General features: G+C 37.8%; 2 protein-coding genes and 1 pseudogene across 20 annotated transcripts in view; 2 read left to right on the top strand and 1 right to left on the bottom strand.

Moving 5' to 3' along the window:
- Positions 1–44,005, top strand: part of DEPDC5 (DEP domain containing 5, GATOR1 subcomplex subunit) — a 158,339-nt gene extending 114,334 nt beyond the window's left edge. For 4 of the 18 annotated variants that reach the window (XM_081285910.1, XM_081285911.1, XM_081285905.1 and 1 more), the window contains 11 exons: positions 744–809; positions 12,366–12,520; positions 15,271–15,348; positions 15,819–15,951; positions 18,071–18,179; positions 19,761–19,988; positions 33,472–33,641; positions 36,911–37,082; positions 40,380–40,440; positions 42,615–42,697; positions 42,880–44,004. In XM_081285910.1, coding sequence (XP_081142036.1) covers positions 744–809; positions 12,366–12,520; positions 15,271–15,348; positions 15,819–15,951; positions 18,071–18,179; positions 19,761–19,988; positions 33,472–33,641; positions 36,911–37,082; positions 40,380–40,440; positions 42,615–42,697; positions 42,880–43,172 — 1,548 coding nt within the window. In that variant the 3' untranslated portion in view covers positions 43,173–44,004. Of the gene's footprint in view, positions 1–743; positions 810–12,365; positions 12,521–15,270; positions 15,349–15,818; positions 15,952–18,070; positions 18,180–19,760; positions 19,989–29,921; positions 30,331–33,471; positions 33,642–36,910; positions 37,083–40,379; positions 40,441–42,614; positions 42,698–42,879 lie in introns of those variants that run through there. The other 14 variants (XM_081285913.1, XM_081285906.1, XM_081285917.1 and 11 more) reach the window with 10 other exon arrangements.
- A 24,348-nt stretch (positions 44,006–68,353) lies between these two features.
- LOC308645377 (solute carrier family 5 member 4-like) lies at positions 68,354–139,377 on the top strand (the record flags this gene model as incomplete). Its single annotated transcript, XM_081287433.1, has 15 exons — positions 68,354–68,491; positions 69,195–69,266; positions 70,837–70,941; positions 72,882–72,941; positions 75,940–76,044; positions 96,278–96,383; positions 101,825–101,905; positions 111,416–111,636; positions 124,709–124,844; positions 126,399–126,506; positions 127,483–127,633; positions 133,626–133,794; positions 134,024–134,239; positions 136,742–136,841; positions 139,163–139,377. 15 exons carry the CDS (start codon positions 68,354–68,356, stop codon positions 139,375–139,377), a joined length of 1,983 nt encoding a protein of 660 aa, XP_081143559.1.
- Positions 100,543–101,101, bottom strand: LOC308645378 (cell division control protein 42 homolog; annotated as a pseudogene). The gene has a single exon. The product of its transcript is annotated as a cell division control protein 42 homolog (transcript).
- Positions 139,378–144,179: the final 4,802 nt, after the last annotated feature.

Below are 144,179 nucleotides of genomic sequence, written 5' to 3'. Positions count from 1 at the left end.
TTAGACTGGGGGTAGACAGCTTTAGAAAACCCCTCAAATGAGTGCTTGTGTACCTAACATTCTATGTATCTTAGCTTCTTGATGATTACACAACAAGTGGAGGAGAAGGTATGGCTGCTTCTGTACTGCTGTGTGCTTAGACGATTAATAGAGACTTCTTCCTGCATTGAATCCTCTTCTCCCATCTGGCTGCCATGTTCAATAACAGGCAGAAGAAACCTGATATCTCAGTATGTTTCTTGTCACCCAGCCAGGCGGGAGGCCAGGATATTGCTACTATAGCCTTTGCCCTGTCATCCCCCAAAGCTGTGGCCTTTCCCTCTTCCTTGCCATTGGTCTGAAGGAATTTCAGAGCTATGTGGGAGGGCAAAAGCATCCAAGCCACACTCTTGGCAGACCTGAGGGAACTTGGACACACCTTCTAACCCAGGTGCTTTCTCCCACACAGATGGGATATTCTGCCCAGGAAGGTGTGAGTTCTTGCTCATACTTTGCATGTGGATATTATCTTTCTAGGTGGCTCTCTCGCCTTATCTCTTTCTTCTTCTTTTTTACTTTGTATTTTTTTACCCCATTTCCCTCATGGGTCCTTGTTTTTCTCCTTCCCTTCTTGTTTTTATTTTTATGTTTTATGTTTCATCTCCTTCTTCTTCCCCCCATGGTTAACCGCTGGTACACACTCCATTTCTTCACTCTCTTGCACCTGCTGCTGTTGTTGCTGCTTCCTCCTCCTCTGACTTCAGGATGGGGCCTTCTTTATGGAGTTTGTCCGCAGTCCACGCACAGCATCATCTGCCTTCTACCCTCAGGTTAGTTCAACTCCAGGGCTCTGCAGCCCTTGCATGCCTGCCCATCAGCAAAAGCCATGAGCTAGCCTTCTGTTCAGCTCCGAACAGATGGAATTGGCTGAATCTGAGTTTGAGTTGCAGTCAAAATTTGAATTTGATCTTTGAGGTATCATCTCTTCCATGTTTGCAGTGATGGTAGAATAGAAGAGATTCATGTAAGAGGGATGAGTGATCCTCCTGATGTAGAGTCAGTTTTCCTCATTGCTGCCTGACTAGTTCAGGTGCTATGGATGTCATCACATTGCATTATCTTCCCTTTTAACTTTTATAAGCAACATTAAATATGTACACTTAGCTGGATGTGGTGGTGCCTGCCTTTAATTTCAGCTACTGGGGAAGTTGAGGCAGGAGTTTCCCAAATTCGAGGCCAGCCTCGAATTTAGCAATGACCCTGTCTCAGAATAAAAAGTAAGAGGGCTGATGACCTTTTACCTACAGTCAGTGGTAATGGGTTCAATACCCTTTACAAAGAAGAAAAAGAAATATGCATACTCAAGGAGTGGACATTCATTATTTTCCTTCTAGTACTAGATGGATTTATACTATATGTCAAGAAGTGGTGAATGAACAAAGCCAACATTTACAAATATGTATGCTCTGTGTTTTGGGTTAATGGTGTGTGACCCTGGGTAGTTTGCCTACCCTCTGGGCTTCACTCAACTCATTTGTCAAATAAAAGATTTAGACTAGATTTTTAAGGGCTTTCAATCCCTTAAAATTCTTCACTTTCCTTAAGTATTTCATCTCACAACATAATCTAAAAGTTAATTACAGAATTAATTACAGAATTACAGAAATGGAGAAATTGTGAGATGAAGTTGCTTTATACAGCACAGGGTAGAGCTGGGATTTAAATCCAGGACACATACCCTTGACTTGAGACTTGCTTTATAATTAACAATAACAATAACTGTTTTAATAGGTCCCTGGTGAAGGGAAATAGTGTTCTTTCCTTTCCTGAGGCCGCTAAGTAGTATAGGAAATTGACTTTAGTTATAGAGAATCCAGTAAACAGGGTTCATGCTGAATGAGGCAATGTAAAGAGGATGGAATTGGGCGGTTCATAATTTCTTATTTAATAGAATTCAAAAGCATCATTTATTGTGTGCCCACTCTGCTGGTGCTTTGTAAACAATCTTTAGTTCAACCTATAAGGTGAAGTTATTATCAACCCTTCTTCCAGATGAAAACATCAAGACTTAATGAAGCTAGCTGATCATAGAGCACTCAACTAGTGAGTGGTTGAGCCCTTACACTGTGGATTTGGTTAACACTGGAGTCTCCCCTTTAATAGGAGATCAGATATTGCCATGCTTGTTGTGCAGGTCTTCAGATGTCTGTATCTACCAGTTCTCATGAGTTCATGACTCTGAGTAAAAGCGTCTCAGGACCTCCATGTCCTAATCCAAATCTTTCTCATGTCTGAATGTGGGAGGCACACTTGATTTTTTTGTTTAAAACAGGCTTGCATCAAACCATATTGTCTTTTGATTTCTACCCAAGACATGCCCTTATGAACAGTTTTGGACTTAGATTAGAATTTAACATAATAAATATAGGGCTGCAAGAGAGTTATTTAATAATAACATAATAATCCATACACTTCATGTGGTAGAATTCACCTGTAGGACAAAAGTGTGATTCTTTACAATTGGGAACAGTACATAAAGATCAGATTTTGGGAGAAGCACATAAAGTTTATATTACCCACCAGGTGTATTGTTAAAAAATGTGTAAATTGTTTACAAAATTAACTTATATTAGAGGTAGTAAGGGAGCTCCCTACATATATACAAAATTAAATTGTACCTTTTTAATTGTTTTATGTTCACTTTTTCTTTTTCTTTTTTCTTTTTTTTGGTATGGGAATTGGACCCAGGGGTGCTTTACCACTGAGCTACACATCCCAGCCTTTTTCAGTTTTTATTTTGAGACAGGATCTCACTAAGTTGCCCAGACTGGCCTTAGCATCCTGAGTTTCTAGGATTATGGCCCATGTCCTTTTGAGTATTAGAAATAATATACTCTTTTCAACAAATTTCAATGGAATGGAATCATAAGGAGCCTATTTCTGATGATAGTGCAATTAAGTTACATGTCAATGAAATACTGATAATAGAAAACCCCCATATATTTTGAAATAAAATAACATACTTCTTTTTCTTTTCTTTTCTTTTTTTTGTTGGTACCAGGGATGAACCTAGGTGTGCTTAACCACTGAGGCACATCCCTAGTGCATTTTTATTTTTGAGACAAAATCTTGCTGTGTTGCTTAGGGCTTTGCTAAATTGCTGAGGCTGGTTTTGAATTCTGGATTCTCGTGCCTCAGCCTCCTGAGCACGTGGGATTAAGGCTTGTGCCACCATGCTTGGCAAAGTAACACACTTCTAATTAATGTGGCAGGAATGATATAAATACCTAACATTGAGCTGGGTATGTGATGGGCATGTTGTCAATAATGATTAGGATTAGTATAGTCATCTTTCTATGTCTATCCACAGATTCAACCAACTGTGTATCAAAAATATTCAGGAAAAAAATGCATCTATACTTTACATGTACAGACTTTTTATTGTCATCATTATTCCTTAAGCAATACAGGACTGGAATGTAACTCTGATAAAACACTTGCCTCACATGCATTAAGGCTTGGGTTTGATCCCCAGTTACAAAAAAGAAAAGACAAAAAAACTAAACAAAACTAAAACAAAAAACCCTAAGCAATACAGTATAACAACTGTTTGTACAGCACTTGTACTGTATTAGGTATTATACATAATCTAGAGATAATTTGAAGTATATGGGTGGATGTGTACAGGTTATATGTAAATAGTATGCCATTTTTTTTGTGTGTGTGCATGGGGGTGGGGTGGGGTGGGGTTTATTGGGGATTGAACTCATGGGCACTTCACCACTGAGCCACATCCCCAGCCCTATTTTGTTTTTTATTGTGTCTCACTGAGTTGCTTAGTGGCTCACTTTTGCTGAGGCTGGCTTTGAACTTGCAATTCTCTGCCTCATCCTCCTGAGCTACTGAGATTACAGGCATGCACCATCACGACCTGGCTTTTTTTATTTTTATTTTTTTTTATCTTTTTAAAATTGGGGATTGAATCCAGGGGTACTTTGTCACCGAGCTACAACAGTCCTTCTGTTTTTTATTTTGGTCTTAAAACAGGGTCTCGTCAAGTTGTTGAAGATCTTTAATGAGGCTGCCCTTGAACTTGCCATCCTCCTACCTCAGCCTCCTGAGTAGCTGACTTTATGAACATGTACCACTTTGCTTGGCATCCTTGGATTTAAATATCCTGGGGGTCCTGGTATCCTGGAACCAGTTCCCTGCAGATACTGAAGGGTGATTGTTACTGTGTTGCCAGATTATATTGTCAATTTAATGCATCTCTGCTTATTAAGGACTATTCCCTCTCTGTTTTTTCTTTCCACCCTAATCCAGGACCAGAAAATATCAAATGTGTAGTTAGCCCCTTAAAAGAAAGGAGCTACATGTTAAAAGACTATTAGCTTTTAGGCTCTGGTGTCAAGCTGCCTATCACTCCATGAACTGGTGCAAACCTCTCTCTTTGCCAACTGCACTAACCTCCCCCAACCTTGGGTTTTTTATCTATAGAATGGGACTAATAATTCTGCTCTTTTCATAGGGTTGCTATGAGAGTGAAATGAAATGAAGCATCTCTGTGGTTAGCTCAGACCCAGCTCACAGTCATTCCTTTTTTTTAAAGATATTGATGGACCTTTATTTTATTCATTTATTTATATGTGGTGCTGACCCAGTGCCTCACACATGCTAAGCAAGTGCTCTACCACTGAACTCCAACCCCAGCCCCTCACAGTTATTTTTTATAGTGGATCTGTGTATGGTTGAGGGAGTCTGGAGTGGGAGGGAGCACAGGAATATAAATCAGTGAATGAGCTTGATTGAACTAATTTTCTCAATGTGTCTAAAAATGGGCTTCAGCTGGGTGGCCTTTTCCACCCTTTCTAGCTCTATGATGACCCTACTGGACCTTGGAATATAAAGTCCTCAGTTCTTGCTGAGTTGCAAAGGTGATGCCATGGTTTTTTGTCCCTCAGAGTAGGTCTGTACTGAGAAGAGATTATTGTTAGTTAAGCTGGGGGGAGGAGCTATCACTGCAATCCAACTTTACTAAGGTAAAAAAATTACCTGTAAAACTAAAGCTGATAATAGTACACAGGGGGTTCCAAGTAACAGTGCCACAGTTGGTGCTCCCTTATGCCACCAGTTAATCATTTTGACTGTGATGAATTTGCCACTCTTTGTTTGATAGCTAGAATAGAGTTGCAGTTTTCCTGTTCTCTAGAAATTGACTTTTGTCATCACAAACAAACATAATTAAACATAAGAATTTGGAGGGCATGAGAAACACTTGATCAGGTAATTTTTTCCGTAGGAGTTAACCTTATGATGTCTTCTGTCTACAGTTCAGAGCCTAAAGGAACGTGGTGGTCAAGAGAGGCCCTGACACATGAGACCTTAGTCAGTATTAGGGCATCTTCCCTTTCTTGACTCTTTGATCCCCAGCAGATACTCTCATAAGGAGGCTTAGGTCCCAGCAGCCCAGCCCAGCCCAGCATAACAGGTTGGATTTGCATAGTAAATGTTTCTGGAGTCATCACTTTGTTCAGTTATCTCCATGTCCATGGACACGCTCCTCCAGTATACCCTGTAGCAGCCTCCTGTGTGGTCTTCTGCTGCCATCCAGATGCTTTCCAATCTGTTTTCTATCCTGCCTCCAGGGTTATTTTCTGAAATGAAGTCTGATTGTATCATCCATCATTAACCTTTCAAGCCTTTCTTTCCTTTGGGATAAAGATTGAAATGCTTATTATGCATGAAAGGTCCTGCACAATTGGGGCCCCAAACTTTCCAGTCTCATTTTCTTCCTCATTCTCATCCTCACTCTTATACTCTAGTGACCTCTGTAAGCACCAGATTTCCTTCTGCTGCTATGCCCTGGCATGTGCTTTCCCTGACTATGTCTGATTAATTCCTCCTTGAGACAGATCCCATATCAGGCACTTGAATAATTCTTTTTTCAGCGTCTCATTTCTCTCACCACTTCTCATTTGTATGACTGGAATTTTGTACTCACCTTCCACACCCAACTAAGCTCCAAGGGGACAACTATAATGTCTGTTCTGTTCACTGTTAATTCTTCAGCTTCTAATCCAGTTCCTGGCTCATAGGAGGTGCTCAGGAAATATCACCTCTGAGATGTTGGTAGGGAAGACAGGCACAGAAAACAATGGGGCCCTTTTTGTTTAAAATAATAGGATTCCCTATTTGTCCCATTGACAATTTATAAAAAACCCTGAAATCCAAGTCAAATGTGGAACCATTCTGGTTTAAGTATGTAAGAGGAGGAGCCTGAGATGACACGTAGCCCCAGACAATTGTACCCTGTGATGGCCCCAGAAATGCTGGGTTCTGTAGAACTTTGGGACCACATCTGTTAGGGCAGCAGTTTTTAGTGTGTTCATGGACAAAAGTTTCTGGAGAGTCTTAAGATTGTGATGTGTCCAAAAGTGCCTTTTGTTCAGCGTTCCTTCTTCCGAGACATACATAAATAGAAGGCTCATATGTCCAAGGACTCAATCCCTCCTGAGGATCTCTGGGACCTACTAACCAACTTTGCCTTAACCTAAACCCTCCACCACTAGCCAGGTTCTTACCTGAAGTCTTTGTGCAGGGCTTCTGCAAAGGATCAGGATGTTCAAATGTCCCCAAAATGTATCTGGCCTTGATGTTTTTTTTCTCCCCCACTTTAAATTTGAATTGATTGGAAATACTTAAAAGGAGATTTAATACAAAAATCCAAGTTTCTGTCTTGCATGTAAATAAGCTAGACACTAAGTCTGGTTTCCTATCTAGCAAAAATCACATGTCTACCAAGCAGCGTGCAGCCCTTCCTGTTTTTAAAAACAGGTACTCAGCCCTTGTCACTGTGGTACATGCCTGCTACTTGAGAGGTGGAGGTGGAGGTGGAGGCGGAAGCAGGAGGACTACAAGTTCAAGGCTAGCCTGCCAACTTAGTGAGAACCCATCTCACAATATAGTTAAAAAAGGGCTGGGAATGTTGCTCTAGCATGCAGGAGTCCTTGGGTTCAATCCCCAGTACTGCAAAAAAAAAAAAAAAAAAAAAAAAAAAAAGAAAAACAACCCCAAACCTCCAAAACTCAGCCAGATGTGCTTCAACTACAGCCCAAGTTTCGTTTCTTTCTTTTTTTTTTTTTTTAGTGCTGGGGATTGAACCTAAGACTTGTGCATGCTAGGCAAATGCTATACTACTGAACAATACTTCTAAACCCCCACACATTTTTTTGTTTGCAGTTTTTGCTTCTTTGCTTCTACAGTGATGGAAATATTGTATTTTTGCACTGTTCAACATAGTAGCCCCTGCTCATATATAGCTATCGAGGGGCTTGCAGTGTGGCTAATGTAATCTAGGAACTGAATATTTAATTTAATTTTTGTTAATTTATATTTTAAAGAGCCACATTTAGCTAGTAGCTTCTATATTGCGTGGTCCAATTCTAAATGTTAAAAATGTTATTATAGATCAAAAAATTACTTGATTATACTATAATTTCACACTTTTCCTTCATGCTTTTTCTCTTTATTGGGTTTTCTCATGTATTTATTTTATATTATTATATGTTTATTTATAATAGCCTCATGTTTTGTGGAGTTATGTTGCCGCAGTCTTGGCTGGGCACAGAATCACGAGCCACCACACAGCTTTGTAGATTCAAACAGCAAATCTTTATTCCCGAACTCACACCGGCCTCCACACACGTTCTGGGGCAATCCCAGTTCTCCTGCCACTCAATTCACCTACTCCACGAGGCTTTCTTCCCAAAGTGCTCTCTGAATCTCACGAGAACTCAACGGGAGCTCAGGCAGGAGGAACGCCCTAATTCCAGCAGCAATAATCCTCAACATCGGACTTCCCTAAAATCCAAGGTCTTAAACTGGGAACGCCCTTAACCCAAGGAGCGGGATACTTCCTCAAACTGCAGGACACACCCTAATCCTGGATCCTCCCTGGTCGTTGAGCAGGGTCACCTTTCTCAAACACACATGCAAGGTCAACAGCGAAATTAACATGGGGTACGCTGGCAAGGAAATTTCGATGCGTCATTCCTACTTGGTAATGGCCCTCAGCATTATGTGAGATATAAAAGCACAAATAACTATTCATGAAGAGGTTTTAAGATGAACATGTGGAAAGGGAGGCAATACCTGCAGAGAAAGTTCAGTTCAGTTGAGATAGTATATACCAAGCACTGCTGGATATAGGTCTGTGGTCTGTGTCAAATACTATGGGAGGTATAGAATGAAAAACCTTTTACAAATATTACTTAATATGTGTCATCCCCTTCCTATCCCCAGATGGTAAGTTCCGTGAGGGCAGGGGGAGTATTTTCATTTGGGATGATATTTCTTTCTTCCCTGGTGTCATAAACCTTGCAGAACACCCGGCTATGGGTCTGGGAGTTTATTCCTAGTCCTTCCCACCTGCTCTTCAGTATATAGGATTCTGTCAAGGGTATATAGGATTCTGTCAAGGGTCTGTTTTTGGTACCTCTGCCTGACCTGAAGGAGCTGGGTGTCTGGAAGGAAGAAGTACCACTTAGCCCATTTGTCTCCAGGTAAGAGAGAGTAGAGTGCTATCTCCCAATAGCCTCCAGGCACATTTGGGAACTGGTGGGGCACATCTGACTGCTTACTGGTGAGTGATTATTCTTTAGCCTGAGAAAGCAGGAATGTGACAGGTGGAGGTGGTAAAAGGCCTGTCAAGGCACCTGTTATGATTGATGCTAATCTCAGAGGCATCCCTGACAGGGCTCTCTCTTTACCATTTTCCATAGCTTTTGGAGTGCTAGGAAGTAGGGAAGAGACTGGCAGTTGGTGCTGCTGCTGATGGTTGTGTGTATGAGAGAGAGAGAGAGAGAGAGAGCACCAGACTGTGTAGATTTCCATTTTTTCTATTGATGTCTTCTTTTCTGGATCCAATCTAGGCATCCCATTGTGAATAATGTTGCAATGAACATGAGTGTTCAGATATCTCTTTGACATACGGATTTAGAATCTTTTGTGTACATGTTAGTTGTCATGTTTCTCCTGTCTCCTCTGGTCTGTGACCATTTCTTAGTCTTTCTTAGTTTTGTGGGCTTCTTTTTTTTTGTGTGTGTATGTTAGTGTTTGAACCTTGGGTCTCATATGTATTAAGTATGTGCTGTACCCAATCTCATTTCCTTGGGTTTTTTTTTTTTTTAATGACCTTAATAGTCTTGAGGAGTCCTGGCCAGGGTATCCTGTAAAATGTCCTCAGATATGGGTTTGACTGGTATTTTTTCTCATGGTTACAATGGAGTGGTACCTCAGAGGTGAGTTGCCCTTCTCATTATGTCATATTGGGATAGATGAGACCTGCAGGACATGCCTGTGATGGTAACCTTCATCATTTGGTCATGTTGTATTTGCCAGCTATCTCCACTATGAATTTACTTTTTCCCTCTTTTATGCTCTACTCTTTGCAAGCAAGTCACTAAATTTAGCTAACAGTAAAGAAGATAAGGGGAATATCTACATATGTTAAATGGAACCTCTGTAAGGAAGATTTTGGGTGGGGATATTAAGATGAAACACATCATAGATTAATATCATCCTTTTTGACTGTTTGCTAGATTTCTACCTGTGGTGACTACCATTCTGTTCATCCTGCCTTTTCTTTTTGTTTACCATTAGTCTTATTTCAAAAATGTACTCCATGTGGATTGTGGAACTAAATGCAACCTCTAGAATAAAAATGTGCCTACATAGGGAAAATTCAGGAAATCAAAAAATAAGATAGGATTCAATATAAGGACTTGTAATTAGTACTTTGTTACATTTAGCTCTGAACTTTTATTTTTTGGAACTAGGGAATGAACCCAGCACTTAACCACTGAGCTACATCCCCAGCCTCTGCTCCCCACTCCCTTTTTTCTTCACTTTTATAATTTTGAGACAGAGTCACATTAAGTTGCTGAGACTGGCTTTGAAAATTGCTATCCTCCTGCCTCAGCCTCCCAAGCCTCTGGGATTATAGGCATGTGTCACTGTGCCTGAGTGGTCAGAAGATAAAGACAAACCAATTCTTCAGGAGAAGCATAACTTTTCCTCTTATTAAGATCTGAGGAAAATATGCAGCTTCATTAAAGGCAGATTGTGTGTGATGCAGAACAGGGCTCAGGCAACTATGGGGCAAATTTGGCCCACCATCTTGCTTTTGCAAATAAAGTTTTATTGGAATGGAGCCATGCCCATTCATTTACATATCATCTGTGACTGCTTTGGTGCTTGTGCAAAGTTGAATAGTTGTATGAGAGACCAGGTGGCCCTCAAAACCTAGTATGTTTACTATCTGGTCCTTTATAGAAAATGTTTGCCAACTTACGATTTAGAGAATAACTCTTTAACCACATCTCTACCAGAATAAAGAATTATATACATTTGTGGCAGTATCCCTTAGTTTAGGCTGGTAGAGCAATTCTTAGGTTGCACTAGAGGGTCCCAAAAGGGCCTATGAGCCAGTCTTATTATGTGCATTAGAGTTTGTTCTAGTCTCCCTCAGTTAGCTTGTTGTAATTTAATTTTGGTATTGTGCCTATTCCTAAGCCTTATTGGTTATGGGCTGATGGTGGCTGATAATTGCAGGATGCTTATTTTTGTACTGCTCTAGGTGTTTATGGTACCAGCAAAGACTATGTGTTTTATTTGGTTTTCTTTTAAATCATTCATTGCTGTAGGAGAGCCTAGTGATTCTTTCAGAACCAGGGACAGTTTTACCCCCCAAGGGACATTTGGTAATATCTAGAGATATTTCTGTCATATCTAGGAGATGGGAAAAGATGGATGAGGTATTTCTGACATGCTGCTCAAGATCTACAGTGTATAGACAGCACCCCCCCACCTCAGTCTTATTTGATTCCAAACGACAATAGTGCTGAGATTGAGATTGAGAAGCCCTTTATTAGGAAGAGCGATATTTATATCATCTAACAAAATATGCAGCTGGGCACAGTGGTGCACTCTTGTAATCCCAGGGAGGCTGAGAAAGGAGGACCACAAGTTGGAGGCCAGACTTAGCAATTTAGCAAGACCACTTCAAAATAACCATTAGAAAGAGCTGGTGATGTAGCTCCATTCTGGAAGTAGTACCCAAGAATCACAAATTAAGAACCTTATACTTTTCCAGAGTGTCCTGGAAGGCTTATTTATTACATTTGCTATGGGATGCAACCTTTGATGAATGTTGTAGGGATTCTAGGTGAGCAGGGCATAGATGTGTGCTGTAGGACCTTTAAAGGAGGTGAGATAGGTATAATGTTACTGTGTAAAGCAAAACCTGGCAGCTATCAGGAGAGATTCATAGAGGTGGAGTGCTTCAGCCTGGGTGGAATGAATCATGAAGTAATTTACTAAGGGCTCAGCATTTAAAATGGCCTTTCAAGATGATGGGCTTTTAGCCAGTGGTTGTGGAGAGAGGAATCTCAGGGTAACAGAACACACATACAGGATTATATAAGCAGATTCTGATTTAGCTGGAAATGTAGATGTCAGGTGGTATGGCAAGGCCACAGGTCAGGCAAATGTGCAGAACCCTCAATGGCCTAGGAGTTGGTTCTCAATGGTATAGCTCATAGAGAGATACAAGATTTTAGAGTAATAAAATAATGAGGTGGATTCTGTTCTTACAGAAGATTCAAATGAAAGTGGCTTCCAGTTAAGAGTTTTCAGGGGAAAGGCTGAAATTGTGGAGCTAGTTAAGAGACTGGTCCAGCCCTCCCTGATCAGAGGAAGGGTGAGCCTGATTTAGAAGTGCATGCGAATCTATAAAGGGGAGAAGGGAGCTGTCAGATACCTCTTAGGTTTGAACCTGGACAATCAGAAGGCTGAGTGTATTGCTACAGATACAGGAAAGGACTGGGGTGGAATGGGGGAGTCATAGTAGATGGAGAGGTTCACCCATTTGTCTTTAAATGTTTTTTCTTCCCCTCCTCCAAGTGTTATAAGGAATGATTCTGACTTTTCTCTTCTGTCTATATGGAGGGAGGGGTTTCTTTAGTGTAAATCTTGTCTGAGTTGGGTGCTGAAGTAATTTATTTGGTTCTGAGGATTTGGAGAGTGGGAATCTCCATTTGCTGTAGCAGAAGGCAGGGCACACAGCACTAAGTGTGGTCTCTAGACTGCTTTCACTCTTCTATCAGGTCCCTGTGGGGACTGGGAGTGAGAGGAATGGAAGACCATATATGTAAGTAGCTTTAATGATTGCATAGGTGGTGGTGGTAGTTATTGATTTTATTTTTGTGTATATGTATGTGTGCATGTATGTATATAAATGCTTATTGAATGAATCAGCCAGCTTATTTACTAAGTTTCCCTGTTGATTTTTTTGTGGATTCCAGTATTAATTTTTAAATCTTCTATAGGTATCTCTGGAACAAACTGTCATTCCGGTGTTGGATAACACCAGTTTGGGGGTAAGCACAGGTCAATCTGTGGACAGAGGCAACAGCCAGACCTTTGGGAACGCTCAGAACATAGGAGAACAGGCCTTTCCATCTGCAAACTCTAGTGACAGCAGGTGAGATTCAGAACGGCCGAACTTGTTCTCCTCGTGGGATGAGGACAGTGTAACCTTATCCTTAAGGACTATGGAGGATGGGATTCTAAAGCTTTGGGCCAAGATCTTTTTTTTTTTTTTTTTTTTTTTTTTTTGGTGGTGGTGGTGGTGGCAGTGGGGGTGTGGGGAATCATACTCACTTTATGCATGGCAGGTGTACACTCTACCACTGAACTACAGATTCAGCCAGGACCAGGTTCTGACTATCACAAATCATATGAGATGCTCATAAGTCATTGCTTACCCATACCTGTGTGATGGGGCTAATGATCTATGCTCTGCCTTTCTCACAGGATAGTTCCCTCAGAGACATAGAAATGTGTCAGACATTATGCAAGAGTACAGGGCTTGAGGAATGGGGTCTAGACAAATCTCTTGGTCACCACTGCCCTGGTGGCATGATACTGTGCGTGAGATAACATGTAGTCAGTAAGAAAATGAATGAACAATGAGTGAGTCACTCATTGTGGCCAAACATGGCTGTTTTTTTCCTGTTGCTGAGTATCCAGAAGAATAAGAAGAAGCTTTCTGTATCTTATTTGCTTGAGCAAGTACCCCTGCTTTAAAAAAAATGAATTATTTATGTATGTATGTATATTTGTGTATTTGCAATGCTTGGGATTGATCCCAGTGCATCCTGCATGCTAGGTGAACACTCTACCACTGAGTTACATCCCCAGCCCTTTTAATTTTGTGACAGGGTTTGCTAAGTTGTCATTTGGAGTCCTCCTGCTTCAAGCCTTCTTGACTAGCTGGTATTACAGGCATGTGCCAATGTACCTTGCTTAAAATATTAAAAAAAATTAATCAATGTATGATAAGTTTACATATTTATGGGGTAATGTGCCCTGGATTTTAATGCTGTTTTCAATTTTTGATAAATTTCTTATTTCCTTCCCAGCTATGTTTGTTTTATAATAATTCTGCCCAAGCTGTTCTTGTTGCCTCACTATACTGACTGTGTGGTCTTTGAATTAATGATCTAAGAAAATTTGACTTTTACACCCCTTTCCCCAATAGCAGAAGGTTCTCTGTAGTGTTTTTTTGGCTGGCTCCTGCCAGCAGTCACTGTTTCCTTAACGTCATAAATTCTGTGCTGGTTTCACCTCTGCCTCATCCACTGCACTACTTTCATTCTGGCCAGTAGAGGCGATGATCAGTTCAGTCCTGGACTTCTTTACTCTCTGTCTTCTCCCAGGCCCATATCCCTGGCAAAACCAGGCTGGCTTTTTGACTGTGTCCATGGGCGAGATTGAAAGAGCTGCCCAGTGCACAGGGAATAACTCCATCTACCTCATTGTGTATGAGGGTAGAGTGGCAGGTTTGCTTCTGCTTTTAGAAGAAAAGAGGAATTAGGGATGTTTACATTGGAGGTGAGAAGACCAAAAATGACACAGCAGGCAGAATCAGGACTAATGATTGAAAATTACAGATAACAGATTCCATTTCATGGTAAGGAAGTCATTAGCAATGGGTATTGCTGCATGAAGGAGCTTAGTCCTCTGCCTTTGAAGGTGTTCTTGCAGGGAGGACAACTACTTGTCCAGATTCTTGGACTCTTCAGGATCAGAAGAAAATTCTGAAGTTTTTTTAAAAGACTTTTTTCTAAACCTGAGATTTTGGAATGCTACAGTAAGTCTTGAACTTTCCAAATTGGCAAGCAGAGGAGTATGGAACAGAGGAAAAAGAGAGGTTTAAGAAACTTGAATAAGTATCCACCTAAGTCCTAGACATGACCCATTTTGCTATGATTGGAAACTGTTCAGTTGCTGAGTATGAAGCATGTTTTCAGGAACTGTCATACTATTAGGGAGAGCATGGATAGCAGGTTATAGAAACTGGATGTTGTTTCTTCTTTAAAAAATAACTTTATTTTATTTATTTATTTTTATGTGTTGCTGAGCATCAAACCCAGTGCCTCAAACAAGCCAGGTGAACACTGCACACTAAGCCACAGCCCCAGCCCTGGCAGCAGGTTATAGAAAGAATCTGGATTTTGGAATATGATTGACCTGGATTCAGATCCAGACTCTGGGGCTTCTCAGCTCTTTGACTTCACCAGTTCCTGCAACCAATATAAGTTTCAAAGTGTTGAAGTTATCATTATTTTGTTTAGTATTGTTTTCCATATTGGGGCTTCACATATATTAGTCCTGTATTCAGTAATATACATATATTAGCCTCGCAGCTACCCTGAAAGGCAGGAATAGTATTATTGCTGTTTTTCAGATTAGGAAACTAAAGTCAAGAAAAGCCAGAGGTCCTATAGCTGGGATGATACTGGGATTCTGGTTAGAATAGAGCATAGACCCCATGCTCTGACCATAACTACCTAGCACTGTGGTCAGGATGAGATAAAGTGACATGTAAAAGGCTTTTTGGACAAAACTAGACCAGTCCAAGGAGATTTCTTGGAAATGGTTGGGCTTGAAACATTATTAAATGGGGAGATATTTATTAAGATATTTATTAATACATAAGACCACTTTGAATTCCTTTTATTTATTTATTTATTTTTAGTGAGTATAGTCAGGAAGTAGGAAAACCTCTATGAGATATCCCCAGGATACTGCTGTTCAGAATTTGCTTGAATGCCTTCCATTGTCAAGATTGCCCTTGTTTTCAGCACTTTAAAAAGTAGACCATGTTTCTAATATTTGTGCTTTTGCTCATGTGTGTGCCCTCTTGCTTTGTTATGCTCTGTGTTACAGTTCTCAGCAGCAGGCAGCAAGCTCCTTGACATCATCTTCCACCCTGGCAGAGATCCTGGAAGCCATGAAGCACCCCTCGTAAGTGGCTCATCATATATGTGGTGCAGGGGCAGGAGGTTCCTGAAGGCCTATGCCATGGCAATGCTCAGGCATTGTAGTTGGGTGGATTTATACCTGAATCTTCTGCTTAACAGCTTTGAGACCATGGGCAAGTTACTTGACTTCTCTGAGCTTACCTATAAGTGTGGAGTTTCAAAAAGAGTGGATAAGCACATTGTTGGAAGGATTAAATGGAATAGTTATGTGACATAGTGTGATGCCTGATAAGTAAGATGTTCTCTAAATGTCACTTCCCTTCTTCCCCTTAATCTTTTTCCCCACAACACCTTTTGTTGTCTTGTTGGGATTTCTCTTGGTCTAGGAATTACATAAAGAAATTGATTTATGGGGGTTCTCATTTCATATAGTAAATGCTTTTTCTGACTTCTCATCTTCTCTTTCTGCTTGTTGCCACTGGACACATACATGCTGACTGCATTGGAACCCAGGACAGGAGTTCAGTTGCTCTCTGAACAGAAGGGCCTCTCGCCATGCTGCTTTATCAGTGCTGAGGTGGTGCACTGGCTGATGAACAATGTGGATGGGGTCCAGACGCAGGCAATGGCCATTGACATCATGCAGGTAAAATAGCAAGACAGGTCCTATAGAACTGTCTGTTCGGTCCCATCGGCAGGTTGGGTGAAAATCTGTTTTTAGTAAGTGTAAGGCATATATGGAGTCGATGAAAGGACAGGTTTTGCTTTGAAATATACTTTTTATCTCAACTTAAAATCTGGCAATTATTTATTACTTTAACTGAAACATTCAGAGAGCAATCTGCATTTTTGAATCTAGTAATCTCTGTGAAAGATTTTTGGAGAATATTCTTCTCCTAACCTCAAGCCCACAGTTTACCCTTGTTAATTCCTACTTATTGAAGACCTGAGCCTGAATTCAAGGCTCTCTTTCAGGGGCTTCTAGTGCCCTGTACTACTTTGACAGAGCACTTAGCAAGCCAGAGTGAAGAATCTGTCTATATGCCTTGTATTTTGTCTATATGCCTTGTATTTTGCTTGGTACGTGGTAGGCACTTAGCAGACGCTTGCTGAATTTAATTATGCTGTTCAGAACTAGAACCAAACATGAGAGGAGAGAATTGGGTAAGGTTGAGTGACTGAGTTGGTTCATACAATCCTGTCCATATAGAGATCCCTACTAGAAATTGGTGGTTTGCTAAGCAACTGGATTGTCAATAAAATGATTTGAATTAGCATGTGATCCTCAGCTCTTCCTTTGAGGATCTCAATGTGCTATTTTTCATAGTCTTTCCCTAAAAACTTTATATACTTCCATCTCTCTGAGAATACTATTTCTTTGTTCATATAATGAATGTTACTACAGCAGTTAAAACAAAATGAACTAAAATTATATGTATCAACATGGATAAATGTCAGAAGCATGATGTTGATGAAAACTAATTTATAAAATGATATAGTATTATATCCTTTATTTAAAATTTCAGCTGGGTGCAGTGGTGCACGCCTGTAATCCCATCTACTCAGGAGGCGAGAGGTTTACAAGTTCAAGGCCAGTTTGGGCAGCTTAGTGAAACCTTGTCTCAAAATACAGTTAAAAAAAAAAAAAAAAGGATTGGGGATGTAGCTCAGTGGTAGAGTAGCCCAGGGTTTAATCTATAGTAACATAATCAATCAATCAATCAGTGAAATTAAAAAATAAAATAAAATCCCACAAGAACACCTCACTGTCATGTCAATACATATCCATATAATAGCATTTTAAAAAACTTGCTTGAGAATATTGCTCTTATCATTTATTTCTGAGGAAAGAGTGGTCCATAGGTTTTTGGTTTTTTTTTAAAGTGAAAAGAACTGAAGACAGTACAGTAGTGCCCCTTCACTCCCTTATCCCAGTTTCACTTTCCAAGGTTTCAGTTAGCTGTGGTCAGTTGTGGTCAAAAAATATAAATGAAAAATTCCAGAAACAAATAATTTGAGTTTTATTATAGTAAATTCTTATAATTGTTCTGTTTTATCATTATTGTTAATCACTAACTGTGCCTAATTTACACATTAAACTTTGTCATAGATATGTATAGGAAAAAATTATATGGTTGTCCTCTAGTATCTGTGGATTGTTTCTAGGACCCCTATGGGTACCAAAATCTGTAGATGCTCAATCTTTGTATATCTTCTCATATATTTAAATCCTCTATGTATTACTTATGATACCTAATACAATGCAAATATTTGTGCTGCATTGTTTAGGGAATAATGACAAGAAAAAGTTCATACATGATCATAAAGATGGAACTTTTTTGTCAAATATTTTTGATCCAAAGTAGGTTGAATCCACAGATTCAGAGAGCTGATTGAATATCTAGGGTTCAGTATTACCTTTCTTTTCAAGCATCCTTTGGCGGGGGTCTTAGAACATATCTCTCTCAGAAAAAGTGGGGCTACTGTATAGCAAAATGTTAAATTTGATAGAGATGAATGGTGGTCTACATGGATTTTTTTCTATGTTTTTCTGTACGTTTGAAATATTTGATGATATACATGTAATGATATGACTTATACCAGGATAATATTTAGCACAGTACAATCTTTATGTCTAGTGGGTAGTTTGAAGATAGGGTCTCCTTAGTGCTCCCATTACTCCCTTGACTCTAGTGCACAACTGGGGCCTATCCACTCTGAGAAGTCTCTTTGCAGAAACTTCAGAGTTTCATTGTCTCTCCTAGAAAATGCTGGAAGAACAGCTCATCATGCATGCATCTGGTGAAGCCTGGCGGACCTTCATCTACGGTTTCTATTTCTACAAGATAGTAATGGACAAAGAGCCCGACCGAGGTCAGAAGCAAGGCAAATGCAGTGGCCCACAGGAGTGGGTGTTTTTCTGGTGACCTACTGTTTCACTTGACGGCTTCTTGAGCTCCATGTGTGATTTTATATTCTAAGTTGACATTTGAGCATTTGTATTTAAGCATAACCAGAGAGAAAAGTTTCTTAAGCTATAGTATGTTCTTGTTGAGGACAATGTAGGTGGAAGATAAACCTAAAAGAGGCCAAAGGACCTGGTATGAGAATTCTCACAGCATTTTTTAGTAGCTGATTTTAAATATAGCGCCCTACCTCTCCACTCCCACCTGGTGCAGGTGGTTTTGATGATGACATAATGGTCTCCAATCTGTGATTTATAGCACTTCTTACTTCCTGGGTTTCCAGGCTCCAGATATTCTCCAAGGAAGTCTGTCAAGTCCTCACAAGTTTTCCAGGATATGTTTTAAGTATAGTCATCCTTTGGTATTAGAGTGATATTGGTTCTAGGACCCATTTTCTCCAGGATACAAACATCTGTGGATGCTTAAGTCTTTTATATCAATGCATAGTATTTGCATATAATGTGTCTACATCCTCCTATACACTTTAAATCATCTTTAGATGACTTATAATACTTAGTACAATGTAATTGCTATATTGTACTATATTATCTAAGAATAATGAAAAGAAAAATGTCTGTGTAGGTTTAGTATAGAAGCATTTTTTTTTCTGAATATTTTGAATATGTGATTGATTAAGTCTGTGAGTGCAGAACTCATGCATCCAGGAAGCAGATTTGTTTATTTATTTACTTTTTATGGTGCTGGGGATGAACCTATGTTCTTATGCATGCTAGGCAAGTACTCTACGACTGATCCACACCCCCAGCCCTTTAAAAAAAAAAAAAAAACATATAGAAGAAAAAATAATCCCCAGAGAGAAGCAGTTTCTCATGTGGCCATGGTGAGAGCTGACTTGTTTAGTTCCGGAGGCACCCAGGACTCAGACCAGCCTCTCTTGTACATGTAGCACATGTGTGGACCTTGACTGGAAGTGACTCCCATCCTGCAGACAGATAGTTTCTCCACCTTTAGGTCTAAAAATCATACATGAATTGATGCAGCTGGTGTCACTCACTGTGCTGTTTTGTCCAAGGATGTGACAGAAGTGGGAACTTTTCCCTTGTAGCCACTAGTATGTCCATTGTCACTTTTTTTCTTAAATAATTATTTTTAAGTAAATAAGTAAACACTTATTTTTGCCTTCAAATTGAAGGGGAGGGGGTTTACCAGTATATGCTCTGAAATTATGGGTATAAAATTGAATATAAATTACTTGTTCCAATGAAGTTCATATAACATATAATTAACCATTTTAAGGGCATTTAGTACTTGTGCAACCACCACCTCTGACTAGTCTCAGACTATTTTCATTACTGTCTAATGATTTTCCTATTTAGGACAAATTTTATAAATGGAGTCATACAATATGTGGTTTTTATGTCTAATTTCTAGCATATGTTTTCAAGGTTCATCCATGTTGTAGCATGCATCAGTGAGAAAATAAGCATTTGTACTGAGGTATCCTTCTCTCCCTTCTGCTTTTTTTCAGTGGCCATGCAGCAACCCACTGCCACCTGGCACACTGTAGGTGTGGATGACTTTGCCAGTTTCCAGCGCAAGTGGTTTGAGGTTGCCTTTGTGGCAGAAGAGCTCTTGCACTCTGAGATTCCTGCCTTTCTCCTACCCTGGCTGCCCAGCCGGCCAGCCTCCTATGCTAGCAGGCATAGCTCCTTTAGCCGCAGTTTTGGAGGACGGAGCCAGGCAGCTGCACTTTTAGGTAAATGCTTGATCTAGCTGGATGTGGGGATATATTGGCAGGTGCCTGGGAAAGGGTAGCAGCAAACCAGGGAATGATGCCACGTGAACCAGAATTAGACCTTTTGTTACTCCAATACTTTCCACTGTTGACACTGTGCTGTTTTCCACTGGCTGAGCGGATCCAGTTTCATTTTTTCCCAAGCCATAGATAGTATTTAGCACCTCTTAAATCAGAGCATGGTGCCAAATGTACATTTATAGGAGGGAATAGAAAATGTGGCCACTTTTGGTGAGAGCCCTCAGGATACAGGGAATATAAGTTGGTGCTCACCGCAGGTTTAATTCCTGTCTGAGGCCTTGAAGACTAGCATCCTAGGATCTCAGAATAGGAAGAAACCTGAAAGGTTATCCATTCAAGACACTTCAGCTGAGCATGAATCTTCCCTCATTCCTTCTTCCCCAAATATACTTACCACACTCAAAGATATAAATTGGAACTCTGATTCCCTTTCCATAATTCCTACAGCTCTTAAGATAGCAGTAAATACCTGTTTATCAAAAGATGATGACATCTGATAGGAAATGAAGACCTCTGCTCTGGAGCAGAGGCCCTGTGGATTGTTTAGAGAATACATACCCTGGGTGAATCACCACAGAATTTATCTCTGAGTCAGGTTGCAGAGATCCTGAAAACCTTTGGAAGAAAGAAAGAGCCATGATAGACCAAACTCCAGTGAAATGTTAGATTTTTCTTTTCCTGTAAAAGCTCAGCTAATTAGAATTCTGATCTGGTTGGTAGGATGGAAAGGTTAATAGCCATCACAGATCCTCAGATTTGCTTAGATCTGGGTGGATGAGCCACCGTTGCTCCAATCTAAGGACAATATCTCCACTTGTGCTCAATACCCCTGCTTATAGTACTTGGACTGATTTTAACAGGCATTGCCTCTCTCTGAACTCTTCCTCTCTAGTAAAGCATCTTCATCAAGCATCTCTGCCAGTCTCCAACAGGTAGACTCTGTCCTGTGCAAAAGCCAATCAAAACAGAACAAAACAAAACAAAAAAATGGGAAGCTTGTATCAGATTTTTCTTTGTCCTCCCCTCTGGAACAACCCTTTTCAAGCTTACCAAGGAGCTCCACATTGCTTAATAAAGTGGCCTAGTCCTTTTGCCATCAGTAGCATTTGTTTGATAATCTCTGACTCCTTTAAATGGTTTTCTTTATTGGTTCCTAAGGTAATTGGTACAATATGGCAGAATGTCTCCTGACATTGCTACAGTGTGCCTCTCAGCTCTCCTATTTTTGTTAGTCTCCTTTGTTGATATCTCTTCAGCAATCTGATCTTTCAACATTGCAGCAGGTAGGCCTCGTTCCATAGGCTGGTAGAGCCTTCTCTGGGCCCTATCTTTATGTCTTGAAGCATCTTGTGAAGGTCAGTCAGTGTCTTTCATTATCCCAAGGTCTAATCACTGCTAAATTTTCATCTCTATCCCACACCATGCTTTCCAGTTTGAGACTCATCCATTCATCTCCTTGACTGTCAATTAGATGGCTAAAGTACATTATTTAGAGCTCTACCTTCCCATTCCCTTGCCACCATCATCTCCTTCTCCTTTAGTCTTTCCTTGTCATTTTGGTTACTTAGGCCAGGCAGGAATCTCAGTCACTTTCCTGTTCTTTCTTTCCCACTCTACATCTAGTCCATCAGCAAGTTCTGTCTTTCTTTCATCTACCTTCAGTATTCCAAGCCACTGTCATCTCCTGCATGTGATACTGTAATCACCTCTTGACCTTTTTTTCCCCCATTATCTGTTTTCCACACAGAATACAGAGAGACCACTTCAGATGTAAGTAGGATCATGTTTTTTTTTTTTTCTAGGCAGCGTTCTCTCGTGACTTTCATCTCACTGGAATTAAAAAAGCCAGTCTTCAGCCTCTCAGGCTCTCCCTGATGTGAGCTTCTTACTCTGCCCTATCTTCTGTGGTGGTCCTATGCACTTTGCTGACCTACATTGGCTTTTGTGCACATAGCTCAACATGCCAAGCATATTTCTGCTTCTGGCTTTTTCCTTCTACCTGAGATACTATTGCCTCGGATAGCCTCAGGAATTCTTCCCTTCAAGTTTCTCCTTCAAGGTCACACATGATTGAGGTCTTCCCTGATCCCCCTACAGTCTCTGGGCCCCTGACACCCAATCTTTGTCTGCTTTGCTCTTATCACCTCTGGACAGTGTGTGTGTGTGTACAGCTTGTGAGTCCTTCCAAGGATTTAAGTCCTTCCAAGGACTTAAGGTGTGTGATGAACTTCTTTTTGTTAACTGACTGTCCTCACTCCTACTTAATACATAGTTGGTTTCTGTTAATACTTGTTGAATATATTAAAAAATATTAATGAATGTAGTTTGGCAGAATTTGGGGAAATTGAATTTGGAACATTAGATCTGGAATTGTCAAACCTGAGCAATTAGTTGCTGAATTGTCAGAAAAATAGTAGTTGTTCTGCTGTTCATTCTGTTGAAGATGCTACCAGCCCGGCAACAGACAAGCTGCCCATCCCCTTTCTTGTATGCATGGTCCTTCCCCTGTGAAAAGACAAGGAGATGTGTGCATGGTTCCAAACCTCTTGCTGCACTTACTACTTGTGCAGTTATTACTTCTGGAAAATGCTACCAGTGTTGTCATCTTGACATACTTAGTTTCTGGAAGCTCTGTTGACAGTGTGTATTCAAATATCCTCCTTTCTGAAGTCTTCTTCTATAGGCTGGTAAAATCCTCTCCTGACTGCCATAGTCTTTTGCTCAAGATGGGATTCAGATTATCTCAGTTTAGCTTTGGTTCTTAGTGCTTAAAAAGAGCAGTCTATAGAAAAAATAAAGTCATGTGCTCCCAAAAAAAGGAGAGTAGAGAGGAAGATAAGGTTTATGTCCAGGGCAGGAAGTTGATTGGACTGGTGTTTGCTATCTGGGGTCTGTGTATGGGCTTTAGTGAATCTGAAACTAGGCAGAATTTTGCATGTATGCTTTCTGGGGAAACATCCTTTTATTAGCAAAAGTAGCTTCCATGGTTGTTATAGTGGAATTTTATTCTTTCAGCCTCTTTGCCTATCACTTCTCCATAGGAAGTGGTTTTCTTTTCCTTTTATATCTGATAGCTAGTTCTATCTAGTGACAGCTCTCAGACCTTTCTGTTAAGATACGAGATGTTTCATTGCAGCATTTTTCCAGGTTAGAATATAGACTTTTACTGTGTCATTTCTTTATTTATTTTCTTGGGTACTGGGGATTGAACTCAAGGGTACTCCACTACTGAGCCACATCCCCAACCCTGTTTTTATATTTTATTTAGAGACAGGGACTCACTGAGTTGCTTAGCACCTTGCTTTTGCTGAGGCTGGCTTTGAACTTACAATCCTCCAGCCTCTGAGCTGCTGGGATTAGAGGCATGTGCCACCATGCTTGGCTTGTGTCATTTATTTAAGTAACAAAGATCTATTGTGTTTATTAAATTATTGTGGTGCTGGGAAGGGAACCCAGTGCTTCACATATTCTAGGTAAGTGCTTTCCCACTGAGCTACATCTCTACCCCAAACTATTGTCTTTAAATTGGATCATCATCAATGTTTGAATTTTTCTTCAGAAAAAAAATATTATCACTCATAATGGAAGAAAGGCCTATATATTATATGTGACCTGTTCCTTTTCCATTTGCTTTTTGTGTGTTTCTTTTGACATGTTCCTTTTTAAATACTTTTGATTCTCAATTGGCCCTTAGTAGTTGGAAATTGTTTTGAAATCCTTGACATTGGCAAATGGTCCTATCTGGATTCACTCATGGTAAGTTTTACTTCCCTGTGTTGCTGAGTTGGGAAGCTACAGAGGCATCTGAGAATCTGGAAGAAGCAATGCCATATGCCTGAGCCTCTTCACAAGTCTTCTACTTGTCAGCTTTTTCTTTTTGGGGGATACTAGGGATTGGACTCAGGGGCACTTGACTACTGAGCCACATCCCCAGCCCTATTTTGTATTTTATTTAGAGACAGGGTCTCACTGAGTTGTTTAGCACCTTGCTTTTTCTGAGGCTGGCTTTGAGTTCTGAATCCTTCTGCCTCAGCCTCCCAAACCACTGGAATTATAGGCTTATACCACTGCGCCTGGCAGTTTTCTTTTTTTTTTTTTCTTTCTTTCTTTCTTTCTTTCTTTCTAGGTGCTGGGGATTAAACACAAGGAGGTGTTTTACCACTGAGTTATATCCTCAGTCCTTTTTAATTTTTTTTTTTAATTTGAGACAGATTCTTGTTGAGTTGCTGAGGCCCTCTCAAAGTTGCTAAGGCTGGTCTTGCCTCTTACCTCAGCCTCCCAAGTTGCTGGGATTAGAGGCATGTGCTACTGTGCCCAGCTCTCTCAATCTTTTCTTGATGGCCTGCTGGATCTCAGGGTCAGGAGGGCTTATAGACTACCTGAGTCCAAACCCTATCACTTGCACCTTTTCCATAGTATTCCTGGTTGGTGGGAGCCAACTCCTTTTTGAAAATCCTTTAGATGTGGCACTCACTACTAATAACCCTCACTTCATTCTGTGGCAGCTCTAGTTGTTATGCTGAGTTTCAGTTCCCTTTGTGGGATTGTGTTCATTTTACTCTAGTGACACTGATCCCTTCCCTGTGTCATTAATGGCACCCTTGCTGTGACCTGGGTGAAGGATGCTAAGTCTGATCTTCCCCTGGGTTTGCATATATTTATTGGATTCCATATATCTCTATGTCCCCAAAAGGTGAATAAGTTGGTTCCCATGGAACACAAGGAATGACTTTACTGAAAGTGGTATTTTGGCTTGGCTTGTGCCTTTGTCAACACTTTAACCCTGCTGGAAGCATCTGTAGGTCAACCCTGAAGTATGAAGCCAATGAAACATTTTTTCCCCATCTTGAGATTTGTTAAAATATATTCATACATGCACACAATAAAACAGTATAATTTGATCAGTTTCATTCCCCAGAACCTCCATTTTCCTTCCCCTTGATCCCCTTCTATTCTACTGGCCTCCCTTCTTCTTCTTCTTTTTTTTTTTTTAATTTGTTCTAATTAGTTGTACATGACAGTGGAATGCATTTTGACAATTTATACACAGAGGGAGCACAACTTCTCAATCCTCTGGTTGTACATGGTACAGAGTCACTCCAGTAGTGTAATCATACATGTATATTAGGTAATAATGTTTGTCTCATTCTACTGTCCTTTCCATCCCCACAGCTGTACCCCTTCCCTCTGCACAATCCAAAGTTCCTTCATTCTTCCCTACCACCCCCTGTCCCCCAGCCTACTATGGATCAGCATCCCTTATCAGAGAAAACATTGGGCCTTTGGTATTTTGGGATTGGCTTATTTCACTTAGCATGATGTTCTCTAGTTCCATCCATTTACCAGCAAATACCATAATTTCATTTTTCTTTAGACTGAGTAATGTTCCATTGTGTATATGTACCACATTTTCTTTATCCATTCATCTGTTGAAGGGCATCTAGGTTGGTTCCATAGTTTAGCTATTGTGAATTGAGCTACTATAAACATTGATGTGGCTGCATCACTATAGTATGCTGATTTTAAGTCCTTGGGTATAAACCAAGGAATGGGATAGCTGGGTCAAATGGTGGTTCCATTCCAAGTTTTCTGAGGAATCTCCATACTGCTTTCTAAAGTGGTTGCACCAATTTGCAGTTCCACCAGCAATGTATGAGTGTGCCTTTTCCCCTGTATCCTCATCAACACTTATTATTGCTTGTATTCTTGATAATTGTCATTATGACTGGAGTGAGATAAAATCTTAGAGTAATTTTGATTTGCATTTTTCTAATTGCTAGAAATGACGAACATTTTTTCCATATATTTGTTGATTGTTTGTATTTCTTGTTTTATGAAGTGTCTGTTCAGTTTCTTAGCCCATTTATTGATAGGGTTATTTGTTTTTTTGGTGTTTAGTTTTTTGAGTTCTTTATATATCCTGGAGATTAGTGCTCTATCTGAGGTGTGTATGGTAAAGATTTTTTTCCCATTCTATAAGTCTCTGTTCACCTCATTGATTGTTTCTTTTGCTGAGGAGAAACTTTTTAGTTTGAGTCCATTGCATTTATTAATTCTTGATTTTATTTCTTGCCCTTTAGTAGTCTTGTTAAGGAAGTTGGGGCCTAATCTGACATGGTTAAGATTTGGGCCTACTTTATTCACTATTAAATGCAGGGTCTTTGGACTAATTCCTAGGTCCTTGATCCACTTTGAGTTGTGTTTTGTGCATCGTGAGAGATTGGGGTTTATTTTCATTTTGCTACATGTGGATTTCCAGTTCTCTCAGCACCATTTGTTGAAGAGGCTATCTTTTCTTCAGTGTGTGTTTTTGGTGCCTTTGTGTAGTATGAGATAATGTATTTATGTGGGTTTGTCTCTGTGTCTTCTATTCTGTACCATTGGTCTACATGTCTCTTTTAGTGCCAATACCATGGCATTTTTGTTATTATAGCTTTGTAGTACAGTTTAAGGCCTGGTATTGTGATGCCTCCTGCTTCACTCTTCTTGCTAAGGATTGCTTTGGCTATTCTGGGTATCTTATTTTTCCAAATGATTTTCATGATTGCCTTTTCTGTTTCTATAAGGAATGACATTGGTATTTTAATTGGAATCCCATTGAATCTGTATAGCTTTTTGGGTAGTGTGGCCATTTTGACATTATTTATTTTGTCTGTCCAAGAGCATGGGAGATCTTTTCGTCTTCTATGGTCTTCTTCAGTTTCTTCCTTTAGTATTCTGTGGTTTTCCTTGTACAGGTCTTCCACCTCTTTTGTTAAGTTGATTCCCAGGTATTTTTTTTTTTTTTTTTTTGGTTATTTTGAATGGTGTAGTTTTTCTAATTTCTCTTTCAGAGGATTCATCACTGATGTTTACAAATGCATTTGATTTACGGGTATTGATTTTATATCCTATTTTGCTGAATTTATTAATTAATCCTAGAAGAGTTCTGGTGGAGGTTTTTGGATCCTCTAAGTATAAATCATGTCATCAGCAAATAATAATAGTTCGAGTTCTTCTTTTCCTATCCATATTCCTTTAATTTCTTTCATCTAATTTTTCTGGCTAGAGTTTCGAGGACTACATTGAATAGAAGTGGTGAAAGAAGGCATTCTTGTTTTGTTCCAGTTTTTAGAGGGAATGCTTCCATTTTTTTCCATTTAGAATGATGTTGGCCTTGGGTTTAGCATAGATAGTTTTTACAATGTTGAGGTATGTTTCTTCTATCCCCAGTTTTTCTAGTGTTTTGCACATGAAAGGGTACTGTATTTTTCAAATGCTTTCTCCATCAATTGATGTAATCATGATTCTTTATTGATGTGATGAATTATATTTATTGATTTCTGTATGTTGAACCAATCTTGCATCCCTGGAATGAATCCCACTTGATCGTGGTGCACTATCTTTTTAATATTTTTGTATGCAATTTGCCAGAATTTTATTGAGAATTTTTGCATCTATGTTCATCAGGGATATTGGTCTGAAGTTTTCTTTCCTTGATGTGTCTTTGTCTGGTTTTGGTATCAGGGTGATACTGGCCTCATAGAATGAGTTTAGAAGGGTTCTCTCCTTTTCTATTTCATGGAATAATTTGAGGAGTATTGGTATTACTTTTTCTTTGAAGGTCCTGTAGAAGTTGTCTGAGTATCTGTCTGGTCCTGGGCTTTTCTTGGTTGGTAGGCTTTTGATGGTATCTTCTATTTCATTGCTTGAAATTGATCTGTTTAAATTGTGTATGTCCTCCTGATTCACTTTGGGTAGATCATATATCTCTAGAAATTTGTTGATGTCTTCAAAATTTTCTATTTTATTAGAGTATGCATTTTCATAATTGTTTCTAAGTATCTTCTGTATTTCAATAGTGTTTATCATGTTATTTCCTTTTTCATCATGAATTTTAACAATTTGAGTTTTCTCTCTCCTTCTCTTCATTAGGTTGGTTAAGGGTTTATCAATTTTATTTATTTTTTTAAGGAACCAACTTTTTTTTGTCAATTTTTTTTCAATTTTTCTTTTGTTTCAGTTTCATTGATTTCAGCTCTGATTTTAATTATTTTTGGTCTTTTGGGTATTGATTTGTTCTTTTCTAGGGCTTTGAGATACAATGTTAGGTCATTTATTTGTTGACTTTTTATTCTTTTAATGAATGAGCTCAATGCAATGAACTTTCCTCTTAGCATTGCCTTCCTAGGGTCCCAGAGATTTTGATATGTTGTATTGGTATTCTCATTTACCTCTAAGAATTTTTTATCTCCTCTCTGAAGTCTTCTGCTATCCATAGCTTTTATTTATTTATTTATTTGTTTGTTTATTAGTTGTTCAAAACATTACAAAGCTCTTGACCATAGCTTTTATATTTTTTAATTTCATCATTGATTTCTATTTTATTCCATTATGATCTGATAGAATGCAGGGCAGTATCTCTCTCTCCCTTTCTTTTTTGTATTTACTGAGAGTTGCTTTGTGGCAAAACATATGGTCTGTTGTAGAGAAGGATCCATGTGCTGCTGAGAAGAAGGTGTATTCACTCGATGGTGATGAAGTAGTTTTTATATGCCCATTAAGTCTAAATCATCGATGGTAATATGTAGTTCTATAGTTTCTTTGTTTGGTTTTTGTTTGGAAGATCTATCCAGTGGTGAGAGAGGTGTGTTAAAGTTACCCAGTATTATTGTGTTGTTATCTATTTGATTCTTGAAATTGAGAGGGTTTGTTTGATGTATGTAGATGCTCCATTGTTTGGGGCATAAATATTTACTATAACAATAGTAAATATTGTTATATCTTGTTGATGTATGATTCCCTTAACCAGCATGAAATGTCCTTCTTTATCCCTTCTGACTAAGTTTGGTTTGAAGTCCACTTTTTATGGTATAAGGATGGAACCCCTTGCTTGTTTACACAGTCCGTGTGAGTGATGTGTTTTTTCCTAATCTTTTAACTTCTGTCTGTGGGTGTCTTTTCCTAGGATTTGAGTCTCTTGAAGATAGCATATTGTTGGGTCTTTTTTAAAATCCAATCTTCCAGTTTATGTCTTTGGATTGATGAGTTTAGGCCATTAACATTCAGGATTATTATTGGGATATGATTTGTATTCCTGGTCATTTTGGTTTATTTTTTGTTTTTAGCTTGATTTAGTTTCATCTTTGAACCCAATGCAAATAATATATACCTTTAAACCAAATATCTCCTATTAAGGTGTCTATAGTTTTGTCACAATAAACAGAAATGATGTGTTCAATTATTGTCTACAATATAAACAGTAAGTTTGCTGAAAGTGTTTACCATTTCTAATGATAGACAATGAGGGAACAGAATTAGTGTGAGATATGATGTTTATGAGAGAGGAGAGAAGATAGAGGAAAAAATTTAAAGTAAGAGAGAGAGAGGGATTAATAGAGGTTGGCTGTTAGTATGAGAGAAGTGAGGAAAGAATCTAGGGAGACAGGTAGGTGAGGAAAAAAAATTTATACAGATTAAAAAAAAGTATAAATATAAGGATACACAACAAAACTGTAATGTACTATTCAGACATCCCATTTCTCAATAAATTGTTGCATGAAAAATATTTGGATTAAAAGATGGTAGAGATATGAGGGAAAGGGCAAAAGAAATTAAAAAAGAAAAAAAAGGAAAGTCTCAATGGAAAATTGAACAATAGCTTCCGCTGGCTTTCAAAAAATTTCTTAAGGGGCTGGGAATGTGGCTCAAGTGGTAGTGTGCTCGCCTGGCATGCGTGCGATCCTCAGCACCACATACAAACAAAGATGTTGTGCCGGCCGAAAACTAAAAACAAATAAATGTTAAAAAATTCTCTCTCTCTCTCTCTCTCTTTAAAAACAAACAAAACAAAACAAAACAAAAAAATTCTTAACTTCCACTCTCTGCCAATAGGTGGGGTTGTCTGAAGTTTGATGGTAGCTCCAGTCCCGTGGGTGCCAGCAAGATGTTCTCACACCCTCTTCCAGTCTTCTCACCCATTTCATCCCCATGAGCTGAAGAGAGCCTGGTTTCCTCCAGTTTCTCCAACTGAGCTCCCTTTGGGGAACTGCCCCTAGTCTCTGACTTTCTACAGCTTTCTAGAACCAGACTGGCCCATACAAGCCCAGCTGCAGTCTTATGGACCTGGCTTCGGATTCCCAAGGCTCTGCTTTGCTGCACTCCCAAGATTCAATACCATTTCAACTTGTAGGGAAACCACCAGGGATGCAGTCACACAAAGGAGAGACCCTACAAAGAGACAGCCAGATGGCGGACACTAGCATACCCAGCAGAAAGACCTCAGGTGCAACCAGACCTGCAGGTACCCCGACAATATATCTTCAGGCCCTGGCTGGTATCCCTAGACTGAGGCAGCCATGTCCCAAGATGGCAGCAGTGGCAGTTACAAACCTGTGGGCCCTGACTAGTGTCCCAAGATGGTGGCGGCTGCATGTAACCAAACCTGCGGGTACTGTGACAGTGGACTTCCAAGCAGCAGGGGGCAGCGGGCAGCCAACAATCCACTGGTGGTCTGCTGCCAGTCTGTAGGCTAGTGGCAGGCAATCCGCAGGTGGATGTCAGGCAGCAGTGGATGGGCAGGCAAGAGGCAGGCAAATGGACAAATGGCAGATGGTATGCTGTAGACAGCCAGCTATCAGGCTATTGTGGAGGGTGAATGGGGGGTAAACAGCAGGGGATCAGTGGGCAGCAACAGCTGCCTTGCAGAGAAACAGTATTTCCTCTGCTTGAATCCTGAGTCACAGAGCCACAAGAAATGAGGTCTTCTTCCAGTCCACCATCTTGTATCTGTCTCCGAAACCAGTGATACAACCACTTGGCAGAACAGTTCCTTTGGGCTTCTCTAGACCAGTCTGTGTTGAACTTAATATTCCAGATGGGAAAGAAGAGATGTATGTGGTCACTGTTGATGTTTATGGAGTGACCTTATTTTTGCTGGGTGCTTTTTACCTGAGGGAGGGATACAGTGTTTAAGAGTAGAGAGCAAAACTTTCTTTGATTTGGTCTGTGAAGTACAGGGTCAGTCTGTCGGTGTCATGAATCAGAAACATGAAGCAGAGACAGAGGTGCAGCTTTAGGATCAGAGTGGTCAAGTTAAGGTACCAAGTACCTTAAGCATAATGGACAGTGTTTATGGAGTTATGCCCAGGTCTCACCTTGAGCTTTGGTGAGCTCCTGTCTTAAACGGAGAGCAGAGGGAGAGGAGGGGAGATAGAAATGAGGAGGCTTGAGGAGAAGGCAAAAGGGAGCCTGTAATCCTCTGCTATGTTCACTTGTTCCTCACCCCTCCTCTGTGAAACAGCTAAGCTGCCACCTCTCAGTTTGGAGACAAAGAACTAAACCAGAGCTATATTCTCAGAAACACATACTAGTAAATGGCAGAACTTAGGTCTTCCAACTCCAAATCCAGATCTTTTGAATGTTTTAGTTTTGAGAGAAAAATAAGTGGTACAGCTGGCAGCTAAATGTCAGTTTACCTGGGTGCCATTCAGTGCCCTAGCTAACTCTTCCCTGCCTCCTGTTAGCAGCTCAGTAAAACTGCTGACTCAGGAGCCATTTTATCCTTGTCAGAGATAATACAATCCAATGCTTCTTCCTGCAGACCCAGGACTAAGTTGAGTACTTAAGATAAATAGAAACCATTAAACTCATGGGGGTGGGTGACAAATGAAGGGCAGACCATAATTTATAGAAACCTTAGGTGTGACAGTATCCAAGGCAGGCAGAACAGAGCCTTGACCTTTTAAAATTTCTGAGCCTATTTCAATCCTTTATCTAGTAAGGAACCTGATTTTCTGACACCTCTCTAATATATTGCTGTCTTGGGTTGAGTAGGTTTTCTGAACAAGGATGCCAGAGGATAAGCAAGTTTGGCACTGAGCCAGTCTTCCACCAAAGGATGATGGAACAGAGTGTTAAACTTTATCATGAGGTTTTATTTATTGAGAAAAGATTATAGAAATAATGCCTTCCTGGATTGAAACCAGAAAAGGAAGACTTCCTCCTTACTCTGGTCTGGGCTGCTTCTCCTTATATCCCTTTGTGGATCACTGAAATCAGATAATCTTGGGTTCAGCCTGCCTGAGGTTCTGACTCCATAATTTTAGCCAAGGAATCTTCCCTCTTGAACATTGGTTTCTGTCCTGTAAATGAAGAGTTGGATTTGATTAAGGAGAGGCAAATTGTAGTTTAAGTGGCCCTCTAGTTTATGATTTCTTTGCTTGTTTTATAATTGCCCATTTTTTGAAGAAGAATTTTAGGGTCACAAGAAAATTGGTGCCAAAAGTTTATATATATCCCCTGACCACAAATATACCTACCTTCCCAATATCAACATCTCCCACCAGAGTAACATTCCTTAAAATTCATGAAATCTATGTTGACATACTATTATCACCCAAAGTTCATGGGTGATAATATAGGATTCATTCATGGTGTACAATCTATGGTTTTGGAAAAACATATAATGACATGTATCTACCATTATTGTATCATACAGATAGTTTAACTGCCCTAAAAAAACCAATTGATTTTTTCACATATTTTTTATTATAATTGTACATAATGGTAGATTTGTTGTTTCGTATTTGTAAATGTGCACAATAGAACAATATAATTTGACTGACATCATTCCTCAGTATTTCCTTCTTTTCTCTAGTTCCATTTCTCTATCTAGTCTATTGATTGCCCTTTGATTTTCATGGGACTTCCCTAATCCCTCCTTTTTCCTCCCACATATGAGAGGAAACATGCAATCCTTGACCTTCTGAGTTTAAAAGCCATCTGTTTTTATAAATACATTTTTTTTTCTTTCCTTTTTTATCCTTGTAATACTGGAGATTGAACCCAGGGCCTTGTGCACAGTAGGCAAGTGCTCTGCCACTCAATTGTTGCCCCAACCCTTTTTATTTTATGTTGAGAAATGTTTTTGCTAAGTTGTCTAGGCTGGCCTTGAACTTAGGATTCTCCTGCCTTAGCCTCTGGAATTGCTGGGACACAGGTGTGTGTCACTATGCCCAGCATAAAGAAAGCCCGTTCTTTAATGCAATGTCTGTGTTTACTTTTGCACTATATTGAGTAGTTGTGACAGAAACTATATGCCCTGTAAAACCTAAAATAATTTATTATCTATTTACAAACAGAAAAAATTTGGGGACCCTGGGACTAGATGATTTCCAGAAAATTTCTAGAGTCTCTGATTTTTAAAAAAATAGTTTATATTTTTGATACCTTATTTTAGCTATTTATTTTTATGTGGTGCTAAGGATTGAACCCAGTGCCTCAAACATGCTAGGCAAGCGCTCTACCACTGAGCTACAGCCCCAGCTCAAGTCTCTGATTTTCTATTAGGCAGTTCTGCAATTTCACATCTGTATGCTCAGTTGTTTATATTTCTTCCCCATCCCACTCCTCTTACTTTGGCCTTTTTTATGTGCTGACACAGCTGCCACTGTCCCAGAGCAGAGGACTGTGACCCTGGATGTTGACGTGAACAACCGTACAGACCGGCTGGAGTGGTGCAGCTGTTACTACCATGGTAACTTCTCCTTGAATGCAGCCTTTGAGATCAAGCTACACTGGATGGCAGTGACTGCTGCTGTGCTATTTGAGATGGTGAGAACTTCATGCATTTGATTAGGGCCTTGTTTTGTTCACTTCTCAGAAGGGAAGGGGGCTCTTAGTAGATATCTCTTTAATTATTTGGTTCAGGCTCCTATTGCCTTTTCATCCTATTGTAATAGCCTTAAGAAAATTAAACAGTAAAAAATTCAAACGGGGTACGGGTTAAGGTTTCTCAACCTTGGCACTACTAACATCTGGTGCCAGATAATTCTCTGTTGTGGGGTGCTGTAGGGTGCATTTCTGTTGTGCATTGTAGGATGTTGAACAGCATCTGGCCTTTATCCACTAAATGCCAGTAGCACACTTCCACAGTGATAACCAGAAATGTCTCCAGAAATCAGCACATGTTCCTAGGGAAGGGGAAGTATTGCCTCCAGTTAAGAATCAGGGGTCTAGAGTGAAAAGCAAGTCTCTATTTCACCATGTGCTCTGGGACTTCCATCTAAGAGTAACCACAACTACCATTTAGTTTAGTGTACTCCTAAGGAGATTCTCTGCATAGACAAAATTTTGCTTCTTGTTTTTTTAATTGGGATGGTAATGTAGGATGCATGCTTTTTCCACCCAGTACCTGTATGTCTTCCAAATCAGCACAAATAAATCTGCCTTATTTTTTGTTTGGGTTTTTTAAAAATCATTGCTTTTTTTTTTTTTTTTTGGTGGTGCTGGGGATTGAACCCAGGGCCTTATGCATGCAAGGCAAGCACTGTATCAACTGAGCTATGTCCCCAACCCCTTTATTTTGTTTTTAAGGGCTACAGAATTTTGGGTTATTCCATAATTTATGTAACCAATTCCTTGTTAATGAGCATAACTGCTGTTAATATGTGAGTTCTCAAACAAGGGTGATTTTGCTTCTCAGGGGCATTTGACAATATCTGCAGACCTTTTTACTTATCAAACATGATGAGGGTAGGAGTACTACTAGCATCTAGTGAGTAGAGACCAGCGTTGCTGCTCATTATCCTAAAAAGCATAGGACAGTCCATAAACAAAGAATTAACCGGCCCAAGGTGTCACAAATTCCAAGGCTAAGAAGCCTTATTTTAACTAGTCTTTTTGCCTGTCTTTCCTCCCTCTGTTCTGCCTTGGCCTGATTCTCTAATCAGGACATTTACTCCTCCCACGCTAAGAAGTAAGTCATCCCTGGCCATTGCCCATCCTGGTCCAGTGCCTATTAGAATAAACACTCCTTATCCAGGCTGCCAGTATCTTCCTGGAGCCTTCCTCAATCATCATCACAGTGTGCTACTCCTATTATACACTTTGATTTACCCTTCAAGAATATTTTTCTGTGGGTAAGCTGAGCCTGACTCCACTCTAACAACAGCCTAAGTATTTCATTACACAGCTGAGAACATCTGGGAAGTTAAAAAAGACATACCTTATATATAATCAGAAATATGATAAATTATTGTATAATGGTGTATTAAGGATTGTAATGCAAAAACAAACAAACAAACCAAAAAAAAAAAAAAGAAAAAAAAAAAGAGTTCACTGAAAGATGAAAGATGTCTTAAGAGGAATAAGCACAGCACTGACTGGAAAGTTTTATTGTAGTCTTGGTTTGTCCCATAAGATACTGTTTCCTGGGGCAGAGTTTTGTGTGGGTCTTGTCTGCCTGGCACAGTCAGCCTCAATATATGGTGTTATCATCTTTAAGACCCTTCCCTCAGAAAGACTCACCCAGGAAGTATCCTAAAGACCCAAGTCAAGCTAGGCTCATCCTGCACAGCTTATAAGGACACTAGCCTCTCCCTAGCTGGTTGACACCAGGATGATGCTCCCTCCAGGCAAAATTAACCCCTGACCCACTAGGCATCAGCATTTTCCTTGGGTGACATACCTAATGTCCCTATCTCAAAACAATAAGACCATAGTAGTCACATGTACACACACAGTTGGGCAGGAAAAAAAAACATGTTTTTTTTTTTTTCCTCCAAGGAGTTTAGCAACTATCTTTAAAAAGTATACATTTCATATCTATACATGTCAAATCCACTCAATGCTGCTAATGCTTTAGGTGAATTTTTACCTTAAGGCAATGTTCACATTTGTTGTGAGATTTTATAAGGATAAATATTACCTAAAATAAAAATGTTGTTGACTCAGTCTTAGGAATTAATTTGATCAAACCAGATATCTTGGTTCTGTTGTTACGAGAGTTCCTGGGAAAAGATCTAAGAATAATTCCCTTCAATTTTTAACATAATTGTATTTGTGTAAGTTAAGGTATGGCCCATACTGGTTTTTTTTTGTTTTTTTTTTTTTGGCCAGGTCTAGCTGGGATTGTAGTCACTCACCACAGTGTCTAAATAATTTTTAACCTGTAGCTGAGAGGCTGAGGTGAGAGTATCACCTGAGCCCACAAGTTCAAGACCAGACTGAGTAACATCCCAGGACCCTGTTTGGGAAAAAAAAAAAAAGTAAATAAAATAATATTTGACCCAGATCTCATCTGTCTCCCAGAGCCTCATCTATCAGCTTTTTTTAATGGCTAAGTATTGAACCCAGGACCTCATTGATGCTAGGCAAGCACTCTACCACTGAAACATACATTTCCAATTTCAGCTTTTTTTTTCCTTTTAAAAGTATACATTGGTTTTATGGTTAATAAAAGTATCACAAAAACTCAAAAATTGTTCCATATAGGAAAATGTTATTGATGGGAAGAAGTATGTCTTTCTGCCCCAGTAATTCTCATTTTTGGTCTTCCATCATATGGCTTGGGGGAATTTCCCAGAGAGTGGTTCTGATTCTATATGTCAGTGCTGATCACTTTTAACAGAGGTCACCAGAGTCCTCTCCATCCTCTGTCATATTCCTCTCAGCCAGTTTAAGTGGATTTTTTTTTTCCTATTTGATGCTTTGGACTTATTAAATTCCTGATACAGGGTAATTTAGCAGGACTTAACCTATATCCTGTGACCTTCCTCTAGTATACCACAGAATAAGAAGGGTTTTAGTTCTGTCCAGGCTGTTTTTTTTTTTTTTTTTTTTTCAAAGAAAACTCTGATGTTGTAGAAGCATGGGCCATGAAAAGGAACTTTTGTTTATATCACAGTTTTTTTGTGTATATATCAAGGAAGTGAAATTGTACTTTTTTTTTTTGTCATAGGCCTGTTTGTAACAGGGGACATGTGTAAATGAACATACCAATCACTGCATGCCACAGCTCTGGCAGGTTTACTCCTTGGGAAGTATTTCTCTTGTCAGCAAGAACATGGAGATGACACTCTTTTTTCTGTACTTTCTGCTAGGTCCAAGGTTGGCATCGAAAAGCTACCTCCTGTGGCTTTTTGTTGGTACCGGTATTGGAGGGTCCTTTTGCACTACCCAGCTACTTGTATGGCGATCCCCTGCGAGCCCAGCTCTTCATCCCGCTCAATATCAGCTGCTTACTCAAGGAGGGCAGTGAACACCTGTTTGATAGTAAGAGCTACTTCCCTCTGAATGTCATCTCGATGAGTAAGGCATCTCTCCTCAAGGACACCTTTCTGGCTATCTAATCATCACAGGCTAGTGAAAAGGGAGAGCCTTTCTACAAGGACCCCAAAGGATCTGGATTTCTATCTCATTCCTCATTTAGCAACTGGGTAACCCTGGATAAATCACTTAATATCTCTGAGACTCCAAATCCCTTATTCCTAAAACAGGATTGACCAGAGCTGCCTTGCCAATCCCAAAGGCTATCTTAAGACCTGAAACCCTGGTGGGAGAGGGCATCATGCCCTGTAACTCTCTAGCAGTACTACTGTCCTCCCACACCCTCCTTTCATTTGCTCCAGCCTAGCTGGCTTGGGTTTCAGGGATTTGAACCTTGTGGGAGGCTTATATATGCTGTTCTGTGTAAAAAGATGCAAAAGAAGGGTATTGGAAAGCAAAACAGGAAACAAGTTTTATTGGACAAAGCTGCAGTGTTTCAGCCCTTGGAGCCTTGAATGTGGCTCAAGTCCTGCATCTCAAGGAAGACAGCAATACTCATCAGTTCAGAGCCTTTCTCCCAGGAAGAGGGTCATCAGTCAGAAAGGGAGCACATGGTGTAAGGGTCCGGCGAAGCGTTGGAGAAAAGAGACCACACGAGACTAGCTCCATGCAATGGCAAGGGGGATTTATTAGGGATCCGTTCCAGCGCGCTAGGGCCCCGTGCTCACTCAGGAAGGGAGAGCAGCCCAGAGCCCAGAGCAGAGGTCAAGCAGAGCTTAAGTACACTTTTTGGAGAGGGTGGGGGGCTTTGCATACATCAGAACAAATCATCATGAGGCGCGGGGAAATTGAACAACAATTCTGGTACATGATTAGTCCATTCATTGGAGGGAACAGTTTGGGTAGGGGTGATTGGTCACTTCTAAGTGGGGTACACATTCAAACTGATTGGTTCTGGGGCCTGGATGCCTACGTGCCATGTTACCTGGAGCCCTTAGCTATTAAACAACCAGGGAATCAATGGAGATATTTACTGAGCAGGTCCCGCATTGTCTTAACAAGTTTACAGAGATTGCAGATTCCGGGGATAGCAGGGGAATTGTAACAATAGGCTTTTACCTTTTAGCCCAGGCCTTGTAATCTAGAAACTTTACAATGCCCTCGTCTTTTACACTTTAACTCAGACTTTTGCAGCTTAGAAATTCTACCTTTACAATGGGACCCTCTCTGACCTACCATTTGACCATAGTCCATCATGTTTATGACAGATTAAAGGATGAGCTCTACTTTATACAGTACATCATTCTTTATTACCATGCATTCATTGCAGATGAACTTATTTGTATAGCTCCTACGAATCTTCCCATGAGTTCACAGATGTTGTTTTTTAATATGAAAAGCTAGAGTTGATGCCAATATGTCAGGAGTCCTGGGATATAAAGATTATGAATGGGAAAGAAGTAACTTGAATGTAAGGGAGATGCTTTCTTGCTGCGCTCTTGTAAGTTTATATCATGGCTGGCAGCAGAAAACCAGCCCAGAGGGTGAGGAGGTTTTGCCAGGTGGAGCAGGCCAGGTTCAGTGTTCCTGAGCTTTTCATGTGAGAGGCAGCTCTTTTGAGCATACAACCTTCTAGAGGCCTATCTATTTTTTTTTTGTAACTATTTTGAAGACTTTTTTTTAATGTGCCAGGTGAGCCCCTTCCTGCCAGAAGTCATGGACTCTGAGATACATAGAGTTTACAGAGTCTCCACCTCTACTCTTAGTGAAACAGCACAGAATAGCTCACGGGACTGCATTAGAGGATATTTTTGTGCAAGTCGATGGTTTTTCTGGCCATTTGTAACCCAGTCTTTAAGACCAGCATCCTTGGTTTGTTGCCAACATAGAGTCCTGGTTTAAAGGAATAAAGCCTCAAATTTAAGAATCAATTTTCCTGCTTCTGGGCCTCCTTCTGTTACCGCTGTTGACTGGTGACGAGTCCTTGCTTCCCCAATGTTGAAGAATAACACCAGAGAAGCACGCCGAGGCAAGGTTGGAGTGGAAAGTAGAGGCTTTATTAAAGGACAGCAGAAAAGACTTCTCCGGGAGGAAGAAGGGGACCCAAGAGATGGAATCCGTGGAAGTGCAGTTGTTTCCCCTTTTTATAGTTCTTTCAGTGTTGGAACTTAGGTGGGAATGCCCGAAGGGTGGGGCACGGGTGGGGCAAAGAAGTAATCTTTATTAACATTTCTTTGGGATGGGCTCTGGGCCTTGGGCTTTTCCTGGACTTCATTAACATTCCAAGAGTTGTTCTGCTTTTCCCGGAATTCATTCTTAACATGGCCTCCATTTTGGATCTTACTCAATATTAGACCTGATTTACCTAACTACACTGACTACCTAACTTTAAATCTGGCTTCACTTCTGTTATCTCTGTTTTGCTAACAGTGAATTCAGAATCTTAAAAATCTGACAAGCATGTGCTGTCTTTGTGTGTTTTCCCATTAAAGCCAAAACCATTTTCTTTTTTTCCCTATTGTTCAGAATCCTCAAATTTTCCTTAGGTAGAAAGTTCCAAATATGAAAGAATAATGAAGCCACCATAGGCATCCCTAGTTTTGGGGTTGACTGTGCAATGGCTGCCCCAGCCCTCAGCACCTTCACCCCAAGAGCAGCCCAGGCTCTACCGCCTGTTGCTATGTGACAGCCTGTTCAGCTCTCCCACCTCACTCAGCTCTTGGTCCACAGCAGCAGCCTTGCAGGAGTGAGGCTGGATAATGCAGTGGCTGATGGTGAGGGTACCCAAGTGCTCTGTTTCTCCCCACCACCCTAATTTCCTTTCAGAAATTCATTTTTATGTTTACTTGTTTCAATTCTCTTATCCCTAACGTGGAGCTTGTAATATTTTCTTTCCCTCTAGGGAAATGGAAGATTGGTAACATAAAAACATGTTTTTTTTTTGTTGTTGTTGTTGTTTTTTAGAAGCAGCTAATATGCATTTAAGGTTTGTCTTGTTTTTGTATTTAAAATGCTCTTTTCAGCTTTTGACATGAGATATTATTATTATTAAGCAGTTCACACTGGCTCCTGAGGATTCATCACTTTACTGGATCCTGCTGTAGCTCAGGGGAGGACATGGTGAACACATACATGTCCTTTCTTTGACCTTGGGATGGAGGATGATCTTCCCAAAAGAGGCTGTGTGGAAAAGCAGCTTGTGTTCAACGAGCAATAACTGCTAAGAGTAATGAAGGGCGCAGAAACCCAAATGCAGGCAAAATCTTGTGATCACAAATCAACATAGAATCTTTTGTCTTACAGGCTTTGAACCAGAAACATATTGGGATCGAATGCATCTTTTTCAGGAAGCCATTGCACACAGGTTTGTCCCTTAGCAAGAGGCATTAGTAGGAAGGAATCCGTATTTATCTCCAATAGCAATTAGCAAAGTGAAACCCAGTTTGTTCCTGGGGAAAGGGATCTCTTCCACTAATGACAGATTAACTACTTATCTCCAAGACTCTTCTGAGATAAGCACTACCCTGCCAGTTTTTTTTTTTTTTTTTCAGACCTCATTGCCTTCTTTCAGTTGAGGGAAGATTTTAGAGCTCTCTCCCCAGCCTCCAATGAGAGCCTCAGTCAAGCTATTTAGAAGATAACACAAAATGGAAATATATAAAATTTGAGACCCTTAACACATGTTGAAAAGTCAACGAATGGTTAAAAAGCAATAGATGAGCTTATAAATATTTCTTGACACCTAATATGTGTGCTAGGGAAAGCCTTCCCTAGGCTTAGCTGTCTCCCCCAGACTAGACCAGCAACCACACTGTCTCAGTATCACTAAGTTGGTGTCCAACTGCTACTTCATGTTAATCATGGTGAAAATCAAACCTCCTATTTTGTTTCATTAAACTTCTTGCTACATCTTGTTCAGTGTCATGTGAAATATACCCCCCCCCCCCCAACCAGGGATTCCCACGTCTTTCTACTCTAATTACTCCATCCTTTTCTCCTGAACACTGTATCAATCTGTTACAATGATTTGGGAGCCCTGGAGAGCAAAGGTATGCATTTTTCCCTTTCACTTAGCACAGTGCCTTGCCCAAACTGGCTGTTTTTCTTGCCATTTTTCCATGGAGTGAAATTCTAAGGGGAATGTGGCTCTAAAATGATACATTTAGCCCATTTACAAGGTCCATTTCAAAAAAAGCTATGAAAAGTGTCCATCTTCCTTGGATCCCCTCTGCTCTGACTCCTATCTCCTTTAACTTCATCTGGGTAGCTGGGTGAGATTAGTACAGCCCCTTCCCTGGGATAGGAGCTCCTCGCCTTCACTGTAGTCCTGCCTTACATTCTCCCCAAGTGGGCAGTGAAATAGCCAGGGACTTGTGCTGTGTAATTATTATTTTTTTTTTTTTTAAATAAAAGATGTTCCTGGTAACTTAAGAAAGAAATGAAGCAAGAATACTCTGGTCAGGCTGATTCATGCTGAGTAAATCATTGAACTTGATTGGAAAGTAGAGAGGAAGCAAAGGCAAAATCCAGACCATTCTTATATATGATAGATTCAGTTTGTAGATGAAAAAGCTTGCAGTGCATATTTGCCTATCCATTTAATTTGCACATTTGATTTCCTATATTTTTTTTTTTTTGTAAATTCTTAAGGAATACCAGAGTAATGCCAGCTTCTTGGATAAAGGCTAGTAACTCCTCCTGGGGAGCTCAGTGCAGAATAGGAGACAGGAAGCTTATCTCCTTAGCTCTGCCTACATCACTGCCTTTGTTACGTAAACCTCTCAGGCTTAGAGGGCAGGTGCCACATCTGTTAGCATGTCCTTTATAGCTCTTAGCAGTTAGGGCTATAATAAATGTGCTTTATGGAAATAGAAGAACCAGAAATAGAACAAGTTATAGATGAATAATGGCTCCTCCTGCCCATTTCCAGAGTGCAGCAAAGCAAAGAGTTCCAGGTTGTTGTTCCTCACTTTTAAAGAAAGAATTTCAATTGAGATATTTCATTCTATTTCAATTCAAGGCCTTTATTGAGTACTTTCTAGATGCTTAGCCTGAGAACAGTGGGGAAGGGGGAGAAGTGTGACTAAGGTAAATTAAGATGGGGAATGTATGTGGGTGGGTGTTGCAGCCAATTAGCACCTGGGATAAATTCCAGCAAGAGGCAGAGGGAAGACATAGGATGAGATGGGGGAAACCTACAGTGGGGAGGGCTACTAGGATAGCTGGGGATGTGGCAGGAGAGAGGGTTGGCTGTATGAAGAGTGCATCAGGTAGAGGGGCTTTCATTCATTGAAATCATATGGTTGACCCAGGAGATGAAAGGTGTTGGGGCACAGGAGAGCTGGAGAGCTGCTTTATGAGTAGGGGTGGAGGTTGGGGAGTAGAGAGGGTGAAATAAAGCAGCCTGCCTGGTCCACCTTGAATGAGATCTTTTCATATACCTTTCTCTCAAGTAGTTTAGTCTTATTAGCCACTCTTTCCCCTTGTCCCTCTAGCTAAGGAGACCTTAACCAGTATACTTTACTGTTCTTCCCTTAGGTTTGGATTTGTACAAGATAAATATTCTGCCTCTGCATTTAACTTCCCTGCTGAGAACAAGCCTCAGTATATCCATGTTACAGGTGAGGAACTATGAGCAAAAAGGTTGACTAGGGAGGACTCTGGCAGGTGCATGAGCCCTGAGGGGCCTGGGCCTGTTTAGAGATCCCTTTCCCTGTTCTGAACCTGTGGTGGCAGAAGCACCTCAGCCATCTCCAGGTGCCTTCCTGGTGGATACTATACAGGCCCTGCCTTTTCCCTACAGGAACAGTGTTTCTGCAGCTGCCCTACTCCAAGCGCAAGTTCTCAGGGCAGCAGAGGCGGCGGCGGAACTCCACCAGCTCCACCAACCAAAACATGTTCTGTGAGGAACGGGTTGGCTATAACTGGGCCTACAACACCATGCTTACCAAGACTTGGCGCTCTAGTGCCACAGGGGATGAGAAGTTTGCAGATAGGCTGCTGAAAGACTTCACAGATTTCTGCATCAACCGTGACAACCGACTGGTTATGTTCTGGACGAGTTGCCTAGAGAAGATGCATGCCAGTGCCCCATGAAGCCAGGCCATACAGGGCTCAGAAGGCTCTGCACATGCTGGGGGCCAAGGGTTCAGGTCAGGCTCTGGGTGTCAGGTGTCAGTTTGCCTCTGCTGGTGTGTAGGGGCCCTAACTTTTTTGGGCTCCCACAAGTATTCTAGAGGAGAAAGACTTGGGCAGTAGCTGCTGCTGCCACCACAACCCAGCTCCCATCAATAAGTGCCCAAAGCAGGTGGGAGGCACAGATTGTGCATGGGAGGGCTTTAGTATTTGGCAAAGGGGGCAAACAGTCCCTATGAATGTCTTTGGAGAAGGGGTGCTCCTGTTAGTATCATTTTCCTCCACCATCCATGGACAATTGGAACAGAATCTGCTGCTTCCTGCCTAGGAGTATGCACTGTGTGTAAGAAAATTCTGTGAAATAATGTACCATAGACTCAAGCCAACTGTATATACCTGTACATACCCGAAGGAAATAAAGCTCCACGTGCAGCATCTCTATTGCCAGCTTCATTCCTGGCAGCAACAACCCCACATGGAGTGGGAAGTCGTGCCTGGTTTATGCAGTAACCACAGATGATGAAGACTTCAGAATGTACTGCCTCAGAGAGGGGTTGTGGGTTAACTAAAAGATTTGTTTTCATAGGCCCTTGGGCAGAAGTAAGTTGCTTCTGATCAAGACTAGTGAGCAGATAGTACCATGCAATAGGTAACTAACTGTACACTTTTGCTATTGAAGATGGATCTTGCTGAGTATGCCCCATTCTGGCATGCAGACATCATGGCATTCTGAAAAAATGTCTAAATGCCTCTATTTAATTCAACTTCAGTTTGGGTCCTACCATTTAACAGGACATGACTCAGCATCGTGCCTCAAATGATGGGCTGGGGGCTGCTGTGTGGGGTTTGGGGGTCTCAAAGGTGAGAGGGGCGATGGTAGCCACTTCTTCCTCTTTCATCTCTCCACCTGGAGTTAATCACATGCCCTGTTTATTTACCTCCTCGATACCTTACAAATCCATCCATTTCTTCCCAGGCCTTTGAAATCCAGGCCTCCTTTGCCTTTATCTTACATTCCTAGGAAAACTTAACTTGCCTCTGCTTTTGCTTCTGGCCATTTTTTACTAGGAAGTAGGGGGCGTATTTTAAAAAAACCACTCCAATTTTGTCTGCCACTTATTTTAGAATTCTTTGATGACTTGAACTTCAAAAACCGTAGATTCAGTCTATGGATGTAGCTCAGTGGTAAAGTGCTTGCTTGCCTAGCATGTTCTAGGCCTTGGGTTTGATCCCTAGCACTGCCCAAAACAAGAATTTGGCCTGCCCAACCTGCTCTCTGGGCTATTTCTAGAGCCACCCTTCCATTATTCAGTCCCTAGAACTTAGACTTGACCAACTCAGAACCTTTGCACATAAGATCCATCTGAACTTTTTGCAACTCCTAAGGCGTATTTGAGAGAACGGTTTTGTTAATACATGTGAAGATGTAGTGGTTAATTCCTGACCTGGAGCCTTTTTCCCCCTTTCCTTCCCTTGGACAAACCATTGCTCCTAAGTATCAGTCTTTTCATCTATAAAATAAGAAGCTATATCTTGGGGTAGTTGGAGGAGCCAAAGACAGATAGATGTGGAAGGATTTACTAACGAGAGGTAGTAACAGTGATTTGCTCTCTGGTGGCTCTTCTCACATTCCTGGATAGGAGTCTTCTTCATGCTCTCAAGCCAGCTTCCTGAGTGATAAGTGCTGGCACAGCTGTTGGTGCTCTGTTCACACCATTTAGAATGACCACTGGTGTTCCTCAGTATCGAGTGTATGAGGCTATCATTTGCCCCTACTTTCTGCCACTCTTCCAGAGATGATCCAGGAGAACAGGGACAGAGAGTGATCTGGAAGAAGAATGGGCAGCTGGTGAGTTAGGATACTGTGTCATTTTTCTGTCAGAGCTGGACCCCAAACACACCGGCCCATGAGCCCCAGCTTCCTCTTTTTTTTTTTTTTTTTTGTATCAAGGGTTGAATTCAGGGGTATTTAACCACTGAGCCATATCCCTAGCCCTTTTTATTTTGAGGCAGGGTTCTTGCTAAGTTGCTTAGGGCCTTGCTAAGTTGTTGAGGATGGCTTTGAAGTTGCGATTCTTATGCCTTAGTCTCCCAAACTGCTGGGATTACAAGTGTGTACCACACGCACCTGGCCTCTGCATTTCGCTTTTTGATGGGTATTTCCTCCCACCCACTTCTGCTAGCCAGAATCTTGAATCTTAATTCAGTGTCTTCTTCTTCCATCATCATTCAGTTTTCCCACCTATCCATCCAAACTTTTTCTCTGACCTGCCCACCTCCTTTCATCCCTGCTGCCCAGGTGCAGAGAATGGATGATTTGGTTAAACATTGATATGGTTTGAATGTATCCCCTGCCTTCAAATTTCATTTGTAGTATCATTAAAATTTGGGTGGTAGGGCTTTTGGAATGTACTAAGGATTAGATGAGACCATGAGGGTAGGGCCCCAAGGATGGCATTGGTGACTTTATAGAGGTGGAAGTGAGACCCCAGCTAGCATGTTATCTCTGTCTTGTCATGTGATGATGCTCTTTGTTCTGTTGTGATGTAGCAAGAAGGTTAGTATAATGCTCTTAGATCTTAGTGTCCAGAACCAGGAGCCAAATAAACTTTTATTCTTTATAAATTACCTAAATTTGGGTATTTTGTTTTGGCAACAGAAAACAAACTAAGATATATGGCAGATGTGTGCATTCAGACCAGGTGTATAGATGTGGATAACCATGCCTTGACATAGATGAAAAAGTAGCGGATTTGGCAAGAGGACCTGGGTTTGAATTTCAACCTTGCCATTTGTTAGCTGCAAAAATTTGGGATGGTCTGTCTCCTGAGCCTATTTCTTCATTTCTTCCCTTTCTCCTCAACCCCTGTACACACACACCCACACTCACACACACACACACCCACACACACACCTCTCCTATTGTTGCTCTTTTATGCAGTGACATTGTACTTATCTGCTGACCATTTCAGCTCACTTGGCTGGGTATTTCCTGAAGGCAGGTACCAGACCACCAGTCTCTGTATCTCCCTTGCACTATAAATTCTGGCATATACATTTAACAATACTTGCCATTAATTTCTATTTCCTATTTCCATTTCTGCTTAGACATGAAAAGCATCTAGTCAAACCCTGGGATGGGTTCTGCAAAACTTATCTGTTATGTGTTCATGGTTCCCTTGGCAGCTGGTACCCTTGTGTGAACTCCTTAGATGAGAGGGCATTACAGGGCAGGGCCCCTCTTAGGTGATTGGGTCAAGCTGTGGCACTTTGTGAAGCTGGATCAAAGGCCCCTCTGCTTGTTCCACTCATGAGTCTGCTCAAGCTGTAAGACTGGCAAATCCTACCACTGCAGGACTGGCTGCGTATTTTGCCATAGGCTGCTATGGTTTGAATTGGTCCTAGAATTCATGCATTTGAAACATAATTCTCAATGCAGCAGGGCTGAGAAATGGGATGCTTCAGAAGCCATTTGCTCATAAAGACTCTACGGTCATGGGGTTGGGGTTGTAGCTCAATGGTAGAGCGCTTGCCTCGCATGCATGAGGCCCTGGGTTCAATCCTCAGCACCACATAAAAATAAAGATATTGTGTCCACTAAACAAAAACAAACAACTCTACAGTCATGAGGGGTTACTACTGTTACTATGGGAGTGGGTTGTTTATTGCTAGAATTGGGATTCTTAGAAAGGTGAATTCAGCCCTCTCTTGTCCTCTTGCTTTGTGCCACAAGTTGACACAGGAGAGAGGGCCTCACTAGATACTAGTACCTTCACATTGATCTTTTTGATTCTTGAACTAATAAATTTATCTTCTTTATAAATTATCTTGTCTCTGGTATTCAGTTATGTATGCACAAAACATTCTGAGACACAGATCCAAGCAAAGAGAAAATGCAGAAGTCCTTATGTAAAAACCTGAAGGAAATTGTTAGTATACGTACTGAATTATGGAACTTTTCCCCTTAAAACATTTTATTTCTTATACAACATAATACAAGTATTGAAGGTATATGAGAAGTAACATAAATTTATACATTATAAATAATATTTTTGGTGACAACCTTTGTAGTCTACAAAAACACTTTCCCAATATTAGCTTGATATAAGTTTTTTTGGCTTACTTTTATGTACATTTGTTAATTATATCCATGAAAATGTATACTTTTAGCAATTTTGTTAATTGATATACTTGAAAGCAGCATCAGTCACTTTTGGCAACTGCAAGATAACAAATAAGTTTAATAATTTATGATTCAGAAGAGGATCTTTGGGCTGGGGATGTGGCTCAAGTGGTAGCACACTCGCCTGGCATGCATGCGGCCCGGGTTCGATCCTCAGCACCACATACAAACAAAGATGTTGTGTCTGCTGAGAACTAAAAAATAAATATTAAAAAAATTCTCTCTCTAAAAAACAAAGCAAAACAGAAGAGGATCTTTTCTGTTGCTCTAACTATGAATCGAGCTTGTGAGGGATTTTCCTGGGCTGGAACAACACCAGATAAGTTTCTGATCAATTAGATAATATAAAAATATAATCAATATCAAAATATAAACTTTATTATACCTATAGCTAATGATTCTTGTGGAATAGTTTTTCTAAAACAGTTTAATTCTGCAAACAATTTTGCAAAATCTTCCTTTTATTGAAACATTTTTTTCATCTTTATGGGGTAAAATTCACAAATAATATTGCATATTTTAAGGCATACAATGTGGTATTTAGATGTATATATACATTGTGAAATGATTGCCACAATTGAGCTAATTAATACATCTTCCAACTCACGTACTTCTGTGTATGTGATAAGAACATGTGAGACTTACTCTCTAAACAAATATCCAGATACAATACAATAGTATTAACTGTAGAAAGCTTGCTGGAGATGAGCTCTCTAGAGCTTATTCATTCCATAGCCATGAAACTTGGCAACCTTGACCAACAGCTCCCTATTTTCCAAACTCCAAGCTTGTGGTCACCACTATCCTATTCTGTTTCTATGAGTTTAACTCATTTAGATTCCATATCTGAGGGATATCACTTCTTTTTCTGCTTATTTTACTCAGCATAATGTCTTCTAGTTTCATAAATATTGTAAATGATAGGCTTTCCATCATTTAAAGGGCGTAATAACCTTCTAGGCATAATATGACTGCCATGTTATTGTATGCAAGGAAAATATTTTTTAAATATGCCAAGAAAATTAAGAATACTTTTCTCTATAGAGTTTTTCAGTAGTGTCTTTTCAATATAATATGAGTAAACCTTTAAGGACAATTCTTGGGGATACTGTGACATAGATAGGGCATCAATGTGAGCCATTTGCAGACAGGTGTGGCCCAAAATGGACACAACCCAGCACATGCATATCTGGAAATCTAAAGGAGTAAAAATAAATTGCAGCTACACACTAAAAATACATTGCCACGGCTAAGAACCAAATCTGTCTGAAAATAGATGCATCTAGAAAGAAAAAAAAATTCAAATGACTCAAAGGTAAATATCTAAGACAAAGAAATTCTGTGACTAAAATAACCCTGAAGAAACTAAAAGTCGATAATTGTAAGAATGAAATACTAACCAATGAAGAGAAGAAAAAGAAAAATTTGGAAGGCAAATCATTGTTTAGATCTATAATGGTCAATAGCTGAATACTAAAGGGTTTAGAAAATAGACACCTACTTAGAATGATTACAGGTTTTGGTAATGTGGTAGCAGTTGTTTCCTTGTGAGAAAGGCCATACATGGAGGAACAATAATCAGGTGAAGGTTCACACTAGGGAAGGATAGGTATGGATAGATATAAGGGAGGTGATGGGAGAATAATAATTATTTTCAGTCTTGATGAGACATTTACTGGCAATGTCCTTTTTCAAATCTGAGGGAAAAGTCATTAAAAAAATGAGTAAAAGCATAAAAGGGCATGAATAAATCAGGATGGGAGAAACCCTGAAGTGGATGGACAGAAATCAGGAGAGAGTAAGCAAATATTGGAACATCACTTTAGCAATGAGATGTAAAATAGAAGAAACACAGTGAGGGGCTGTGTGTTACATGAAACAGAAAGTGAAAGAGGGAAATATTTCAAAAGAAATTGAGCAAGAGATGGTAAGAGATCTGAACAGAAATGTCAAAAGCTAAAGATAACCACAGGAGATCTGACAGGTTCCAGAAAGAGAAAAACCTAAACAAAGATACAAAGCAAATACTAAAAACTGTAACTCAAATTATTTTTTCCAAAAATAAAACAATGCTTTGGAGTTGTTTTTTTTAAGAGAATATTCTGACTTGGAAGGATGAAAAGCAAGTGAAATCCTAGTGAAATCCTGAACTTTAAAGAAGAAAACTCCTTTGTTGCATCTAGAATAAAGGAGCAAATGATATACAAGAAAATGTAAAGCAGAATCTCTTTACCCTCTTAGAAACCTTCATTGCCTGAGGGAAACAGTAATATTGAAGAATCTCGAGGAGAACTGTGGGGAGCCATGGATTTGATAACATCAAAGCTTCTTTACACGAATAAACACCCAAACATCCAAGGAGTCATGGAAAACCTCCACTCATATTGTTCCCATTGTTGAATTCAGTCAAAAAAATCTCAAGATAGTCTTTGACATAAGGACAGATGGTGAATGCTAAATTAAGGTTACTGTGTTCAATTAAAATAATACGAGGGCAGGAGGGAGGGCATGATGGTGATGAGGGTTGCTAAGATGACTGCTTTGTAATTAAGATCTACCTTTGTTTAGTGTGTTTTTCTATGATGTGTTTTATTTTTAAAAAGTTTTTAAAAAGCAGCTGGTAGCAAGTAACTATTATTTAATATAAAATATCCAACATTAAATACTAACATTAAACATATTTAACAAAGTAAACTTGGGCTGGGGATGTGGCTCAAGCGGTAGCGCGCTCGCCTCGCATGCGTGCGGCCTGGGTTCGATCCTCAGCACCACATACCAACAAAGATGTTGTGTCTGCCGAGAACTAAAACAAATAAATATTAAAAAATTCTCTCTCTCTCTCTCTCTCTCTCTCTCTCCTCTCTCACTCTCTCTTTTAAAAAAAAAACAAAAACAAAAAAAAAAACAAAGTAAACTTAAATCTACACTCATTTCCATGTGAGAAAGGACAAGCACTGAAGAGGCATCTGCACTGTGATCTGGTACCTGATTTAGATTCTGAGCCCCAGGACCACAGGTTGCTGTCATCTCAGGTATTGGTATAGCAGAATGCAACACAGAACCAAATGAGGGGTCGCTTGGGAGACAGAAGCGGGGAGGAGTTGTTGATCAAGGAGGATGGCAAGGAATAGAAATTATAATTGGCAAGGACCTTGGGCCCTAATCTTCCCAAGGCTCTGGTCAGGGGGCACCAAGGTCTGTCTGCTGCTCTCTCCGAGGGTGTTGTCTGTGTGAAGACTGTGAATGTCCTCCAGGAGCAAATTCCCTGGGACATTCACTGGGTAGCCTTCAGAGGCTGCTCCCCTAGAGAGTGACCATGAAGCAGAGGAAAGGGCATCCGTCTCTAGGACACTTGTGTGTAAAGGCTGAGTCACACTTCTGCATCCCCTGAAGAGTAGTAGGTCTAATGACATAAGGTGGAGCCAAGACTCTGCCCCTCCAGCCTTACCCTTTGTAGGAACCATCCTCAGATGGCTTTTGGGTGGGGAGGGAGGGTGTGTGTGCACGCAGAGGACCTTGAGTTTTATCTCTACACCAAAGAAAGAAAAGAAAAAGTCATTGTGTTTTAAGCATAAAATCATATATTTTAGGGCTTTAGAAATTCTGTCAGGGCAAGTTACAGAAGACCTTGCTTTTAAAAGTGTAACTAGGAGATAACTTCATTGAAACCTGCGGCTACAGGTGTGTAATCCCCTAGCCTTCCCTCTCCACACATCGGGGAAACCTTAAGGGCCCCTCCCAGCTCTCCCGTAAGGGCCCCTCCCAGCTCTCCCGTGAGTGCGACAGCCAGCCCGAGGGAATCAGAGGTGGTGCGGGACTCGCGGCGCGGAACTACCGCTCCCACCAGGGCTGACTGCTGAGGTCTCTTGCACCAGCTACCGGGGGCGTGGCTACCGGAGGGCAAGTAAAATTCGCTGAGGATTCTCAGCCCCAAGCTCTACAAACTTAGGGTCTGAGGGAATGGCAAACAGAGAGAGTGTGCCCAGTCGTTCATGAAAACAGGGCTCCCGGGAGCACCAGACCTGGCATGTAGCCAGTATTGTGGTGAGCGGCACCCGTGAGAGGGGCCTGGCTAGAGGAAAAGTGGGGAAGTGACTAGACACAAGAGGAGGCCCTAGGCACTCAGGATTGGAGACTCGCCCAGTCTGGGAGGAGCAGCTGCTGCACAGTGATTGGTTCCCACGTATTGACAGGAGAAACTTGGCCTGGTGGGCACAGCGCCACCTACTGGAAGAGAAGTTAATCAACCTCTAAGACTGCATTTATTAGTTTTTTTTTCTCTTTTTTTTGATTGGGGTTTTTTCTTTCATTTTCATTTTTCTTTCTTGTTGTTTTTTAATTTTTTTTACAATTTTTTAAAATTTTTTTTCTTCTAATTTTAATTTTAATTTTTTATTTTTTTATTATTTTTTTAATTTTTTTCTTTTTTTATTTCCTATTTTTTTCTTCTTTTGTCTTTTCATTTCTTTTCAATTTTCTTATTCCCCCTTCCTTGAATTCTACCTGCTTACTCTCATTCTCTTTAGTGACTTCTTCCCTTCCCTTCTAATACCTTTCCTCCCAAGCAGCAAATAAATTTATAGGAGTAAACAGTAACTCAGCAGTCAAACAGAACAAGAAGTAACATGAGCAGCTTGAAAAAGCAAGGAAGAAAAGGAGTACAAACAATGCAGGACAGCTTAAATATTCAGGAGGACCTAGAGTTATCAGAAAAATGGTCATATAAAGAACTCAAGGAACACCTTAGACAGATGGAATGGAATCTTAAAGAGGATACAAGACAGCAAATTCAAGCAGCGAAAGAACACATTGAGAATGAATTACATAAACAGATAAAAGAAGAAGTTAAGCATCTTTATCAGGAGATAGAGATTATAAAAAATAATCAAACAATAATTCTAGAAATGAAGGAAACGATAAACCAAATTAAAAACTCAATTGAGAGTATCACTTACAGAGTGGAGCAAGTAGAAGCCAAAACGTCATGTAATGAAGACAAAATATATCATCTTGAAAAGAGTCTAGCCAACTCAGAAAGGCTGGTAAAAAATCACGAGAAAAACATCCAAGAGTTATGGGATAACATAAAAAAACCAAACTTACGAGTCATCGGGATAGAAGAAGGTACAGAGATTCAAACCAAGGGAATGAGTAACCTGCTGAATGAAATAATTACAGAAAACTTCCCAGAAATGAAAAAGGAAACAGATATACAAATTGAAGATGCATACAGGACACCGAGCACACAAAATCACAGTATACCAACGCCAAGACACATTGTTATGAAGATATCCAATATACAGAACAAAGAGAAAATATTAAAAGCTACAAGAGAAAGGAGGCAGATTACATTCAGGGGTAAACCAATAAGGTTAACAACGGATTTTTCATCACAGACACTGAAAGCAAGAAGGTCATGGAACAATGTATTTCAAACACTGAAAGACAATGGATGCCAACCAAGAATTCTGTATCCAGCAAAATTAAGCTTCAGGTATGACAACGAAATAAAAATCTTTCATGATAAACAAAAGTTAAAAGAATTTGCAGCCAGAAAACCAGCATTGCAAAGCATTTTGAGCAAAACACTACACGAGGAAGAAATGAAAAACAATAACCAAAACCATCAGTGGGAAGTGCCTCAGTAAAGACAGAGGGCGAGGGGAAAGATAATCATGGAGAAACAAACTAATTTTTTTAAAAAAAGGATAAACAATCAAACATGGATGGAAGTACAAACCATATATCAATAGTAACTCTGAATGTTAATGGCTTAAACTCTCCAATAAAGCGACATAGGCTGGTATCATGGATTAAAAAAACAAATCCAACAATATGCTTCCTCCAGGAGACACATCTGATTGGAAAAGACATACACAGGCTGAAGGTGAAAGGATGGGAAAAAATATACCATGCATACGGTCCTCGTAAGCAAGCAGGGGTGGCCATCCTCATATCGAATAAAATCGACTTCAAGACTAAGTTAATCAAAAGGGATAAGGAAGGACATTATATACTGTTAAAAGGAACCATTCGCCGAAAAGACATAACAATTATCAATATTTATGCACCAAATAATGGTGCTGCGACATTCATAAAACAAATTCTCCTCAAGTTCAAGAATCAAATAGACCACAACACAATAATTATGGGTGACTTCAACACACCTCTCTCACCATTGGACAGATCCTCCAAACAAAAGTTGAATAAAGAAACTATAGAACTCAATACCACTATCAATAACCTAGACTTAACTGACATATACAGAATATATCAACCATCATCAAATGGATATACTTTTTTCTCAGTAGCACATGGATCCTTCTCAAAAATAGACCATATATTATGCCATAGGGCAACCCTCAGTAAATATAAAGGGGTGGAGATAATACCATGCATTTTATCTGATCATAATGGAATGAAACTGGAAATCAATGATAAAAGAAGGAAGGAAAAATCCTACATCACATGGAAAATGAACAATATGTTACTGAATGATCAATGGGTTACAGAAGACATAAAGGAGGAAATCAAAAAATTCTTAGAGATAAATGAAAATATAGACACAACATATCGGAATCTATGGGACACAATGAGAGCAGTTTTAAGAGGGAAATTCATCGCCTGGAGGTCATTCCTCAAAAAAAGGAAAAACCAACAAATAAATGAGCTCACACTTCATCTCAAAGCCCTAGAAAAGGAAGAGCAGAACAACAGCAAATGTAGCAGAAGGCAAGAAATAATTAAAATCAGAGCGGAAATCAATGAAATTGAAACAAAAGAAACTATTGAAAAAATTAACAAAACTAAAAGTTGGTTCTTTTGTTTCAATTTCGAAGGACCAATAAAGTTCAAAAAAGAGATGGAGCTGGGATTGTGGCTCAGTGGTAGAGTGCTTGTCTCACATGTGGAAGGCACTGGGTTCGATCCTCAGCACCACATAAAAATTAAAAAAAATAAAGGCATTAAGTCCATCTACAACTAAAAAATATAGAAAAATTTTATAAAAAAGAAATTATCTTTCCTAATTTCATGAATAGTAAATGAGAATAAAGAAATCCTTTTAGCAATTTTCTGCACATAAATTTGATAGATTGGAGGAAATAGATTAATTCTTCCAAAGGCAGAAACTACTAAAGCTTAGTCAAGGAGAAAGACAATCCAAAAAGTTCTTTATCTGAATCAATAAATAACTTCAAAATAAGATTGCACCAGGGGCTGGGGTTGTGGCTTAGTGGTAGAACACATCACCTACAATGTGCAAGGCCCTGGGTTTGATCCTCAGCACCACATTAAAAAAAATAAATGTATTGTGGTTTGACTACAACCAAAAAATAAATATTTTTAAAAAGTAAGATAGCACCAGGTCAAAACAGTTTCAATGGTGATTCCTACTAAATTCGTAGAAAAGTAAAAATAACCATACCATACAAGCTGATCTATTCCTAGGTGTTATCCAGTAAAATGAAAATGTGTCCACACAAAAACCTACATAGGAATGTTTCAGGCCATTTACTCATAGTTGCCCAAATTGTAAGCATGAGACCGCCTTCTGTGGGGGCACTATACCAACAAACCTTACACATGTATCAAGTGGAATATTTTTCAGTGATAAAAAACTTTGTAAACTCTTCTTATCAACATACTAGGTTTCAATTTCCAATGATTATGTCAACCCGAGTATATTGTTGCATGCATACTGCACTTTTGAGGAATCCTCACATTTAGAAAGTGAGGGTTCAATAATAGGGTGGAGATGACTCTGGTTGCTTACTATTTCTTTCATTTTCCATTTTTCCTTAATAAAAAGATCCTAATTTTATTTTAGAAATGTAATGTGGTCACCTAAAATAAATGCTGGCATATGATGAGGTTTATTAAAATATATAGTTAATTTAATCTGGTTATTATGTCAAAAGCAAATAATTTGTTTTTCTCTTCTATATAACTATCTTTGCATATAAGTAGACATATGTTTTTCCAAAATATGTATTTTCAATTTAATTCTGTTTCAAAATAGAAAGAGTGAAGAAAACAAGTATAGGAGTCGATTAAATTTAGGACCCAAATAACTGGAGAGGTAGAACTCATGGATTTGCAGATCATTAGAAATTCTCATATATTAAGTTAGCTATCCATGGGCTTGAGTTACTATACTTATATGAATCATATAATATTTTAATAACATTATCACAGATACCACTAAATGTAGAATTAAAAACAAACCAAAAATAACAGACTATGGGATGCAAGGTTGGTTCAATATATGGAAATCAATAAATGTAATTCACCACATCAATAGACTTAAAGATAAGAACCATATGATCATCTCAATAGATGCTGAAAAAGCATTCGACAAAATACAGCATCCATTTATGTTCAAAAAACTAGAAAAATTAGGGATAACAGGAAATTACCTCAACATGGTAAAAGCTATATATGCTAAGCCTCAGGCCAGCATCATTCTAAATGGAGAAAAATTGAAGGCATTCCCCTTAAAATATGGAATAAGATAGGGATGCCCTCTCTCACCACTTCTATTCAACATAGTTCTTGAAACACTGGCCAGAGCAATTAGACAGACGAAAGAAATTAAAGGCATAAATATAGGAAAAGAAGAACATAAATTAGCACTATTTCCAGATGACATGATCCTATACCTAGCAGAACCAAAAAGTTCAACCAAGAAACTTCTAGAACTAGTAAATGAATTCAGCAAAGTGGCAGGATATAAAATCAATACCCATAAATCAAAGGCATTCCTGTATATCAGTGACAAATTCTCTGAAATGCAAATGAGGACAACTACTCCATTCACAATATCCTCAAAAAAAAAAAATACCTGGGAATCAACCTAACAAAAGAGGTGAAAGATCTATACAATGAAAACTAAGGAACCCTGAAGAAAGAAATAGAAGAAGACCTTAGAAGATGGAAGGATTTACCTTGCTCATGGATTGGTAGAATTAATATTATTAAGATGGCCATATTACCAAAAGCACTTTACATATTCAATGCAATTCCCATTAAAATCCCTAATGACATTCCTTGCAGAAATAGAAAAAGTAATCATGAAATTCATCTGGAAAATAGAAGACCAAGAATAGCTAAAGTAATTCTAAGCAGGAAGAGTGAAATTGGTGGTATCGCGATTCCAGATTTTAAACTATACTATAGAGCAATAGTAACAAAAACAGCATGATACTGGCACCAAAAAAGGCTGGTAGGCCAATGGTACAGAATAGAGGACACAGAGACAAATCCACAAAATTACAACTACCTTATATTAGACAAAGGTGCTAAAAACATGCAATGGAAAAAGGATAGCATCTTCAACAAATGGTGCTGGGAGAACTGGAAATCCATATGCAACAAAATGAAATTGAATCCCTTTCTCTCACCATGCACAAAAGTCAACTCAAAATGGATCAAGGAGCTAGGAATCAGACCAGAGACTCTGTGTCTAATAGAAGATAAAGGTGGCCCTAATCTTCATCACCCCAAATTTCTTAATAAGACACCTATAGCACAAGAGTTAAAACCAAGAATCAACAAATGGGACGAATTTAAACTAAAAAGTTTTTTTCTCAGCAAGAGAAATAATATGTGAGGTGAATAGGGAGCCTACATCCTGGGAACAAATTTTTACCCCTCAAAAATCAGATAGAACTCTAATCTCTAGAGTATACAAATAACTCAAAAGGTTAAACAACAAAAAAGCAAATAACCCAATCAACAAATGGGCCAAGGACTTGAACAGAAACTTCTCAGAAGAGGATATACAATCAATCAACAAACACATGAAAAAATGCTCACCATATCTAGCAATCAGATGAATGCAAATTAAAACTACTCTAAGATACCATCTCACTCCAATAAGAATGGCAGCCATTATGAAGTTAAACAACAACAAGTGCTGGTGAGGATTTGGGAAAAAGGTACACCCATACATTGCTGGTGGGACTGCAAATTGGTGCAGCCAATTTGGAAAGCAGTATGGAGATTCCTTGGAAAGCTGGGAATGGAACCACAATTTGACCCAGCTATTCTCCTTCTCAGACTACCCAAAAGACCTAAAAAGAGCATACTACAGGGACACAGCCACATCAATGTTTATAGCAGCCCAATTCACAATAGCTAGAATGTGGAACCAACCTAGATGCCCTTCAATAGATGAATGGATTAAAAAATGTGGCATTTATACACAATGGAATATTACTCAGCACTAAAAAATAAAAAGATCATGGCATTTGCAGGGAAATGGATGGCATTAGAGCAGATTATGCTAAGTGAAGTTAGCCAATCCCTAAAAAATAAATGCTGAATGTCTTCTCTGATATAAGAGGGGTGACTCAAAATGGGATAGGAAGGAAGAGCATGAGAAGAAGACTACCACTAAATAGGGAAGAGAGGTGGGAGGGAAAAAGAGGGAGAAAGGGAGTTGCATGGAAGATGGATGGAGAACCTCATTGTTATACAGAATACATATATGATGTTGTGATGAGATAAAGAAAAAAAGTGTGTCACATTAGATTGGATAGAGAGAAAGGATGGGAGAGGAGGGGAAGAGTAGGGGGGATAGGAAGGGCAGCAGAATAGAAAAGACATCATTATGATTGAAGTATGTACATTCCATGTATGTATTATATGTCAAAATACATTCTGCTGTCATGTATGACTAAAAAAAATAAAAATAAATCGTATGGTTAAAAAAAAGAAAATTCTTGACAGGAAGATAAAAATCAGATATATAAAGCAGTCCTAATCACCATCAGGAGAGCCTCGGCTATGAGTGGCTGAGAAGTGACACAGCTGTACTCCTTGAGAACCATATCTTCATGTTTCCCAGAGATCACTTCTACCTGAGACTGTCAGGAAGTCAAACTCCAGTGGTAAATCTTTCACTTAGGTCAGCCAAGATAGCCAACTGCTTCCTGCAAAAAAGAACAAAAATCCAAAAGTTAATCATTAATTCTCTTCTCAAGAGGTTGAGGTGGGAGGATCAGTTTAAGATTTCTGAGCCCAGGAGTCTGGGGGTCAAGCCTGGGCAACATGAGAAGATTTCATCTCTTAAAGAAAAAACAAAACAATAAAACCTCTCTTCTTACACATTGCCTCAACTTGTCCTTCTACTTAGTCTTGTATGATGTCGCTGTTCACCTATCTCATCCACCGCCCTGCTTCTTTTTGGTACCTCCTTGATTTGAAAAGTTCAAACTGCATCCTAATCCACATTAAAGGTAATATAGAAATAGTAATACCTTCCCCTTATTTAACATCACATATAACATTAAATGGTGCTAAAAGATGAGACTATGGATCTCTGCCCTGGAGAGGGTGAGTATGAATAAGCTATAGGAAACTGTGGCAGTTTCATGTGGAACCAACTTAGATGCCTGCCAGTAGATGCATGAAGAAAGAAAATGTGGTATTTGTACACAATGGAATATTACTCAGCAATAAAAGAGAATAAACCCCTGAAATTTGCAGGTAAATGGATGGAGTTGAGGGAATATAATGCTAACTGAAGTTAGCCAATCCCCCAAAAAACCGAATGCTGAATGTTTTGTCTGATATAAGGAGGCTGATTCATAGTGAGGTTGGGAGGGGGAGCATGTGAAGATTAGACAAACTCTAGATAGGGCAAAGGGGAGGGAAGGGGAAGAGATGGGGCAAGGGCTGTAAAAAAGATGGTGGAATGAGATGGACATCATTTCCCTAAGTATCTGTATGAAGACACGAATAGTGTGAATATACTTTGTGTACAACCAGAAATACAAAAAAGTGTGCTCTAAAAAAAAAAAAACAGACTGGCAAAATTGTCCAGATTACAAAATGAAGCTATTAGAACAACTATAGGTTCTGGGGGCATAGCTCAGTGCTAGAGTGTTTGCTCAGCATGTATCAGGACCTGGGTTGCACCAACACACACACACACACACACACACACACACACTAACTTCACACTCATAAAATATGAGAGGTTAAAAGTATAAAAAGCAAAATTAATTGCTTATTGAGTGAGTTAGACCAAAATATTAGAGATGGGTGAACAAAGAAATACAGAAATGAAAGTTGGACCTGACATATTTGCCCCATTCAGAACCCCCTCCCCCCAAAAAATGGAATATTCAAGTAAGTGGGTTAAATAACATGAAACAGTATTGGAAGTTCTGATGATCTTATCTTGGTCTAAGGAGAAATTGAAGAGAATGGAGGGAAGAACACATTTGCAGTACCGATAGCTGAGTATTTATTAGATTTGAAAAAGGATATGAATCCTCAGTTTTAGGAGCAAGATGAAAACCATAAAGTAAGAAAAAATAAGAAAAATTCATTGTGGATGCATGAAGGTGCAACTCAAGAAAACAAAAGAGAATGATAAGCAATAACTGTTATCTACTCTAAAAGCCAAGAAAAATAGACCCCCCCACCAAATGAAATGGAGAGTCACAGCCTCTGGGACAGGAGTCCCATGTTTTGTAGGCAGCTTCTGCAAAGAGATCTAAAGGAAACCTAAAGAAAAGGATGGAAAGGGACTCCTCCATTGCATGTCAATATGCCTAGCATAAGAAAAAGGCCAAGAAAAGGAGCCTCTAGGTACAACTGACAGTGGGGAACTCACTTAAAGTTGATGGCATTGTGATAATGATAATAGAGACAGGTCAGGCTCAAAAATATACTGTGCTCCAACACCTTGAATGCAACCTGAGAGAAAAAAAAAGCACAGTTTTTTTTGTATATACTGGACTGTCCAACCCTCTCCTGGGATAAAATTTCTTGTGTAAATTAAATGCACAGATAACATTCATAAGGTCTGTTTCAAATATGAATTTAAGAAAGAGTCTCAAACTAGACCTTGCTCAGCATGTATGAGGACCTGGGTTGCACCAACACACACACACACACACACACACACACACACACAAACTTCACACTCATAAAATATGAAAGGTTAAAAGTACAAAAAACAAAATTAATTGCTTTTTGAGTGAGTTAGACCAGAAGACTAGAGATGGGTGAACAAAGAAAACTAGAAAAGATAAAACAAAGTTACATGTATGGAAATATATTAGTACAGAAAATTAGAAGGTAAAATAAACATTTCTGGATGAGAAAGTATTTTGTCTGATAAAGTAATATTCTTGTGATAAACTCCAAGATGAAAGGGGACAAAACTAAGGATGTAAACAAGTTGTGATGTTCAAGTAAGTCACAAAAGGTTTGTAGAAGTACATCTCAAAAAGTTCATGTTTGTGATTAAATTGGCTATAATTAGCACAGTCATAAGAGCTGTCCCCCATGCATGTGCTCCTTTGTGACACAGATACTTTCAGTGGTTTCAATCATTTGAGACAGCTCCATCACATTTGGGTGTTCCACAGTCTCCACTATAACCACTTTGGGTATAATAAAAGGGAAGTTCTGTTATTCCTTTGGCAGAATGTTCATGGCCACTTCTGGCCTTGTGAAATTGTCAGGCCAGTTTCACTTGGGGTAATCTGCCCTATTCAATGTCCCTCAGGAAACTGTAATGGAAACTTGCAAGGATATCTTCAAAGGAGGAGCTGAGACCTGCCACACAATCATCCCTTCATAAGCTCACTACTTTCAAGTACCCATGGTAAGAAACAACACTAATTATGCTAAAAATAAAAAAGGAAAAACAAAACAAAACAAAACAAAACCAAAACCGAACAACTAAAATAAAAGAACCCCCCCTCAAACCAAAATAAAAATACCCAAACCCCCAAACCACCAAATAAGCTAACTAGATGAGTTCAACAGGTTCCCAACACAAAGGTCCCTGTGCTATGGATAAAAAACCAGTCACAGGCATAACTTTACACAGGTGAGATTTGAAATTACCTCATAATGATTCCTTGTGAGGTCAGAGCAGGAAATGACCTAGTCACAGATGTGCATAACCCAGAGTGTTAGTCTCATTTTTTGGCCTCCTGAACATTTTCTACTTCAGTAATGATTAAGAAAAGACTCTAGAAGCTTTTTGCTTCAATTGGTTGTGGAGACTGTATTTACTTGTTCAGAAATTAAAACCTGTAGGATACTTCAATGGTCTTTTCATTTTCAGTCTGAAAATCTGTAATAACTTTTAGGGTTTAAAGGCCACAATATATATATATATATATATATACTCAAGACATTTTTTATGATAATTTGGAGTAACTGGTGTGCTCTGTTCCCCAAGACACTGGAGATATTAATATTTATAGGACTGAGAGGGAGGGACTTTTCATCATAATTTCCCGATAAGGTCCTCATCATATTTCTCATCAGAAGCCCTGGAACCCAGAAGGCAGTGGGATGATATATTCAAAGTGATAAAAGACAAAAACCTGTCAGCCAAGAATCTATGGTCAGGAAAGTATCTGTCCCAAAGGAAGGAGAAATACAAGTGTTTCCAGATGCCTTAGTTCCTTTGTGTTGCTATAACAAAATGCTTTGGACTGAGTAATTTATTAATAACAGAAATTGACTTCTGAAGACTACAAAGTCAAGGTCAAGGCTCTAGGATATTCAGTGTATGGAGAGGGCTGGCTTTCTCCTTCTAACATGGCACCCTGTGGCTGTGTTCTCACATTGTGGAAGAGGGGGAAGTGTTGAATTCACTATCTCAAGCCTTTTCTCTTTCTCCCTTTTTTGTGGCAGTGGACTATTGAATGTAGGGCTTCATGCATGCTACATGAGCACTCTACCACTGAACTCTATCCACAGATTCTCCTACTTTGAGTCAGGGTCTTACTAAGTTGCTCAGAATAGCCTCAAACATGTAATCCTCCTTCCTGAGTATCTTGAGTAGCTAGGATTACAGGTGTATGCCATCACACCCAGGTTAATAAATGTAGTGTGTGTGTGTCTGTGTGTATGTGTGTGTGTGTTTGTGGTGCTGGGATTGAACCAGGGCCTTGGCAGTATAGACCAACACTGTATTCTAAGGGTGCACATCTCATTATGTCCTAAAAGTACCTCCTGCAGCCCCACCTCTCAATACTGTTGCAGTGCTATTGAAGTTTCCACAGGAATTTCAGAGGGACATACACACATAGCACTATAGCACAAAATAAACCGAAGGAGTTGGTCAACGCTAGGACATGCCCTACATGAGGGGAGTCCTTCAGATTGAAATGAAGTGAAAGGTTAATAAAATAGGTACTTGTCACTCCGTTTTTCTATATGCTTAACAAAACACTGTTGAAATCTTGTTCCCAGGATGTGCTGTCCCCAACTGTGAACTGTTTGCTAATCTTGTTCCCAGAATGTGCTGTCCCCAACTGCCAAACTGCAGAATGCACTCCCTCACTCGGTTGCAGGCAAACTGCCCACTCGCTCTGACCCGTCAATGAACTTCCCTCCCTGCCCTCTCCAAGAAAAGTATATAAGCTCTGCTTAAGCTGTTCTCAGGGCTCTATCTCTCTTTGCTCTAGTGAGCTCTGAGTCCCAGCATGCTGGTACCCAAATAAACCCTTTTGCTGTTGCATGAGACGGTCTCTTGGTGGTCTCTTCCTCCGACGTTTCGCTGGTCCCTTACAGAAGGACCTTAGACAAGAACTCAGAGTTTATTTTGGTTTAGAGTTTGCCCACCAAAAGTTCATGTGTGAGAAAAAATAAGAAGGTTTACAGATGAAATGATTGGTTTATAAAAGCCTTAACTTAATCAGTGAATTAATCCCAATAGGGATTAACTTTGTGGCAGGTAGGGTGTGGCTGGAGGAGGTGGACTCTTGAGGCCTTGCCTTTGGGGATATAAATTTCATCCTTGTTGAGCACAGCCTTTTCTCTGCTTCCTGGTGTGAAGTCTTGAACCACTTTCTTCTGCCACATCCTTTCGCCAAGATGTTCTGCCTTACTTTGGGCCCAGAGCAATAGAGTCAAACGTCTATGGACTGAGACCTCTGAAATCATGAGCCCTCAATTAAACTTTTCCTCCTCTAATTGTTCTTATAGCAATGAAAAAATTGACTAAAACAGAGCTGAAGACAGAAAGTTGGTAAAGGCAAATTCATGACAATTATTTAAGCAAGGGTTACTTTTGTTTTCCACATGATTTAAAAGATCAATGTAGCAAAATTCCCAATTTCAGTAACCTATGTTACTGAACACACAATGCGTATACAGGTAACTTTGTGACATCAGTAACTGAGGGGGAATGGTGTGGGAGCTGTATGGGAGGAATGTTTTGTACATTATCAAGTTAGGCTGCTATAGATTCACATCAGAATGGTATCTCTCATATTAAATATAACCCCTGTAGGAACCACAAAGAAATGAAAGGGCTGGGAATGAAAATGTTTCATTAAAAAAATTAACTAAAGAGGAAAGAAGATAATCTTGCAGGAAAGGAGGGGCTATAAGATATTCTAGGAAACAAACAAACAAAAAATAATACAAATCAGTCTTCCCTTATCAGGAATTGTTTGAGGTGAAAATGCTTTTAACACTCCAATACAAATATAGAGAACATCCAATCAAACTACAGGGAGTGAAAGAATGAACCGTAACAGGATCTGACCTGCTTTCTATTAAACTGAGGAAGAGCATCCAACCCGGGCCAGATCTGGGGAAGCATGTTCTAGGAAGAAGGAATACAAAGCACATAGTTCTTAGGCATTAATGAGAGAGATGGAGATACAAGAAGGCCTGAGTGTGTGACCACAGTGTGGAGCAGTAACAAGTGGAAAGCCAGACATAGGTCAGATCAAGGTCACAATGGGGGCAGGGTGTTCTTGTTGAGGCTCTGGGCTGGGGATGTGGCTCAAGTGGTAGCGTGCTCACCTGGCATGCGTGCTGCCCGGGTTCGATCCTCAGCACCACATACCAACAAAAGATGTTGTGTCCGCCGAGAACTAAAAAATAAATATTAAAAATTCTCTCTCTCTCTCTCATTCTCTCTCCTCTCTCTTAAAAAAAAAAGAAAACTGAGGCTCAGGGAAGTTGAGCCATTCTGATGAGATCCTCTTCTGCACCTTGATTCCAAAGTCCTTACATTCCAAACACTACCTGGGTCAGACCCAGCCATATTTTTGAGTGACTACTATCTAGGTATCTATTTAGAACTATTTTAAATAGTTGTAAAAGATAAAGATGTTCATAAGTTTTATTAACTATACTTAAAAATTTAGTCTAGTTCCCCACTGAATACATCAGTAGAGTTCCTGCTCCCTCAAATAGTTCTCCAATCAGAGTAATTTTCTAAAGCACCTAGCAAGATGGATGTTTTGAACATCTTAAATTTAACTTCTACCAGACTCCTGAGCAAGAGAACAAAGAAACCATGGACTGAAACTTCTGAAACTATGAGACAAAATGCTACAATAAAATTTTCCTGTTTTTAAGTTGTTTTTATGCAGCATTTTGTTACAGTAATGGAAAAGTGTTTCCTGAGGTCACTAGCTCGGATCTCAGTTGGGCCGCATGAGACAGGAATGCATTAGAAGGCTCCAGGCCCTCTCTCTGACTCTGAGCCCTTCCAATCCACCCTGGAAGCTGAGTCCAGCTCATGTTTCTCATGTTTCCAGAATGAGAAACATTCCTAGCTTCATTTGCCATGTTCAGCATTGTTAAATTTTTAGTGTTAAAGTGATTGGATTTTAATTAAGTTTCTTTTATTGTAGTTATGTCTTTATTAAAAAGATGAAAAAATGTTATTACCTATTTGGATTATAATTAATCTTACATTAAAAACAAGTCTTCAAGAATTATTTTACTTTCCATTGTATTTCATCATTTTAATTATCATCTGTTTTCCATATTTAATTTTTTTTGTATGGTTCCTTTCTTTAGCATTCTTTTCTTTCCTCTTTATCCTTGCATTTTTTTATTAGAGCATTAAAATTATACATAGTATTTGGGTTCATTTAGACAAATTCCTGCATTCAAGAAATTTGATTTCAATTCCCATTCCCCCTTTTCCTTTCCTCCTCCTTCTCCCTATTCTCCTTCCTCTACTGATCCTCTGTTCACTCCTTTATTTATTTATTTTTTGATTGATAATTTCTACATATAAATAAAGATGAAATTCTCTTTGGTATATTTATATATAACATGATTTTGTTAAATTCATTCCACATTTCTTCCTCTTTCCCTTCCTTCCTCCCTCCCTTTAGTCTCCTTTTTCTGCTCCACTGATCTTCCTTATATCTTTATGATATCCAATTTTCTCCCCAACTGACTTCTTTTCCATTTTTTTTTCTCTAGCTTCTACATATGAGATAAATCATTCAATTCTTGATTTTCTGGATCTGACTTATTTCACTAATCTTGATGGTCTCCATTTCTATCCATTTACTAGCAAATGCTATAATTTCATTCGTCCTTATGGATGAGTAAAACTCCATTGGGTATATATGCCACATTTTCTTGATCCAATTATCTATTGACAGGCATCAGGGTTGATTTCTTAATTTAGCTATTGTGAATTGTCCTGCTATAACATTGAAGTGGCTGTATTGCTATAGCATGTTGATTTTATTTATTTTTTGGTAAAGAAAACATTTTTTATGCCTCCTTACAAATGACATGAAATGTATGTTCTCAGTTAGCTTTGTGACAGAAAGGCTGAGTTAATTAGAAAGTCTGTCTTGCTTCAGTGTGGAGTAAGGGAGATGTTCACAGAAAAAAAAAATGGATCCAATCCAGGTGTAGTGGCACATGCCTGTAATCCCTAGCTCTGTAGGCTGAGGATTGCAAGTTCAAAACTAGCCTCAGCAAATCAGGGAGACACTGTATCAAAAGAGAAGAATAAAAAGGATTGGGGATGTTGCTCAGTGGTTATGAATTCCTGGGTTCAATCCCTGGTACAACCAACCAACCAACCAACCAACCAACAAATGGATTCATTCTGACTAGTTGCTTTTGATTACATGTCTGGGCTCCAACTAAGACAACATTGGTAACCAAACCTCTTGCTGGTTCCTTTGGAAAATGCCAGTCATCAACCAGTGTCTCAGTTAGGGAGCATCAGCTGTGCAAAGCCTATCCTTTAATGTTTTTCTAATTGTCACAAGCAAAATTTCCAAACATCATCAGCTGACACTTATGAAGTGGGCATATCAAATCATGGAGACTGGCCTGCTTGCATGGTTCTGTTTCCTTATAAGGGTCGATATTAAGGGTGCACATTATAATCACACAGGAACTTGTGAAAAATATGGATTCCTGGGCCCCACCTGGGATAGACCAAGTCAGGCATGAGAAGCATGGAACTGGGAATCTGCATTTTTCAACAAACAATCCAAGCCATGCTGCCTTGCAAAGGCTTTCTTGTGCACCATCCCAGCTCTGTGCTGGAAAGCTGTGTTATCTGAGGCAAGCCATTTGCTATTTCTCAGCCCCAATTTTTTTTCCAGAGCTGAAGGAATGGAGTGACAATCACTCTGGAGGGGGAGGGTTAGTTGCTTAGATAAGGTGGGAACCCACCCAGAGACAACACTCATTAAATGTTATTTATTCTAATTACTGAACTTAGCTAAGTTCACTTCAAGGGTTTGTGAGGTATCCAGAAAAAAACACCAACAGAAAAGCACACACTTTCACCTGCAGAAAGTCTTTTAAACAGCCTCCTCACTTGTCTCCATTCTTTTCAAAATCCAAATACTACAGGCTTCTTTTCTAACCACCTCCCTCCACAAAATCCAAAACTAGAGAATTCAAAGTTGGCAGATTCCAGAGCCTCCCCTGAGTGGAGTGAAAAACAGATACAGTGTCCTGGGAACAATGTCCTCCTTTTGCAAAATGGTCCAAAATAAGTTTTTTTTTGTACTGGAAATTGAACTCAGGGCCACTTAACCACAGACCCACATCCCCAGCCCTTTTTTTTATTGTTTATTTAGAGACAGGGTCTTGTTAAATTGCTTAGGGCCTTGCTAAGTTGCTGAAGCTGACTTTGAGCTTGTTATCTTCCTGCCTCAGCCCCTGAGCTGCTGGAATTATAGGCCTGCATGACCACGCTCGGCTCCCAGACCTTTATTATTTTCCCCCTTTCTTTATTTTAAACTTATTTATTTTCTATTTGTTCTTTTTAGATATACATGACAATAATATATATTTTGATATATTAAACATATATGGAGTATAACTTTTCTAATTAGGATCCCATTCTTGGGCTTGTACATGATGTGGAATTTCACTGGTTGTGTACTCATATATGAACATAGGAAAGTTATTCATTCTATTGTGTTTTCTATTCCCATCCCTTTCTTCCCTTCATTCCCTTTTGTCTAATCCAATGAACTTCTATTCCTCCTTCTGTTAGACCAGGACACAAAGAGAAGACCACTGACTCCAATTAAAATCAAATTAAAGCAAGCTTATTATTTCGACCGGCCAGGCTGCCTCTCCCACCAAAAACTTCGGGAACAAGATAGCCCCTCATCTTTCTTGCAGCCCAGCTTTATAGCCCAGAAAGTTATACAAAGTGGAGTTATAGATAATAAAACTGTGAGGAGCATAACACAAAGGCTAGTTTATATTTTTGCTGGCCCCAGCATCAGAATTTATGAAGGTCATTAGAGCCTCAGAGAGGGTTGTTATCTGGCCAGGGAAGGCCAAGATTTGTGAGGCATCACTAAAGTTTCAGAGAGGGCCGTTATCTGGTCAGAGAAAGCCAGGCATGGGTGAGTTGAAGGCATGGGCAGGCATTCTAAACTAGTTAAAATTTGCAGTAATTTATAGTAAAGCCAAAATTATCTTTTTATGGCTTTGTGGCGAAATGGCTCCCAATTTTAAGAGAAAATCAGCCTGGGTCTGTCACTACCTAGGCTAGCACTGATCACTACAAGACCAAGGTCTCAGAGCCTGGATTCAAAGGAGAGGTTTAAAGGTCCCCATGCCCAGGAACTCACTCTGATATCTTGCTCCACCTGCTGAGGCTGATCATTAACTCAGTGCTTATATAAAGAAAGGGGCTATCTTTGGGATAAGGACAGCATCGCCTGGAGCCATGGCCAGCAGCACATTAAGCCCCACTACCAAGGCTGAAAATCCAGAACTGCCTGCATTGTCAGGGCGCATCCAAAATGCTGCGGATATCTCTGTCATTGTTGTCTATTTCATTGTGGTGATGGCTGTTGGGCTGTGGGTATGTGGGATCCCAATGGGCTTCAGTTTGGGCACGAGGGTTGGGGGAAAATGTTTCAGGGTAGGAGAGTATGGCATAAAAAACTGAGATAATATTAACAGTTTTCACAAATGTCATTTCTTTCTATTTGGATCATTCTTCTTGCATGTGATGTGTGACATAAATAATGCTTTTACTGAATTTTTTTTCTCTTAGCAACTCTTTAATTTGAACAATCAGCACTTGGAATTTCAGACTTATTTTGTTTAGCATCTCCAACATTTAGCATAATGAACAAAGATGTTATTTTTATTATATCATAATTATTTGATTTTTTTTTCACTTTCTGGCTTAGTGAGTTGGACACTTAATAATTACTGTACATTTATGCTTTTGTTTTAGGAATGAGATTAAGGCTGCAAATTTCCTTTCAATCACAGTTGGAATAATACCTCATATTGTTTTCATAAATGAAATTAAACAAAGCAGCTGGGATAGAGTTGAGAAATATGAATTACTAAAGTCATCTCAATTCTCTTTATGAATCTATATTTTGAGGTCCTCCAAAAATTTTTGTTTTAACAGGGAACTGTTCCATGGAACTGTTTTTCTCTGCAGGAACGCTGAAAACACTGTTGTCAGCACCCTGGCCATAAGAAGGTCTCTGGGGTCTTTTGTGCTTCTGCAGTTCTTTTTACCTTCATATGTCTTCTTTTCTGCTCAGGCGATGCTGAAGACCAACCGAGGCACTGTTGGAGGCTTTTTCCTGGCTGATCGAGATATGTCCTGGTGGCCGGTAAGTGGGGCAGAGTTTCATGGAGATAAATTTCCTGTATTTGTGTTTAAGATTGAATAAAGAAAACAGTAGTAATATTGATCATTTCTGATGTGTTTTGGCTGTTTTCTTAGATCTCTGGCCTCATGGTTGTGCGCAAAAAGATAGTGTCATCATTTATGTGAATGGGTTTAGTCTGGAGTTTAAGGACCCCCAATTCAGTTTTATCTCATGTGCTTTACCCCTGATCCTCATCAAAAAATCTTCTGCCTTGCATTCTTACTGGTTCCACACAGTCCTACATTTCTCCCAATCCTGAGCTAATGATGCTCTTCTTGTCTGAATTAGCCTCTCCTCTTTCAATTCTTATCTTACTCCCAGTTTAATCCACTCTTGCCCCGAATGCCTACTCCTTATGTCTATGCACTTATTAATAGTGGATTGCGTTCCCTGTGATGGTGTCAATAGTGATGCATCTTTGACTCTTGACCTTTTGGGTACTCTTTCTGCATTTTGATGTGACCCCCGTCCCCTTAGTCAGATTTCCATTTCAGCAGAGGCTTTATCTTTCCCTATGAACTTGGAGAGTGTCAGAACTGGTTGTAAGCAAGTGCTCAGTGAATTATTTTTCACAGATATGCTTACTCATGTAAACAGTATGAAAGGAAATAGAGATTGGGAAATGACCTGCCCAGGATTAACAAAACAGATCATTTATAAGCTGAAAATCAGTTTTTATTTGGGGTGTCCAATCAGACATTGCCTTCTTAGTATTGTTTTATGAAACATTCAAATCTCAATCAACTACATAATCATAAATCAGCTCAATCACTTCTCTGATCCCGAATATCTGAATAGAAGAAGTGATTTTACAGAGGTCTGAAAAGTTGGGAACATACATTTTGTTTGGATCTGACGGCTGTTAATCTATGCTCACTCAGAGGATTTCTCTTCATCTGTCAATCTTAAAAAGAGCAGATAATTCCAAGGAAAGATAGATGTATAAAAAGAAGGATGTGTGGCTGGAAGGATAGAGAGGAATTCCCTCATAATAAACTTTGTGGTCCTTGTTGCTGATTCAAGAGGCAAGAATTGACAGGAAGTCTGGCAGTTCTTAACCAAGGGCATCTTCAACTTAGAGCTTTTAAATAGATGGATTAATGATCCCTTAAGGCAGGAGTAAAAAAGCTATTCTGAAAAAGGCCATATTTTAAGTATTTTATTGTTTATGGGTTATATATTGATTTAATATAAATTTGCTATTTTAGCATAAAAGCACCCAAAGGGAATGTGTAAACCAGTAAGCATGGTTGCATTCTGATAAAATTATATATGGGCACTGAAACTTAAGTTTCATATTCCACTTTTCGCAAAAATTTCTTTTTATTTTAATTATTTTAACCACTCAAAAATGAAAAAAAAAACCCATTCTTCAATTTATGGGTCATACAAAAAATGGTGCCCGTGGAACATAGATTGCTGACCCCTGCTCTAAGGAGTAGTGATAGAAACATGTCAACAGCTATCTGTTTTTAAGAAGTCTGATTTGGATCTTTTCATCCCAACCTTACCCTGTTCTCTTGCATTCCAGATGGGTGCCTCTCTCTTTGCCAGTAACATTGGCAGTGACCACTTTGTGGGCCTGGCTGGGTCAGCAGCAGCTTCAGGAATTGCTGTTGTAGTAGATGAATGGAATGTAAGTGACATCGTTGGCTTTTTTCTTTAAATCAAACCCATATCAAGATATTTTAATCAAACCCAAACCCCAGGTTTTTCAGGGAGTCTGTAGAAATTGTACTTCTCTCTGGTTTTGAAAAAATTTTAATTTTCCTCTCCTTAAGTTTTATTTAACTTTTAGCACCTCTGTAATCCCATTCTGTCAAGGGAATTCCAGTCACATTATTACTCACCTTTGAGATGTTTGTCAAGCAGCTATTCCCACCACACGTGTCATTTCTATATGATTGAATCCCTTCTTTCACATGACCACCACAATTTCCCTGTCACTTTTTTCTCTCTTTTCTAGACACTATGTATGAAGCCCCGAGCTGGATGCGAAGAACAAAAATATTGTAAAACAATGATCCCTTTTTGTAAGGCTTACATTCCAGTTGAAGAAACAGGCATGCACTCACTACAGAGTAGAAAGTGTTAGGAGAGAAGAATTGACAGTGTATTGAGGGATCTCATAGGGGCACATCCCTCATAGGAGATGGGTAGTATTCGTACATGTCAAGGGAGCTTCTTGGCATAGATGCCAGAAGGATGAGTACAAATGGTCCAAGTGGGGTTAGATGGAGGCAGTAATGGTAGAGTGAGAGGCAAATGATTTGAAAGACAGTAGACAGAATCTATAAGACTTTGTGATTGAGTTCCTTTTGTGAATGGTTCTATTGTTGCTGCACTGGTATAAGCCATGTCCCCTTAATCAGTTCTTTAAAGACAGAGACAATGTCCTCTCTTCCACTCATACCACCCTACATCTATCCCATGGCTGGGATATATGGTAAATGTGCTATAAATACTTCTTGAGTAAACTGAGTTTGTTTTTGTTGTTGTTCTTTTATCCTTTCTAATATTTACATATACTTGTGCATACATATTGGCCAGAGAAAGATGCTTGTGTTGAAGAAAGTTGTATCCTAGTGAAAGTTTAAACAGATCATCCCTTGATGGCCTCAGAAAGTGACCTTAAGTCATCACAAATGCCTTTGCCCCTCTCTTATTGAAAATTCTGCCCCTAATTTTATTTTAGTAATATCAGGGACTCTATTATGTACCCAGCATCTGGATACACTTTGTGGACAGAGTTTTGTTTTGATAGTGCTGTGGACTCTGCCTCTGGAGTCCTGTTCAGAGTGACCTACGTCCAACTGGGTGTGATTATCAGGCTGCAGATAACTCAGGTTTTCCAATATTAGTCTGTGACCTTAGGCATTGCTAATCTCTATGATACTCACTTCTCACCTCAGTAAGACAGGAATAACTGTGCTTATCATACCTGCCTTACCTATTTGTGAGAGTGGCATAAATTATATATGCAAAAACTCTTTGTGAACATTGCATGTAATGCTATATTATATTGCAATCAGTATTATACATATAGAAAAATGTCAAAGTCACTAGGAATATTCTTCTATCTCCAAATTCCTTTCTTATTATTGACCACCACAATTTCCCTGTCACTTTTTTCTCTCTTTTCTAGACACTATGTATGAAGCCCTGAGCTGGATACGAAGAACAAAAATATTGTAAAACAATGATCCCTTTTTGTAAGGCTTACATTCCAGTTGAAGAAACAGGCATGCACTCATAATATATATTATGTATATATTATGTATAATTTTGGCAAGAATAAGAAATTTTGGCAAAAGTGTATGATCTTCTAGTAGTCAATCTGGGCTCAGATCTCTTATTCTCTCTCTCTCTCTTTTTTTACCACTCATCTTCACATTCTCAGCCTTAGAAAAGGAACTTCTGAGGCAAACAGACACAGGAAAGGAACACCCAGTTTACTGAGGATCATAATTATTTGAATGAGACAGGATCTAAGCAAATTTTGTTTTCAGACTCAGAAATCATGACAATAAGTTACATAAGTCAAGCCTTTTTAACTTTACTCTTTGTTTCTTGTAGGCCATGTATATGGTATTGGTTCTAGGGTGGATCTTTGTCCCCATCTACATCAAGGGAGGGGTGAGTATCCTCCCGTGTTCAAGGTAAATCTCTCAGGTGTATTTTCAGACATTCTTTTATTCATTGTTTCTTTTCAATCATGAATTGGGCAGTCTACTGCTAAGAACACACAGGTGACAAAAACCAAATTCCTTGCCTAGCAGGGCTCCCAGTGTAGAATGCAACTGCAACCAAGTAAGAAACCTTAGTGGCCCTGTATAATGACCACCACGGTAGAAGTCAGCCTGGTATAGGAGTCCTGAAGCTGGGGTCACCCATGTGCTTTAAGGAAAGCTTTTCAGAAATGACCTGACCTGAGACTTAGGGATAAGAGTAACTTTTATAGGTAGAAAAATCAGATCATGAATGGTCAGAGAAAACAATCATGGAAGCTAAAAATTCCTAAGCTTGGAGTATTTGTAGGTGAGGTTAATTTTTGGTTAAAATAGAGTATATGTGGGAGGGTGGTGGGAGATGGAGATCAGTCTAAAGATGTAGGTGGTATTCCATTGTGAAAGGCTGATATGTATTCTAGACTTAAAAACTGTGCCCTGTGTCTTCCTAGAAATGGGCAATGTAGGTTTCAGGCATTCAAGGGTCACGATCAGATTCATGTTTTAAGAATTTCTGTTCACACAACTAAGTGGACATCTGAATTGACAATAAAATTGAGGAGGGGATTCACGAAAGGAAGATATTTAAACCTGCCTCAGAGGCTGTAGGAAGGAAGGAGAAAGGAAGGGAAACTGCTTTGGGGGTAGGGGTGACAGGTGCGATTGTAGATAAGAGTTATGCAAAGGTTGTTTATTAGAGAAGCGTAAGGACAATTCTGAAGCTTGAAGCTTGAAGGACCTGAATGCATGAGGACACCATTAATGCAGCAGGTATATTTTCCAGAGGGAAGCCACATAGTAGATGATGAGGAGAACAATGAGTTCTCTTGGACATGGGTGAGTTTTGTGACTTTAGGATTCCATCTTGGTTCATTTTGTGTTGTTTAACAAAATTCCTTAGGCTAGGTACTTTATAAAGAAAAGAAATTTATTTAGTTAACAATTCTTAGGGTTCAAGAGTTTGGTGATGGCATCTGCTTGGCTCTAATGAAGATCTCTGATGTGTCACAACATGGTGGAGAGGAAGAAATGGAAATGATTGCAAGCAGAAGGGACTAAGCATGTGGGGTGAGCTTGCTTTGTAACAACTCACTCCTTCAAGAAGTAACCCAATCCATTTTTGAGGATAAATCAGTTAATCCATTCATGAGAGTGGAACTTTAACATATTTGCAATCCACTAGGTTCTACCTTTTAAAGATTCTACTACTTTAACACTACCACATTGGGGACAAAATTTCTAGCACATGAACCTTTGAGAGAGAAATCATAATCACACCATAGACTTCTCTCCCTAGCCCTCAAAGTTTTTGTCTATCTTACAATGTGAAGTACATTCATTCCATGGGAATAACCCCCAAGACAACTCATTCTAGCATCATCTTCAAAGTGCAAGTCCAAAGTCTCATCTGAGACTCAAGGCAAACTTCTTCCAGTGCAAGCCTGTAAAATAAAACAGTCATTTACTTCCAAGATACAAAGTGGGACTTGGATAAGATAAGTATTCAAATTCCAAAGGGTAGAAATTGGCCAAAGGAAAGAAATCACAGGTCCCAGCAATATAAAATCCAGCAGGTCAAACATTAATACTTAGTCTCTAAATTGACCTCAGGAGAACTTGGACAACCCTGCTGCTGTGATTTTGCTAGGTTCTGTGGTCCATAAGGTATCTTAGGGATTGGAGTTGAGTTCCTACAGCATTTCTAGGATGACATTACATTTTGCTGTTCTCTTTACAGTTCTAGCGTACTGGTGTGGCTCCACCTGTCATAGTCCCAGTGGAGACTCTGGTGTCTCTATCCTTGTGGCCAAACTTTTCCCAGCTTCCCAGATTTTCCTTTGAAATCTGTCCCCATTACTCTATAGTCCTTGTACTCTGTATGCCTGCAGAATTAGCACCATATGGTTGCCACCAAGACCCAATGTTTGCTTCCTTGTAGTGGAAGCATGAACTGTGTTGGTTCTAATTAAGCCTCTGATATGACAGCAAAGCAATGTAGCGGGCTGTGTGGAGCAGATTACTGAGGTGGCCCTGGTGTAGCAAACCCATGGAGATGACACCAGGTCTAGTCCCTAAAACATTCTGTCCTCCTAAGCTTCTGGGCCTGTGATGGAAGGGGCAGCCTTGAAGATTTCTGAAATACTCCTGAGACCTTCTCCCCATTGCCAGATACACAGCACCTGGCTCTCTTTTATCCATGCTAATAACTTAAGCAAGCAGTTGCTACACACACGCATACATCCTACACACTTTTTCTTCACTCTTTCTTTGGCCAGGTTTTTAGTCCTGCTTCCCTTTTAATTATAAATTCTGCCTTTAGGTGATACCACTGATGTGATAAGAGATTATATATTTAATCTTGTATTTCAGTAATGAAAACCACAAGTATTTCTCTAAATAGCAATTTTATGGTATTCTCTATGATTAAAAAATCCCTAAAAATAAATACCCAAGTGCAAATTTGCAATTATTTCAATTATTTGTGCATTGTATAATCATAATTATTCATTATTTGCAAGTAGTATTGTTTTTAATGGATTGAAACTTTATATGGTAAAAATAAAAATTACTTGTTGAATTGAGGGTCTACCAGGCATTTGGTGTTCTTGTAGGTACTTAATTAAACCCTTTACAGATGAGAAAATAGAGATTCAAAAATATTGTCATTTGTCAGAGATCATAACATCCAGTAAATGTTGGGGCTGGAGGATCACCCAAGATGGTCTGCTACCAGAGCCTGTATTCATTCTGGTTTTGTCATCTTACCAAGGAAAGGGGCCTTTCTTATCTCTGTATTCCCAGGCACAATGTGCAGTATTCAACTGCCCATAGGTGCTTACTGAGTGTTGAACAACCTGAATGCAATAGGTCTGAAGATGAATTCCTATTGATGTTTATCTCTGCAGGTGATGACCATGCCGGAATATCTCAGGAAGCGATTTGGAGGGAAGAGACTCCAGATCTACCTCTCTGTCTTGTCACTCTTCATCTGTGTGGCTGTGAGAATCTCTGTGAGTTCAGTGACTTCGGGAATTATTTTAGCCTCAATAGTTTGCCTGATGGGACCAGAGTGCTAAGATTAAAGAGTGGGAGTTATAGACTTTTGATAACTTTTTATGGGGCAGACCCAATTCCCTTAGATCACTCTACAGAGAATTAATTAGGAAAAGGGTGAGGTTTAGACTCCCTGTATTTATAGACTACTAGATTTTTGAATCATGAATGTCTCCAAAGTTTATAGCCTCTCAAGAAAAATATGAAAAAAGTTTTATACAGAAAGAACAAAATGTCTGATTCAAGTAACACTGCTATCTAGCAATAAAGAAGAGGGCTTTTTCTTGTCTGTTGCCTTTGATGCTACATGATTTGAAACAAAATCACAAATGAAGTTAAATGGAAATGAAAGATACAAGTTCAATTTGGAAACCGAACAAATGTTTTATTGGGGTAAAGCAGAACTGAGGCTTTTATAACAAAAAGGAGAACGGTGAGTTCATAGCTCAGCATTCTTGGGAAAATGAAGTTCAGCACATTTAGAAATAAGCAAGGACTGAGTGAGCCCAGTGGTAGGAAACTGACTCAAATCAGGGTGGTTAAAAATTCTGCAGATCCGTGGACATTTTCATGCTAAGGACAGACTGGTCACTCTGTGAACTATCCAGGTCTGTGAGGATATTAAGGAAGTACCAGTTTTTCCATTTCCAGTTCTCACTACTGTGTTTGTGTGCAACGTATTCCTGTCAGTAAGGCACTAAGGCCTCCAAAGGGATTTTTGCTTTCTTTTTGACCATTCTGACTTTTATTGACAATAAACTTATTCTTTCTCAGAGTTAGGCCAGGTTTACATTCCCATTTTCAACCTTGATTATCACACATGAACCAGAAGAAAAGTATTTTATATTATTATGCTGACTTTTAAAATTTATCCTATTTTATCTAACATAACTACTATAAAACTGATGCCACAAATAAATGTTAAAATAATTTAAGACTTCTTTTTAAAGTTACATTCCTCAGAGTTATTCTCAGAAAATAAAGAAGAGACTTGAGGATTCAGTAGCACTTGTAAAAAAAAAAAAAACAAGGAAAAGAACCAATACATTAAAAAAAAAAACAAAGAAAGAATAATTCCTTTGCTCTTCATGTATCAGTAACTAAAGAGATAATCTCATTAAGTTTACAATTTAAATAGGTATCCCAATATTCATGAGAGAAAATGCTGACCCTCACTATTACTCAAGTTAAATCAATGTTGCAATAAATTGCTTAGATTAGAACCCCCACCTTTTTTACTAGTGAAATGTGGGCATCTTCTAGTATTTACTACATATTATTGAACTCAGTGTTCGGGTAACAAAGATTCCTGAGCAATGTGAATTTATCACATAGCTAAGGAGATAAGAATTCAATACACACAATAGTCTCTTATGATAATACATATAAATATAAAAAAAATACAAGCTGAATAAAAGTGTGTGGATGAGTGTAGGAATCATGTTGTTCACATTCAGAAAAGGGCATGGTCCCTCCTGGATGGAATTGAAAGTCATTTTATAGAGGGGCCATTTAAGTAATCTACAGAACAAAGAGGTTAGAAGAAGCAGAGGGAAGCACAGGAGCCTGTAGGTGTCAGGGAGCTTGGTGCTTGCTCTGTAAGTAGGTTGAATTATTAATCTTTTAGTTTTTCTCTGTCGCATATACTTCTTTATGGGTCTGAAGAGCAGCAACAGGTACTAAGGCAGAATGACAGCAGCCAGAGGAGTCTCTGAGGGATACACATCCTAGAGTGGAGGGTTCCTTGTGGTGGGGGAGAAATGGAATGTTGTGTATGGTGCAGGCAATGTGTGTGTGTGTGTGTGTGTGTGTGTGTGTGTGTGCACGTGCGCCTACACGTGTATTTTATTGTGCAAGGTCTGTGGTGAGCTACAAAGAAATCACAACAGGAGTTCATTCTTGCCTGCAAGATTAGATTTTAAGCAATATTAATAATTATTAATCTTAGATATGATGATTTGTGTACTTTCATACTCTGATAACAGATTTTACACTGGTTACTTATTAAATGCATCACTATGAGGACTTAAGTTGAAGCAGTTTTCAGAGACCACTACAGTCCACATTGAAAAAAAAGGTCATCTTGTTTATTTATTCTCAACCTCCAATAACATAAATAAATAACATAAATAAATTGAGAATAAGTTTTAGGCATACTGTGTTTTAATTCCTAAGTATTTCAGTTTGCATTTACTGAAAACATTGATATTCTTTTAGAGAACTACACTGGGAATTTTCGAATCAGAACCCTAACTTTGATGCAAACTATTATCTAATCTGTTGATCTATTCAGATGTTGACAGTTGTTCCAGTCTTGTCCTTTTTAGCAAAATAAAATTCTATAACTGTAACATCATAGTTCCTCTTTATAGTGAGAAATATTTTATGATCAATGTAAATGTAGTTAATATCCTTGAATTGTACCCTTAAAATAGTTCAAATGGCAAATTTTATGTCACATATATTTTACCATGATAATATAATTTCAAAATCACCAATCTAAAGACTTCATGGAAATGTAAAATAGAAATAAAAATCAAGACATTATTAATAAGATAATTTGGGTTTAAAAATTTAAATTGACATATAATAATTCTATCTGTTTATGGGGTACACCGATATTTTGATATATTTTTATAATGTGTAATAGCATAATTATTATAGGCATCATTTAAAACAGGTATTATTTCTTTGAGCTGCAAAAATTTAAAAACCTTTATTTGAAAAATACAATAAATTATTGTTGAATATGATTACTCTCCTGTGCTATAGGATACTAAAACTTATCCTCCCTATCTTTCTGCATTTTTTGTACTTAATCACCAGTCTCTGTCTACCCTCCTACCACTCTACCCTTCCAAGTTTTTGGTAACCACTCTTCTACACTCTACTTCTATGACATCAACTTATTTAGCTTCCACATATTAGTAAGAAAATTTGGTATTTGTCATTCTGTTCCTAGCTTACTGTGCTTAACCTGATGTCTTCCTGGTTCATCCAGGTTATTGCAAATGACAGAATGTTAGTCTTTTTATAGTTGGATAATATTCCATTATGTATATATGTCACTTTTTTGATGGACACAATATCTTTATTTTATTTATTCACTTTTATGTGGTGTTGAGCATTGAGCCTATTACCTTACACGTGCTAGGTGAGTGCTCTATCACTAAGCCCACTGAACTACAATCTCAGCCCTGTACCTCGTGTTTTATCCATTCATCCATTCTTGGATACTTAAGTTTACTCAATATCTTTGCTATTGGGGATAGTGCTGCAATAAACACGGGAGTGCAAATATCTTTAAACTACTGATTTCCTTTCATTTGGATGTATACACAGCAGTAGAATTTCTGGATCACATAGTAGTTATTTTTTTTTCAATTTTAAAATTTTAATTTGTTACATATGACAGCAGAATGCATTATAATTCATATTACAGATATAGAGCACAATTTTTCATACCTCTGGTTGTACACAAAGTAGAGTCACACCATTTGTGTCTTTGTATATGTACTTATGGTAATGATGTCCATCTCATTCCACCGCTTCTCCTAACCTCATTCCCTGCTCCCTACCTCTCCCTCCCCCTTTCCCCTTTGCCCTATCTAAAGTTCATTTAATCCTCCCATATCCCCCCTCCTCCCGCCCGTTATGAATCAGCATCCTTAAATCAGAGAAAACATTCGGCATTTGGTTTTTTGGGATTGGCTAACTCGCATGGTAGTTATATTATTTTTTTTTTTGAGAAATTACCATACTGTCTTCCATAATGTCTGTACTGACTCACATTGAAACTAACAGTGTATAAGAGTTCCCCTTTTTTCTCATCTTAAACATATTGTATTTTCTTTTTAATTTTAATGCTAGCCAATCTAATTTGGGTGAGATGGTATATAATTGTGGTTTTGCTCTTAATTTTCTCAAAGATTATTGACATTCAGCATTTTTCATATACTTTTGAGCTATTTGTCTTCTTGTGAGAAACATATATTCAGATATTGTATATATCTTGGATATTAACCCCTTGTTGGTTAAATAGTTTGCAAATATTTTTTCCTTTTCTGCAGATTGTCTCTTCACACCATTTATTTTTTCCTTGATATAATCCCATTTATCTAACTTGCTTAATGTTTCTGGTGCTTTTAGATCATATAAAAAATCTTTGCCCATACCAGTGCTTTGAAGTATTCCTATTTTTTTATTATAGTTGTTGCAAAATTTTAAGTCTTATATTTAAGAATTTGAACCTTTTTGAGTTGATTTTTGTTATGGTGAGACATAGAGGACTAGTTTCATTCTCTGTGTGTGGATATCTAGTTTTCTCTGCACCATTTATTGAAGAAACTGTTCTCTATCCAATGTGTACTATTGGTTCCTTTTTAAAAAATCAGTTTATTGTAAAAATGTGGAGTAATTTCTAGGTTTTATCTTCTATTCCATTGGTCTATGTGTTGCTTTTATGGCAGCACCACACTGTTTGAGTTACTGTAACTTTGTAGTATGTTTTGAAGTCAGATATTGTGATGTCTCCAGCTTAGTTCTTTTTGCTTAGAATTCTTTGGTTACCAAAGCCTTTGCAATACTCATGGAATTTAAAATTTTTTCTATTTGTGTGAAGAATGTCATTGATATACTGATATAGAATGAATTGAATTTGTAGATCACTTTGAGTAGTATGGACATTTTACCAATATTAATTCTTCTAGTCCACAAATGTGTGATGCATTACCATTTTTCTGTGTGCTCTATAATTTCCCTCATTGACATTTCATGATTTTCATTGGAGAGATCTTTCACTTTCTTGGTTAAATTTATTCCTAATTTGGTTGATTAATTGTTCCAGGGATTGAACTCAAGGGCATTCGACCACTAAGACATATCCCCAGTCTTTTTTTTGTATTTTATCTAGAGACCAGGCCTCACTGAATTGCTTAGCACCTTGCTTTTGCTGAGGCTGGCTTTGAACTCACAATCCTCTTGCCTCAGCCCCCTGAGCCTCTGGGATTACAGGCGTGTACCACTGCACTGGCCTTAGATATTTTTATAGATGTTGCAAATGGTATTGCTTTCTTGATTTGTTTTTCAGGTAGTTGGGTTTTTTTATGAGATGGATATTTTAACCTTTTTATTACAAATCAAAAATCAAATTACAGCAAAGTTATATAATTGATGCAATTCACAAATACTAAGTGATGGAGTCAATATTCAAATGCAGATGTGGAAGCACCCTTCTTTTTTCAGTATTTTACACTTTTCCCCTATTATCTGGTCATCTGATTTATAATACAGCTCTCCTTCCCAGGGTTCAAAGATTAACTGAACACAAATTACAAATGACTGTTCCTCTTTTATCTTCAAGGTAGAGTTAGAAGATCCTACTCCTGCTATCAGCAGATGCTATTGAAGGCAGGAAGGAAGTGCAAGTGTAGGTTGACAGAGAAAATCTATAAATGCATACTCCATTTTTGTGCTCTATAGAGGCATCACTGAGATGCAAAGAATTCTGGGAAGAATTCAAAGATGGCACCTGTGAATTGTGAAAGGAGGAGAACTCAGGGGAATGTGCGGTGTGCATTGAATGCCTGCCAAATGTAACCTCACAAGTGAGAAATGGAGTTTGCATTGGTAGTTTGTATGTAAATTGCATTAATGTAGTTGCAAAATTTCAAGTCTTATATTTAAGGTTTTGAACCTTTTTGATTTGATTTTGGTTATGGTGAGTCATAGAGGACTAGTTTCATTCTCTGTGTGCTAATTTTTTTTAAATTTTAATGTTCTTTTTTTCTTTAATTTTTATTGTTGGTTGTTCAAAACATTACATAGTTCTTGACATATCATATTTCACACTTTGATTCAAGTGGGTTATGAACTCCCATTTTTACCCCGTATACAGATTGCAGCATCACATCGGTTACACATCCACTGTTTTACATATTGCTATACTAGTGTCTGTTGTATTCTGCTGCCTTTCTTATCCTCTACTATCCCCCATCCCCTCCCCTCCCATCTTCTCTCTCTACCCTATCTACTGTAATTCATTTCTCCCCCTTGTTTTTTCCCCTTTCCCCCTCACTTTCTCTTGTATGTAATTTTGTATAACCATGAAGGTCTCCTTCCATTTCCATGCAATTTCCCTTCTCTTTCCTTTTCCCTCACACCTCTCATCCCTGTTTAATGTTAATCTTCTTCTCATGCTCTTCTTCCCAACTCTGTTCTTAGTTACTCTCTTTATATCAAAGAAAACATTTGGCATTTCTTTTTTAGGGATTGGCTAGCTTCACTTAGCATAATCTGCTCTAATGCCATCCATTTCCCTGCAAATTCTATGATTTTGTCATTTTTTAATGCAGAGTAATACTCCATTGTGTATAAATGCCACATTTTTTTATCCATTCGTCTATTGAAGGGCATCTAGGTTGGTTCCACAGTCTTGCTATTGTGAATTGTGCTGCTATGAACATCGATGTAGCAGTGTCCCTATAGCATGCTCTTTTTAGGTCTTTAGGGAATAGACCGAGAAGGGGAATAGCTGGGTCAAATGGTGGTTCCATTCCCAGCTTTCCAAGAAATCTCCATACTGCTTTCCAAATTGGCTGCACCAATTTGCAGTCCCACCAGCAATGTACAAGTGTACCCTTTTCCCCACATTCTCACCAGCACTTGTTGTTGTTGGACTTCAGAATGGCCGCCAATCTTACTGAAGTGAGATGGTATCTTAGGGTGGTTTTGATTTGCATTTCTCTGACTGCTAGAGATGGTGAGCATTTTTTCATGTACTTATTGATTGATTGTGTGTCCTCCTCTGAGAAGCGTCTGTTCAGGTCCTTGGCCCATTGTTGATTGGGTTATTTGTTTCTTTATCGTTTAATTTTTTGAGTTCTTTGTATACTCTGGATATTAGGGCTCTATCTGAAGTGTGAGGAGTAAGATTTGTTCCCAGGATGTAGGCTCCCTATTTACCTCTCTTATTGTTTCTTTTGCTGAGAAAAAACTTTTTAGTTTGAGTAAGTCCCATTTGTTGATTCTAGTTATTAACTCTTGTGCTATGGGTATCCTATTGAGGAATTTGGAGCCCGACCCCATAGTATGTAGATCGTAGCCAACTTTTTCTTGTATCAGACGCCGTGTCTCTGATTTGATATCAAGGTCCTTGATCCATTTTGAGTTAACTTTTGTGCATGGCGAGAGAAAGGGATTCAGTTTCATTTTGTTGCATATGGATTTCCAGTTTTCCCAGCACCATTTGTTGAAGATGCTATCCTTTCTCCATTTCATGCTTTAGCCCCTTTATCAAATATAAGATAGTTGTAGTTTTCTGGATTGGTTTCTGTGTCCTCTATTCTGTACCATTGGTACACCCGCCTGTTTTGATACCAGTACCATGCTGTTTTTGTTACTATTGCTCTGTAGTACAGTTTGAGGTCTGGTATCACTATACCGCCTGATTCATACTTCCTGCTTAGAGTTGTTTTTGCTATTCTGGGTCTTTTATTTTTCCATATGAATTTCATGATTGCTTTCTCTATTTCTACAAGAAATGCCATTGGGATTTTGATTGGCATTGCATTAAACCTATAGAGAACTTTTGGTAATATCGCCATTTTGATGATGTTAGTTCTGCCTATCCATGTACAGGGTATATTTTTCCATCTTCTAAGATCTTCTTCTACTTCTCTCTTTAGGGTTCTGTAGTTTTCATTGTATAAATCTTTCACCTCTTTTGTTAGGTTGATTCCCAAGTATTTTATTTTTTTTGAGGATATTGTGAATGGAGTGTTTTTCCTCATTTCCGTTTCAGAAGTTTTGTCACTGATATACAGGAATGCCTTTGATTTATGCGTGTTGATTTTATATCCTGCCACTTTGCTGAATTCATTTATTAGCTCTAATAGTTTCTTTGTAGACCCTTTTGGGTCTGCTAGGTATAGAATCATGTCATCTGCAAATAGTGATAATTTAAGTTCTTCTTTTCCTATTTTTATGCCTTTAATTTCTTTCGTCTGTCTAATTGCTCTGGCCAGTGTTTCGAGAACTATGTTGAACAGAAGTGGTGAGAGAGGGCATCCCGTCTTGTTCCAGATTTTAGAGGGAATGCCTTCAATTTTTCTCCATTCAGAATGATGCTAGCCTGAGGCTTAGCATAGATTGCATTTACAATATTGAGGTATGTTCCTGTTATCCCTAGTTTTTCTAGAGGTTTGAACATAAAGGGATGCTGTACTTTGTCGAATGCTTTTTCTGCATCTATCAAGATGATCATATGGTTCTTATCTTTAAGTCTATTGATGTGGTGAATAACATTTATTGATTTCCGTATATTGAACCAGCCTTGCATCCCAGGGATGAATCCTACTTGATCATGGTGCACAATTTTTTTGATATGTTTTTGTATCCGATTCGCCAGAATTTTATTGAGGATTTTTACATCTAGGTTCGTTAGAGATATTGGTCTGTAGTTTTCTTTCTTTGAAGTGTCTTTGTCTGGTTTAGGAATCAGGGTGATGTTGGCCTCATAGAATGAATTTGGAAGTTCTCCCTCTTTTTCTATTTCCTGAAATAGCTTGAAAAGTATTGGTATTAGTTCCTCTTTAAAGGTTTTGTAAAACTCTGCTGTATACCCATCTGGTCCTGGGCTTTTCTTAGTTGGTAGTCTTTTGATGGTTTCTTCTATTTCCTCAATTGATATTGGTCTGTTTAGGTTGTCTATATCCTCCTGACTCAATCTGGGCAGATCATATGACTTAAGAAATTTATCGATGCCTTCACTATCTTCTATTTTATTGGAGTATAAGGATTCAAAATAATTTCTGATTATCTTCTGTATTTCTGAGATGTCTGTTGTGATATTTCCTTTTTCATCCCGTATGCTAGTAATTTGAGTTCTCTCTCTTCTTCTCTTCGTTAGCATGGCTAAGGGTCTGTTGATCTTATTTATTTTTTCAAAGAACCAACTTTTAGTTTTGTCAATTTTTTCAATTGTTTCTTTGGCTTCAATTTCATTAATTTCAGCTCTGATTTTAATTATTTCTTGCCTTCTTCTTTTGCTGTTGTTTTGCTCTTCTTTTTCTAGGATATTGAGATGAAGTATGAGATCATTTATTTGTTGGTTTTTTCTTTTTTTAAGGAATGAACTCCAAGCAATGAATTTTCCTCTTAGAACTGCTTTCAATGTGTCCCATAGATTCAGATATGTTGTGTCTGTGTTTTTATTTATCTCTAAGAATTTTTCAATTTCCTCCTTGATGTCTTCTATAACCCATTGATCATTCAGTAACCTTTTGTTCATTCTCCAAGTGATGCATGATTTTTCCTTCCTTCTTTTATCATTGATTTTCAGTTTCATTCCATTATGATCATATAAGATGCATGGTATTATCTCTACTCCTTTATACTGGCTAAGAGTTGCCCTGTGACATAATATATGATCTATTTTTGAGAAGGATCCATGTGCTGTTGAGAAAAAAGTGTAACTGCTTGATGTTGGATGGTATATTCTATATATGTCAATTAAGTCTAGGTTATTAATTGTTTTATTGAGTTCTATAGTTTCCTTATTCACCTTTTGTTTGGAAGATCTGTCCAGTAGTGAGAGAGGTGTGTTGAAGTCTCCCATGATTATTGTATGGTGATCTATTAGACTCTTGAACTTGAGAAGAGTTTGTTTGATGAACATAGCTACACCATTGTTTGCAGCATATATATTTATGATTGTTATGTCTTGTTGGTGTATGGTTTCCTTGAGCAGTATGTAGTGTCCCTCTTTATTTCTTTTGATTAACTTTAGCTTGAAATCTATTTTATTTGATATGAGTATGGACATTCCTGCTTGTTTCTGAAGTCCATATGAGTGATATGATTTTTTCCAACCTTTCACCTTCAGTCTATGTATGTCTTTTCCTATCAAATGCGTCTCCTGTAGGCAGCATTTTGTTGGGTCTTGTTTTGTGATCCATTCAACTAGCCTGTGTCTCTTAATTGGTGAGTTTAAGCCATTAACATTTAGGGTTATTATTGAGATATGGGTTGTTCTTCCAGCCATATTTGTTTATTTATGTTTCTTAACATGGTTTGTTTTTCATCTTTGATTATTTTCCCCCCTTTACTGTACTACCTCCCACTGTTGGTTTTCATTGTTATTTTCCATTTCCTCTTCCTGTAATGTTTTGCCAAGGATGTTTTAAAGAGATGGTTTTCTAGCTGCAAATTCCTTTAACTTTTGTTTATTGTGGAAGGTTTTAATTTCATCTTCCATCCTGAAGCTTAATTTCGCTGGATACACAATTCTTGGTTGGAACCCATTTTCTTTCAGTGTTTGAAATATGTTATTCCAGGATCTTCTAGCTTTCAGAGTTTGTGTTGAAAGATCAGCTGTTATCCTGATTGGTTTACCCCTAAATGTAATCTGCTTCCTTTCTCTTGTAGCTTTTAAAATTCTCTCTTTATTCTGTATGTTGTGCATCTTCATTATAATGTGTCTAGGTGTGGATCTCTTATGATTATGCACATTCGGCGTCCTGTAGGCTTCTAGGATTTGGGATTCTGTCTCATTCTTCAAGTCTGGGATGTTTTCTCGTATTATTTCATTGAATAGATTGTTCATTCCTTTGATTTGGACCTCTATACCTTCCTGTATCCCAATGAGTCTTAGGTTTTGTCTCTTTATGTTATCCCATATTTCTTGGATGTTCTGCTCATGGTTTCTTAACACTCCTGCTGAGCTGCCTATGTTCTTTTCAAGTTGAAATACTTTGTCTTTATTGTCTGATGTTCGATCTTCTTAGTGTTCTACTCTGCTGGTAGTATTCTCAATTGAGTTTTTAAGTTGGTTTATTGCTTCCTGCCTTTCTAGGATTTCTGTTTGTTTGTTTTTTATAACCTCTATCTCCCTGTATAGTTGATCTTTGGCTTCTTGGATTTGTTTATGTAATTCATTGTCAAAGTGATCTTTCATTGTCTGATTTTGCTGTCTAATGTCTTCCTTGAGTCTCCGGATCATCTGAAGCATGTATATCCTGATTTCTTTATCTGACATTCCATCTGTTGCAGATATTACCTCTTCTAACGTTGAGTTGACCTGCATTGTTTGTGGTCCTTTATTTCCTTGTCTTTTCATACTTTTCGTGGTTCTTTCTGCTTGGTGAAACTGTTGTGTTATTGACTTTTCCCCCTATATATTTATATTGCTCTTGTTGCAAAGTCTCCCTCCAAGGCGCAGGCGGGGGCTCTGCCCCTCCTCTAATTGGGACAATGTGCCTACCATGCCGGCAGGCCGCTGGGCCTGTTCTGCCGGTCGGTAGCAGGTCTGCCCACCTTGCAGGTGTGGGCGGCGGTTCTGCCCCTCCATGGGCCGCTGGGCCTGATCTGTCCATCGGTTGTAGGCCTGTCTACCTTGCAGGTGCGGGGTACGGCTCTGCTCCCCCGAGGGTTTCTGGGCCTGTTCTGCCGGCGGGTCGCAGGTCCGCCTACCTTGCAGGCGCTGGGGCGGCTCTTCCCCTCCGCAGGCCGCTGGGCCTGTTCTGTGGGTGGTGGCAGGTCTGCCTACCTAGCAGGCAAGGGCAGCGGCTCTGTCCCTCCCCCAACCGGGGTGATGCATCTACCTCGCTGTCGGGCAGCTGGGCCTGTTCTGCCGGTGGGTCGCAGGTCTGCCTACCTAGCAGGCGCTGGGGCCTCTGTGTGTGAATTTTTGCATGTTGATTTTGTATACTACAATCCAAATTAATGCTGTTTTCAGTTTCAATGTTTTTTTTTTTTTGTGTAGTCTTTTGGGTTTTCAATAAAGGAGATTACATTATATGCAAATAGTGATCATTTGACTTTCTTCTTTCCAATTTGGATTACCTTTATATCTTTCTCTTTTAAAACTGCTTTGGCTACAAAATTGCAGCCAAAAAGAGCGAAAAAAGTGGATGTCTTTTTCTTATTCCAGATCTCAGAGGAAAAATTTTAAACTTTTCTCCTAAGTTGAAGTTAGCTTGTGGGTTGCTGTTCCTTGTATATACCTCATTTGTTTAGAGCTTTTATCATGAAGGGGTGATTAACCTAATTGAAGGGCTTTTCTTTCCAACTTTGTTACTATTTATTTATTTTTATTGTCTTTGTTTTAAACTAAGACTTCTAAAATAATTTTTTGGGGGGTACCAGGGATTGATCCCAGGGTCATTTAATCATTTAACCACATCCTCAGCCCATTATTATTTCTTACTTGGCCTCACCAAGTTGCTGAGGGTGGCTTTTAACTTGGGATCCTCCTGACTCAGGCTCTTGAGCCACTGAGATTACAATATATACCACCGTGCCTGGATAGAACAATTTTGAATAGAAAAGTTGATGGTAGTCATCCTTGGTTCTGAGTCTAAAGAAAAATTTAAACTATTTTATTATTGAGAATGAGGAAAAGGAATTAAGAAGATCCTATCCCAAAATGTGTGGCTCTGGTATATTGATTGTTTTGACTTAAAGGCATGTGAAAACAGCAGGTGCAAGATCATTCTTGTGAAAGAGTCTTCCCTGTACCAGAAGAATGCATCATTCTTATTGTCAAGGACAGATTTCCAAACCTTGTTAAACTCACTTATCTTTCCAGTCACTTCTCCACACAGTTTACTACCATATAAGTGTCTTTGCCATCTCACATTTTCACAATTTGTTACTCTAATTCATGTGTTCAATTCTGCATAGTTAGGTCTTCATTTCCAATAGTTAGGCTTCCAATCTACCTATTAAATAAGTCCATATGATTTTTCCTGTTGGCTTTTCTTATTTTTTATGTTTTATTTGTTCATTTAAAGTTATACATAATATTAGTGTTCATTTTGACATAATTATAGAAGCAGGGAATATAACTTGCTCCAATTCAGTCCCCAGTACTTCCCTTTCCCTCCCCATTCCCTCCCTCTGATCCTCTTCCTCTACTTTAGTAATCTTTCTTCTATTTATTTATAATTGTTTAAATTACTGCATTGTGCATAAACATAAAGGTGAAATTCACCATGGTATATTCATATATATACACAGAAAAGTTAGGTCAGATTCATTCCACCATTCCTCCCTTTTCCCACCACTCCTGCCTCCCCCTCAATTTCCTTCCTCTACTCCATTGATCTCTCCTCTATTTTCTTGGGAATTCCTTACTCCTTTTCCCTCCCCTCCCTTATTTCTGTCTAGCTTATGCACATCAGAGAAATTATGACCCTTGGCTTTCTGGGTCTGGCTTCTTTCACTTAGCATGATGTTCTCCAGTTTTATCCATTAACCATAAAATGCAATGATTTCATTCTTCTTTAAGTAAAACTCCATTGTGTATATATACCACATTTAAAAAATTAATTCATCTGTTGATGGGCACCTAAACTAGTTACATAGCTTTGTTATTGTGAATTGTCCTGTTGTAAACATTGATGTGGCTGCATTCTTAAATTATGCTGATTTTAGATCTTTGGGTATATGCCAAGGAGTGGAATAGCTCAGTCATATGGTGATTTGATTCCTAATTTTTAAAGGACTACTGATTTCCAGTGTGGTTTTACTAATATGTACTCCTACCAACAATATATGTGTGTACACTTTTCCCTACATCCTTGCCAATATTTGTTATTTGTGTTCTTGATAATTGCCATTCTGACTAGAGATAAAATTTTCATGTATTTATTCATTTAAAAATTTCCAAGCCTTTAAAAATTTGTGTTCTTTTTAGATATACATGACAGTAGAGTGTATTTTGACACATTGTACATACATGGAGTAAAACTTTTAGTATCCCATTCATGTAGTTTTGATTTGCATTTCCCCAATTGCTAGATATGTTGAATTTTTTTCATAATTTATTAGTCATTTGTATTTCTTATTTGGAGAAGTGCCTATATAGTTCTTTTGGCCATATATTAATTGGATTTTTAAATTAAATTAAATTTTTTTGGTTTTAAGTATTTTGAGTTCTTTATATTCTGGATATTCATCCCCTGAGAATTGGGTGGCAAAGATTTCCTCCCTTTCTATAGGCTCCATCTTCATGCTCTGTTTCCTTTACTGTGCAGAAATTTTTTAATTTGATGGTATCTCACTTACTGATTCTTGGTTTTATTTCTTATGCTTTTTTCTTTAGTTTTCTATAGTTTTAATTGTAGAGGTCTTTCACCTCTTTTGTTAGGTTGTATTTCATTTTTCCTGAAGTTATTATGAGTGGGATAATTTTCCTAATTATTCTTTCAGCTGATTCATTGGCATATATAGTAATGCAATGGATTTAGGGATATTAATTTTATATCCTGATACTTTGATGAATTTATTTGTGAGTTCTAGAAGTTTTTTTGCTGGAGTTTTTGGGTCTTCTAAATATAGGTACATGTTGTTGGCAAATAGGGATAGTTTGAGCCTTCTTTTTTCCTATTATTATCCCTTTAATTTCTTTCTTCTGTATAATTGCTCTGGCTAGAGTTTCAATGATGATGTTGAATAGAAGTGGTAAAAGAGGGCATCCCTGTCTTTTTCCAGTTTTTAGAGGGAATGCTTTTAATTTTTCTCCATTTAGAATGATGTTGGCCTTGGCTTTAGCATATATAGCTTTTACAATGTAGGAGTATGTTCCTACTGTCTCTAGTTTTTCTAGTGTTTTGAAAATGAAGCCATCCTCTATGTTATACTAACCTCGGTCTTGGATCCACTTTGAGTTGAATGTTTTTTGCAGGCAAAAAATGAAGCCATGCTGTATTTTGTCAAATGCTTCTTCTGCATCTACTGAAATGATCATATGATTCTTGTCTTTATGTCTATGGATGAATTACATTTATTGATTTCTATATGTGGAACCAAACTTGCATTCCTGGGATGAACCCCACTTGATCATGGTGCATTACTTTTTTTAAAAAAATATTTTTTAGTTGTGGTTGGACATGATACCTTTATTTTATTTATTTATTTTTATGTGATGCTAAGGATCAAATCCAGGGCCTCAAATGTGCTAGGTGAACACTCTATCACTGAGCCACAACCCCAGCCCACATTATCTTTTAAATATGTTTTTGCATGCAATTTGCCAGAATTTTATTGAAATTTTTTTCATCTATCATCAGGGATATTGTTATAAAATTTTCTTTCCTTGATTTGACGTGGTCTGGTTTTGGTATCAGATTGAGACGGATTCATAGAATAATTTGGAAGGATTCCCTTCTTTTCTATTTCATGGACTGATCTGTGGAGTACTGGTGTTAATTCTTTTTAAAAACTAATTAATTTATTTTAACTGGGTATATATGATAGCAGAATGCATTTTGATTCATTGTATACAACTGCAGCACAACTTTACATTTCTATGGTTGTACATGATGTAGTGTCACACCTGGTATTAATTCTTCACTGAAGGTCTTGTATAACTCAAGAATCTATATGGTCCTGGTCTTTTCTTGATTGGTAGGCTTTTAATGGTGTCTTCATGTTCATTGTTTGAAATTGATCTGTTTAAATTGTGTATGTTCTCCTGATTCATTTTAGGCAGGTCATATGTCTTTAGAAATTTTTTGATGTATTCAAGATTTTCTATTTTATTGGAGTATAAATTTTCAAAATAGGTTCTAATTATCTTCTCTATTTCAGTAGTGTTTGTTGTGATATTTCTCTTTTTCATCATGAATTTTAGTAATTTGAGCTTTTTCTCTCTTTGACTTCATTAGCATGATTAAGGGTGTATCAATTTTTTTATTTTTTCAAAGAACCAACTTTTTGGTTTGTCAAATTTTCGAATTGTTTCCTTTGTTTTAATTTCACTGACTTTAGCTCTGGTTTTAATTATTTCCTATCTTTTACTGCTTTTGATGTTTATTTGTTCTTTTCCAGGGCCTTGAGATGTAATGTTAGGTCATTTATTCATTGACTTTCTATCCTTTAAAAAATTTTTTTTAGTTGTAGATGAACACAATATCTTTTTAAGTTTATTTTTATGTAGTGCTGAGTATTGAGCCCAATGCCCCACATGTGTGAGGCAGGTGCCCTACCACTGAGCTATAGCCCCAGCCCAACTTTCTATTCTTTTAATGAATGAGCTCAATGCAATGAACTTTCTTCTTAGTACTGCCTTCATACTGTTCCAGAAATTTTGATATGTTGTATCACTATTTTCATTTACCTCTAAGTATTTTTAAATTTCATCTCTGATTTCTTCTGCTATACCTTCATCATTCATTAGTGTATTATTTAGTCTCTAGGTAGTAGAGTAGCTTCTATTTTTTATTTTATCACTGATTTATAATTTAATTCCATTATGTTCTGATAGAATGCAGGGTAGTATATCTATTTTTTTTGTATTTGCTAAGAGTTTCTTTGTGGCTTATGATATGGTCCATTTTAGAGAAGGATTTGTGTGCTGCTGAGAAAAAAGTATATTTGCTCATTGACGAATGAAATGTTCCATATGTCTGTTGTCTAAATTATTGATTGTATTATTTTGTTCTATAGTTTCTTCATTTAGTTTTTGTTTGGAAGATCTATCTAGTGGTGAGAGAGGTATGTTAAAGTTACCCAGTATTGTTGTATTGTGATCTATTTGATTCTTGAAATTTAGAAGGGTTTGTTTGATATACATACATGCCCTATTGTTTGGGACATAAATATTTAAGATTGTCATGTCTTGTTGATATATCTTTCCCTTACACAGTTTGAAATGTCCTTTTTGTTCATTCTGATTAACTTTATCTTGAAGTCCACTTTATCTGATACAAGGATAGAACCCTCTGCTAGTTCATGTGATTCATATGAGTGATATGTTTATTCCTATCCTTTCACCTTCAGTCTGTGGCTGTTTTTGCCTATGAGGTGAGTCTCTTGGAGACAGCTCATTTTAGGGTCTTTTATTTTTAAATCAAATCTTACCATCTTTGTCTTTTGATTGATAACTTAAGCCATTAATTTTCAAAGTTATTATTGAGATATGATTTGTATTCCTGGTCATTTGGTTTATTTCTGGTTTTTATTTGAATTAGTTTCTTTTTGATTGACTATTCCTTTAGTGTAGTTCCTCCATTTCCTCACTTTTTTTAACTTCCTTTTGGTTTTCACTTTTAAATTTCATTTCATCTTCATAAAATGTTTTGTTGAGAATGTTCTATAGTGCAGGCTTTCTAGTGAATTATTTTAACTTTTTTTTGGTGGAAGGTTTTTATTTCATCTTCAAATCTGAAGCTTAATTTTGCTGAATGTAGAACTTTTGATTAGCATCCATTTTCTTTCAGAGCTTGATATATATTATTCCAGGACCTCCTAGCTTTTACGGTATGGGTTGAGAAATTAGCTGAGATCCAAATTGGTTTCCCCCTATAGGTAATCTGATATTTTTCTCTCTCAGCCTTTAAAATTCTATCTCTATTCGGTATGTTAGGCATTTTCATTATAATGTTGGCCTGTTGTAATTTTGTACATTTATGGTCCTATAAGCCTTTGTTTTTGATTTTCTATTTTATTTTTTAGGTTTGGAAAAATTTCTGTTATTATTTTATTGAGAAGATTGTGCATTGTTTTGGCCTGTGTCTCCACACTTTCATCTATCTTGATAAATCTTAAATTTAGTCTTTTCATGTTATCCCACAATTCTTGGAAGTTCTCTTCTTGGTTTATTACCACCTTCTCTGTGTGGTCAACTTTATTTTCAAGGTTATGTATTTTGTCTTCATTGCCTGAGGTTCTGTCTTCCAAATGATCTAGTCTATTGGTGATGCTTTCCATTGAATTTTTAACTTGATGTATTGATTCTTTCAGTTTGAGGATTTCTGTTCAGAATTTCTATCTCTGTATTAAAATGATCTTTCACCTCCTGAAATTTATCTCTGATTTCACTCCTTACATTGTCCTTTATGTCATGGATCAGTTTATGCACATTCTAAACTCCTTATCTGACATTTCTTCTATTTTGTTGTCAATGGGCTCTATTATTGGAGCATCTTGGTTTGTTTGGGGGTGCTTTGTTCTCTCTCTCTTTTATGTTGTCCACGTGTCTTCCCATATAGCAGTGCAGATCTTAGGCAGTACAGTTTCTACCATGTAGATTTATAATATTCCTGAAGGCTTCCTGTACCTTGCCTTTAAGGGGGAGACCAATATTAACAGTACCCAATGCAAACATATATAGACTTAAACCACATAGCTCCAATTAAGGTATCTACAGTCTTGTTGCAATAAATATGTTCAGCTATTGCCTATAATATAAACAGTAAATTTTCAAAGGGTTTACAATTTCAAATCATAGACAAAGAATGAACAGAAGTGATGTAAGATGTGAGGTTATGAGGAAGGAGGAAAAAAGATAGAAGTAAAAAATTATAGGGAGAGTAACATAGGAATTAATAGAGGTTGGCTGTTAGCAGGAGAAAAGAGAGAAAGAGAATCCAGAGAAAGAGATAAGTGAGAGGAAAAATATGGAAAGAGATAAGTGAGAGGAATATATATATATATAAAGTAAAAATTTAAAAAAAGTAAAAATAAAAGAACACAACAAAACTGTAACATACTCTTCAGACATCCCAGTCCCAATAAAATCATGGATGAAAAATACTTGGTTTCAAAAATAGTAGAAATGTGAGAGAAAAAAAATCTCAAAATTTTGACCAATTATTTTTATTGGATTTCAAAAGTTTCTCAGCTTCCCTTCTCAGCAGTTAGGTGGGTTTGTCTGGAATTTGATGCTAGCTCCACCCTCAGGATGGTGGGGGTTGCTATGGTGGGAGGGTTAATCTGGGGCAGAACATCAAGGCTCTATTTTTTTTAAATTTATTTTTTAGTTTTAGGTGGACACAATCTTTATTTTATTTTTATGTGGTGCTGAGGATTGAACTCAGTGCCTTGTGCATCATACATGCCAGATGAGTACTCTACCACTGAGCCACAACCCCAGCCCCTCAAGTCCCTGTTTTTAAAGAGAATTTGGGCAGTTATTTTTCAGATCTTGTATGATTTGGACTATTCTGGTCCCTTCAGAACCTATCAAGGAATATTTATACTCACCCACTAGTCATTAGAGCAAAATTATTTTCACTATAAGCTAAAGTTCTAAAATTGTCCTATTATGATTCCCAGTGAATAACTATTTGCTAGGTGAGAATGTCTAATTCTAAGGTTCTTCAAATACATTTTTGTATATTTCTACTTCTTTCCAATCTTGCTACCATTTAAATATTGTGGATAACATTGATCTGTTCCCTTGTATTGCATTTTAGACTTTGTGGAAATGCTTAATTTTGTTGATTTGACTAAATAATTACTCTGTCTCCTTTAGAGATTCAAAACCATGTAGCCATTATTCCCATATGATCATAATGATTTCTTTGAATTTCTGAATATTACTATTATATTTCATTAAGTAAAATCCCATGACAGCTGCTAACACTATGTTAAGCAATGTAAAAATTGAAGTAATGCTGCATGTGTTCAAATTCTGTGTTTGCCACAAGCTACCTCTGTGACCTTAGATAAATCCCCAGAACTTAGATAAATCCTTAGATACACAATAATTGTAATGAAGATATCTCCTTTACATAGAGTTTGGAAAATAAAAGATGATAGGAGTAAATTCTTTTGGGCTTGGGGGAAGAAATAAATCCTAGAAAACTTAAGGTTCTCCAGAACAGAAGGAAAAATTACCCCATTCATCTCTTGGAATAGACCCAACCTGTAATTCCTTGATAGCTTAAACTTTTGCAAGATAGAGAAGAAATTTCCACATTAATCTCTTGAAACAAACCCAATATCCCAATATTGTATGTGATTTTACAAAATAAAAACACATATATAAATAAAAATCAAACAAGAATATTATGTGAAATAAATCTATATCTATCTATCTATCTATCTATCTATCTATCTATCTATCTACTCTATCACATCAAGAGTATTCTTATAAACAAATACTCAGTACCAGTATCTTTAAGCATCATGGTACAGAAAATGTTCTCAGGACATGTCCCGTAATTTGATAAGTACCTTAATTGGGCAATGAATTAAGTGCTATGAGAATACAGAAGAGAGAGAAAATTTCTGTTTGAAGCTTTATGGAAGATATTGTTGTAGAGACATCTAAATGGGAGCCTTAAAGAATGATTAGGAGTTTACTAGGAAAAGAAGGGAGGGAGACTGGACATTGGAGCAAAGAACCCATAGAAGTGAAATGCATGTTTCTTTCCCATCCCGACTGTTCCATTCCCTTTTTAGACAAGTATATTTTCTGGAGCCATATTCATCCAGCTGGCCTTGGGATTGGATATTTACCTGGCAATCTTTATCCTCTTGGCTGTCACTGCTGTTTACACAATAACTGGTGAGTCTGCTAGTGTTTTACACAGTATGTTACCTTCTGCTTAACCTATCCCTGCAATTAGTAACCCAGTGTTAGCCTTGTCATTGTCAAGGGAAGGATACCATTTCATTTCCTCTATGAGAGTCAGGCACAAGATCAGAAACATGAATAGTAAAAGTAGTAAATAAAAAAGAATCCTCAGTATTATATATGAGTACTTTGATTAAGAAAAGTGACATTTTATGTTTGGTATCCAGATTATCATTTAGAATTCAGCATATCATACACATGGAAGGTTGAGATGAAAAAGAAGCTCATAGCTCAGGCATAGTATATTAAATGAATACAATCATTGGTTAGGAAAGTAGAACTGGAGCAGTAAGTTGGTTGTTGAGAAAAGGTGTGCAGCAATAGTTCAAGCAGGCTCTCAATAAGGTTTTTTGGTTTAGTGTCTCATGCATACAAATTTATGAAAATTAAACTATCACTTGAGTTGGACAAAATTAAAAAAATAGCTAATAACTTGAACAATAAAAGACATTTCTGAGCCAGGCATGGTGGCACAGGCCTGTAATACCAGTGGCTTGGGAGGCTGAGGCAGGAGGATAGCGAGTTCAAATCCAGCCTCAGCAAAAATGAGGCACTAAGCAACTCAGTGAGACACTGTCTTTAAATAAAATACAAAATAGGGGTGGGTATGTGGCTCAGTGGTCAACTGCCCCTGAGTTCAATCCTTGCACCCCACCCCTGCCAAAAAAAAGACATTTCTGTATCCTGTGAAGTGAAATAAGCCAGTTTCAGAGAGTCAGGCATAGTATATTTTCTGTCATATGTGGAAGCTAGAGAGAAAAAAGGGCAAAAAGAGAATTTTCATGGAAATAGAAAGAAGACCACATTTTAGTTAGCTTTGTATCAGGTGTCTAAATACCCAACAAGAACAACTTAGAGGAAGAAAAGTTTATTTTGGCTCATGGTTTCAGGGATCTCAGTATAGACAGCCAACTCCGTTGCTCTGTGCCCATGGTGAGGCAGAAAAACTGTGGGGAATGTTGTGGTGGAGGAAAGCTGCTCACCTCATGGCACAGGAGAGAGTTAAGGTGACACAAGAGAGATATACCCTTCCAGGGCATTCCCCCAGTGATCCATCTCCTCTAGCCACATCCTATCTGCTTAAAGTTACCACTCAGTCTATTCAAACTAGGAAGGACTTGATTAGGTTTCAGATTTCACAAATCAATCATTTTTACCTGTGAATATTTCCACAGAACAACAGGAGCTTTTGGGGGATGCTTCCTACCAAGACCATAACATTCTGCCCATGCCCCCCAAAAGTTCATGTCTATCTCACCATGCAAAATGCATTTAGTCCATCTCCAAGAATTACATAGTCTTAATAGTTCCAGCATATCCCAAAGACCAAGTCTAAATCTCTGAGATTCAAATCAAACTCTTGCCTGTGAGCTCCTATAAAAACCAAAAGCAAGCTACGTATCCAATATATAGTTGCACAGAGTGAACATTCCCATTCCAAAGGGAGAAATAGAAGCATAATAAAAAGAGATAGGGCCAAAGCAAGACTAAAACCCAGCTAGGAAAACTAATCCTATCACTCCACATACATCAGGTCCCATAACTCCATGCATAGCGTCTAGGACATATGGTTGCAAGATGTTTTCTCCAAAGGGCATAGGCAGCCCTTCCCCTTTCACTTTTATGGTGAAACAAGTGCACAAAACCTCTCTTTTAGTCTAGTTTCCTCTTGAGCTAACAGTTTTTCTCAACAGGCTGTCCATATAACTTGCATCTCTTAATTCCTGGGGTCTCCATTCCAGCTTTGGCCTCACTTTCACAGATTAATGCATCACCCTCTCAAGGGCAGCCTGCAGGAACTCTGACTCTGCTACATTTTGCCTGGTCTCCCAGGTCTGTCTTTGAATTTTCAGTGGAATCTTCCATGACCCCTTAACTGTAGCAATCTGCATTCCTGCAGAACCAGCACCGTGTGGATGATGCTTATTTCCTCTGCCAGCTCATGTGATACTCCAGCCTCCTGGAACCATGGCTGAAGTACCTCTGAGTGACTGCATGGCTCAGCATGGTGCAAAAATATCCTAGGCCATCCTGTGCAATCAGGCTACCCACATGATCTCTTTTTGAAGGAATTTTCCCTTCTATACCCTCAAGTCTGCCGTGGTGTGGTCTTGAAATTTCTGAAATGCCTCTGAAGCATTTCCCATTGTTTCTGCAAAGTAATTAGCATCACTTTAGGGCTACAGTCTCTTCAACATGCACACCTTCCTTGGCCCCAATTTTACAAGTACTTTTCTGGTTAAACTTCAAGGGTTTTTGGCTAGTTTTTATAATCTTTTAGCTACTTTCTGCTCCTGATTCCCCCAGTAAACAGGGATAAAGCTGCCAACAACATCTGTGCCACCGACTGATTACTATAGTACCTTGTAATGTCCTCTTTTATATTCAGCCTCACAAAAGTGAGGACATGAGCAAAATGTGAACAAGGTCTTTGCTGGAAGATAACATGAGTGGCCTCTAGTCTAATTCCCATTAGAGTTCTCATTTGCCTCTGAAACTTCATGGGCTCAGTCTGCATTCAAATCAGCAGTATATTCTTCTGAGCTCCCACCACAATCACTCATTAAGCTCTACTCATAACATTCTAAGGCTTTTCTAGCCTGCATTTCCAAACTTTTCCAAATTCCTCCTTCAAATGATTTCCAAAATCTTCTGAACCACATGGTCAAGTTAGTCACAGAAATGACCATACTTTTCGGTACCAATTTCTCTTTTAGACAGCTTTGCTTCACTGTGATCAACATACCCAACAAGAACAACTTAGGCCGAGCGTGGTGTGGGAGGTTTGGGAGGCTGAGACAGGAGAATCGCTAGTTCAAAGCCAGCCTCAGCAACTGTGAGGCACTAAGCAACTCAGTGACACCTGTCTCTAAATAAAATACAAAATAGGGCTGGGGATGTGGCTTGGTGGTTGAGTACCTCTGAGTTCAATCCCAGGTCCAAAAAAAAAAGAACATTTTAGAGGAGGAAAAGTTAATTTTGGCTCATAAAATCAGAAATCTCAGTCTATAGGTGGTTGACTGCATTGCTCTTGGCAAGGTAAGGCAGAATGTCTTGCAGGAAGGGTATGGCAGAGAGAAGCTACTCTCTTCATGTCAATAAGGAAACAGAGGGGTAAGGACCACAAGGAAGATATGCACTTTCAGGGCATTCCTCCAGTGACCCACTGGACTATATTTACTTCCCAGTCCATTCAAACTAGGAAGGACTGATTAGATTATGGCATTCACAATCTAATCATTTCACTTTTGAATACTCCTACAGAAATGAAGCTTTTGGGGGACACCTCATATCAAAAGAAAGAATAGGAATCAGAAAGGGAAAATGATAGGGGAAAAAGGGAGAATAGATACTAAGCAATGAAATTGGCCAAATTATTTATAAACAAATCACAATGAGTTCTACAATTTTGCATAATTATATTTCATTAGGAACCGCCCCCACAGTTATAGAGCCATTTTTGAGGGTTTTTTGTTTGTTTAATACATTTGAAAAGAATGCGTATTCAAAAAATCGAGACATGAGAAAACCTTAGTTTTTACACTAATGAATCTACAAGATTTAGGATTTGGGGATGGTGGAAAAAATTACCTAAACATTTTTAAAAACTGAAAATTGCAACCTGAATAAGCTGAAAAAAATCCCAATTAACCTTATTAAAGAGTGTCCACAAGACTCTCTCCATGATTTTCATTAAACAAGAATAAGAACAAAAAGCCACTAAAATGTTTTAGGTTACTGTACAGGTTCAATTCAGGGAATGACTTCAACAAATTAATCTGTTACATAGTCATCACAGCATGCCTTGCTTTAAAATAACAACAGAAAAAACTTTTTTAAAAAGTAACAAAACAAAAACTAGTGCTAATCATTTTTATGACAATGCATATTTACTCAGAATTAACTAGTATTGGGATAGAAAGCAGGGGCCATACCTATGGGCCTTGTCTCACATGAGTGCATGTACATAGATGTAGGGCATTTGTCATCATGGCAGAAATAAATTTTAATTTTTAATTTTTAGTTTGATTTAAATATTACTTAGTATAATGACAACACCATCTTTGCAGAAAGGGGTCTGGAGAGGTGGTCATAACAGCACATATTTGCAGCTCTTCTTTGGTTCTAGAGGCTTCAGGGCAGCCAATATTGCTACATCAAACACATTCTTTAGGTCTTTCTGTGTGAGTTCAGAACACTCCACATCCTTCAGATCATGGGACAACTTTTCAGTAGTCTCTGGAGTGATACACTTCTATTTGTTTTTGGCAAGTTTCTCAATAGTAGAGGATTCATCTCTGAGATCAATTTGGGTCCCAACAAGAAGACAGGAGTCGTTGGACAATGGTGAGTTATTTTAGGCACACACTTTTTCCCCCCACATTTTGAATGAAGATGGAGAGACCACTGAAAAACAGAAATACATCTGTTTGTGGATAACTCAGCAGTTATAATCTCTCATAATCCTCTTGCCTTGAAGTATCAAAATGTTACAGAGTGCATGACTGCAAATCAATAATAACTGTGACTGCACAGATGTCAAAAACAGTTGGTACATATTCCAATGGAAATTGGTTTGTTGTGTAGGATATAAGGAGGAATGTTTTTCCAACAGCACCATTGCCCACTACACACTTAATTGTCTGCATTGTGGAAATAGTTTTGTATCCATTTTAAGTATTTCTGATTTGATGTTGATCTCAGCTTCACTGCTGGGGTATTGGCCCTTTTAATAGATTGAGTGTATGTTCAGATTATATAAGAGATAAGGGCCTTACTCTCCTGTTTTCCAGAGAATCATTGGTCCCTCCTGACATTCTATGTTTATAATTATGTCACAGTGAAGTCTATTGTCATGTATAACACTAAAGGGACCAAAAACCCCTTATTCTAAAAAAAATGTGTTTTGTTGTTGTTGTTAATATTGATGCAAAATACAAGTCAATGAGTGTTTCAGGTATTCAACTAACAGAACAATGATATGTTATAAAACGAGCAAAAACAGTTTAGATAGATTTGTTTTTGAGAGCACATGTATTTTGTCAAATGAGAGGAATTCAGGAATTGTTCAGGGAAACTTTTGAGATAATAAAAGTTTTCCCCTTCTTAAAATTTAAAAATCCACATGAAGATGGGACTCCATTCTGATTCATAGAAACTTTAAATCAGGACAAGGGCGATAGGATATAAGTGGAAGTTTCGCACACTAAGGAGATAATGATGTCAAGACAATCTTGTGGCTCAGCCAAGAGCTTTGGATATGTTTTCTGTGAGTCATTTCCATGGTTTGATTAGTTGAGAACCCAGCAGTAAAGGCAAGTAGATGAGTAGACATGGACAAAATGATCTGGGCCTCTTTTTTCTCTTCACAGGGGGCTTGGCCTCAGTGATTTACACAGACACCCTCCAGGCTATCATCATGTTGGTTGGATCTTTTATTCTCATGGGGTTTGGTAAGTGATCACAGCATTCACAGCCTTAGACTCTGTAGATTTGGTATATTTGGTATTTATTTCTGTTGGTCTGATCTTTACTACTGCCTCCCAGTTCTATTGGGTTACATTTCATCATCATTTATGTTATTCCCACCATGGAAATAGATGCCTGAATTCATTCTTGCTGAGGAAATGGAGACAAGAACTTTATTTCCTTCATAAAATTATCACATAACTTATATTATTTAACCTTAATTTCTTTGTGGGCAGAATGGACAAAATCCATACTATTAGATTTCCAGAATTTGACAAACACTGGTGCATTTCATTAAAAGCATATAAACCTTTGAGTTACATAAAATTTTCTTTTTTTTAACCTTTTTTTATTGGTTGTTCAAAACATTACATAGTTCTTGATATATCATATTTCACACTTTGATTCAAGTGGGTTATGAACTCCCATTTTTACCCCGTATACAGATTGCAGAGTCACATCAGTTACACTTCCACTGATTTACATATTGACATACTCATGTCTGTTGTATTCTGCTGCCTTTCCTATCCTCTACTATCCCCCCTCCCCTCCCCTCCCCTCCCCTCCCCTCTTCTCTCTCTACCCCCTCTACTGTAATTCATTTCTCCCCCTTGTATTATTTTTCCCTTTCCCCTCACTTCCTCTTGTATGTAATTTTGTATAACCCTAAGGGTCTCCTTCCATTTCCAAGCAATTTCCCTTCTCTCTCCCTGTCCCTCCCACCTCTCATCCCTGTTTAATGTTAGTCATCTTCTCATGCTCTTCTTCCCTACTCTGTTCTTAGTTACTCTCCTTATATCAAAGAAGACATTTGGCATTTGTTTTTTAGGGATTGGCTAGCTTCACTTAGCATAATCTGCTCTAATGCCATCCATTTCCCTCCAAATTCTATAATTTTGTCATTTTTTAATGCAGAGTAATACTCCATTGTGTATAAATGCCACATTTTTTTATCCATTCATCTATTGAAGGGCATCTAGGTTGCTTCCACAGTCTTGCTATTGTGAATTGTACTGCTATGAACATCGATGTAGCAGTGTCCCTGTAGAATGCTCTTTTTAGGTCTTTAGGGAATAGACCCAGAAGGGGAATAGCTGGATCAAATGGTGGTTCCATTCCCAGCTTTCCAAGAAATCTCCATACTGCTTACCAAATTGGTTGCACCAATTTGCAGTCCCACCAACAATGTACAAGTGTACCCTTTTCCCAACATCCTCGCCAGCACTTGTTGTTGTTGGACTTCATAGTGGCTGCCAATCTTACTGGAGTGAGATGGTATCTTAGGGTGGTTTTGATTTGCATTTTTCTGACTGCTAGCGATGGTGAGCATTTTTTCATGTACTTGTTGATTGATTGTATGTCCTCCTCTGAGAAGTGTCTGTTTAGGTCCTTGGCCCATTTGTTGATTGGGTTATTTGTTATCTTATTGTCTAATTTTTTGAGTTCTTTATATACTCTGGATATTAGGGCTCTATCTGAAGTGTGAGGAGTAAAGATTTGTTCCCATGATGTAGGCTCCCTATTTACCTCTCTTATTGTTTCTTTTGCTGAGAAAAAACTTTTTAGTTTGAGCAAGTCCCATTTGTTGATTCTAGATATTAATTCTTGTGCTATGGGTGTCCTATTGAGGAATTTGGAGCCCGACCCCACAGTATGTAGGTCGGAGCCAACTTTTTCTTCTATCAGATGCCTTGTCTCTGGTTTGATATCAAGCTCCTTGATCCATTTTGAGTTAACTTTTGTGCATGGCGAGAGAAAGGGATTCAGTTTCATTTTGTTGCATATGGATTTCCAGTTTTCCCAGCACCATTTGTTGAAGATGCTATCCTTCCTCCATTGCATGCTTTTAGCCCCTTTATCAAATATAAGAAAGTTGTAGTTTTGTGGGTTGGTTTCTGTGTCCTCTATTCTGTACCATTGGTACACCCGCCTGTTTTGGTACCAATACCATGCTGTTTTTGTTACTATTGCTCTCTGGTATCGCTATACCACCTGATTCACACTTCCTGCTTAGAGTTGTTTTTGCTATTCTGGGTCTTTTATTTTTCCATATGAATTTCATGATTGCTTTCTCTATTTCTACAAGAAATGCCATTGGGATTTTGATTGGCATTGCATTAAACCTATAGAGAGCTTTTGGTAATATCGCCATTTTGATGATGTTAGTTCTGCCTATCCATGAACAGGGTATATTTTTCCATCTTCTAAGATCTTCTTCAATTTCTCTCTTTAGGGTTCTGTAGTTTTCATTGTATAAGTCTTTTACCTCTTTTGTTAGGTTGATTCCCAAGTATTTTATTATTTTTGAGGATATTGTGAATGGAGTGGTTGTCCTCATTTCCATTTCAGAGGATTTGTTGCTGATATACAGGAATGCCTTTGATTTATGCATGTTGATTTTATATCCTGCCACTTTGCTGAATTCATTTATTAGCTCTAATAGTTTCTTTGTAGACCCTTTTGGGTCTGCTAGGTATAGAATCATGTCATCTGCAAATAGTGATAATTTAAGTTCTTCTTTTCCTATTTTTATGCCTTTAATTTCTTTCATCTGTCTAATTGCTCTGGCCAGTGTTTCGAGAACTATGTTGAACAGAAGTGGTGAGAGAGGGCATCCCTGTCTTGTTCCAGATTTTAGAGGGAATGCCTTTAATTTTTCTCCATTCAGAATGATGCTAGCCTGGGGCTTAGTGTAGATTGCTTTTATAATGTTGAGGTATGTTCCTGTTATCCCTATTTTTTCGAGAGTTTTGAACAAAAAGGGATGCTGTACTTTGTCGAATGCTTTTTCCGCATCTATCGAGATGATCATATGGTTCTTATTTTTAAGTCTATTGATGTGGTGAATAACATTTATTGATTTCCGTATATTGAACCAGCCTTGCATCCCAGGGATGAATCCTACTTGATCATGGTGTACAATTTTTTTGATATGATTTTGTATCTGATTCGCCAGAATTTTATTGAGGATTTTTGCGTCTAGGTTCATTAGAGATATAGGTCTGTAGTTTTCTTTCTTTGAAGTGTCTTTGTCTGGTTTAGGAATCAGGGTGATGTTGGCCTTGTAGAATGAATTTGGAAGTTCTCCCTCTTTTTCTATTTCCTGAAATAGCTTGAAAAGTATTGGTATTAGTTCCTCTTTAAAGGTTTTGTAAAACTCTGCTGTATACCCATCTGGTCCTGGGCTTTTCTTAGTTGGTAATCTTTTGATGGTTTCTTCTATTTCCTCAATTGATATTGGTCTGTTTAGGTTGTCTATATCCTCCTGTCTCAATCTGGGCAGATCATATGACTTAAGAAATTTATCGATGCTTTCACTATCTTCTATTTTATTGGAGTATAAGGATTCAAAATAATTTCTGATTGTCTTCTGTATTTCTGAAGTGTCTGTTGTGATATTGCCTTTTTCATCCTGTATGCTAGTAATTTGAGTTCTCTCTCTTCTTCTCTTCGTTAGCATGGCTAAGGGTCTGTCGATCTTATTTATTTTTTCAAAGAACCAACTTTTATTTTTATCAATTTTTTCAATTGTTTCTTTTGTTTCGATTTCATTAATTTCAGCTCTGATTTTAATTATTTCTTGCCTTCTACTTCTTTTGCTGTTATTTTGCTCTTCTTTTTCTAGGATTTTGAGATGAAGTATGAGATCATTTATTTGTTGGTTTTTTCTTTTTTTAAGGAATGAACTCCATGCAATGAATTTTCCTCTTAGAACTGCTTTCAATGTGTCCCATAGATTCCGATATGTTGTGTCTGTGTTTTCAGTTATCTCTAAGAATTTTTTAATTTCCTCCTTAATGTCTTCTATAACCCATGGATCATTCAGTAACCTATTGTTCATTCTCCAAGTGATGCATGATTTTTCCTTCCTTCTTTTATCGTTGATTTTCAGTTTCATTCCATTATGGTCAGATAAGATGCATGGTATTATATCTACTCCTTTATATTGTCTAAGAGTTGCCCTGTGACATAATATATGATCTATTTTTGAGAAGGATCCATGTGCTGCTGAGAAAAAAGTGTAACTGCTTGATGTTGGGTGGTATATTCTATATATGTCAATTAAGTCTAGGTTGTTAATTGTGTTATTGAGTTCTATAGTTTCCTTATTCAACTTTTGATTGGAAGATCTGTCCAGTGGTGAGAGAGGTGTGTTGAAGTCTCCCATGATTATTGTATGGTGGTCTATTAGACTCTTGAACTTGAGAAGAGTTTGTTTGATGAACATAGCTGCACCATTGTTTGGGGCATATATATTTATGATTGTTATGTCTTGTTGGTGTATGGTTCCCTTGAGCAGTGTGTAGTGTCCCTCTTTATCCCTTTTGATTAACTTTGGCTTGAAATCTACTTTATTTGATATGAGTATGGACACTCCTGTTTGTTTCCGAAGTCCATATGAGTGATATGATTTTTCCCAACCTTTCACCTTCAGTCTATGTATGTCTTTTCCTATCACATGCTTCTCCTGTAGGCAGCATATTGTTGGGTCATGTTTTGTGATCCATTCTACTAGCCTGTGTCTCTTAATTGGTGAGTTTAAGCCATTAACATTTAGGGTTATTATTGAGATATGGGTTATCCTTCCAGCCATATTTGTTTATTTATGTTATTGAATATGGTTTGCTTTCCTCTTTGATTATTTTCCCGCCTTTACTGTCCTACCTCCCACTGTTGGTTTTCATTGTTATTTTCCATTTCCTCTTCCTGTAATGTTTTGCCAAGGATTTTTTGGAGAGATGGTTTTCTAGCTGCAAGTTCTTTTAACTTTTTGTTTATCGTGGAAGGTTTTAATTTCATTTTCCATCTTGAAGCTTAATTTTGCTGGATACACAATTCTTGGTTGGAACCCATTTTCTTTCAGTGTTTGAAATATGTTATTCCAGGATCTTCTAGCTTTCAAAGTCTGTGTTGAGAGATCAGCTGTTATCCTGATTGGTTTACCCCTAAATGTAATCTGCTTCCTTTCTCTTGTAGCTTTTAAAATTCTCTCCTTATTCTGTATGTTGGGCATCTTCATTATAATGTGTCTAGGTGTGGATCTCTTATGATTATGCACATTCGGCGTCCTGTAGGCTTCTAGGATTTGGGATTCTGTCTCGTTCTTCAAGTCTGGGAAGTTTTCTCGAATTATTTCATTGAATAGATTGCTCCTTCCTTTGGTTTGGAGCTCTGTGCCTTCCTGTATCCCAATGATTCTTAAGTTTGGTCTTTTAATGTTATCCCATATTTCTTGGATGTTCTGCTCATGGTTTCTTAACAGTCTTGCTGAGTTGTCTATATTCTTTTCAAGTTGAAATACTTTGTCTTTATTGTCTGATGTTCTATCTTCTAAGTGTTCTACTCTGCTGGTAGTATTCTCAATTGAGTTTTTAAGTTGGTGTCTTGCTTCCTGCATTTCTAGGATTTCTGTTTGTTTGTTTTTTATAACCTCTATCTCCCTGTATAGTTGATCTTTTGCTTCTTGGATTTGTTTATGTAATTCACTTCCTTGTTCAGTGTCTAATTAGTTAGCCAGAAACTTCTGTGCTGTTTTGAACATAGTTCCATGCTTTGTAGCTCCAGTGGTGCACTCCCTGTTATCAGGAGCTCTAAATCTTACTTCTTTTACAATAAGAAGCCTATCTTATCTCTCAGCTTAATTCATGCATTTTAATTTTATTTCAACTGATACATAAAAACAACATCATATATATTAATCTAGTACAACATGTGAGGCTTCAATACATTTATACATTATGTAATGTCTAAAAATGTTAAACAAATCTATATCCTCAAAATTTTTTTCTTCTTATGGAAATATTAAAAATAATTTATATTAGCTTTTGAAATATACAATAGATGATTGTTTCCTACAGCGACCCTACTGTGTACACCAGATCTTCTTACTCCTACTTAATTGTAACAGTACCCATTGATCATCCTTTCCTCATCACCCCATGCCTTACTTTCCCTAGCCTCTGGTAACCAGCATTCTCCTCTAGATTTCTGTTTGATTAAACATTGTGCATCACACATATGCATAAGATCATGTGGTATATATCTTTCAGTGCCCCGTTTATTTCATTTAATGTAATGATCTCCAGATTCATCCATATTGCCATAAAGGACATGATGTTATTCCTTTTTTGTATAAATGGGATAAATAGTATTCCATAACATTTTTTTAAATCTATTTGTTAGTTGATGGACACTTAAATTGTTTCCATTTCTTAGCTATAGTTAATAGTGCTGTAATTAAACATGGGGGTACAGATATCACTTCAACATTCTGACATCATTTCCTCTACATGTATAAACAGTAGTAGCACTGGTGGATCATATGGTAGTTCAATTTTTAAGTTTTTGAGAAACCTCCTTGCCATTTTCCACAATGGCTATTTACATTTGCACTCAACAGTGTACAAGTTTTCCTTTTTATTCACATCCTCATTGGTACATGTTATCTTTCATTTTGTTTGATCAAAACTGTTCTTAATGGAGGGAGGTGATATCTCATTATGGATTTGATTTTCTTTTCCCTAATGCTTATTGCTTTTGAGCTTTTTAAAATATACCCTTTGACCATTTGTATGTCTTCTTTTTGGAATTATCTATTTGGGTCTGTGGCCCCCTCTTTAATCAAGTTTTATTTATTTTTGTTGTTGTTGCTTGTTGTTTGTTTTGATTTGGTTTTTTTTTTAGTTTATTGTTTTGTATATGCTATCGAATTATTGAAATTCCTTATGTATTCTAAATATTAACCCCTTGCAAGATGTGGCTTTTTTTTGTTGTTGTTGTGCTGGGGATTGAACCCAGGGCCTTGTGCATGCAAGACAAGCACTCTACCAACTGTGCTATATCCTCAGCCCACCCCTTGCAAGATGTATTGTCTGCAAATATTTTCTCACAATCTGTAAATTTTCTCATACTCAGATGATTTTTCTCTTTGTTGTGTGGAGTCTCTTTTTTGTTTAATTCCATTTGTTCATTTTTGCTTTTGTTTCCTATGATTTTTGGATCTTGTCTAAAACATTTTCAGTATCCTAAAATATTTCCCCTGTTTTTTTCTAATAGTTCCATATTTTTAGGCCTTATATTTAAATCTTTAGACCATTTGAGTTGATTTTTGAAACTGGTTAGAGGTAAGGGTATAATATCTTTGGTGGAAGATTTTTTTTTTAAATTACTAATTCATACTGGTTATTGGTCTGCTCAGGTTTTCTATTTCTTCATGTTTCAATCTTATCAAGATGTATATGTCCCAGAATTTGTCCATTTACTCTAGGTTATCAAATTTGTTAGTATTTAGTTTTCATAATGATTTTGAATACTCCTTTATATTTATTTGATTTTGGTTGTGCCTTCTACCTTTTATCTTTGATTTTATTTATCTGAGTCTTCTTTCTCTCTCTTTCCTAGCTATGGGTTTGCCAATTTTGGTTATCCTTTCAAAAATCAATATTCATTTCACTGATATTTTTATTATTTTTTTCACTTTAGTCATTGTTTTATTTATTTTTGCTCTCATATTTTTTCTTTCTACTAATTTAGGATTTGGTCTTTACTGTTTTCCTACTTCTTTGAGAGGAAAGAACAGGTTGTTTCTATGAGATTTTTCTGGCCTTTTGCTGTAGGTACTGATTGCTATAAATTTCCCTCAGTGCAGTTTTTTCCATATACCATAGCTTTTAGTATATTGGTTTCCATTTTCATTTGCTTCAAGAAATGTTTTATCTTTATTGTTATTTTTAAAAATTTTTTGTAATTGTAGATGGACAGAATGCCTTTTATTTTATTTGTTAATTTTTAAAAATTTGGTGCTGAGGATCGAACCCAGTGCCTCACGCATACTAGGTAAGCACTTTGCCACTGAGCTATGCCCCCAGCCCAAGAAATGTTTTTAAAATTCCTTTTTGATTTCTTCCTTGATTCATTGGCTGTTTGAATAGTTCGATTAATTTCCATGTATTTGTAGAATTTTTGAAAGCTTTTCATGTTAATGATTTCTAGTTTTATTGCATGTGTAACCCCATATGGTTTTTATAAATCATTTTTCTCTCACTCTCTTTCTTTTTGGTACTGGGGATTGAACTCAGGGACACTGACCACTGAGCCACATCCCCAGCCCTATTTTGTATTTTATTTATAGACAGGGTCTCACTGAGTTGCTTAGTGCCTCACTCTTGTTGAGGCTGGCTTTGAACCCCCCCCATCCTCCTGCCTCAGCCTCCTGAGCCATTGGGATTACAGGCATGTGCCACTGTGCCTGACTCATATTTCTTTCTTTTTTCCTCTAAATATTTTTTTAATTGTCTGTGGAAACAATATAGTTATTTATTTTTATGTGGCGCTGAAGATTGAATCCAGTGCCTGTGAGTCAAGAGCTATACCACTGAGCTACAATCCCAACCCCTCATATTTCTTTCTTTCTGTTTCTTTTCTTTTTCTTTCTTTCTTTCTTTTTTCTTTTGGTACCAGGGATTGAACTCAGGGGCACTCCACCAGTGAGCCACATCCCCAGCCCTCTTTTGTTTTTATTTAGAGACAGGGTCTCACTGAGTTGCTAAGTGCCACACCATTGTTGAGGTTGGCTTTGAACTCAACATCCTCCTGTCAGCCTCCCAAGCCTCTGGGATTACAGGCATGTGCCTCTGAGCCTGACTCATATTTCTTTTTAACAATTTCTTTGTATTGCTTGTGTCTTACAGTAGGCTGCCTTAAAATTTCATTTTGCACAATAGCATGATGTTTGTCACATAGTAAATGTTCAACTAATTAGTGAACAATTAATGCCAACCACAATTCTACAATTATATAATACTTGGATATATTTTGCATCATTTAACTTGTAGAAGTGGCCCTAGAGGTCGAGATTCATCTTTCTAAGATTAACTATAATTCTTGTTTATACTTAACTAGGCTTTCCAGCCTCCAGTGGGCTTAGTCTGACCATTCTTCCTCATCACATCTAACCTGCTACCTCCAATTTCTGCTCATATCTCCAACTTTTTTATTGTAACATAAACAGAATAAAATATTGCATCAGAAAATCAGATTGCACATAAGGTCAGAATAGCCAGATTTTGAGTGAGTAAGAGAGGCATTTTTTTCTGTTCCTTTCAGAAGAGTTGGAGTTTCTGATGGCTAATTCCATTAGGCTGAATCTCTTAGCTTATCATCTTGTTTGATTCTGCTCTGGGTGGTGGTGAGACATCAGTATCTGTCTGTGAGCTAACAGTTTTATTTTTATCCCAAGTCTAGATGCAAAATTAAAACTTTAAAGAGCACTAGGAGAAAAAAGAGAATTATTTGTTTTATGTATTATGTGAAAACCAGTCTTCAGCCTTGGTGGAGGCCAGTGGAGAAACTAGAAAGACATGATGGTGGGAAGCCCCTTAGGATTTTACCTAGCTGTAGGGAGCTGCTCTAGTACTTCCACTATAAAGGAGCAATCATAATCATCAGGTGGCTTGAAATTTCATACAATTTTATTTTATCTGATGCCTTTTCAGCTTTTGCTGAAGTTGGAGGCTACGACAGCTTTACAGAGAAGTACATGAATGCCATCCCATCTGTGATCGAGGGGGATAACCTGACAATCAGCCCCCAGTGCTACACTCCCCAGGCGGATGCATTTCACATTTTCCGAGATGCTATCACTGGGGATATTCCATGGCCAGGACTAATGTTTGGATTGAATATCTTAGCTGTGTGGTTCTGGTGCACAGATCAGGTGAGCATGTGTGTATGTATTGTTGTTTTCTATGTTGTAAAAACGCATCTAGTTTCTAGTTTTACCTACACATATATCTTTTAAAGTATCAAACACTGCCATAAGGCTTTTCATAAAAATATATACCTGATTCTCTTCTCTATACCCTGTTTCTTTCTCCTCAGAGGAAAAGAATTTTAGCTCTTTTAATTAAGGATTTTTTTATGTTTATTTCTATTCTTAATCGTTATATTCAGTGTGTGATCTGTGATCTGTCAGCATAGACATTGCCTTGGAGCTCACACCTTACCGAAATACAATTAGTCAAAATTTTCTCAGTAACTTGATCCCACATTATTCAAATAATTGTTATATTGCTCCCTCTAGGTTTTCCAGTTTTAATATTTTTCTGTTGGCTTCCCATGATGAGAGATGAGGGTTTAACTTTCTACTCTCAATTCCTTGTATCATATTTCTTGTTTTCCTATTCTCCCAGTATGTCTATATCATAATTTTGGACAGATCAGTATGCAATGCCTCTATTTTTCTGATTATATGAGAGTAATTCATAACTCCAATCAGATGTGGTATATTTTGATTTTTTACACTGTTTTAATTTTTCTTGGAAATTATTACTCATTAAATACCAAAATCTCTGTTAATTGCTGAAATCTTCTCTTTATACCTCCAAATGGAGGAGTGAAATCAGTAATATGTCAGAATAGGAAGCTCCTGTCTATTCCCCCTCCCAGAAACACAGAGTAAACATCTACAGAAAGTTTCCTTCTTTTGAAAACAAATTCAGAATCCCACCTGCCCTGCCAAAAAATTACTATATAACAGATGACTGAGAAAATACATACATCAAAACAGAGAAAAAATTTCAACTAACCCCACTGAGAACAGAGTCTTAGTCAATTCCCAGCATCTTCCCAAGGGGTGGAAAGGGCTTACACCACATATATGGTGCTGAACTTTAAAGTCATTACTAGAGGGCTTAGCTTTAGAGTCATCCTGCTTGAAGAATAGCAAGCACAGTGTATGGCACCATGACTTTCAATCACAAAGAAAGAAGAATGTTTTGAACCATGTGAGTTCTTCTAGCTGCTGTAGCCCTAGGGATCAGTCCAGATTCCCCTGGAATGAGTTGACTGTGTGTTTTCCCAATAGCTCCCTATGGTTCTGGCCTTTACCAAGCTAGTATCTGAGAATCTATCTTATGTATCAATAGAGAATGAACCATTTCTAGCCCAAACAAGTATAAAAACACTCTCTGCTTTCTTCCCCAGTTTGCCTCAGTGACAATTCCAGTCCTACAGTCTCTCATGGGAAAAGGGTTGGAAATCTTTACCAGCAAGAATGGAGGGGTTATACCTATCTTCTCCTCTGACTTTATCTTAAGACAAACTTCTGAAAATTCTCATTAAAGGGAGGCTAGGGGACCATTCTAAGATTGCACCTTCTTTCCAGGATTTGTTCAGTGATAACTTCAAACCAGATGGTTCCCCCTTCAAAGAGATCATGAAACATTCTAGCTTAAACAAGAGAGAGTGAGCACTCTTTGCCACTTCTTTCCTATAGCAGTAAATCCAGATGTTCAGATTCTTCCTCAAAGTAGTTTCTAGGTACATTAAGAAGAGTAACCTTTACAATATTTGCCTACAGAAACAGCTCCAAATTCACTAGACTCGGAGTTGGTGGAGATCTGCACTCCTGAGTCTCTTTCACTACAGTGAATAAAAACAAGACTTTTAAGCTCATGAATAGGCTGAAGGCATAGCTAAGTGGCAGACCACTTGATTAGTATACACAGGACCTTGGGTTCAATTCTTATGATAAAGATAAAATAAACTTGCAAACATTAAACAATTACCTTCTCAAGTTTGAAGGCTTATCAAGAATACAGGCATCTGCCTCACATATTTTCCTTGGTGTAGGGCAGAATGAGTGGGAGACGAACTCTGGCCCTCAGCTTTTCTTTAAGGAAAGAAGGAAACGGGTCAAACATCTAACATCCCAATCTCTTGAGCTGTGCCCCGAAAGACTGAATTCTGTCTTACCTTCTTTAAGACAATAGCAAGACTTGACACTCTGTAATTTCTTGTGAGTCACTAAGAATAAAGACAGCAGGTAGGATAAGCACAAAGAGTTACATGAAATCGTTTGCCAGGATGATTGCAGAGAAATAATTCCTGTACAAGAATAGTCTATCAAGATCTGGAGAGGTGGTTTCTTTATCTAATTCACAAAATTAGATAGAGATCCAAGGAAGACAAAGAAACTACAAAATATATTCCAAACAAAAGACTAAGATTAATCTCAAGGAACTAAATCTAATGCAATGGAGATATGCAATTTACCTGACAGAATTTGAAAGAACAGTTTTAAAGCTCACTCAGGTAAGAAGAGCAATACATAAACAGAGAACTTAACAGAGAGGGAAATATGTAAGAGCACTAAACTAAATAGATAGAACTGGAAGATATTAAATTAACTAAAATAAGCCAGACACTTAAAAGCAAGTATTGTGTGTTTTCTCTCATGTATGGAAATTTTAAAAAGTCAACCTTGATGTAAACTAGGGATTATTAGAAATTGGGAAGGTTGAGACAGGTGGATAAAGAGAGGTTGGATTTTATCATCAAACACTGAAATATCACACTGAACTCCACTAATATGTAGAGTTAAAACATGTTAATTCAAATCAAAGAATTTTTCTTTTCTTTTTTCTTTTTTTTCTTAAGAATTTTTAATTACCAAACAGAAATCACCAAGCCAAAGAATAATACAAAAACAGAACTGAAAAAAATCCAAAAATTACATTACATATAACTATAAAAACATTTTTAAAAAGTAGACACCCTGCACGAGTTTGCCATAGGTATATCTAATAGAAGACTATAATGACAATAAAATTATAGAAGTGAATGCCAAAATATGAGAGATTCAATGGCAAACTAGAGTTAGCAGAAGGCGGATGAATGGACTTGAAGATAGCTCATTGGAAATTATTAAATGAAAAGAAAAGGAAAAAAAAAGATTAAAAAAAGTTAAAGAGAGGAGAAGGGCAGAAGAGGAGAAAAGCAGAAGGGGAGAAGCGAGAAAGGGATAGAAACAAATGTAAAGAAATAATGGCAGAGCTGAAGCAAGAGTTCAAAGTTCAAAGCCAGACTCAGCAAAAGCGAGGTGCTAAGAAACTCAGTGAGATTCTGTCTCTAAATAAAATACAAAATAGGACTAGGGGTGTGGCTCAGTGGTCGAGTGCTCTGAGTTCAATCCCTGGTATCCCCACCAAAAAAAAAAAAAAAAAAAAAAAGAAAAGAAAAAGAAAAAGAAAAAGAAATAATGGCAGAAAACTTCCCAAGTTTGAGGAAGAAATTTAAAGGCCAGGAGAAATGGATAAATTCCTATATACATGCAACCATGAAGCAATAGAAAATCTAAACAGAACAATAATGAGTAATGAGATGAATCAGTAATAAAAAGTTCTTTATTACTTTCATCAAAGTTCAAGGCCTGATTCTTCACTGCCAAACTCTTAACAAATGTTCAAAGAACATTCTTCTCAAATTATTCCAAAAATTTTAGAAGGAGGAAATTCTTCAAAACTCATTCCATGAAGTCAGATTTACCCTGACATCAAAATTATATGAGAAAATAACAAAAAGTAAACTAATGAACAGAGTTGGAAAAACCTCAACAAACTAGCTGAGTTCTATGGTGCATTAACGAGTTTATTCACTATAATCATGTAGAATTCATCCCATAGATTTAAGGATGGCTCAATGTATGCAAATTGTTAAATGTGAAACATCAGATTAACAGAATCAAGGACCAAAAAACTCATAAGTATTTCAATAGATTCAGAAAAGTCATTTGATAAATTTAGCACATTTTTTGTGTTAAAAGCTCTCAACAAATTAGGTGTAAAAGAAATGTACCTCAACATAATAAAGGTCATAGGTTAAAGGTTACAAATCCACAGTTTACATTTTATAAAGCAGGAATAAGGTGAAAGTTTTTCCTCTAAAATATTGAACAAGACAAGTATGCCCACTTTCACCACTTCTATCCAACATACTTCTGGAAGTCCTATCCAGAGCAATTAGGCAAGAGAAAGAGATAAAGAATACCCACATTAGAAAATTAGAAAGGAGTAAATAAAATTATCTCTGTTGTGGGGACTACATTTGCATATTGAGATATATATTCTGATATATATGTCTAATATCACATTAAAGGCCACAATAAAAACTATTAGAACTATATAAAATAATTCAGTAAACTTGAAGGATACAAAATCAACATACAAAAATCAGTTGTACTTCTATAAGCTACTAGTAAATTTTCTGAAAAAGAATTAAAGAAAATATCCCATTTATAGTAGATAAAAAATTAAAATACCTAGGAATAAATTACCCATGGAAGTGAAAAATTTCTATAATAGAAACTCTAAAATACTGATTAAATAAATAGAGGACACAAATAAATAAAAATATCCCATGTTCATAAGTTGGAAGAATTATATAGTTAAAATGTCTGTACTACCCAAGTAATAAACTGATTTTCTCAAAATATCTGTCAAATAATGCAAAATTTCTTTATGAATTTGTAGAACCTTCTTTATTATATCTATTTCATTTCTGACTCCTTGACTTATGCTTTGCAAGCAGCTTCACATTTGTTTAGATCTGATACCTGATCCTGCTTATCTACTCACAGGGTTTCTGTCCTCACTTATTATTTGTCAACTGTTTGTTTCTAGACCTGTCTAAAAAATGCCATATTCTTACCCATCATTAAATGATACCAGTGTTAACACTAATAAATTGATTATCTAAAGGACATCCCTATTTTGATGATGCTTTAAAAAATATTGAGAAGTCTTGACATTATAGGTATAAACACTCCTTTGCTAGAAAATTCTCAGTTAAAAGACTGCACAAATTAAGTAGAAATTACAAAACCACATGCATTATTTTCCCCAGTGCTATCATATTTGATTTGTAACTAGATATGATTCTCAGAATATTTTGAAGAAATCTGAAAATTAATGTTTCAGTGCTCAGTTCTGATGATTGTCTGACTATGGTGTTTCTATGGCAAATGTCTATTTCCCAAGGGTGCCATTACATAATTAAAGTAGGGAGCTGCTGCTAATGCCTACAATATTAAAGACGCAATTCAGGGGGGACCCAACATGGCGGCCGGCGAGGAAGCAGTATTTTCAGGATCTCCACAGTAACGCGATCAGAAAGACCCATTAATACACCTAGAATCTACCTACGGAGGAACCTCTAGCAAAATTCCGTGGAAAGGAGACCTGCCGGGAATCAGTAAGTTCATTAGAGGTGACAGTTTGTCCCAGACGAGTGAATCTTGGCCACGCGGTGCAGAGGTTCAGTCTCGCTGCCAGCCGCCGCCAAACGGCCGCCAGCGCCGCCTGCCCGGTTCTGCAAACAGCCCTCGGCGGCCGGGCCCAGCGCGGCGATAAGGGTCCCCACCCGCACGGCAAACAGCCCCCCCCCCGCCCACCCAGCTCAGGAGGCGACGTGAAGGGAATCTAACCAAGCCTTTATGAAATAGCGAACTGGGCTGCGTACGGGGGTGGCTGAACTGCTGAAACTGGTGCTCAGAGTAGCGGCTTTAATAGAGACTTTGCGCAGCTTGTTAGAGCTCCTTTCACCATTAGTCTGTAGTGGACCACCCGGCCAAGCAGCAGAAAAAACAAAAAGATTGAAAAAGAGACGCTTGGCTCCCGGACGCTTTCCTGTTCAGAGCCGCGGGCACTTTGCGCCCATATGCTTCCTCTTTCACTTTGCTCCCTGCAGAGAAGCTGAATGGGTAATCAGCAGTGGATCTTAAGTACCTGAGGCAAAGAAAGCTCAGTACACCCCGCCCTTTTTTTTTTTTTTAATATTATCTATACAGGGAGAGTTAGTGGACTGAAATTGTTGGCTGGGCTGGGGTTTCGGGCCGAAAATCCACTCCGCGGGAGCCGCCATTTGCTTTCGGCATGCTGCCTTGATGGCCCTGTCTACACTGTCCAGCAGCCACATCTAGAGACTGGAACTGGGCTGCGTGCCGAGCCCTGTCCTCTGAAGGCTGGACCACGGCCTCAAGCGCCTCAGTCGCCTGTTCCCTGCTGCACCTTGGGGCAGAGCCTGCTCTGGGGTCGTTGGGCATCCCCCTGCGAGGGGACCCGTGCTCCGGAGGAGGGGGTTGGAGAGCCGCAGCGGCAGCCGCTTGGGCCCCGGGAGCTAGGCACCGGGCCGAGGAGCAGCGGAGGCCGCGGCGGCGCTGCTAAGGTCGTGAACAAGCGTGGCGCCCAAGAGCGCGGTTATTGCTCCCACCAGGGCTGACAACAGAGGTCCCTTGCACCAGCTACCAGGGGAGTTGCTACCTGAGGGCAAACAAATTCGCTGGGGGTCCTCAGCCCCAAGCCCTACAAACGTAGGGCCCGAGGGAGGAAAACAGAAAGGGTGTGCCCAGGCATCCTTGAAAACAGGGCTCCCAGGAGCAGCAGACCCGGCGTGTAGCCAGTAATGTGGTAAGCATCACAGGCGATTGGGGCCTGGATTGAGGAACCACAAGAGAAGGACCTAGGCACTCAGGACTGGAGACTCGCACAGTATGGGAAGAAGAGCTGAGGCACAGTGATTGGTTCCCACCTATCAAGAGGAGAAGCCTGGCCCAGTGGGCATAGCTCCACCTACTGGAAGAGAAGTTAATCGAGCTCTATGACTGCATTTATTATTATTATTATTATTTTTTTAATGATTATTATTAGTATTTTTTTTATTTTCACTTTTTGTAGTTGACGTTGTTGTTGTTCTTTAACTTTCTTATCAATGGTTTCAATTTTTTAAAATTCTTTTTATTCTATTATTATTACTATTTTTTTTAAACTTTAATTTCCATTTTTTAATACCATTATAATTTTTTGTTTGTTTGTTTTAAATTTTTATTTTTTCGTTTTTTATCTCTTTCTTCTCACTTTTTTCTTTTGTCTATTCATTTCTTTTCAACTTTCTTATTCCCCCTCTCTTGAACCCCACCTGCCTACACTCACTCTCTTTAGTGACTTCTTCCCTTCCCCTCTAATACCTCTCCTCCCAAGCATCAAATAAATTTATAAGAGTAAACAGTAACTCAGCAGTCAAACAGAACAAGAAGTATCATGAGCATAAAAAAGCAAGGAAGAAAAGGAGTACAAACAATGCAGGACAGCCTAAATATTCAGGAGGACCTGGAGTCATCAGAAAAATGGCCATATAAAGAACTCAAGGAACACCTTAGACAGATGGAAAGGAACCTTAAAGATCACATTGAGGTCTGGGGATGTGGCTCAGCGGTGGCGCGCTCGCCTAGCAAGCGTGCGGCCCGGGTTCGATCCTTAGCACCACATACAAGGATGTTGTGTCCGCCGATAACTAAAAAATGAAAAAAATATTAAAGTTCTCTCTCTCCTCTCTCTCTCTCTAAAAAAAAAAAAAAAAAAAAAAAAGATCACATTGAAAAGGAATTACAAAAACAGATAAAAGAAGAAGTTAAGCATCTTTATCAGGAGATAGAGATTATAAAAAAAATCAAACAATAATTCTAGAAATGAAGGAAACGATAAACCAAATTAAAAACTCAATCGAGAGTATCACTAACAGAGTGGAGCAAGTAGAAGCCAGAACGTCAGATAATGAAGACAAAATATATCAACTTGAAAAGAGTCTAGCCAACTCAGATAGGCTGGTAAAAAATCACAAGAAAAACATCCAAGAGATTTTGGATAACTTAAAAAAACCAAACTTACGAGTCATCGGGATAGAGGAAGGCACAGAGATTCATGCCAAGGGAATGAATAACCTGCTGAATGAGATAATTACAGAAAACTTTCCAGAAATAAAAAAGGAAACAGATATACAAATTGTAGATGCATACAGGACACCGAGCACACAAAATCACAGTAGACCAACGCCAAGACACATTGTTATGAAGCTATCCAATATACAGAACAAGGAGAAAATATTAAAAGCTACAAGAGAAAAGAGACAGATTACATTTAGGGGTAAACCAATAAGGCTGACAACGGATTTTTCATCACAGACGCTGAAAGCGAGAAGATCCTGGAACAACGTATTTCAAACACTGAAAGACAATGGATGCCAACCAAGAATTCTGTATCCAGCAAAATTAAGCTTCAGATACGACAACGAAATAAAAATCTTTCATGATAAACAAAAGCTAAAAGAATTTGTAGCCAGAAAGCCAGCATTGCAAAGTGTCTTGAGCAAAACTCTACACGAGGAAGAAATGGAAAACAATAACCAAAACCATCAGCGGGAAGTGCCTCGGTAAAGACAGAGGAAGGGGGGAAAGCTAACCATGGAGAAACAAACTAAATTAGGGGGAAAAAAAAAGATAAATAATCAAACATGGTAGGAAGTACAAACCATATATCAATAGTAACTCTAAACGTTAATGGCTTAAACTCTCCAATAAAGCGACATAGGCTGGTAACATGGATTAAAAAAACAAATCCAACAATATGTTGCATCCAGGAGACACATCTGATGGGAAAAGACATACACAGACTCAAGGTAAAAGGTTGGGAAAAAATATACCAAGCACACGGTCCTCGTAAGCAAGCAGGCGTGGCCATTCTCATATCGAATAAAATCGACTTCAAGACTAAGTTAATCAAAAGGGATAAGGAAGGACATTATATACTGTTAAAAGGAACCATTCACCAACAAGACATAACAATTATCAATATTTATGCACCAAATAATGGCGCTGCAACGTTCGTAAAACAAACTCTGCTCAAGTTCAAGAATCAAATAGACCACAACACAATAATCATGGGTGACTTCAACACACCTCTCTCACCATTGGACAGATCCTCCAAACAAAAGTTGAATAAAGAAACTATTGACCTCAATATCACTATCAATAACCTAGACTTAACTGACATATATAGAATATATCAACCATCATCAAGTGGATATACTTTTTTCTCAGCAGCACATGGAACCTTCTCAAAAATAGATCATATATTATGCCATAGGGCAACCCTCGGTAAATATAAAGGGGTTGAGATAATACCATGCACTTTATCAGATCATAATGGAATGAAACTGGAAATCAATGATAAAAGAAGGAAGGAAAAACCCTACATCACATGGACAATGAACAATATGTTACTGAATGATCAATGGGTTACAGAAGACATAAAGGAGGAAATCAAAAAATTCTTAGAGATAAATGAAAATACAGACACAACATATCGGAATCTATGGGACACAATGAAAGCAGTTTTAAGAGGGAAATTCATTGCCTGGAGATCATTCCTCAAAAAAAGGAAAAACCAACAAATAAATGAGCTCACACTTCATCTCAAAGCCCTAGAAAAGGAAGAGCAAAACAATAGCAAATGTAGCAGAAGGCAAGAACTAATCAAAATCAGAGCAGAAATCAATGAAATTGAAACAAAAGAAACTATTGAAAAAATTAACAAAACAAAAAGTTGGTTCTTTGAAAAAATAAATAAGATCGACAGACCCCTAGCCATACTAACGAAGAGAAGAAGAGAGAGAACACAAATCACTAACATACGGGATGAAAAAGGCAATATTACAACAGACGCTTCAGAAATACAGAAAACAATTAGAAATTATTTTGAAAACCTATATTCCAATAAGATAGAAGAAAGTGAAGACATCGATAAATTCCTTAAGTCATATGATTTGCCCAGACTGAGTCAGGAGGAAACTCACAACTTAAACAGACCAATATCGATAGATGAAATAGAAGAAGCAATCAAAAAACTTCCAACCAAGAAAAGCCCAGGACCGGATGGATATACAGCGGAGTTCTACAAAACCTTTAAAGAAGAATTAATACCAATACTTTTCAAGTTATTTCAGGAAATAGAAAAAGAGGGAGCTCTTCCAAATTCATTCTATGAGGCCAACATCACCCTGATTCTGAAACCAGACAAAGACACCTCAAAGAAAGAAAACTACAGACCAATATCTTTAATTAACCTAGATGCAAAAATCCTCAATAAAATTCTGGCAAATCGGATACAAAGACATATCAAAAAAATTGTGCACCATGATCAAGTAGGATTCATCCCTGGGATGCAAGGATGGTTCGATATACGGAAATCAATAAATGTTATCCACCACATCAATAGGCTTAAAGATAAGAACCATATGATCATCTCAATAGACGCAGAAAAAGCATTTGACAAAGTACAGCATCCCTTTATGTTCAAAACATTAGAAAAAATAGGGATAACAGGAACTTACCTCGACATTGTAAAAGCTATCTATGCTAAGCCTCAGGCTAGCATCATTCTGAATGGAGAAAAATTGAAGGCATTCCCTCTAAAATCTGGAACAAGACAGGGATGCCCCCTATCACCACTTCTATTCAATATAGTTCTCGAAACACTGGCCAGAGCAATTAGACAGATGAAAGAAATTAAAGGTATAAAAATAGGAAAAGAAGAACTTAAATTATCACTATTTGCGGATGACATGATTCTATACCTAGAAGACCCAAAACGGTCTACAAAAAAACTACTAGAACTAATAAATGAATTCAGCAAAGTGGCAGGATATAAAATCAACACGCATAAATCAAAGGCATTTCTGTATATCAGTGACAAAACTTCTGAAACGGAAATGAGGAAAAACACTCCATTCACAATAACCTCAAAAAAAATAAAATACTTGGGAATCAACCTAACAAAAGAGGTGAAAGACCTATACAATGAAAACTACAGAACCCTAAAGAAAGAAATTGAAGAGGATCTTAGAAGATGGAAAAATATACCCTGTTCATGGATAGGCAGAACTAACATCATCAAAATGGCGATATTACCAAAAGTTCTCTATAGGTTCAATGCAATGCCAATCAAAATCCCAATGGCATTTCTTGTAGAAATAGAGAAAGCAATCATGAAATTCATATGGAAAAATAAAAGACCCAGAATAGCAAAAACAATTCTAAGCAGGAAGTGTGAATCAGGTGGTATAGCGATACCAGATTTCAAACTATATTACAGAGCAATAGTAATAAAAACAGCATGGTACTGGTACCAGAACAGGCGGGTGGACCAATGGTACAGAATAGAGGACACAGAGACTAAACCACAAAGCTACAACTATCTTATATTTGATAAAGGAGCTAAGAACATGCAATGGAGAAAGGATAGCATCTTCAACAAATGGTGTTGGGAAAACTGGAAATCCATATGCAACAAAATGAAACTGAATCCCCTCCTCTCGCCATGCACAAAAGTCAACTCAAAGTGGATAAAGGAGCTAGATATCAAATCAGAGACTCTCCGTCTTATAGAAGAAAAAGTTGGCTCCGATCTACAGATTGTGGGGACGGGCTCAAAATTCCTTAATAGGACACCCATAGCACAAGAGTTAATAACAAGAATCAACAAATGGGACTTTCTTAAACTGAAAAGTTTTTTCTCAGCAAGAGAAACAATAAGAGAGGTAAATAGGGAGCCTACATCCTGGGAACAAATTTTTACTCCTCACACTTCAGATAGAGCCCTAATATCCAGAGTATACAAAGAACTCAAAAAATTAGACAATAAGAAAACAAATAACCCAATCAACAAATGGGCCAAGGACCTGAACAGACACTTCTCAGAGGAGGACATACAATCAATCAACAAGTACATGAAAAAATGCTCACCATCTCTAGCAGTCAAGGAAATGCAAATCAAAACCACCCTGAGATACCACCTCACCCCAGTAAGATTGGCAGCCATGATGAAGTCAAACAATAACAAGTGCTGGCGAGGATGTGGGGAAAAGGGTACTCTTGTACACTGATGGTGGGACTGCAAACGGGTGCGGCCAATTTGGAAAGCAGTATGGAGATTCCTGGGAAAGCTGGGAGTGGAACCACCATTTGACCCAGCTGTTGCCCTACTCGGACTATTTCCTGAAGACCTTAAAAGAGCACACTACAGGGATACTGCCACATCGATGTTCATAGCAGCACAATTCACAATTGCCAGACTGTGGAATCAACCCAGATGCCCTTCAATAGATGAATGGATAAAAAAAATGTGGCATTTATACACCATGGAGTATTACGCAGCACTAAAAAATGACAAAATCACGGAATTTGCAGGGAAATGGATGGCACTAGAGCAGATTATGCTTAGTGAAGCTAGCCAATCCCTAAGAAACAAATACCAAATGTCTTCCTTGATATAATGAGAGCAACTAAGAACAGAACAGGGAGGATGAGCAGGAAGAAAAGATTAGCATTAAACAGAGACATGAGGCGGGAGGGAAAGGGAGAAAAAAAGGGAAATCACATGGAAATGGAGGGAGACCCTCATTGTTATACAAAATTACATTTAAGAGTTTACGAGGGGAATGGGATAACAAACATGGAGGGAAATCAACTACAGTAGATGGGGTAGAGAGAGAAGATGGGAGGGGAGGGGAGGGGGGATAGTAGAGGATAGGAAAGGTAGCAGAATACAACAGTCACTAATATGGCAGTAGGTAAAAATGTGATGTGTAACCGATGTGATTCTGCAATCTGTATTTGGGAAAAAATGGGAGTTCATAACCCAATTGATTCTAATTTATGAAATATGATTTGTCATGAGCATTGTAAAGTTGTGAACATCCAATAAAAAAAAAAGACGCAATTCACACAACTTGTGGTAGCATCAATATAACTTCTTTTCAACTAATGGAGCACATTATGATTGTTGATCTGCAATCTTGGAGCTTTAAAAATAGTTTAATTGTAGTTTAATGTGTATTGATTTCTATGTAACAAAGTTATTACTATGCATCATAGTAATTATTCAGAATGCCCTGCAAGAGAGAACCCTATTTTATGAATGAGAAACCTCAGACTCACAGGGATCACATATGTGCAAAATGAGTAGTAATTCAAATCTTGGCCTTATTCTAATGCCCATTATTTTCCACTAACCATGATGTAATTACTTATTGCAACATTAAACCCTGAACAAAGACACTAACCTCCTTGGAAATCATTACCTGGTTATTTTACTAATATGTTGTATTTTTCCTGGCAGATTATGGTACAACGCTGCCTGTGCGGCAAGAACATGTCTCACGTGAAGGCTGCCTGCATCATGTGTGGCTATTTGAAGATTCTGCCCATATTCTTCATGGTGATGCCAGGAATGATCAGTCGTATCCTATATACAGGCAAGCCATGAATCCATATATCCTCTTTTTATTATGAATCCTAAGAAATATTTTTAAATTTTAGTATAAACCCATGATCAATTCCCCTGTCCCCCCACCCCACCAAAAAAACCCCAATTCTGGATGGAAGTAAAAGAAGAATTCAAGATTTGTGAAGGGGATGAAAAGCAGGAAAATTTGGCAATTTGACGCTGTTTTATTATTGTTTTTAATGATGCCTGCCTGTCTCTTAATATACATTTGAGACAGTGAGTACTATTTTCATGAGTGGCTTGAATTTAAGGAAATCTAGAGAATATGACAGAAGAGCACTGAAGGTTGAGGTAGAATTGGGCAAAGATGACTTGGGTGATCTGTAGTCATGGAGTTTAATCACATCTCTGACTGAAAAGGTCTTGAGATAAATTCATACTTCTTGGTCTCTGAGATAACTGTAGAATTGAATCAATTTTTGCTGTCAGAATCAGATTTTTGGGGAGACCATTCATTTCTGATTCAGGAGAGGATAGCTATTAATGTAGATAACATCCCTAAAAAATCAGCATTTTTTTCTTTACTGTGAAAAGCAAAGAAAATATAGCTGATCTTTTTCTGGCTAATTGGGGTTTCATTTTTTATTAGGAGCAATCTGTTAGCTAACACTAAATCCACTCTGTATTTTTTCAAATAAATATTAATTTACTTCACTGAAATCTCAAGATGACCATCAAGTGGTAAACATCACTTCTTATTGTGAAATTCTTACTATTTATAACAGTAAAAAATGTATCAATACTCACCTAGCAGAATATAGCCAAATAATTATTGTTTACCTCATTTATTGAAAATTCTACACTGGGGCAAAAGATTATCTCAAAAATGTGGAAACTGTTGAGGTTATTATGTTATTGTAGAAAGAATACTGCAAAGTATTATCTCAAAGATGATCCCCCACTGAAAGATATTGGTTTCTCTGTGGAAAAGTATTAGAAAAGAACAAAATGAAAAGAAAATGCTGTGCTAGTGTATTATTATTCTGGGTGGATATGCAACACTTTTTCATATCTGTTGTCCTAATATTGCTTAAGCAAAATTTCATCACCTGCCACAGAAGTGAGGCTTCATACCTCATGGGATAGTCACCCAATTAACCATCACAGTGACATCTTCCTAGATGTAGGCAAATGACACTGAGAAAAATGTGACTGGACACTGGGCCTAGCTTCCTGGGTGTTTTCATACTTCTGGAGCATCATTCTCCTGGGAGAACTGGTTCTCTTGCCATTTTCTGGAAGATGGGATCAGCTCTTTCTATTTGCATTAATGATCTGGCCACATTATCTCCCAAAGTAGAGCCCTGCCCCATGGTCAGTGCAAGGGAGTTTTGGAGATGAGATACTTGGATGCTGTGTTCTGGTCAAAGAAGGACAGGATCCATTGTATGAAGTTCAAAGCAGAATCTCCAATTTTGAGGAAAATATATTTCCTCCCATTAATGGTCTTATACATTATCTCTTTGTTCAATGTTTGTGGGTTTTGCCTGCTCACTGCACTAACCTCCACACATCTCTGCAGATATAGTTGCCTGTGTTGTACCTTCTGAATGTGTGAAGCACTGTGGTGTTGAAGTCGGCTGCACTAACTATGCCTACCCAATGCTGGTGCTGGTACTGATGCCTGCTGGTAAGTGAATGTCCTTGCTTACACAGCTTCAGATGTCTGTTCTATGGATAGGCCATCAGGAAGGGTTGTAGAATAAACCTTAGTATTCTTACTTCCATTAATTCATTTCTATTCAGATATTTCATGAGCCCCTTCCACATGCTGCCAACCATATGATGAGCCTGGAGATAAAGAGTGAACCAGATGCAGGCTCTGTTAGAACCTTTGCTCTTTCAGGATCAAGACCATCTTCTACTCTGTCCTAGCAGATTTAGGTCCATTACTAAGGGGCAGAAGGAACTGAAGTGAGAAATATGGACCTTCCATTATGTTTCAAAACCCTCAACTTTTCCAAACCAAAGGGCTTTTCAGCAGTGCTATCTACTGGGCCTCTACTTCTCTGGTTCTCAAACTCTTCAGGAAACCAAGACCTTCTTTTCCAAAGAAATATGATACTGGATTCTTCACTCTTTTCCAAAATTAGTTTTTAGCTTATAAATATGCTTATAATTAGTACTAAAATTATGTACTGGATCATTATTAAAATGTTAGCCAATCCCAAAAAACCAAATGCCAAATGTTTTCTCTATATGAGGAGGCTGATACATAGTGGGATAGGGAGAGGGAACATGGGCAGAATAGATGAACTCTAGAGAGGACAGAGGGGTTGGAAGGGCAGGGAGGGGGCATGGGGTTAGAAATGATGGTGGAATGTAATGGTAATTATTATCCAAAGTATATGTATGAAGACACGAATTGGTGTGAATATAGTTTGTATACAATCAGAGATATGAAAAATTGTGCTCTATATGTGTAATAAGAATTTAATGCATTCTGCTATTATATATAAATAAGTAAAAAGAAACTACAACTACAGTAGTTAATCAATGTTCCAGGTGACATATTTATCTTTATATGGCTCTCTGTTTTTAGCAAAAACCTTGTAGACCATGACATCCAATTGCTAAATAATGTTTGCACTTTCTCTTGGCCTTAGGACTAAGAGGTCTGATGCTGTCTGTCATGTTGGCCTCTCTCATGAGCTCCTTGACATCCATCTTCAATAGTGCCAGCACTCTCTTCTCCATTGACATCTATACCAATATTCGAAAGCAGGCATCAGAGAAAGAGCTCCTGATAGTTGGACGGTAAGGGAACCTGGTTTCTATTTAGAATTTCTCTAGGGAGAGGCAGATGTGGAAGTGAACTGCAACTCTTAGCCTTTGGCTTCAATGAAAGTAATCAAACAGTTCTAAAGTGAAGAAAGTAGAGGACATTTAATTCAACTTTGCTCTTTCTAGACATAAAAATTGAGGCCAGACTTTAAAATCAAATAGTTGTTTTTTCAGACTTTCAAGCATATTTGTCTCTTATTTCTTCTTCTCCTAAGCACCCCTTCAACCACATCTTCAAAAAACCCCATCAATGTTGTAATGGGATGTAGTACCATCAACTCTGATAGTTTTATGTGTTCTCTCTAGAAGTGTCCTTGTATGTCACAGAATTAATAGGGTAAGTTATCCACTCAACTGCATTGATTAATGACTGAGTCATGTTAGAAGGGACAGACTCAGCAAAGTGACTAAATACAAGAGGCTGTTTGGATACTTTTGTCAATCCAGGGGACCCAAAGCAGTCTGAGGGCCTTGCACACAGTGAGGTTGAGAAATATTAGATAGTATAGTCTTCTTTTCCCCCTTCACAATTTGTAAGTGGATTCTATACAGTCATAGCATTTTATAAAATGTTTTAAAAATTCCCAACAGGAAGTTTCCATTACCATCACCCAAACTTCCTGTTGGGCCCCATCTTTCCAAAGATATCACTGTAACCTCCAATGCTGTAGTTTAGTTTTTTCCAGTTTTGCACTATTATCAATAGTATATATCCTGGCTGTTTGTGACATTCAGCCATGATGTTATTTGTAGCTCTAGTTCATTCAGTCTCTTTCTATATGATATTCCATTATCATAATATACTTGAATTTATTTTTCATGGACATCTGGATTGAGGATTTTTGTCAACATCTCTTGGTACTCATGGACACATAATTCTTTATGGTAGATTGCTATATGTTTGCATATCTTTCACTCTTAGCCTTTTAAAATTTAGTAGTTATGATGAACAAGAATGCAGTAAAAGATCTTGAAAGAAAAATAATTATGACACTTGCAAAAATAATCAAATTGACAGCACAATAATTCTAAATGTGGTTGTTTTAGTCAGCTTTTTCACTGCTTTGACCAAAAGACCTGACAAGAATTATTAGAAGAAAAGTTTGTTTTGTGACTCACAGTTTCAGAGGTCTCCATTGAAGACATGGTCCATTCCTTGGGGTTCTAGGTGAGGCAGAACATCATGGTGGAAGAGTGTGGTGGAGGACAGCATCTCAGGACAATACCAGGAAGTAGGGCAGAGGGAGAGGGAGAGGGAGAGGGGGAGAGAGAGAGAGAGCGAGGGCAAGCCCGGGAGAGTACTCTGCTCAACTAAGACAAGATATATACCCCAAATACACACCCTCCAGGGACCCATGTTATCCATCCACACCCTACCTGCCTACAGTTATCACCCAGTTAATCCCCATCAGGGGATTAATTCACTGATTGGATTAAGGCTCTAAAACCCAAGCATTTCACCTCTAAACCTTCTTGCATTGCCTCACATATGAGCTTTTGGGGGATACATATCTAAACCATAACAGGGGTTAAAGTGATAACATATCTCCTTCTATGCTTTCAATGTTTTTTGGTAATGTACTTGTGTTTATTTTATATAGTGAAAATATGTCATTATGTACTTGTGGCTTAACACTTGAAGTTTACTTTGAAGCCTTTCAATTAAGAGGAAGGGGAACTGGAGTCCTACTGTTCTCTTAACCTAGAATCTCTCCTTTCCCCCTGGTTTATTCAATGAATAGAGCAACCTGGGGACCCATACCTCAGTGGCTTCAGGGTAGGGACACTCAGCATAGTCCAGAAGTTCAGTGCCTGTGAAAACCAATCTTGGAAGGGCACTGACAAATTTTCTGTGAAGCTGGAGTTTAAAAAAACTCATCATCTATTTAAAAGATTGTGCTTTGTTGTTAACAGTAACAGCTTCAGGAAATTTAACACTTGGAGGAAAAACCTGAAGACTTCACTTTGCTCATATCTTGACTCTGTACAAATACAGTAAAAGAGAAGGAACAGTCAGACCTTGATGTTCTCATGGGAGAGAATGTGTGGGACTGGAATTCAGGAGTCCTAGAATGCAGTAGGTTCATTAATTGGTATGCAATATTGAGCACAACACCTCATTTATTTATTTATTTATTTATTTATTTATTTATTTATTTATTTTTCAGACCTCTCCAAAAGGTCAAAATTTATCTTTTTTATTTTTTTTTTATTTTTTTTTATTGGTTGTTCAAAACATTACAAAGCTCTTGACATAGCATATTTCTTACATAAGCTTTGAGTGAGTTATGAGCTCCCATTTTTACCCCCAACACAGATTTCAAAATCATATCAGTTACATATCCCCATTTTTACAAAATGCCATATTAGTAACTGTTGTATTCTGCTACCTTTCCTATCCTATACTATCCCCCCTCCCCCCCCTCCCCTCCCATCCTCTCTATCTACCCCATCCACTGTAATTTATTTCTCTCCTTATTTATTTTCCCATTCCCCTCACAGCCTCTTATATGTATTTTTGTATAACAATGCGGCTCTACCTCCATTTCCATGTAATTCCCATTTTCTTTCCCTTTCCCTCTCCCTTTTTAAAATTGGTTGTTCAAAACATTACAAAGCTCTTGACATATCATATTTCACACATTAGATTCAAGTGGGTTATGAACTTCCATTTTTACCCCAATTACAGATTGCAGAATCACATCGGTTACACATCCACATTTTTACATGATGCCATATTAGTGACTATTGTATTCTGCTACCTTTCCTATCCTCTATTATCCCCCCTCTCCTCCCCTCCCATCTTCTCTCTCTACCCCATCTACTACAATTCATTTCTCTCCTTGTTTTTTCCCCATTCCCCTCACAATTTCTTATATGTACTTTTGTGTAACAATGAGGGTCTCCTTCCTTTTCCATGCAATTTCCCTTTTCTCTCCCTTTCCCTCCCACCTCATGTCTCTGTTTAATGTTAGTCTTTTCCTCCTGCTCATCCTCCCTGCTCTGTTCTTAGTTGCTGTCATTATATCAAAGAAGACATTTGGCATTTGGTTTTTAGGGATTGGCTAGCTTCACTTAGCATAATCTGCTCTAGTGCCATCCATTTCCCTGCAAATTCCATGATTTTGTCATGTTTTAGTGCTGCTTAATACTCCATTGTGTATAAATGCCACATTTTTTTTATCCATTCATCTATTGAAGGGCATCTGGGTTGGTTCCACAGTCTAGCTATTGTGAATTGTGCTGCTATTAACCTCGATGTGGCAGTATCCCTGTAGTACACTCTTTTAAAGTCTTCAGGGAATAGTCCGAGAAGGGCAATAGCTGGGTCAAATAGTGGTTCCATTCCCAGCTTTCCCAGGAATCTCCATACTGCTTTCCAAATTGGCCACACCAATTTGCAGTCCCACCAGCAATGTATAAGAGTACCCTTTTCCCCACATCCTCACCAGCACTTGTTGTTGTTAGACTTCATAATGGCTGCCAATCTTACTGGAGTGAGATGGTATCTTAGGGTGGTTTTGATTTGCATTTCTCTGACTGCTAGAGATGGTGAGCATTTTTTTCATGTACTTGTTGGTTGATTGTATGTCCTCCTCTGAGAAGTGTCTGTTCAGGTCTTTGGCCCATTTGTTGATTGGGTTACTTGTTTTCTTATTGTTTGATTTTTTGAGTTCTTTGTATACTCTGGATATTAGGGCTCTATCTGAAGTGTGAGGAGTAAAACTTTGTTCCCAGGATGTAGGCTCCCTATTTACCTCTCTTATTGTTTCTCTTGCTGAGAAAAAACTTTTTAGTTTGAGTAAGTCCCATTTGTTGATTCTAGTTATTAACTCTTGTGCTATGGGTGTCCTATTGAGGAATCTGGAGCCCGACCCCACAATATGTAGATCGGAGCCAACTTTTTCTTCTATCAGGTGCAGAGTCTCTGATTTGATATCAAGCTCTTTGATCCATTTTGAGTTAATTTTTGTGCATGGTGAGAGAAAGGGATTCAGTTTCATTTTGTTGCATACGGATTTCCAGTTTTCCCAGCACCATTTGTTGAAGATACTATCCTTCCTCCATTGCATGCTTTTAGCCCCTTTATCAAATATAAGATAGTTGTAATTTTGTGGATTGGTCTCTGTGTCCTCTATTCTGTACCATTGGTCCACCTGCCTGTTTTGGTACCAGTACCATGCTGTTTTTGTTACTATTGCTCTGTAGTATAGTTTGAAATCTGGTATCACTATACCACCTGACTCACACTTCCTACTTAGAATTGCTTTTGCTATTCTGGGTCTTTTGTTTTTCCATATGAATTTCATAATTGCTTTATCTATTTCTACAAGAAATGCCCTTGGGATTTTGATTGGCATTGCATTAAACCTATAGAGAACTTTTGGTAATATCGCCATTTTGATGATGTTAGTTCTGCCTATCCATGAACAGGGTATATTTTTCCATCTTCTAAGGTCTTCTTCTATTTCTCTCTTTAGGGTTCTGTAGTTTTCATTGTATAAGTCTTTCACCTCTTTTGTTAGGTTGATTCCCAAGTATTTTATTTTTTTGAGGATATTGTGAATGGGGTGGTTGTCCTCATTTCCATTTCAGAAGATTTGTCGCTGATATACAGGAATGCCTTTGATTTATGTGTGTTGATTTTATATCCTGCCACTTTGCTGAATTCATTTATTAGTTCTAGTAGTTTCTTTGTAGACCCTTTTGGGTCTGTTAGATATAGTATCATATCATCCGCAAATAGACAACACCTCTTTTAAATCTAATGATATCTTACCTAGTTTTAAAAATTTTATTGGTTCTTTTTAGTTATATACAACATTAGAATTCACTTTGACAATTATAAAATCATGGAATATAAATATTAACGAGTTTTGGTTTTCCTCTGTCTTTAATGCCTACATTCTCCCAGAACACAAATATGAAAAGAAACCCATACCACTATTTAAAAATTCCTGCTTCGTGGGACTTAGGTCTTTGTGAAGAAAACACAACAAATGTATGCTCCATTAGGTAGCAAGATGTACTACGAAGAAAATTAAGACAGAATTAATGGTGTTTAGGTTAATAACAAAGCGTGAGACTTGCACAAGATGATAAGAAACAAGCTTAGGAAGGTGCCAGAGGTGATGTCTGCACAGATATTAAAGTCATAAGGAAACTGGATTTCACTTTTCATGTGATAGAAAGGAATTAAAGCTAAGAGCAGGAGAGGCACATGACTTTCTAATTAATAACAAAGTTATTGGGTGTAGTTTATTGACCATACTGTTTGTTATGCATAATGTTGACTTCCCATAGTTTATTTCATTTTATTAGGTCATTATAGTTATGCATAACAATGTGGTTCATTTTGACACATTCATGATGCATATAACATAATTTGCTCCATTTTAATCCCCAATATTTCCCCTTTCTCTTCCCTCCTTTCTCACCCGGATCCCCTTCTTTTATTGGTCTTCCTTCTATTTATTTATTGTTTTTTAATTGGTACATTATAATTACTAACTGATATATAAAAGTGGAATTTCTAACTGATGTATACATTGCATGAAGGAATTATTAGTCAATTGCTGACATTTGAACTGTCTTATGAATGGATGCTTAGTCTCATAGATAAACATATCATGATGAGTTATAAATAAGCAATTTATTGACATTTTACTAATCACAAGTGTTAAGCATGGCAGGGATTCATGTCGAGTCTAGGACATAAATTTTGTTAGAAAAATTAATGGAAGGCCAGAAGAATGAATTAAAGATCTAAAGTGAGAGGCTGGGGTTGTGGCTCAGTGGCACAGCACTTGCCTAGCATGTGTGAAGCACTGGGTTTGATTCTCAGCACCACATTAAAAAAAAGGTCCACTGACAATTAAAAAATATTAAAGAGGAGAACTAAAGTGAAATGGAGGTGCTTATGATACTTTTGCTTAATATCCAAAACATTTTTTTCTCCTACCAGGATATTTGTCATCATATTACTTGTCATCAGCATTGCATGGGTTCCATTAGTACAAGTATCTCAAAAAGGACAGCTGTTCCATTACCTAACATCAATTTCCAGCTACCTTGGGCCTCCAATTGCAGCTGTCTTCCTGCTTGCCATCTTTTGTAAAAGAGTCAATGAACAAGTAAGCAAAAACTGGGAAAAAATTTTCCTGCCAGAGTGAGAATTATTGTTTCTTTGGCTGAGATAGCAAAATACATTGCAACTTTCATAAAACTGCTTTCATAAACTTGTGCTCATGATTAGCCCTTTGTTTGTCATTAGTTGAGAAAGTAGGCTGAATGATAATCATGATTTACTTGATTGATTCATCATCTTTTCTAAACATTGATTTATCATTATTTCCTTTGCAGGGAGCATTCTGGGGTCTAATAATTGGACTTGTGATAGGCCTTATTCGTATGATCGCAGAGTTTGCCTATGGAACAGGGACCTGCTTGGTTGCCAGTGACTGTCCCAAGATCATCTGTGGAGTGCATTATATGTATTTTTCCATCATTCTCTTCTGCTCATCCCTACTGGCCATCCTGGGGATTTCCTTCCTAACGAAACCCATTCCTGATGTACATGTGAGTATTGGATAATGGCAATTTTCTCATGTAAAATAAGAGTTCTTTGCCTTCTTAAGTGACAACTGGTACACAAGTCTCAGATTGATGAAATCATTGCACCACATAAAGTAGAAAAAAAGAGAGTATTGTCATCCTGTCATTCAACTAAACAACAATTTTCTGCCTTAATATGTAAAAAGCACCAGTGATTAAGAATTAAGAGATTAGGAAATGGGCTAGAGAATCCCTAAACTGCAGAATGCTATTGGTAGGTAAATCTACACCATTGTTAAAGCATGCCAGGGAGAAACACTTAGTTTGCTTAAGAGTCAGGGATCTGTTGCCTAAAAGACTGTGACACCTAACAGCAGAACTGTCATCTGAGAGGAGCCAGTTTGGGGGCAAGTTGAACCTCATATACAATATAAACAAACACTGACAACAGAGATGAAAAAGAAAAAGCACATGGTAGCAGGGGGCAAGAAAAGGAAAAATAGAATGGCATTCATCTTTTGCCTTTCAAATAGATGAAAGTACCTAATATGAATATTGTACAATGTTGATGGGATGTGAAAGAATGCCCGAAGTCCAAAATTGCTGAGGGTATGCATTTTATAATTTGCAATTGGGCAACATTTGTCAATTTTTAGATTTCTAACCTTATGAGTTAAGAATTTCATTTTTAGTAGCTTATGTAGAAAAATGTATAAAGGTAGGAAGATATTTGTAAAAGGATTTTCTCTGCAAATGTTTTCTAATAGAAAAAGTGAAGACAATCCAAATTTCCACCACTAAAGGAATCGATACAAGATGAGGGAGCTTTGTTATTTGCTTTAAAAAATGTTTGTAAGGGGCTGTGGTTGTAACTCAGTGGTAGAACATTTGCCAGGCACATGTGAGGCACTGGGTTTGATCTTCAGCACCACATAAAAAAAAATAAAATAAAGGTATTGTGTCCATCTACAACTAAAATATATTTAAAAAAGTGCTGGACTCAGGAACTTAATAAAATGAACAGGGATTTAAAAAAATGTCTGTATTATGGCTAAATGGGAAAAACATATACAGAGTATTATACTACTGTCTAATATCATACTTGTAATAAAACAGACATAGGAATAAATGTCTTCATCTATGCATAGAAAAAATCTTGACATGCTCACATCTGAAGTTTTTAGCAATTATCTCTGGAAGGGGGGCACCATAGGGACACAGAAAATATTAATCACTTAAAAATATGAATAAATTAAATACTAATGTTGATTGAATTTATTTCTAACATGTATATTTTTATTTTGCATCATCAATTAATCAACATTAATCTTAAATAATATATATTTTATATTTCCTTGAGAAGTGACCAGTAGATGCTATGTGGATAGGTAAACTTAAGCACAGAGTAGGTGAAATTAGTTTACCAAAGAAATGTCACCAGAATTCATCACCAATATTTACACTGAATATTGGGCATTAAATGTTTTCATAGACAGCCATGAAATGTGTTGTTATGTACCTAACCTGTTAGAGCAGTAGTGAGATATTCCAGTTTTGGAGGAGAAATCTAGAATAAAATTGATGCAACTAAGAAGAAGAATTCAAGGAATCCAAGGAAAAGAGCTTTACAAAGAAAGTGGATTTAATCTAATAAAAGAAATGCTATGAATAAGAGCTTATAAAGCTATGATGAGAAATCATTGTGATAAGGTGAAAGCATATATTTCTGTGTCAATAATAGGTAAGAAAGCCAATTACAAAAATTTTGTAAATTGGTACAAGAAAGTTGTGAATTATATTAAATGATGCATTATTTTGAGAATATGACTTTAAATTAAAAAACCTATTGATAATTGGAACAATTTCCTTAGCATGACACAAGGTTGGTGTTTATTCTTTGTATCTAATCACATAACTTGGATCTGTGACCAATAAAAAATGATAGCACATATGTTATTTATTTTCAATTTCTTAATCAACATAACAGAATAAGTGTAGGTATCTTACTTATATTACAGAAATAAATTAAATTAAATTCTACAAAACAGTTTAGAGTACTGGTGTAGTTGACAGAAGTTTGCAGGTGAGTTACCAAAGGCTAACAAGGATATTAATTGCAATTAGAACTTAAGAACAACACATAGATGCTATCTAAATCTAATGGATCAGAAATACAATGTCAGAAAATATTTTTAAAATTATAAACTATGATATAGCTATTAGAAGTTGGATGATAGGACAATGAATGAACAAGGGGCATGGTAAATGTTAGCTAAATCTCTTATTTTTTTGGAATCACAAATTCAGAAGTGGGAGCTCTAAGAATATTTTTTGGAGTTTTGAAAATTTGCTAGAATAATTATAAGTAAAAATGTTTTAGTGAGTGAACTTGGCAGGAGGCCTTTTTTATTTTATGACATACACTCTTGTTAAGTTTGATTTTTTAAACCATACACTAAATAAGGGCACAAATGGATTATTGGGAACATTTTTCCATCACTAACTTACTTGGGTATCTCTGGTCAGTTGTATCGCCTGTGCTGGGCTCTTCGGAACAGTACAGAGGAACGAATTGATTTAGATGCAGAAGAAATAAGGCATGAAGAATCTGACACTGAGGAGGAAGGTAATGTCTGGCTTACACTTGGTTTTTATGTAGGAACTCTGTGTGCATGGCTTGGTTTAGGGTGAGATTTTTTTTTAAATGCCATGAAATTCAACTTCTGAAAAAGCTATTCAATTTGTGGCAAACTGAAACTTTACAATTTCATCTTTTCAGCAAACAATACAACTAGTTGTTACATATGTAATCTATTCATTCATCTGCCTGTCCATCTATCTGTCCATCCATAATAATGCGTGGCAGTTGCTAAAATAATAATTACAAACTTTTCTGTTTTTAGTTACATGTTGTTTTCAACAAATTCATTTTGATTGATTTTGCTTAAGTATCTAAACCTACCTGCTCTCCAACCTTACCTCTCACTGTTTTCTTCAACCCAAGTAGGCAGGTTACCTCACTTTCCCCACATGCATCATGTCCCCCTAGAATATTTCTACCTCCTGTACAAAAGAAAAAAATATTCCTAAAATCTAAGTTCTAATTGCACTTCCTTTAGGAATATGAAGGAAGAATCCTTCAGTATGGCTTTGATTACCTCATGCTTTTTAAAACTACTGACAAGATTTATCATGTCAAGATATATTGTCTTGAACTGTACACTAATTCTTTAGTTTTGATTTAGTTTCTTTCAATTTAAGAAAGGACCAATGTCTTCTATTTCTTTTGGCTGTTTATATCAGTACTCCTGTGATAAGACTCACCTGTAATTTTCCTGCATTGTACTTGGTTTTAGTGTTAAGATCAGTGTTCTCAGAATAAATAAAAAGTAGCATTTTTTAATTTTATTAAAATATTTTAATAAAATTGGAGTGATATCCGCATTGAAATTTTAATATTCTGCCAGAAATAAAATTAGGGATTTCTGTGTGTGTATGTGTGTGTGTGTGTGTGTGTGTGTGTGTGTGTGTGAGAGAGAGAGAGAGAGAGAGAGAGAGAGAGACATGAACAGAGACAAATGGAAAAAAGAGAGAAGCTTCTGAACTACTTATTAACTTTATATAATGGTTATAGAATTTTCATTTCTTCATTAATCTATTCTGGAAAGTTACATACTTTTAAGATTGTGTCTGTTTAGTACGCATCTTAAATATATTGGCATAAAGTTTCTCTATATATTGTTGTTTTCATTTCTTCTGCCTCTGTACTTATATTTCCTTTTAAATCCTAATATAATTTCTGTGATTTTTTTTTCATGATAAATCCTACTAAAGACTAGCCTATTTTACTTTAATCAAAGAACGAATTTTATATATATTTCTATTCTTCTTCTTTCATATTTCATTACATTCTGATCTCATTTGTGTATTTTTCCATCTATATTATTTGAGTTTACTCTGTTAACTATACTTGCTGACTTCAATTGAGTATTATTTTGTTAATTTTTAGGGTATCTTATTTTCTAATGTAAAAACATTGGAAGATGTATAAATTTCCCTCAAAGATACTTTTGTTGCATCTAATGGATTTATTTTGTATACTTTTCATTATCACTTATTTCTAAGTATAGGAATTATAGTCTTACTTTCATTATGATTTTTAAATTTTCCAATGCTGCAAAATAGCTTTGTAAATAAGTATTTTTGTAAATCTGCCAATATATTGTTGGGATAGGTTTTAAGAGATTTGTGAGGTCAAAAAGCCAATGTAATTTTGCTATATTCTTCCAATTTCTACTTCTTTGGACATAAACAGTATTTTTCTTGCCTGATTTAAAAATATCACAAATAAATTATAAGGAAGCTTTCCCCTCACAATGAAATAGTAAGAAGGAAAAATTGTCCTGGACCATGTGCACAGAGGGAGAAAGTAGACTTATTTATGCAGTTGTGTGATACTAATTCATTGGTATTTTACATAAGACAATTCCTGTTTCTACGTAGACTTAACATGTAACTTTAAAATTTTGCCTTTGATAGATGGGAAGTGGCATTTCAGCAAGTTTTCATTTAAATTTCTCTTTTTTGAGTGAGCTTAAGAGCCATTTTTTATTTTTATTTTTTGAGCTGTTTCTTCATCTCTTTAGAATGTTTACATGAGGAAGTTGATGGACTTTTCCGATTTTTAGAAACTCATTTTATACTATGGATATTCGTACCTTTCTAAAACAACATGCCAATGCTTTCCCCAATGTTCTTACTTTGTTTATTGGGCTTTTACCATGCAATTTTTTTGTTTTCACATAACCAAATTTAGCTACTTTCTCTATGATTTCTTCCAACATTCATATGTTGTTATGATTTTTTATGGTCATATGTAGAGCATTGACAAGGATTTCTGTTTTCCATGTTTTGTGATGATTTCTTCATCTTTTTTTGTTGTTTCAGATCATCCTGAGCAATCTCGTGGATGTCTCAGGAAGACATATGACTTATTCTGTGGTTTGCAGAAGGCAGGGCCCAAACTGACCAAAGAGGAGGAAGAAGCCTTAAAGAGGAAATTGACAGACACATCAGAGAAGCCCTTGTGGAGGACTGTACTGAACATTAATGCCATCCTCCTGCTAGCTGCAGCGGTCTTTATCCATGGTTATTTTGCCTGACCTCTTGCTGAGCCACTAGAATATTGGCTAGGCAAAGGATAATTTTATTGATTTTCACTTCTAAGTTTGTTGTGTTGCAAAATGGAAAGCAGTTGGACATTTATCTAATTAGATAATTATAGACCAGATTTTTTTGCTTTTATTATTCCTTTGTATTGATTAGGTCTAAATTCTTTTTTTCAAGCCAGAATTTGATATATATGTAATACACATACTTATCTTCAAATGATTACCGAGTCAAGTTAATTATGGCACCAGTCGAGAGTCATCTGTTGTGCATTTGTAGCGATAACAATGAAGAGCTATTCAGCAACTTCCAGTACACCAGGGTATTTTAAAATATGGTCAATGTGTTGTATCTTCAATACTTTGAATTTATTCATCTTACTTCTGAAAGCTTGAGAACTTTGATGAACAACTCCTTATTTCAAGAGTTTTCTTGCCCTGCAGACTTTAACATTCTGTGTCCATTGGACTGTAGGTAAATCACCAATAAATTAGGTCATACATCTGCATAAATAAGCCAACCTTTTCCCATATGTGTATAGTCCAGGACAATTTCTCCTTCTTACTATTTAACTAGGAGGGTCAATCTTCCTTATGCATCTGCATTTATAAACATTTGTAATGTAGTTGTAATGTTCCCCCACAGAGGAAATGAACATAAATATGACAATAGTAGATGAACTAAAAAGTTTGACCTTGTCTTTATTGGAAATCTATATATTTCCAAATTGTCTTTTTAAAACATAGGAACAATCTCACTTCTAGAAATGTTGTGTAATTCACCTACATTCACACAGCCTGATAGTAGTAGAGCTTAGTCAGAGCTCCACTTACCCAATTTTGACATCAGGTGACTTTCCACAAAATCTCACAGCCTATTTTGTATTGTGTGGGTTCCAGTATTTAACTCTGAGACAAATGGATTGGGCTGGGTATGTCATATTTAGGTTTAAAAATGTCTGTGGAATTACTATGTAATTGATAAGCCACAGAATCCTGATTTTTTAATTAAAAAAGAGAAAGAACAAAAAAATTAAAATTGAATTTGTTTCTTTTCTTGCATAATGCTTATTTTATCCCTGATATACCATTTTAACAGATTTTAATTGCTACATATTAATTATATTGAAAGGCAGGGTTCATTGTGGCAAATTTGGGCATAGAAACACAATTTGATCAATTTCACTCCTCAATATCTCCGTCATACACTTTACCTCTCTCCCCCTGATCCCCTTTATTTACCCTAATAGTCTTTCTTCTATTCCATGATGCCCCTTTATTCCCTTTCCTTCCCCTCTAGCTTTCACATATGAGAGAAAAAAATTTGATTCTTGTCATTCTGAGTTTGACTTATTTAACACAACACAATCTCTAGTTCCATTTATGCAAATTACATAATTTTGTTCTTTATGGCAGAGTAAAACTCCATTGTGCGTGTGTGTGTGTGTGTGTGTGTGTATTTATATATATATCACATTTTCTTTGTCCATTCACCTGTTGATGGATACCCAAGCTGATTCCCTAACTTGGCTAATGTGAATTGTGCTGGGATAAACATGGTGATGCATGTATCTCTATAGTATACTGACTTCATTTCTTTTGGATAAATTATGAGGCTAGTATAACTGGATCATATAGCAATTTTATTTTTAGCCTTTTGAGGCACATCCAAACTGATTTCCATAGTGATTGTCCTAATTTACATCCTTACCAACAGTGCATAAGGATTCATTTTCCCCTGAAGCTTCATATCATCACCAGCATTTATTATTTGTATTCTTGATGATTGTCAGTGTGACTGGAATGAAATAGAATATCAGTGTACTATTGATTTGCATTTCTCTGGGAAGTTAGAGATGTTGAACATTTTTCATGTAATTGTTGGCAATTTGTATTTCTTTTGAGAAATGTCTGTTTAGTTCATTTGCTAATTTATTGTTTTGTGTTTTTGTTATTGTTGAGTTATTTTAGTTCCTTATGTATTCTGGATATTAATCTGGCCAGAAGAGTAGCTGGCAAAGATTTTTTCCTATTCTGTAGATTTTCTCTTCACTCTATTATATCCTTTTCTATGAAGGAGCTTTTTAAATTGATGTCTCCCCACTTATTTTTATGATTCTTTTTAGTTATGTATAATAAGGGTACATTTTATAATAATCACAATAGCATGAAATATAATTCACTCTAATTCAGTCCCCAATGCTTCCCCCTCCCCATCTCCACTCTCCACTTCTCCTGCCTTCCACTCCACTGATATTTCTACAATTTACTTATAGTTTTTTTTTTAAATTAGTGTCTTGTGGATATATTTGATTTTGAGATTTGTTGAGGTATATTCATGTTGAAAGTTCAGTCAGATTCATTCCACTATTCTTTTCTTATCCTGTCATTCTTTCCTTCCTCAATCTCCTTCACCTGATATTTCCTTTATTTTGAAGGAATTTGTCCCTCACCTTTCTCTATTTTTCCCCTTATGTTGTATTAGCTTCTATATATCAGAGAAAACATTTGACATTTGACTTTTGGGGACTGCCTTATTTCACTTAGCATCGTAGTCTCCAGTTCCATTCATTTACCTGCAAATGTCATAATATCATTCTTCTTTATGACTGAAATAATACTCCATTGTGTATACATAGACTACATTTTTTGTTCTATTCATGTGTTGAAGGGAATCTAGCTTTGTTTCATAACTTGGCCACTGTGAATTATGCTGCTACAACCATTGAAGTGGCTGCATCACTGTAGTATACTGATTCTAAATCTTTTGAATATAAACCAAAGAGTGGGATAACTGGGTCATATGGTAGTTTCATTCCTATTTTTGTGAGGAATCTCCATAATCTTTTCCACAGTGGTTACTCTAATTTGCAGTACCACCAAAAATGTACGAGTGTCCCTTTCCCCACACATCCTTACCAACATTTATTATTATTTGTATTCTTGATATTTGCCATTCTGACAGGAAGGAGATGAAATCTCCATGTAGTTTTGATTTGCATTTCCTTAATTGCTAGAGATGTTGAAGATTTTTAAAATATATTTGTTGGTCATTTGTATTTCTTCTTTTGAGAAGTGTCTGTCTAGTTATTTTGACATTTATTAATTGAGTTATTTGTTTTTCTGGTTTTAAGTTTTTTAGGTTACTCATATATTCTGGATATTATAATGCCCCATCTGAGGAAAAGGTGGCACGGTTCTTCCATTCTGTCACTTCTCTCTTCATGCTCTCACTTATTTTCTTTGCTGTGCAGATGCTTCTAATTTTTATGCCATACCACTTATTTTGATTTTATTTCTTGCACTTTAGGAGTCTTCTTAAGGAAGTTGGTTCCTGTGCTGACATGCTGAAGTGTTGGTCCTACATTTTCTTCTAGAAATCACAAAGTTTTTGATCTAACTCCTAGGTCTATGATCCACTTTGAGTTGACTTTTGTGCAGAATGAGAGCTGGGGGTCCAATTTCATTCTTCATGTGGATTTTTAATTTTCCCAGTACCATTTGTTTCAAAGGTTATCTTTTCTCCAAATATGTTTTTGGCACCTTTGCCAAGTATCAGATAACTATATTTATGCATGTTTGCCTTTGTGTCTTCTATTCTAGTCCTATGGTCTTCAGTTCTGTTTTGGTGACAGTACCACACTGTTTTTGTACTGTAGCTCTGTAGCATAATTCAAGGTGTGGTATCACTCTTTTTACTCAAGATTTCTATGGCTATTCTGAGTCTCTTATTTTGCCAAATTAATTTCAGATCTGCTATTGCTGGTTCTGTGAAGAATGTCATTGGTATTTTGATGGGGTTCCATTGGATCTCTTTGTGTAGCACTTTCGGTTGTATGACCATTTTGACCATTTTAATTCTGCTTACCTAAGAACATGGGCAGTCTTTCTAGCTTGTAAGGTATTTAATTTCTTCCTTTAGTATTCTATGGTTTTCATTGTAGAGTTCCTTCACCTCTTTTGTTATGTTGATTATTAAAACTTTTTTTAGGTTATTGTGAATGTGATAGTTTTCCTAACTTCTTTTTCAGCAGATTCATTGTTGGAGTTAGAATAGATTTTCTATGCTGATCTTGTATCTTGCTACTTTTCCAAATTTGTTTATCAGCTCTAGAAATCTTCTGGTGGAGTTTTATGGTCTTCTAAATATTGGATCATGTTTTCAGCAATCAGAAATAGCTTTCCCTATTGTTTTTTTCTATTTACTTCCCTTTAATTTCCTTTTCTTGCCTGATTGCTCTGTCTAGAGTTTCAAGGACTATCTTGAATAGGAGTGGTGAGAGTGGATATCCTTATCTAGTTCCTGTTTTTAGAGGAAATGCTTTCAGTTTTTCTTCATTCAGTATGATATTCTCCTTGGGTTTGTCATATATAACCTTTACAATGTTGAGATGAGTTTTTTCTAACCTGAATTTCTCTAATATTTTAAATATGAATGGGTCCTAGACTTTTTCAAATGCTTTTTCTGCATATATGGAGATAATCATGTGATTCTCATTCTTAACTCTATTTATGTGCTGAGTTACATGTATTGATTTCCGTGTCAAACTAAACTTTCACCCCTGGGATAAAACCCACTTGATCATGATACACATCTTTTAAATGTGTTTTTGTATGTGGTTTGCCAAATTTTTATTAAGAGATTTTATGCATCTATGATCATCAAGGATATTGGACTGAAGTTTTCTTTCCGTGATATGTCTTTGGTTTTGGTATCAAAGTGATACTGGCTTTATAGAATGCATGTGTCAGTGTTCCCTCCTTTTCTATTTTATGGAATAATTTGAGGAGGATTG

This window comes from Spermophilus citellus (assembly GCF_964194105.1).
Source record: "Spermophilus citellus genome assembly, chromosome: 3".
In the NCBI taxonomy this organism is placed as follows: domain Eukaryota; kingdom Metazoa; phylum Chordata; class Mammalia; order Rodentia; family Sciuridae; genus Spermophilus; species Spermophilus citellus.
This window is presented reverse-complemented; position numbering and strand designations above follow the sequence as displayed.